Raw genomic sequence first — 144179 nt, forward strand, 5'->3', positions numbered from 1 at the left:
CCGTGCAGCCACTAACATCCATCTAGATCCTTCCCTAGTCCTTCCTGCTTGATCTCTAACTCTCTAATGGAAGGTACCCCAAGGTCACTTATCCATACAGCTTGAGGTCATTTCTGTTCTCCCCGAGGCAGGTCACCTGTCAGCTCCTTTTATCAGCTCTGAGTTGTCTATCATTTGGGGAACTTTTATGCTCCTCTGCCCAGATGCTGAAGGAATTCCTGAACACTTGCTAGCAGAGACAAGTGTATGAAGGCCATACATATTAGCTCTGGGCAAGGAATGACTGGCTCAGGAAATGAATATTTGTTTTCTCTTAGAGGTTACACTGTAATGTTGGTTAAGAGGTGTATTCTACTGCTGATTTTGGGTGAAATTGCTATGGAAATAATCTGACATTTATCAGTCTTCGTACATGTTACTGGTGAGCTCACATGTTAGTCCTAAGCTGGGTACAGCTATATTATGTTGTGCCAGTTAATAATGAAGCTTTCGTGTTCTCTTCTATACTGGTTTGAAGATAACACCTTCAAATGAGTTTTGGGTGCCCTGTTTCTTGAGTATTTCTTTCTTGAGTTCCTGTGGAAGAACAGTCAAAATTAACAAGCAATCAACCATAGTCATCTTTCTCAGGAGCATAACACTGAGCTTCAGGAATGTTCTAGGAAAATTGCTATTTGTTGTCCTCTGATTTGACCATCCTTATCCATTATTTGAAATGTAAAGCCTGCTCTACTAAGCACTAGAGAAGTGACTTGTAGATGGGATTAATGCTGTGGGCTCTAGAACCAAACTACCACATGTCAGATGATAGTTTGGCCCCTTGGTCTCTGAAAAGAGGCTTATGTTTTCCACCCTCAGCTTTCTCTGCCAGATGAAGCTCATCATAATACCCACTACACTGGATGGCTGTGTAGACTAAGTCAATTAATGTACAGTGAGTGCTTATAAATGTGTTAACAACTTAATAAGTACCATAAATGTTATTAATGGAGATTTTAGTATTTGTTTTCTCAAGCACCCATAGTCATCTTGTGGGCCAAAGTTATTAAATGACCAATGTCAGAAATAATCATTCTGTATGTCTTAAAATTCTGTGATGCTCTCAGTCGTGTGATGAAATCTGGCAGCATCCTGCCTGGCTTGAGAATCGTCCTTTTGGCCAGTGTTTCCACAAGGTATATATTACCTGCCTGTTAGTAACCCCTTTGTTTACCAAATTCACTGTTGTATCCCAGTGCTTATATGTAGGGTCGGTAATACCTATGATTCTGAGATTGACTGGGGGTAATGGAAAATATCTCCCATAGATTGGGCATGGAGGAGGACTGCTGTAGTATATATGTATTCACTATCATTATAATTACTATAATTAATGAGAAATAAAGGATCCTATTAATAGCATTGTTTTGCATTTGATTACATGCTGCAGTGATAATCACTAAACTATAGAGAGCCTAATAAATTATTAAAATTAGTTTCATCTGTTTCCATTTATTTGTCTGCACTAGAGTTTTAACTCAGGGTCTCATATTTGCCAACTAAGCACACTACTGCTTAAGCCATTCTCCTAACCCTTGTAGCTTTTATTATTATTTGAATAGTGTATTCTTGCCTAGAGTAAGCTAGATGGCAATCTCTTATTTATGATTCCTGCCTAGCTGGGATACTAAGCACACACCACTACATAAGGATTTTATTGGTTGAGATGAGGTCCCATGAACTTCCCTGCCTGGGCTGGCCTTGAACCACAATCTGCATGATCTCAGCCTCCCAAGCAGCTTGGATTATAGGCTTAAACCACCCTACCCAGCTTCCTTTAGTTTTTATTTTTCATGTGCTTGTTAGAAAATATAAACAAACACATGTGGCTTTTCTTGTACTTATATAAGATGGTACTATCCTGGGGGAATAAACAGTGGTCTTCTGGAATTTTAGTTGAATGACAAAATATCTGAGCTGATAGCCTGTTCCTATGATAACATTTAATACACTATCTGTATTTACATGCAATTTCCATATAAAGAAGAAGTTCGTAAGTCTCAGGTCATCCAAGACAGCCTTAGTTTATGACTATTGTCCTGCTATGAATTATAGGTAATGTATCACTTTCAATATCAAAAGAATGTTGACCAAAATGATCAATGGCCTCGTTGCCATACTTACAAAGTCACAACTGGAGCTCTTGCATTACTCTCTATATCCTTCTCCTAGAACCTGTGGTGCTATGTATTATGCCCTTCTGTTGCTATAATGAAATACTTGAGGCTTGGTACATTATGAGATAAAGAGGTTCATTTGAGACATAATTGTGGCAGTTAGAGGGTTTCAAAAGCACAATGCTGATGTCCTGGGAAATGGCCCCCTTGTTGTGATACAATACGACAGAAAAACCAACAAGGAACATAAGAAGAAGGAGCCAAGCGCATGTAATGGCATTGCTTTATAACAACCAATTGTCATAAAAACAAACTGGTTTCCTGAAACAAGCATTAACAAGCATTAACCCTCCCTTAGGTCTCTATGACCTAATTACTTTGCACTAAGCTTCATACTTGAAATGTCCCACCACCTCAATACTACTGCCCTAAGGCCCAGTGCTTTCAGCAGGTGAAACCTTGGTACCAGATCCAGAACAATGCATATACTCAGGATAGTATGTCCAGGAGATGAATGTTATAATGGGCAGAGAGACCATCACTTCTGCGGTCCTCACTGTCATTTCTCTGGACCATCCACACTCCCTTGTCCAAGAAGATACACTTCCTATTTAGAACACAACTAAAATTAGTCCTCCCTTGCTGACTCCTATAGATACCATGACTGATAAACTCAGAAAGTTGCCCAAGGGGCAGGCGCCAGTGGCTCACGCCTGTAATCCTAGCTACTCAGAAGGCTGAGATCTGAGGATCATGGTTCAAAGCCAGCCTGGGCAGGAAAGTCCGTGAGATTCTTATCTCCAATAAACCACCAGAAAACTGGAAGTGGTGCTGTGGCTCAAGTGGTAGAGCATTTGCCTTGAGCTGAAGAGCTCAAGGACAGTGCTCAGGCACAGAGTTCAAACCCCATAACCAACAACAGCAACAACAAAAAAAAAAAAACAGAAAGTTGTCCAAGGAATTGGTCCTTTTTAGTCATTGGTGTCTCCCAAGTGGTCGTGAAAGTTTTATTTAAATCTGTAGTGGAAAAAGAAATTGCACTTCACGGCATAATGTGCATCCTACCATCACGGCTGTGATAAATGGAAATTTGACAGTTTAGAGTCTTCCAATTGAAGAGCCTTTTATTATCTCAGTTATTAGAGGGTTTGGGAAGCTGTGTGTCCTGTACATTTGGGAAGGAAAGGTTTTTTTGTTATTGTTTTCCATTCCTTCCTTCTTGAGTATACCTTCTGGCATTAGCCACACATGCTGGCTGCATCATTAAATGCTGAAACTTCACATCTTAATTCTGCGTGAGAGGTTTTCTCTGGAGGCAATGGTGCATCTGTGGAGAAAGAACTGGAGTGTTCTATGGAGGTGATATGTTGGAGGATGTTGATGGCATATTTAAGGAAACAGCTGTCCAGAAACTTTTTTTTGCTACTTTTGGTGAGAGGGAATAGAGAAAGAATAGCTTGATTTGGATTGCCCACAGTCTAATGTGAAATGGGTTAGCTTGGCCTGGAGATTTACTAAGGAAAAGCCTTAAAACCTGTAACTCAAGCAGGAAAGAACAAGGATTTAGAATGTGGGATAATTTGCTGAACTTACATTCTCTTTCTATCTTGGTGGTTCATAAGCTGCTGAACAACATCCCCAATTCCTACGTTATTTTGGGTGCACCCTAATATTATTTAATACCCTTTCTACAGAGCAAGGACTAAACAAGGATAAAATTATGGTTTAATTTTTTAATGTAATTCCTTGTGAAACAAAAAGATGTCTGTGTTCAGTAGCTGGATATATGTACTGCAAATAGGAGAAAAGCAAGCTGTGTAACATCAGGAACAGTTTCTATAGCAACAAAAATGTCAGCCATCCTTTTGGCTGATCCTATTAATCTGGAGTAGAAGCAATGATACTGACACATTCGAAATGTATTTAAACCAGAAGGTGAAAATGTAACTCAGCTGTAAATTTTAAACAGAGGTGGAGTCAAGCACCCACTTGGTATAACTCAGAAACAGATATGATGAAGAGAAAGTCAATGATTCTCAAACACAGGCTTTGGGTTTCACTTAATTTTTAGAAGTGATTAATCTTTTCACCCGAAGTTATTGCAAATATTCTTGGACCCAAGTGCAAAAAAGAAGGGCAGAGGGAAGTTTCAGTGCACTCCTGCTATTCAGAGCAAAGCCCTTTTCAATAGTGTTAGCTCAGACTAAACACTTGAAATTAATTGTTCTGAAGATAATGAAATTTGTCACTTGGAGAAGCCGCTGATGGCTATGTACTTTCTCATAAAGAAAACATCAGAGTCTTGAGTGAAGCAATCTAGTCTTTGCATCCCCAGTGTGGGGGGTAATAGTTTCTGCTCTTGGAACCTCAGCCCGGGCTGGTGTGAGGCTTGTGAGCAGTCCAGGTTTTTTTGTTCATTTGCTTTGTTTTTGTTGTTTTTTATTTTTTTGTGGTTTTTCCTCATTTGTTTTTCTGCTGTTTTTGGTGCCAGTCCTGGGGCTTGAACTCAGGGCCTGACTGCTGTCCTTCAGCTTTATCCACTCAAGGCAAGCACTCTACCATTTGAGGAACAGTTCCACTTCCAGTTTTGGGGTGGTTATTTGGAGATAATAGTCACAGACTTTCCTGCCTGGACTGACATAGAACCTCAATCCTTGGATTGCAACCTTCTAAGTATTCAGGCATGTATCCCTGAAACCTTCACTAGGATACAGGCATGAACCGTGTTTTTTTGTTAAGTAATTAATTGTTCAGGTCCCATGTACCTTTTCCAAGACTGCTCTGAAACAAGTCGAATCCGGTATTGTCATATAAGGAATTAATAGTAGTAGTAAGGAAATGTCAAATAAATACTTTTTTTTTTTCCTAGAGTACCAGCTGCAGAGTGTAAGGGGTGAAGTATCAATTCTGAAATCTGGGCCAGCAGGTTTTTAGGTTAATTTTTCCCTCCTCTTAAGAAGAACTTAGGCTATTATTCTCAGCTATTGCCCATTGATGCCTCTTTTAACTAGGATTATTTCAGCAGCTAAATATTTTCCTACTTTTCGAAACAGCATGATAGACCCCAGTATATTTTTGCTGTGGGAGCATAAAATAAACAGGAAAGCAAATCCATGTCGTTATAATCACCTACCATCTCTTCATTTTTATCCTCCCATTCCAGACGCCTCGGGAAAGATGACCACCTCTCGTTAGGGAAAAATAAATTTTCTAGCAAAAGAAAAATGGACATTAAAAAAAAAAAAACAACTTGTTCTCAGCTTTTCCTGTTTCTAAAAACATCCAGGAAAAATTAGTTCTGAGGGCTAATCTCAGCTTATTGCTATTAAAACTGCTTCTGTTTCCCACCCCTCGTCAAATCTCTGAAAAGAATCGTAGAAGCACAGGGGAGAACATGACAGAGCCAGCAAGGAAAATTAAAAGAGCACACACTGTTTGATTAAGTAGGATTTTTTTGTCTGGAAGGAAATGGAATCTGTTTTTAGAAACGAGTGGCAAAAGGTCTGGATATTTCTTTCCCTGTCTGGATGCACTTTCTTACACTTCAGAAATAATTAACACTCTCCAAGCAAAGGAGATGCTTTCAACTGTGCCTCAAAATAAAATGTTGTTTTTGTGCAAACTGTGGCTGGGAGATGTAGCTGTCACCTTGAAGCCCTGCTTCATGACTGATGATCGGGAGGCTCCCCAAATCTCAGACTTTGTCTACATCCATCAGTCAAGCAGTCAGAGCTGTATATAGCATTGTGCTCAGCTCATGTGGATCAGACAGAGGGAGGGAAAGAATAATATAATAAGACTCATTTTTTAATAGTCAGCTTACCAAATTTCAGGCATTGAGTTGCTATATATCAGTTCATTAAATTCAACTAAACTGGCACCATTCAGCCTGTTTGAATCAAAGAGGCCAGTTATTTGTTAGCATTCACAAATTTCCAAAATTCCTGGTTATCATCCCATGTTCAGTTTTTCCAAGAAGGGTCTCTAGTTGCTCTCTGAACCTTTTAAAGGTTTCTTTGCCAAAAGTTATATAATGTAATGCTGAGAAGTCAGATATGGGTTCAGGTTAAAACTCCATTGCTTTCTAGCTAGGTGACTTTGGGCAGCAACTTTTGTCTCCTTTGAAATAAAGATCAACAGAGCTAACACATAGTGCTTCATCAGGATTTAAATTAGAAAGTATATGGAACAAACTAAGCCAATTGCATAATATTTATACATATATATAAAGAATCCAATAAATATTAGAGAGTACTATTAATATCAGCCCTGTGAACGCTATAGAGTATTTTGATCTAGCCTTTTTATTCAGCTTATAAAACAAAGCAACATGTTTTACTACAAAGTGACAGATACAATAAATATTTTCATTTCTCTTTATGCTGATCCCTCCCTAGAGGAGTCTTGGAGGTGGGGATACTGAGGGCCATGAGTCATGGGAAATGGGATAAGACTCAGGGGTGTTGCTGGAACTTAGCAGTAGTGGAAAGTTGTGCATGTGTGCACAAATGTGCATTACATACATATATGCATGTTTTAATTTTATTTATTTATTTATTTTTGCTGGTCATGGGGCCTGAACTCTGGGCCTGGGCTCTGTCCCTCAGCTCTTCAGCTCAAGGCTAGCACTCTACCACTTGACCCACAGCACCACTTCTGGCTTTTTCTGCTTATGTGGTGCTGAGGAATTGAACCCAGGGCCTCATGCATGCAAAGCAAGCACTCTACCACTGAGCTACCTTCCCAGCCCCATATATGCATGTTTTAAAACTGCACATTTATATTTTGCTCCATCCCTTCTCAAGGAAGAAAAATAGACCAGGCAGCTCTTTCTCAGCACCTTAGCCAGGCAAATCCCTTGGTACATACTGGTCATTATTCTCACAGCCTATGTGGTTACTAAGTTCTCTTTCTTTAACAATTGGCCTGAACCTCATAGAGAGTGGTGTTGGCACTTGGTCATTTTTCAGTATTTTTCAATGTATTCAACATTTTTCAAGGTATGCATCTAAATATCAATGTGGCAGGGGAGTTAGGAGGTATTTGTTGGATGAATAAATAGATAAAGTGATGCAATAAAATAATTTATTTAAGTTCCTCATATGACTGTGAAAGTGACCGTTTCTGAATCTCTGCCTTCATTGGCCAGTTGGCAGCTAGATTTTGAGCCCTTTCTGAACTGAGGGCATGGTTCTTAGGTGAAGAGCAACTTTTCTGAGAGGGTGTGAATGGATATTCTTTCAAGTTATACCAGTTCCGTTATGAAGGAAAACATCCCCCTATCCCCTATTATAGCCTCAGCCCTCGTTTCTAATCCACACACTCAAATCAATAATTCTGAGTGGAGCTGCCAGAAAAGCAGCCAGCACATCAAGTGTTGCCCGAGGAGCCCTTCACTGTAGACTGCCAAGAAGTGTGTCCGCCTCCCTCGACTTTGGCAGCCTGAGCTGGGAGCCTCAGGCAGAGACTCCTAGAATGTGATAGCAGAAAATCCCTAGCAGAGTTACAGGGTGAAGGGGCTGGAGAGGGAAGGAGGTTCTCAATGTCTGACCTTTCATAAGCAGCTGCTCAGAGGTTGGGCCAGATATCTGAAGCAATTGAGAGAATTTCACCACTCTTCTCTGTTTTTATTTCAAACTACCTCTTTCTCTTTACACACCTGGTCCAGGAATTTCCACTTGACCAGCCCTCTGGCTCTCTTTCTCTCCATTTGAATGACTCATCCGGATGGATGGATGCCAAGCCCCTCTCCAATCCTTGCTTTCTGCTCTATTTCACCTGCCTGGATGAAATAGATGTGGATTTCAATCCTAAATGATAAATATAACAATCATAATCACTAATATTTATTTAATGTCTGTGAGGTGCCTAGTATGATTTAAGTGCCTTGCCCCTCTCCATTCATTTAGTCTTTCCTATACGATAATGAAAGTGAAGCGAGAGGTAAAATATGTGATCAATACAGAGAAATTAAGGCACAGAAGCATAGAGAATGATGAATAATGATTTAGTCTGTGAGAAGCTGGTCTTTAACGCTTAATAGAATATATGGGAGAGATTAGTCTTGAGGACTAGGAAGGGCATGGATGTGTACGGACACTTCACTGCTCATGGTTAGCACACTGCCCAATGCATTGTATGTACTCATGAAGCCTCAGTGGAAGTGATTCAAAGAATATATTTGAATGAGCCTTCCAAACTTTGCAAAGCAAAGCAGGAAGCCAGCAGTGGGAGAGCCAGCCTAGTTTGGGTTGCTCTTAGACGCCAGTGAGTAATGGAGCTTTCTATGAATGCAAGAGCAAATTTTATGACTTGCGACTCACAGATTTCTCATAATAATGAATTCCCCATTAAATGACCCCCTCAGCCACACTAGCTGATGGATGAAACCCTGAAACAGAAACTTCCCAGCAAGATCTATGGGAGTGGAAACATATCAGAGGCCACAAATGCAGTCTGTCATCAGAAATTGCAAGAGTCAAAGGAAGATAGGCACATTTGCCTGGACTCTGTTTGAAAGCCAGATAACAAATGAAGACCCCAGCTGTGTGGTCCCTTCAGATTAAATACAGTGTCTGTCACTGATGACTGAGCAGACTTTGAAGAAAGCATATAACTTCATGAAGTTGTTAGAATATGCACAAGTCAGCACACCTTACTGGGTGAACAGGACAGGATTTGGTGGCAGAACTCATTGGGACATTAGAGATCACAGATTCCAATGAAATCTTAAGGCACAATCCAAATGAAGATGAAAGGTAAAAGCCTATGAATAAAACAGGCAAAACGGTACTCTAGTGGTTTACCTCATTAGTTGCCAGGCATAGACCTGTCATTGTTTGTGGATCCTCCAAAATAAAAACATGTATGTAAAACATTAGTTTGAATCCAATAACTTTATTTCATCAATAGAAGAGACACAAAACAGGGAAATGACTACTTTACTATTATACATATGGCCTTGAGCAAAGCCAAGCCTGAATCCAGAAATCTAGTCTGTTTGCTCATCTACCAGTAACATTCTCCTGCCAGAGAAAATACTGGCTGAACAGATACTATGTGAAGCACACTGCTAGTCTAGATGATTCATTGAAAGAAGATCAAGTTCCTCTTCTTAAGAGGCTTGAGGACAATTGCAATCCCAATGCTAAGTCAGTAGGAAAAGTTCGCTATTAGAGATATGTACATAGTATATTTTACTCGGCCTCACAAATTCAGAAGTGTCACAAATCTGTCAAGCCACATGAGTGAAAATTGCAAAGAATAAACCATGTTAGCAAGGGGGTACACATACCTGTGGAGTGTATTTAGTGTTTAAAAATTTTAAGTGCATTTAAACTTATCTTTCTTTCTCTCTTTTTTTTAATAATGGAAAACACCATGCAGGCAAAACAAAGTACAATTGAGAGCTGCAGAAAACTAGTCTTTCCTAAAGGATTCACTTTACATTTTGCAAAGCTCTTTTATATACCAGGCCCATAATTAAGGCAAGAAAACCATTCAGCATCAAAGCCTAGCAAATACACATATGCATACAAGCAAATATACATATATATAAAACCAAAATTTTACAAGACTGTACTAACAAAACTGCTTACTATATATAAACTCTTTCCTTTACCCTTCGTTTCAATCCAGCCCAAGTTGTTCTATTCCAGTCTACCATTGTTTGAATAATGGAGTGTTATTCTACATATTTAAATCTACAAGATCATTTACTAATCTATTAAACCCCAGTTTGGAAGACTACTGCAGATGCATCTGTGTCTGACACAATCTTCTGAGGGAATAAGCTTGTTTTTCCTTTCCCACGAAAGTGAAAACTGACTGACTGAGGGAACTACAAGATTTTCCTGTCTTCACAAAGTGACAGGTTCAGCCTGGAGCCACAGCTTTCTGGTGGACACATCATGTGTTTCTTCAGGTAAACCTCACTAATTATCCCAAACCAAGGGGTACTAGTGTGTGTGAGTTTATATTCCCCTAGATTACAGGAAGTTCTTCATTTCCGTGATTTTATTCCATGTTCCCAGGTGTCGATGGGAATTGACTCTTATTGGCCAATCAGCATGGAGAAGCCTAAAGAAGATGTGGACAGGCTGGGCACTTGTGATTCATGCCTGCAATTATAGCTACTCAGGAGGCTGAGATCTGAAGATTGCAGTTTGGAGTTAGCCTGAGCAGGAAAATCTATGAGATGCTTTAACTAATTCACCAGCAAAATCCAGAAGTGGAGCTGTGTCTCAAGGTGGTAGGATCCTAGTCTTGAACCTGAAAGTGCAGGGTCAGTACCCAGGCCCCAGCACTAGCACAAAAAAATGGATACAGATATCAACTCATTCATGCTTAATTGTGCCCTGTGTGAAGCTCAAGAAAAGCCAGCAAGCAATTTTTCCTGATGTTTTCATCATTCACTGCCTTGAAAGTATGCCAAATGAACATATATTTTTCTTTAAAAAATTCAGGCACCTCCCAACATAGTGTCTTGTGAGTCTCATTGTTGCAATGGGTCAACCTGTGTCTTTATTTCATCATTTTGTTATTCCCCTATCCCCTCCCCAAATTAGATAAATGAATATCCAGATTCAGGGTACCAAAATGAAATACAGTGACAACAGGGGATATACCATTGGGGGAAGAACATACAAAAAAAAGAGAAAGAAAATCGCATAGTACATTAAAAAACAACAACAACAAAGAAAAATGTCTTATGTCCATATCTTGGGGTTCATTTTGCTTAGGAAGGGATAGTAGCAGAAAAACAAAGGAAGGAGTAACTGCCCAACAACAAATGTACTCGTTACCTTACTCCTGTAACTGTAACCCTCTGTACAGCATCTTTACAATAAAATAAAATAAAAAATTCAGGCAGTTGCTGTCATGGAACTGGCTAAGGCAAGCTTTTTGTGCCCCATATGTAAATTCTACTACTGTTGTTTTCCTGCAAGTTTAATAAGACCAAACCATAATTGTAAATATTTAAAAGCTTGATGGGTGGCCAGATGGATTCATTAGAGACCATATCTGTGCTTGGATTCATATTTTCCACTTGAGTACTGGAAATGTCACACAGGAAGACATACGGGTTTCAAGATCAGATCTACCCCCAAATACCAAAGGTAAAGCATTCATTTGTATCCTCGCCTCTGATTTTCCTAACAGTTCTTCTTGTTTAGCCTTGCACAGGCTGAGACGGGGACCTGATGGAAAAATAATAGATACAAATTGTGCTTCAGTCATCGGCTGTTTATCTTAAGAAGAGAAACTAGTTTCCAAGATGCCTGCTAATTGGACATCCAAAAAGTTCACTAAGAAAACAGGAGGACAGGACAGCGCAGAGTGAAGAGAGGGCAGAATGTTTATTGTCTTCATGAGATGGGGGCGGGGGGGAGCCTGTCAATTTTTTCATTTCCCTAAGTTGTAAGTTTCATTGTTTATCGAGTGTGACATGTACTACCTAAACAGTCTATGAACTATCTATGAATGCTTAAGACTTCAGCACAGCAAGTGTTCATATTTCACTCTAAAGAGGGTAGAGAGCTCCCATGATTGCCTGGAGTAGGGATCAGGGAGAGCAACTGGAGTTGCCTCTTCAGTCAGTTATTTATCCATTGGTTCCTTCAATAAACTCTGAGCATGTTTATCTCACCGGCTCCTATACAGAATGCTCAAGTGGGTCAATGTCCTGAAGTCTCCAATAAACTCACCCTCAGTGAGACGCCTTCTTTCTGTGTTCCTGTGGCTGGTGTCCTTGTCACACTGTGGGATACTTTCTTGATTTGCACATCTACCTCTCTCTCTGCTGTGAGCTTCTTGAAGTGGGGGACTGTGTCTTAATTGTCCATGTCTTCTATATTGATCTTTATGAATTTATCATCATTTTGTCATCCCCCTTAGAGATAAGGAAGGGCTTCATGTGATTTTATGTTTCATTTGAACATGATACTTTTTTCATGCAACCCATCATTGCTAACTCAAGGTCTTTCCTGTTAGACTTCTGTATTCTAGTACACCTAAGCATGTATCTGTGTAGAATATACAATTATATATGACATTATGCATGTGTGTATACATAAACATAAATATATAGATATTATATATCATGTAGTATGATCCTTTAAAAGGGTAGCTTGAAGAATGATTACATATGAGAGGTAGCTGTACAGATAGATCTCTATCTCTGTCTCTGTCTCTGTCTCTGTCTCTCTCTCTCTCAAAGGGGTGGTTTGAGGCTCACAAAAAACAGTGAATGGGAAAACCCTTTTCTATTGAATCAATGTAAAGGATTAGAAAACACCAAATGAGTCATCTTTATGACAAGATTGGGTTTGACAATGTCATTTAGTGTTGGGGAATGTGAATGAGGAAAAGTGCAATTTCAGAGGTTCCTGGCACAGCCTGTGGCTTTGAATGCATTGCTGGCACTGCTGTTGCTTTTTCCTCTGAGGTCTAGAAAGTATTCCCACTTGCTTGGCAACTGCACAGATTGCTTGTAAATTTCCTGCTGCCTGTTCCCTCACTTCCCTGCCTCTGCCTTTCTTCTTCCTCCTCAGCTGTAGGCATGTACATATCTTTCCTAGACAGAGACTTAAGCTTCTGTATTTTATCATCATTTCTAGTCATCTGTGGTCCCTTCTTTATTTCTTACTGTCTCTGTCCATTCATGCTTTGCTCCTAGAGCCCTGCAAGGAAATCCAGGATGTGTGGATTTCCAGATCTAAAGCTGGAGACATCTTGAAAACTGTTCCTGGGAGAAAGACGGTGAAGTATTCCATCTGGAATACAGCAGTTTTTATGTAAGGACTTCTTATCCTTGCCCTTTCACTGTATCCCATTTCAGTAACAAATACAGATGACGTCAGGACACCTTTGCCATTTAGAAGGAACTCCCATCATTAAACTTAACTAGCCGAGGTACAGACTTCAGAGGTTAAGTGGCTAGAGACAAATATTTTTTTTTCTTTTTATGATAACATAAATCTATTAAAAATATATTTTTCTGCCTGAAGCCCTTCAATGACTGTGCTGAAAATCATGTAAAAGCTGAGCTTTATACTGTGCCCTCTAACCCTAAGGGAACCATCTCTGCTGTGTCCAGCATTGTCCACATCAATAGTCATACTAGCCTAACTTCAGTTACCCAAAGCATCCATTTTTCCCATCCACCCACTGATTTTGTTTATTCTGTTCAACGCATGCCTATTGAACACATACTTTGGGCCCGAGTTGGAAAACTGTGTGGGGACAGAATCACAATGAAGACTGTGCTTGTGATAATGAGAGCTTTGTGGTAGGCTGAATATCAGTTCCCATTGTCCACTGGTGGAGATGGTATTTGATAAGGAAGGAAGGAAGACTCAATATGGCAACTAAGAGACTATTCTCATTATTTATGTCTTTATTAGGAACAATAAGGAGAATGAATTGAAATGACAGGGTCTGAAAATTAATAGAGAATCTTAAAATATTTGTATATTCTCTGTTTAGTAAGCTTTTGAAGGTAGAAGAAAACTAACTTTGAGAAAAGATTTCCATTTGAATAGCTTTTAATAGCTATATTGCAATGTAGTATCTTTAACCTTGTATCAGTTTTCTCATCTGAAACATGGAAATGATGAGGCCTGCATCTTAGGAATGCCTAAGGGTTATGGATAGTAAAGAGGAAAAAGTCTTAAGACAGTGCTCTGGGGCATAGATGGCTCATAGTAAGAGGAGCTCAGTATTAAGGACCTGTTAGGGAATGGATACAAGTCCACAATGGATGCTATGCTGATGGAGTTTCTCAATTCTCTCTTTTCATCCTGTGGGTTTAGTATGAGGCTTATCTGATCTTGGGTGGAGAACCTTTGAGGGATTTATAGGTATAATTACCAGTCTGAAAAATGGACAGAGTTCTATTTATAAGATGCAGCATCATGGGTTTTTATATGTCTTATACCCATTCTGTTTGTATAGTCTTACTCTTTTTAAATAATGTATTGTTATTGCAAAGGTAATGTACAGAGGTGTTACAGTTACCTAAGTCAGGCAGTGAGTGCATTCTTGCTTCCTCCCAGTGTTTCTCTCCCAACAGCCCCTAACGAGTTGTATTGGTTCATTTTCAACATAGTGCCTAGTGTGTTTGTTCACCCTTTGTCCCACCATTTCTGTGCTCCCCGCTTATTTTTAAAGAAGCTTCTGTGTTTCTCTTTAGTCAAAAAGTCTGTGAAGTAGCTTCTGTACTTGAGAGAATGTGACATTGTAGTTCATAACATTCATGGGCAACAGAGAGATACCTCTTCTATGCTTACACAGACATAGCAGCAATCTGGCTAACAAGGAACGAGTTCAACAAGGAAGAAATAGCATAAGAATCTGCTCATGTTACATGATGTAGCATAAGTGATTCTATGATTTCTTTGTCCCTAAATAATTGGAGTAGAGGCAAATGAGATAATGTGTGCAAAAGCATTATAAGAAACGAAAGTTTCTATTGTGATGGATCATTATTATTCTAATTACTGCTAATATGAAGAACTTAATATAGCATGGGCCAATTATCAAGATAAGAATATTTCTGAAGTTGTGAACATTTGGTACTTAGTTTTATACTGTTTTGCTTTGTACTCAAAATGTTTCATGCATTTTAATCTTACCCCTCTACCTCAAGTAAAAAGTAGAAGCTTTTATTCACTCAGTGCAGTTCATCAACTCAAAATGACTGACTATAAGCTAGGCACAGACTTAACTACCATAGCCAAGGAAATGAATAGAATTTCCTACCCTCCAAAGGCTTTTTCTCTAGAAATCTGTCAATTAAGAGATGACTAGAACAAGGATACTAAGTGCTCCAATCAGTTCAGGGATTTTTCAAAACTCAAAGGGCAGAGCAGCTTCAGGGCTTGGAAAATGAGGCCATAAGTAACTAGGAATAAAAACAAGAGGAATTCTCACTGAGAAAACAGCAAGTGTTTTGAAACTGTATTAATTTAGTGTAGTACACAGGGAATGTTGAAGCGGGATTAGGAGTAATTTATCGCTGTACAGTAAAAAGAAAGAGAGAGAAAGGAAGAAAGAAAGAAAGAGAGAAAGGAAGAAAGAGAAAGGAAGAAAGAAAGAAAGAAAGAAAGAAAGAAAGAAAGAAAGAAAGGAAGAAAGAAAGAAAGAAAGAAAGAAAGAAAGAAAGAAAGAAAGAAAGGAAGGAAGGAAGGAAGAAAGAAAGGAAGAAAGAAAGAAAGAAAGGAAGGAAGGAAGGAAGGAAGGAAGGAAGGAAGGAAGGAAGGAAAAAGAAAGGAAGGAAGAGAGAAAGGAAGGAAGAGAGAAAGGAAGGAAGAAAGAAAGAGAAATCTAAGGGAAAAGAAAAACCAGAAAATAAGAACAGTACAGTCTAATAAGTAGAATATTATGGAGCTTAAAAACTTAACTATCAAAGAATTAATAACCCAATTAATAATCCCTAAAACATCTAACCAAGTACTTCTCAGAAAAAGAAGTACAAGTAAATGTTCAGTCAATACATAAAGAATTGATCCTGGCCATAAAGGAATCAAATCAAACACAAATGCTAAGGTTTTATCACATTCCAGTCAGAATGACCATCATCAGGAATACAAACACCAACAACAAATGCTAATGAGGATGTTAAGAAAAAGAAACCCTAATACATTATTGGTGGGAATGTAAGTTAGTGTATCCACTATGGAAATCAGTACAGAGAATCTTAAAACAAACAAACAAATAAACAAACAAACAAACATACAAAACCCCCTAACAACTGAACCACTTTATAATCAAGTGACGCCATTCTGTATATTCACCTGAAAGAAAGCAAATCAGGATATATATACGTATATACATATATATGTGTGTGTGTGTGTGTGTGTGTGTGTGTGTGTGTGTGTGTGTATACGTATATTTATATATATATATATATATATATATATATATATATATATATATATATACGTATATATATGTTGCAGAGGTATTTACAATAGCCAAGTTATGGAAACAGCCCCAATACCCTACAAGTGATAAATGGATTGAGAAATAGAGGAATGATCAAACTGATCGTATGGTATATACAGGATTGAAATTTCACAATGTGACCCCTTTGAACAGTTATCAGAGAGTGTAACCAAATAAATGTCAGGAAGCTAAAACATGACTTGACTGGAAGCTTGGAGGATAAAACACATAAGGGAATGAATGGAAAGAGGAATGGTGGACAATCACAGTCACAGTACTCAATGAACATAAGTAAAAATGGAACTAGTAAACTTTTTGAGATGGGTATTGTTGCGAAGAGTTGTAGAGGGGGATGATAGAAGGTATGAATCTGATCAAAACACATTGTATACTTAAATGGACATGATAAGCAGAAGCCCTTCTGTTTAATTATTTGAAGATAAAAATAAAAAATAATAGAAATAATGGGGAGACAATAGGCCATATTAGAGAGTATGTTTAATTCCTAGTAGACTCTACTAAGAAAGAGGTAAATAAACACATCATATATAATTCATGGGAGAAGAATAGTACAGAGAAACAAAAAATAAGCACAAAAGTCAAAAATTAATTTTTTCAGGCTGCTATAAACCAGGCAATCTAAACCATAGAAATGTATTGCTTAGGTCTTCTGGATGCCGGATTCTTGCATCTAGATGATGTTAGGTTCTGAGGGCTATGACGGAGAAACTATTCCAGAACATTGACTTAGCTCTTATGATTTGCATTCCTAGCCCTTGGAATTGTGATTGTTGGTATTCCTTGGTCTATTAATACATTGTTCTAAATATTTTCACACAGTACACTCTCTGTGTACACGCACTTGTATCCAAACGTCCCATTTTATAAAGTCACTGGTCTTATTCGAATAGATAATCCCCTAATGGCTTCATTGTAACTTGATTATATCTGTACCTATTTTTCAAATAAAGTTACATTCTGAGATATTTGAAGTTAGTACTGCAATAGATCTCTTTTGAGAAGACATAACCTAATCCATAACAGGCCCCAAAGTATGAGAAGAACTGAAAGATGGAGCTGTGACTATACAAAGAAAAGAATCAAGGAGGCAACAGGGTCCAGATTTGGCAAGACTTTTATAGATCAGAAAAATAGCTTTTCCCCTGGGAAATGTGAGGTCACTGAAGGATGGGAGCAGAGAATTTGTATAAACTTGTCTTGCTGTTTCTGATATTGCATTAGCTAGCATGTTAGGAATAGACTAAAAATGCAGGACCATATTTAGAAAGTGATTCAGTGGAGAGATACTGGTGGTTGGATCAGAGTAACAACTGTAGGATTAGTAAGAATGCTCAGAATCTGATTCCAGGGATTTTGAGTTGATGAATTAGACTGGCAATAGAAAGTTGGAGTTGTCATAATCTCCAGGTTTAAAGGAATCCATCCAGAGCAAAGTCACGGACATGTTAAACTTGAGATGCCTGTTGGCTATCCAAATGTAGATGTCAGGTGCACAGCTGGATCTGTAAATCTCTGTTTCCAGAAACAGGCCCAACTGAATATTTAAATTTGGAAATTATTAGTAAATGAATATTTAAGCACATACAACACAGTACTTTAAGCAGAAAATTACCTTCTCTGAAGTTTTCTTTTCTTTTTGTTTTAATGCAAAAGACATAACCCCTCGTCACAGTGAAAATCAACTCAACTCACCTGGAAGGGCATAGACAAAGTATGAATTAGGTTCTGATATGATATATGATATATCAATATGATATATCGTTATAAAGTACTCTCAGTATATGTCCATTTAAATTAGTAAAGCCTTGGTGACAGCCTTCTAAATATTTGTCTCTCGTTGCTCCCTGCTAATGGCTGGGTTTGCTTCAAATGTTTTGAGATAGTTATATCTTTCCAAGAAAGGACTTTGCTTCACCCCAATGGATTCAGTAGCCTCAAAACCCTTGCTTAGTTTCAAGGTGGTTCCAAGAAAGTCCACAGCAGCATGCAGAGGGTTAATTCAACACCAGTGGGATGTGCAAACCAGGAAACATTCTAAATCTCAATACCACATGCTGCCTTAGGGATCATCATGTACTAAAGCCCAAGATAAAAAGGCCTGACAAAGATTATTGACGGTTTACCTTTTAATGAGCAGCTTGGATTGATTCTGTTCCCCTCTGGGATGGTTTCCTCTGTCCTTTCTCTATCCAAAAGGCCGTAGGGAGCAACAACAACAAAAAATACAAATCTCCAATTTGAATAATTGCAAGGATCTGCTTTCTAGCAAATAAAGTTTCCAGGGTGAGAAATGGTTCACAGCTCTAAAAATATATATTTAGAATTGTTATGATTATCATGACTATTAGTAAGCACTACCTGTACACTGGATATTTCAAAGAGGCTACTGCCTCTAATTGGATATTTCTTGCAATTTCCCTCTGGGTAGGTCAGCAGTGTTAACTCTTAATCATCCAAGGCAATTAAATGCATGCAGTTCTAACCTATGTACCAAAGGCTACTGAATTGTTAATATAGTCATAATGCTGGAGCCAGACTTGAATGTGCTATTTAGGAAGAGGCAAAACAGTGTGTGAGCATTTACACAGCTGGTTTGGAGAGGGAAATTAGGTAGTTATCAATACTCCCTGGCAAAAATTCTGAAGATATTGAATATCCCAGTGTCTTTCTGTCTGGACCTAACCTTTTCCTTTGCAAGGGATCAGAGCTCTACCTAGGTCCCTAGGTCATTTGCTAAACTTTGAATAAGCTCTTCATATCCTTTGTGGGGATGAGTTACCTATGAATTACCTAGAATATAAAAACCAGATAAGTTTGAGATCATTTTTTAGAATTTTAAAAAGTCACTACCAAAAACAATTTTTTATACTTGCTTTCATAGACACCCAAGTATGAATTTTTATGTCATCCCTGCCCTTGACCCCTGAATCTCCAATCCTGGTTCATGGTAAAAATGGGATGAAGAGGACTAAGCACACTTCTTGAGAGCTATTTCTGTGACCCAAACTGACTACAGCACTCATTTCAGACTTTTTATTGGTATCCAAATAAATATATCTTATATTTGGAATACATATAACTGACTACATATATTTCAGGTTTCTCTGAATAGTAATTAACTTTTTTGTGGTACATTACCATGAGTCTACTATATTTAATCTCTTGTTTGAAAAGAGTAGGCTGTAACAATTAACTTGCATGTCATATTTGTAATGAGTTGTAATGCATAGTATGGAAGACACTGAGCTAGCAGAAGAAGCAGGAAAGCTTGTTCTCAGTGAGTGCTGAGTATCTGTTGTTTGTCCCTCCATGAGACATTCTATCTTTCCCTTGTTTAATGCTAGGAAGACACCTTTTCACATTTATTGCCTACTGATTGTTGTTTTGGGCTTCCCCACGTAGGCACAGACAACAACAAGGAAGAGAATAGGAGCAAGAGATCCAAAGTTTCATGGCCTTAGCTTCCAACTTCCCATTGTCTGGGCTGAGATCTATGCTCATTTGGTCAAGGTCATACCTCCTACTGGGTATCTCCCTCCTCTGGTGATAGCTTCCATTTAGTCTTCTCTAAATCAGGTAATGACCACCTTCCTTTATCCTTGAGGCTTATGGATAGAGCTTGCTGCAATTTATAAGGAATAAGGTCACATCCTTGTAAAACACAGCTTCTCTAAATCTTCCTGAATCACCCATGGATCACTTTCCTATTGTGTCTTGGGATGGACAGTTTTGGCATTCTTTCAAAGAAGGACTTGCTTCTCAGCCACATGAAGAAGCCAAAAGGGGGCAGACTTCCTCAGAGTCTGCCTCAGCTAAGAATCCACCTTTCTAGGTCATGCTCCTCATCAGCAATCATCCTCTGGGTGGGTAACTGAAGCTGGCAAACCGACTGGAAAGGACAAATGATTTAAGCGAGATGTAGGACACAGGTTCCAGACAATATCTACTCCAGTATTCCCATCAAGGTGGACAGGGTTTGCTGGGTCTGCCTATAGTTCAACTTTCTTGGTCCATGCTGCTTTCCCCATTTCTTTTTCTGTTGATCTCTATTTTAAGTCCTATAGCTCAATTTCTGCTTCTAGGGAGCCAGATCTGTGGCAAGAAATGAACTGACACCTAGGTGGTAAGAAGGCTTGCTGTTGCAGTAGAGTTATCTCCCATTGGACTAGGTTAGCCACAGAGATCAAAAAGACCACAGCAAACTAACATCCTTATCCATCTATCTCTGAAACTCAAGTAGGGAAAGATGATCTTAGAGTTAGTGACCCCATCTCAGAGATGGATAAGACTGGCAGTGAACACTTGATCACTAGCCATTTGACTTTTCCTTCTCCAGGACTTGATTTCAGGTAGAACCCAATAGCTTTACATATTCAAGGACATTTTGAGTAATCGACAATTGCATGATCTAAATCAGGTGTGCAGCTTGGCAGTCTCCCCAGTGACTAGGAAGACATACTCTGGAATGTTCCCCACACCTCACTCTGAGGAGGATGGAATCTTTCCACCACAGGCAATGTAGTCCCTTCACTTTGTTTGGCATAGAAGCTTCAGTATAGGCATAGAGAAGGGCCAGCTTTATCCCATGAATGATTTTAATCATGCCTTCTTCTCTAAAAGTACCTTCCAAAGATAAATCTGTTTCATCCCTTTCATGATGAGAAGTGATATTCTGTAAGATTCCTCTGTTAAAATGTAAGGATGAAAAAGAAGGCTCCCATCCAATCTCCCCACATCTCCTCAGCCCACCTGGGCACCTCCATCCCTGAGTCTACGCAACTGTGGCTACCCCAGTCTTATTGTGCCACATATGAGAAATCTAAAGTTCAGATAAGACAAAATACCTTGATCAATGTCATCAGATGCACTGTATTTATAAATTGTTTTAGTGAATGGCAACTTCTTTGTACACTACTTAAAGATAATAAAAAAATATTTTAAATAAGACAAAGTATCTTGCTTATGGCTTCTCTACAAATTCCTATGAGCCAGAATAAATGGCAGGTCTTCTTACTCTTTCCATTTCTTTATGGTTCACTCTGTGTGTGTGTGTGTGTGTGTGTGTGTGTGTGTGTGTGTGTGTGTGTGTGTGTGTGTGTGTGTGTGTGTGTTCTTGTAGATTTATCCATTGGAAAATGGCAGCATATTTAGGTACAAATATGTAGAAGTTAAGGAGCAATATCCCCTCTTGACTGGGGTGGGGAGGGGTTGAGGGCTGGCATTCGATTATATGTTGTGGGTTTTCCTGATCCTATTTAAAATAGTATGCTAGAATTGCCACTTCAGGTGCAGGAATATGATTTATTCTTTGGATTTCTAATACCAATTTCAAGCATGGTGTAGAATAGATTCTCGGTAAATTCTTGTCTATGGATGGATAAATGAATGAGCAAATGAGTTTTTAGAAATCTTTAATGCCAGCAGCTCAGAGTTAGGATGGCCACATCAATTGTCCCCTTTAAGTATATCTATCTTCTTAGAGGATGCCTGATCCTTAAGGTAGGAGGTCTGGAAAGATGCAAATTATGTTGCTAACTGGTCACTGGATCTGATGAAGGGGGAGGGGTGTTAGGGTGTAGGTGGAAAGTAGATGTAGGTTACCATTAATGCAAGTAAGCATGTGATGTGATGTATTTCTTCCTGAGACTGTAGCTTAAATCCCAATTACCTTCTGGTGACAAATGAACTCACTGAGTAATTCATTCTGACGCTCGGAGCTCCCACCTTCTGTGTTACCATCACAGGAGGAAGGTAGATGACAAATTTCCAGATTTAATTTTAGTGCTTGGGAGCCCAAGTGGCACAATTACCAGATCAAGAGTGATGGCAGGATATTAACATGAACAGTTCAAGTGAAGCTGAGTTTTAACTATGGATCCTCAAACCCATACACGATATAGAGTTCTAACCATTCCCAGGCACTTAGACCTTGGGACTTTTTCTTCTTTGGCTCCATTGTAAGCCTCCCCTCAGAAGACCTCTGAGTGCTGCTGGTTCTGTCCCCAACAATCTTTTTTGAATTCTTCCATTATTTACATTAGTCATTATCTTTCACACTTAACTGTTAAAAGCTATACACACAGTGATTGAGGACCAGATACCATGGTCTATTAGAAGGAGTTCAAATTATACCCATTTTGCTCTTTGCCAAATTCCAGAAATACTATTGTAGGATCCCACATACTGAACACGATTTTGCTAGAAAACAGTCATGGCCAGCAGCAAATTATTAATTATTTGTGGTTTTTATAATAACATTAGCATTTTAATCTGGTTTTGTTTTTTAAATCCAGTGTTCAATGAATTTGGAAGCCAGAGAATTGCAAATACTTTCTGGAAAAGGCCAGGTAGTAAATAGTTTTTGCTTTGTGGGGGGGTGTCATATGATTTCAGGTGTGACTACTAGATTCTGTCATTGTAGCAAAAAAACAAATGTTTCAGTAAGTTTTATTTAGGAGCTCTACAATTTGAAAAAAATCTAGGTTTTCAGTTTGTTTTTTGTTTTTGGGGGGGGGGTCCAGTCGTGGGGCCTGAACTCTGGGCTTGAGCGTTGTCCCTCAGCTCTTCAGCTCAAGGCTAGCGCTCTACCACTTGAGCCACAGCGCCACTTCTGGCTTTTTGCTTTTTGCTTATGTGGTGCTGAGGAATCGAACCCAGGGCCTCAGGCATGCAAGGCAAGCGCTCTACCACTGAGCCAACTTCCCAGCCCGGTTTTCAGTTTTTTTAAATATTCAAGAAATTATTTGTATGTAGCTCATAGATGACACAGAACAAAGTTGGTGAGCCAACTTTGGTCTTTGAGTCATAGTTGATGGATCCAGTTGTGCTTTCTTGTCTATTCTATGGCCTATTTAATCTTCCTCAGAATAGACTCTCAAATCATATTTTTTTCTCTTCTGAAAGCTTTCATTGACTCTATATTACTTACAATTGAAGTTCATCAGTCTGATCTTGAAAGCATTTTGAGGCTGTGTTCCTGGTAACTTCCCTACCACAGCCAATTCCCTACCACAGCCAAGCTCTTTCAATCTGTCATTCCCAAACAGGACTTTTCTGAGGTGTAGGTCACTTTCCCAAAGACTTCCTTTTTTCTTCAAAAGTTAATAGGCTTAATTATCTGCCTGTGATAGAAAGAATTGGAGAGGTGAGAAGCAGGAGAGAAAATGCTGTCTGACGGTAGTCAGGCTTCTCCAGCTGAGAGCCATGAGAAGGAAGTGGTAGGCTGAGGACTTGAACCCTCAGCTCACTGTTCTTTGACTGCCCTCCCATCTGGGCATCTTGTAGCAAAAGCTTCACATCTTGAAGTTCCATTCCAGTTCTCACAAAGGCTTTGTGAGAAAAGCAGACCTCTCCATGTTGTCGTCGAGGATTCTCCTTCACAGAGAGGCAGTGGAACTGGCCCTAGATCACACAGCTATTTTCTAGTAGAGCCCAGAATGTGAAAGGAAACCTCCAGAAGCAGGCAGCTTTCTCTCTTAAGCATTACGTTATACTATTTTCTTGAAAATTTTCCTGCTTGACAGCTGGTGACCTTCTAAGAGGCACTTCTTCAGATGACAAAAGTAAGCTTTCCATTATGTGCATAAATGTGTGTAGGCATAGGTAATACCTGTTCCCACCGTTAAATTTCTCCTTTCTGTCAAATCCAATGATAGCAGGAGGAACACAAGGTACCTTATTTACAATTGCAAATCCATGCTGTTCTCTAATTCCCACAGACAGGCTTGAAAGTAAGCCAAGATATGGGAGAAATGCTGCTTTGAATGTGAGCAAATCCACAGTGAAGGACTTAGCACAACAAACCACTTCCCATCTCCCTGCAGCATAGCCACCAGAGGACACAATTTAGGCCAAAAGGGAGAAGCTGCTAAAATGAATTACTTGCCTCATTTCCCAATAGATAGAAGTGAGACCACATGGATGCTATACACCATGACAAGAAATGACCAGCTTCCTCTTGCAAGAGTATATGGAACTGCATTGGCACCGTGGTGGGTTTTTAGGTGCTTGTCTTCCCTGCTCTCCCCTCTGCCCTACATCTTAAGACTTCCTAATTTTCCACAACAGGAGAGTATAGCTAATAAGATATCCAAATCCATCTGCCTGGAGTTGTCTGGCCCCTGTCAAGCCATCATCTAGAGGCAGTCATAAAAGCATAGAGAAGTGATTTTGAATGAGTCACTTCAGCCCTCTGCTTTTGTGTCTCAGGTATCACCACTCTTAGATTTCCACCATATTACTGGGTGAAGAGTACTATTGCAAAGTGACAAAGAGCTTGACCTCAGAAGGTACGACATTTGGGTTTGCATGGCGAACCTGTCACTTCTTGCTAGGAGACTTAGAGCCAGCTATTTAGCCTCCGTCTTCCTGGTTTTCCTCATCTACACAATGGGAAATACAAAACCGGTACTTTCTTCACATGGTATTGCAAAATGCAATAGTCCAATCCATATAAACATTTAGCACATGCTAAATGATTGCAATTACCATTGTCTTCTGTGAGGTCGAACTAGAGAGAGGTAGCTATCATTTATATTGCTCATTATAATTATATGCATGTATATTACAAGTAGATATGTTTAGTCTGTATGTAACTGCTCAAGATCTATAAAATGTTACGCGATGTTGTCACAATACAACATTCTTTCCTTTATTTTTTTTTCTTTTCTATACGTTTAGTTCATGAGTGATAACCTTTCGACACATAAAGCTGATGCACATTCCTAAAGAATCTGATTTCCAGCATGTTTTAATGTCAGTAGGTCTTCTCAGCTTTGCTTTAAATTGAATTTAAAATGGCTTGAGGTTTCCAACTAGAGGTAAGAGTAGCGTGGTTGTATGTGACCAAAGCATATCTCTATTTGAGCTCAGATTAAATTGAATGTGTTACAGAAGAAGGTGAAACAAAACAAGAGATTTGTCTGTTGACTTACAAAGTGGGGCAAATAGCAGGACAAGCAGCTTATTGGGCACATTGTTGTCTTCACAGAGAAATCACAGTTACCTTTATTCTCACACCTATCCTTGTTGAGGCTGAACCTAAGACATCTCCTCCTCAGCCTATGACAGGAGAACTCACAGGGAGGAAGATCTAACTTAGTAGAAAAGAAGCAAAATTTTATTTACTCATTGTTAATGGTGCTGAACTCATTACTAATGGAATCTGAAGTCTTGCTCATGCTAAGCAAATACTCTACCACTGAACCATACCCCAGCCTAGAAAAGCCTCTTTCTAACCTTAGGACTGTTTGGAAAGAGAAAAGAAACAAGATTGAAAAGTAATGCTCTGAAATTGCTTTCTCTAAGTCAAGGCCAGGACCTGCACTGGGTAAATTTAAGCAGTCCTAATAGCATCCATTCCTTGGGACTCTACAAAAAAGAAACCTTTTGAGCTACCCTGCCCCAAAAGCACAGCATGGCCATGATAATCAGGTGAGGGATGTAGAAGGGCTAGACAGATTCACATCTAGAACCTTCTACAACCACATGGAAGATTCTGTGATCAGTATGGGGTATGGTAGAGGCTTGGGGGTCTAAAGCCAGTGGAAACCAAAGGGAGGAAGCAAAGCTCACATTATCCTGAGGACCACATCAGACTATGACTCAGACTGCAGGGAATGAGGGCAGCAGAACTAAGAAATCCAAGATCATGGCCAAAATAACCAAATGGGTGGAGGATGCTGTGCCAAGAGTCAGCTGCAGCCTGCTTTCCCAGAAGCATCTCTCCAGCCACTCAAATGCATCTGGACCAAGTTTTCCATGAGGAAGAGAAAAGGTGAACCATTGAAGAAATGGAAACATAGTTGTTGTTTTTTAATTGGTTTTAATAAGAGACTCTAAGAGCCACATTTAAAGACTTAAATTCTAGAATTAAAATGAATTTGAGTAAAATAAAACATTTAATTTGGCTTAGAAACTGCCTTCAATCAAATGAGATTATGAGAGGGAGACCAGTTTATACTGAGGAAAAAATTAGGTTACATTTAATCTGTATACATGAATCCTGGAGTGAATTACATTTCCCCAAATCATATATATACATATGTGTATGTATATATGTATATATGCACATATATCTCTATACAAACTATGTCTATATACACACACATATATGTGTACATAAATATCTATTGTATATATATACAGGCATATAGCTATATATGATTCTTTATAATTTTGAAAGCTATTTATATATTAATGACATTGATTTGTATAATACTTTTTGTGATTTTTGGTAGGGCAAGATTTATTCTTCCCATTTTATTGACTAAAACACAGAGATGCAAAAACAGCAAATTCCAGGATTACAATTTTCTGTCAGAAAGGATTGGACTTAAATTTATCTTCTGAATTGAAAACTAGAATTTTCCCCTCAGTCATATTACCAAAATATATGTGTATTTCATATAAATGCAAGCATCCTATTTTATGGGTGGTTATTTTTTGAAGATAAGTGAAAAACTGTCATTCAGTCTCTATGTAAAATAAGCCATTTAAAGATATTTGCTTAAGACTACCCCATTCCTAAAACAAGGATAAGCAGGAGAAATTTATAATCACACTTATTTGATACTTGATCTATTTCCTTCTTCTGCAGCCATTTCTGTTTCTTTGTCTAGAAATTCTCTCTTCTCAAAGATGTTTCCCCTATCATTCTTAGGATTCCTTAATCAGCATTTTCGAAAGCATATTCTCACTTTCGGATGGAAATGGGTATAATAAAAAAGAAGATGATTAGAAACTTAAAACATTGAACACATTAAAAAGAAGTTCTAGCCCACAAACTTTTCAAATTCCTTGATGTGATAAATGAGGTTTATGACTGCTGGAGGGAGACAAAAATGTGTTGTATTTCCCACCTTACTTAACAACAGAAAAAGTTCAGTGTTATCCTGCATTATTTGTTCTTTGAAGCACGTGTTAACACTGCTACCTTAATCAATAGCTCTGATGAATAGGAGAGAGTTCAAACTATGACACGGGTCATTCCATTGGGCATTAAGGTTGACTCAGATGACTGGATGGAAGGATGGTTACATCCTGATGCTCTATGCTCCAGCAAACAGTGAGATCTTCCCATGAGAACCATTATTCGGTCAAGTGACTGTGGTCTTCTAAGATCCCTCTTTGTGCCTGAATCCTGCTTTCCACAATTTATATAGCTATAGCCATGAGTCGTGCTGGGAAGAAATCAAATCAGTGGCATGGAAATTAAATTTATTCATTAAAGCATCAAAGGCTTTTAAATATTTACAATTATCCAGGCATTGTGTTTTGTATGAGGAAATACAGTGATACATAAAGCAGTTATTGTTCTTCATGGGGATTGGGAGGTATTGGAAAATGATACATGTGGAGATTGAAATAATCAGCTGGTGTGGAATTCTGTGAGAAATGCAGGCACAGGACAAGCATGAGCTAACAGGGTCAGGAAAAGGCTTTGGGCAGGAAGTTCCAGGGTTAGGCTCATGGAATGAATAGGACTTTTGCTTAATGAAAAATATAGCATCTCAAGAAGATAGAAGTACTCAAGTACAGACAGGTGAGAGGACATAGTGACATCAGAAAACAAGGAATAAACAACACAGGCGAAAACCAGACACTGAGTCCCTTGCCCTGGAGAGGCAGACAGGCATGAGATTGATGGGCCTTTGTACCACTGCCAAGGAATCTGGACTTCACTCTGAAATGAGGATATTTTCGACTTGGTTTTGACTCCTCTTTCTCCACTCATTTTGACAAAATTTGGATTGTGTTCATTGTAACCGTGCAGCTGAATTCAGGATTCGTGAGATGGGTGTATTTGGATCTATCTGTTCCAAAGACACCTGTCTGTATTTGAATCACAGTCATGGAATTCTTTGAGCCAAGGGTAGGAGTTGTGGATCAAGTAGAATCCATCACAGTGAGGAAATATCAGTGAGGGTCATCAAGACCCTGGCCGATCACCCCAACTTTATACTGTGTTCTCATCCTGCCAGGACATCCAAAACTAACCTAGGCACTAATACAGATGCTAAGTCCCAGTGTAGGCCATGTATCACTTACTGATTGAGAAATCAACAAGTATGCACTATTCCTGAGCTTTTTTTGTTCAAGGCTAATGAGCCACCAGCTCCTGGCTTCAGTGTCTGCTTTTTGTTTTTTGGATTCTTTTTAATCAAAAAATGGGTTTTTTATTTTTTACTATTTTAAATTTTTTTATTGTGAAGGTGATGTACAAAGGGTTACAGTTACATAAGTAAGGTAATAAGTACATTTCTTGTCAAACTTCTTATCACTTCCCTGATTTTTCTCCCACTTTCCCTCCCCCCCATGCACCCTACCCTAAGTTGTACATATTGTCTTGTGAATATTGCTGTTGATCCCCTTCCCTTCCCTAATTCAAATAAACGTACATACAATACCATGGTACCAAAATCAAATATAGTGACATCAGGGGATATACCATAGGGGGAAGAACATACAAAAGAAACAATGTATAACATAGCACATTAAAAACAACAACAAAGAAAAACCTCTTGTGTCCATGTCTTGGAGTTCATTTCACTTAACCTCATCTTATATGGTCATATGTACATAGTGTTCTGCAAATAGTGAAAGGCCCAGCCAGACCATATAAAAGTCAGAAATACAGAAAAAGGTATGTAGAGGGCCTACCTGCAGTGTAGCAATAAATATAGCTGTCCTAAAAATAAATATATCTGACAAGGAGAAACAAACATCAGAGGTAAGAGGAACCTAAATATTCTTCCAGCTATGCAGAAAGTCTGGTGAGATTAAGTGATTTGAAGAGACAAACCTAAATTGATTCTTTAAAAAAAAAAAAGCCAAAATGGGACTAGGGAAGCCACTAGAAGGACAGGGATAAATATCTGTTTTTCAACTTCAGGTTTAGAAAGTCCTCAAAAGGAAGGGTTTACCAAACCTTAGAGATGGATCCAGGGTAATTTACTGTCTGGGAGAAGTAGACATTCTTTTAAAATTAAGTCTTTGCTGCAGTGACTGTTCACAGAAGCAGTTGGGAGATGAATGCTAGAAGGGAGCATAAATTCTCATAGAGAGGAGAGAGAGGAACACTTGGAGGAGTAAAACAGAGACTCCTGACAAGAAGATGCTGATTAAGAAGTGTGCTCTTAGATTGAGAAAGTGGTCCATCCTGGCGTGATTAATTGGAATGTCTCGAAAGGCACATTCCAGTGGGAGGAAGTCTGAGCATCTCTGGATTTTCAGCAGGGAGGGGAAGACAAGGGCAGGAGCCTGGCTTCATACACGTAGTGAAATTGTTGTGGTTTTAGATATCCAGGACTCAGTCTCGGTTGGAAACAAATTACCCACTGGTCACCGTGGTATGGTAGGTAGTTTACATAGCTTGTCGCATTGATTTCTCATCATACCCTGCAAGGTGGGTGTTATCATAAGAAAACTGAGAGTCAGAGAGGTTAAACAACCTGTCCAAGTACATATGGTAAGTGGCAGGCCCAGAGTTTGAACTCCAATCTGTCTGATTATAAAATCTATACCTGTATGCACTTTTCAATTTATCCCAATAAAATAGTCGTATCCTTTTACGTGTCTGTAATAGATGTGTCAAGTGTAGTAAATGGTAGGAGCTCAAATGATGGCAAGTAGTGGAAATAGAAGTAGAAACAAGAGAGGCATGAAGAGGATCTGTATGTAAATGGGTCATAATGCTTATTGCAATGAGCTGTTGTGTAATATTTGTCAAATCTCATCACTAGGCATGGGACTCCTGAAAATTCAAACCCTGCTCATCCTTCCTGGGTACCACATGCCTGTATCATATTTCTCTAAGTTCTCCATGTGTTCCAACTCCTCTTAAAGGTAATAAGCACCTGACAGTAGAAATTTTCCTAACAAATCTGCATTTCTCACAGAACTTTGTACATAAAGGATTCTAGAGACTTTTTTCAACATGAGCAGAAGCAGTCAATGTATGTTAGTACTGAATAGTATAGAATGTTATATTTGTATTTACACCACCACTGTTGTTCATATCATTATTTCATTATTCCTAGTGTTATATAGTGTACTTTAAATAAGCACAAATATATGTATATGTTTGTCTGTGTGTATCTATGTGGTGTGCCAAGTACTTTATATATACCTAAAATTAGTTTATAAAGGCGTTTATACTCAGTGATAAAGCCTTAGTTTTTTCTTTACTCATTGCTAACAAAATCTCCTGTATTTTAATTGCTTAATGATATATTGGACAAAATCCATAACCATCCACTTGTTTCCTGGAGTTAAATATTCATCCAATGTCCAATTCTACCCTTATACCAGGTTTTAGAGGCATTCCTTCTTTGGGCTGGGCCTGACTGTGGCTGACAGGATATGGTCTAGGAAAGGTAGTAGGGGCTCATTTGGGATAACTTCTACCTGTCTTTCCGATCTTCATCTCTTCCAACCTTGAAGACCAGAGGGCAAATGAGCAAGAGGGACAAATGTCATTTGCTTCCCAGTTCCCTCCCACTTGGCTGGCTGTTCCTGCTGTGTAGCTGTGTCTCCTGTAAGGCAGTTATCCACATGCCGACCACTCACAGGGAGTCAATGTGGGGTTGAGAGGCCCCCAGTGTGGTAGGTTTAGTTCTGTTTGGTCTCTGTCCTACATCCTGGCAGGCCATCTGCAGGTGTTTTACTGTGGATGCCTACTGAATTTCTTTGACCTTTGACTTTCAAGGAGCACATTAGGGAAAGTTGTACAGTGAACTGAAAATTTCTGGTCCTGCCCTGACCCCACAGTTACATCTTTAAATTAATCCCTGGTGTGATGATGTTACAGAAGTAGCACCAAAATAAATATATAGGCTATTTCAATTATTCCAAAAGGGATTTCTATCATATTCCTTTGTGGCCAATATTTTTTCCTCCCTCCCTCCCTCCCTCCCTCCCTCCCTCCCTCCCTCCCTCTCTCCCTCCCTCCCTCCCTCCCTCCCTTCCTCCCTCCCTCCCTCCCTCCCTTCCTTCCTTCCTTCCTTCCTTCCTTCCTTCCTTCCTTCCTTCCTTCCTTCCTTCCTTCCTTCCTTCCTTCCTTCTTTCCTTGCTTTCTCTGGCAACCACTGACTTTATTCCTGTGCTTATAGTTTGTCCAGTGTCATGTAAACAAAATTGTATAAGCTTTGTGTCTATCTTCTTAACCATGGCTTATGTTTTTAATTATCTATATTGTTTCATGCATCAGTAATTTACTGCTTTTTTTTATCACTGATTGCTAGCCTTTTGTATGAAAACACCCTATATTTTTTACCCATCTATCAGGTTAGAGACAACTTGTTTCAAGTTTGGAATATTATTGATAAACTATAATTATCCTTATAATTCACATGCAGCATATATATATATATATATATATATATATATATATATATATATATACAATTTTCTCTGGGTAAAGTATCTATGAATGGGATTGCTCTAACATAAGTATAGATTTATCTTTATAAGAAATGGCTAAAGTGTTTTCCAAAATGACAGTAGCATTTGCTTTTCACCCATAATACAGAGAGTTTCCCTTTTGTTACATTCTCTCCATCATTTGATATCAATAGTTGCTTTTATTTAGACACTCTAATAATAGATGTCTAGTATCATCTGATTATGGTTTCATGTTTCCTCTGATCTTTTGTCTATTTGTATGATAATACTATGCTACCATGATTATTATGGTTATAGTAAGTCTTGAAATCAGATACCCTAAATCCCCCAACTTTTATTTTTAAATTTTGTTTAGGTCTTATTAGGTCTTTAAATTTTCATATAAATTTTATGTCTGCTTGTCAATTTTAAATGTATCTACTAGGATTTTAATTATGATTGCATTGAAACTACAGATCAATTGGGTGATAACTGATATGTTAATAACATTGAGTTTTTGGATACACAAATATAGCTTATCTTTCCATTAACTTGTGTGTTGATTACATTTTCTCATCTTTATTTTTGGTAGTAGCATACAAATTTACATTATTTTGTTAGGTTTATCACTCAGGATTTCATGTTTTAAATACTATTATTGAGCACTAACATGTTGATGAAAACCGTAATGGTATTATATCCAGAACAAGGATTCAACCATGTCTTACAATGTAACAGTGGGAGATTTTGCTAACAGACTGAGCTCTCTCAATTCCAGCACTTCCAGGTTGGGGGAACAACTAGATCCTAAAGTCATACAGTCTGAGGTTAAAGCCTCATCCTAGCACTGGGTGGCTTGGTAGCCCTTGGCTGCCCAGGTGCAGTTTTCTCATCTGTTAAATAGGCAATGCCTACCTTATAGGACTGTTCAAGGATCCAGTGAACCACATCAAGCAATGTCAGGCACATAGAAATAATTCAAAACTTACTATATTGTAGTATTTCTTACGAATTCTGTGATATTACAAAAGCTAATTTCAGCAAAGCTCCCTTCTAAGTTTATAAATTAAGGATGATATTAGCATTTATAGGATTATATTGAGAGTTAAATTAAAATAGAGCTTTTAAAACCAAGTACACAGTGCCTAGCATACACTAAGCCCTTATTAATGTCATCTACAATAGTATCTATATTATCACAGTGCTTAACATGCATTGACAGTAAGCAAACAAGTATTACAAAATAAAATATCTGCCGGGCACTGCTGTCTCACAACTGTAATCCTAGCTACTCAGGAGGCTGAGATCTGAGGATTACTGTTCAAAGCCAGCCCAGACAGGAAAGTCTTCGAGACTCTTATCCCCAATAAATCACCAGAAAACAGGAAGTACTGCTGTGGCTCAAGTGCTAGAGCACTCGCCTTGAGCTGAAGAGCTGAGGGACAGCACCCAGGCCCAGTGTTCAAGCCCCACAACCTACAATAAAATAAAATAAAATATCTGCTGAACAATGAGTATAAGAGCTTGTGAAAGAAATGCATAAAAAGTCTTAAGAGTGGTTGCTGCAATAGTTATATGGAGCACAGACAGACTTTTCAAAATCTGGCTATTCTCTACCAATCTTGGTAAATAATCATCATCATCATCATCGTCGTCGTCGTCGTCGTCGTCGTCATCATCATCATCATCTGAATACTATCATTATATCATTATTTCTAAACCTCAGTGCAGACAGTAGCACTCAAGTTTCAAGAGAAAATCAATCTATTTATCATAATAACTTCTAGTAACATACACCCAATTACTACTGTCATTAAGAAGGTGGTAGCCACAGATACTGACTAGTTATGTGACATTAGGTGTTCACTATGTGTAGCTTGAAAGCATCACTTTTTTGTCAGGGAAAATTTAAATGCCCCTAAGAAAATTCCTTTTGTTGTTAACTTTTCTCTTACCTTTTAGGAAACAGAACAAAATATATTCTACTGTTAGGCAGGACAGACACAATAGTTTCTAGAAGATGTAAATACTGATTGGGAATCTGAGGTTATGGCATGATATTGGCATAGATGGAAACATTCTCTCTAGGAAAAATGAGCCAATTGGGTAACCTGGTGTTCTATAACAGGAAAGAGCTGAGGAAGATTTAAGCCCTAATGTTGAAGTCAAGCGATGATGTGTGCTATATTATACACCTTTTAAATGATTAACAGTTTAACAAAATTGCCAGGTGTCGGTGGCTCACGCCAGTAATCCTAGCTACTCAGGAGGCTGAGATCTGAGGAAAGCTGTTCAAAGCCAACCTGGGCAGGAAACTCTGTGAGACTCTTATCTCCAATAAACCACCAGACCCCCGGAAATGATGCTGTGTCTCAAGTGGTAGAGGCTAAAATGAGATTGTGAAGGTACACGGGGAGAGCGGGGAGGGGGGGTGGAGGGGGCGTTCTCGCAGAAAGGAGGTGGATGAATGAAAAATGGAATAAGGAACAAATACAGCAAGAATCAATGAAGGAAGAGGTAACAAGGTTGACAAGAAATGTACTTATTTCCTTACTTATGTAAGTGTAATCCCTCTGTACATCACCTTGACAATAAAAATATAGGGGGGGAAACCATATGTGATCAAGGAAGTGGAAAACGTGAAATGAGTCTGTGGAGAGGGAACTGATAGAATGGGAGAGGTGACCGGTCAAGAAGCATTGGACACCTAGATGGGTATGTTAAATTGCAATGGCCTTATACAAATAAATTAATTAATTTGGAAAAATTAATTTTTAAAAAACCTCTTAAACATTCACACAGCGAGACAAAAGGAAGATATCTTAGGAAGGATCACAAAGGCTCAATAGCTATGTGCATATGATCATATAAAATGATATTTATCTAAATGAACTTCAAGAAATGAAACAAGAGATTTTGTTTTTCTTTCTCTTAATACGCTTTTGTGGTGAAAATACTGTACAGAAGAGTTACAGTTACATGAATAAGGTAATGAGTACATTTCCTGTCAAGCATTGTTGCCTCCTCCTTTATTTTTCTCCTACCATCCCTTTCTTCTCACCTCCCCAACTACTCCTTTATGTTATAGGAGACATAAATTAAATTATTATCATAGACTGTTTCCTCATTTGTAAAATGTGTTAATATTAGTCACTTTGGAATGTGTAAAACTGGTGTATTGACTTTCAAACTTGAGTAATACTGAAAATACACTGAGAGGTAACTACCCCATCCAATATTCTGTACTTTTATATCATGAGGAACATTGTGCCTTGAAAACATTTTCATCATATATACATCACAAATAATGTTGGTTAAGACTCTCGTTAGTTTTATGGTCTAGAAGAGACCACATTATCTATTCTAATTTAAAGTAAACAATTTTCCCAATCTACTCAGCAACAAAGCACCGTTGCATTTGTCTTTCTTTTTCAATTATTTTAAGCAGATACTAATGCCCATTTTGACAGCCATCCAATATTGGCATCTGTTAAGGAGCTTTCAGATAGGGCTGGAGCTGTAGTTTAGTAGAGAACTTGCCTTGCATGAGATTGCTTCTTAGTACTGTTGCAAAGAAACAGAAAAGGACAAACAAAACTTCAGAATAATATGTCTTATTTGTATTTGAATCTCACCTTGAGATTAAATCTCAGCTACTCTACTTATAACATGGGAATAACCCTCTCTGTAGTTTAGATGAAGTTCAAGAAATCTGTCCCTGAGCTCCTCAGCTAGAGGCTAGCACTCTACCACTTGAGCCACAATGCCCCTTCTGATTTTCTGGTGGTTTTATTGAAGATAAGAGTATCACAGACTTTCCTGCCTGGCTGGATTTGAACGTCAATCTTCAGATCTCAGCCTCTTGAGTAGCTACTCCCTCCTGAGTAGCTACCCCCTCCCTCATTTTTTCCATTATCCCCCCACTCACCTCCCCCGCCCCAGCTGTGAAGTTCATTTCCAACATAGTGTCTTGTGAGTGTCATTGTTGCATTGATTCACCCTTTGTCCTTTGTCTTACAATTTCTGTGATTCCCCTTCCCATTTCCAAATCAGATAAACTTATATACAATACCAAGGGTACCAAAATCAAAAACAGTGACAACAGGGGGTAAACAAAAGGTGGGGAAGAAAAAGAAATAACTGCATATAGTACACTAAAAAAGAGAAGAAAAAACTGTCTTGTTCCATATCTTGTAGTTCATTTTGATTAACATTATTTTATAAGGTCATATGTACATATGTATTAAGCTTTTGTTATCCTTTGCTATAGCAGAACTATAGACATATACTAACTATAGATTATACCTTAGAACTATAGACATATAGTAATATATATATATATATATATATATATATATATATTACAGATCTATAGGCATATACTAAATAATACAAAAGAGGGAAACCAGGCAGCCTGTTTCTTTGGATCTGGCAAATTTCACTTAATATAATTTTTTCCAAATCTTTCTATTTCCTTATGAATGGGATGATGTCATTCAAAACTTGTTCAATCACTCTGGAAAGCAGTATGGAGATTCCTCAAAATACTAAATATAGAGCTCCCCTATAACTCAGCAATCCCATTCCTAGGCATTTACCCAAATGACCACAAACAAGGCCACACTAAAGCTACCAGCACAACTATGTTCATTGCAGCATTATTTACCATAGCCAAGATATGGAATCAACGCAGATGCCCCTCAGTGGATGATTGGATAAAGGATAATTTCTCTTTTAAAGCATTGCTCTTCTTTTTCATTGATAAGCAAGTATGGCAAATCAAGCTGTCAGGATAAAAAATATTTAAGAAAGTCTTGTTGTGAATGGCACAACCTACTCCATAGATAAAGAAGAGGGAGTGACTGTGATGGAGGTGCTGGATAATTGAAATCACCCAACTTTATTATCACATTTCACCCCAATAATCATGATAATGAAGCAGACAAAGCAACTTGGCAAATGGTTAACGTCCTGAGAAGATTTTTCAGTGCAGGCAGTTGAAGAGAATCTTGTTTATTGCCACAGCACATAGCATGCAGTACCTACTCAATAAATATTAGTTAAACTCAATGTGCATTTTATATATGGGTGTTAAAATTATAACACAGGAACTCTCACAGAAGTGAGGAAATTATTTTTAAAACTATATTATTAGTCATTTTGCTAAAATCCCGTCAGTGGCTCTTTCCTAATCATTTATCCCATCATTTTTGCTTCTAAGGATCATATATGAATTGGTCCCTCCAACTTCGTGTTGCTCCTCTAAGACTCCCTTTCACACTGCTCCAGTCATACTGGCCTTTCTCTTCAGCAGTTAATGTGCTCAATCTCTCCTCAGGGTTGTTGCAGTTGCTAATTCCCAGGTATGGCATGTTTTCCTGCCTTCAATATTTCTGGTTTCTTCCTATTTAGATTGATACTTCCTCAAGAGGACTTGTCTGATGGCTGTATGTAAATTATAATTGATCAGAGATCAATTATTTTCTGATTACATCACTGTTTTATTTTCTTTATAGTGCTTTTATTATATAAAGCATTACTTTCATTTATTATTTCTACATTTATACTCCTAGAAGGTAAACTCACATCAGGAAGAGACTTGCTTGGTTTTTACTATTGATTCACCATTCCTTGGAGAATATTTGGGGGATAGGTCAGGACAGGGACAGGAAGGGACAGGGAAGGGAGAGGAGGGAAGAGAAGAAGAAGAAGAGAAGGGAGAAGTAGAGGAACAGAAAGAAAGGAGGCATAATATATCTTCTGTATGGTTTTTATATGTACTAGATTATAATAGTCTCATATTTCTGTATATAAATATTCATCTATCTAATATATAATTTGAAAAAACATAATAATAAAGTACAGATTCTAACTCAAAAAAAGAAAGGAGGCAATGTAGCAAATAAGAATTGAAGACATTTTAGATCAGACAATCTTTAATAATACCCTGTATGATAAAACTGATAAGCCCAGTTTTATAGAGGAATAAATTGTGTTAAGGAGAAGTTGATTTTGTATTGACCATAGCTAGCAAAAGAATTAGGATTCAAGGTGGAACCTTCATGAATTAACAGAATAGCTCATTGCTTTTATCTTAAAAGATTGTTTGGCACTTCTACTCTAACTGTTAGATGATGATGATGATGATGATGGTGATGATGATGATGATGATGATGATGATTACAGGCTTAATCCTTGCACTGCAAACACGTAGAAAGCCAAGTCAATGATATGAGACAGCTAACTTTAGACACTGGGTAGTAAGCAGCTCAAGAATGTGACCCCTCAGAAAGGAGAAGCACAGGAAGTACAAAATATACTTGCTCTTGCTTTCTGTCATAGAGGCAGCTTCTGGATTATAGCAGAGGAAGGGCAAAGTCAGACAGAGCATGAAAAACTCAGGAGCACAGGAGCAGATGCTGAGAGGTCAGTGAAACGGAAGTGTCTAAGCTGCAGGATATGATTCCAGAGAAGAGGTTGATGTACAGAAAACAAGCTCCAGAAATATGCATAGAGGTCACTTCAGACAGCTGCTGAATACTAACTCACCTATGAGCACACAGAATGAAATCCTTCGTCACACAGCAAAGGACATATATGTGTGAGTAAGCTCCATAGAGCACCCAAACAAGTTTATATTCTGACCAGAAGAATAGAAAGACTTCAATGAACAATCAGGGATTATTAAATGCTTAAGAAAAGTATGCCTTAGTAATTGGGCAAAATTAACCCTCCAAATAAAGACCTTTGTGGATAAGACATAAGAAAGCTCAAAAACAATACTTAAAATGATCAAGCTATTTCACACGAATTGCCAAAACAAACGTTAACTCTGTTTAAAAGGAGGCAGTAAAATCTAGGAAGTCAATAACTAAACATTTATAAGTGACTAGTGAACAAGGAGGAAAGTATGGAAAAAAAATTTTGGTAAGTAGAATAGTTAAAAGTGGCAAAAATGATGGAATTAGTAAACAAGGACTTTTTTAATTTCTAAATTTTTATTCTGTATTTTCTTATCTTTCTTTAAATTTTTCTTTTTTAAATATTTTTATTGTAAAGAGAGTGTACAGAGGTGTTACAGTTACATGAGTAAGGTAATGAGTACAGTTCTTGTTGAGCATTGTTAACCCCTCCTTTGTTTTTCCCCTATCATCATTTCCTCTGTACCTCTCCAAGTCCTCCCTCCCCCACCACAAGTTGTAAAATTCATTTTCAACATAGTGTCTTGTGCATCTCATTGTCACAATGGGTCATCCTATATCTTTGTTTTAGCATTTTGTTATTTCCCTTTCCCTCCTCAAATTAGAACAAATTATATACAAGATGTAGGGCACCAATCAAATACAGTGAAAACAGGGGTTATACCACGGGGAAAGAACATACACAAGAAACTAAAATTTCACATAGTACATTAAAAACAATAGCAACAAAGATACAATCTCTTCTGTCTCTATCTTAGGGATCATTTCACTTAGCATCATCTTATATGGTCATGCATACATAAATTTTTACCTTTTCTGCTTGTCAGGTAAGATTATTCTAGATATTGCAAATAAGGGAAACCATGGGATTTATGTTTCTTTGGGTCTGGCTTACTTCAATTAATATAATTTTTTCCAAGTTTTTCCATTTCCTAACATTCTTTCTAATGGATGCGTAGAATTCATATATTATATATATATATATATATATATATATATATATATATATATATATATATATCACATTTTCTTGATCCATTCATCTACTGAGAGGCATCTGGGTTGGTTCCATATCTTAGCTATGATGAATAATGCTGTGATAAACATAGTTGTGCTGGTAGCTTTAGCATGGCCTTGTTTGTGATCATTTGGGTAAATGCCCAAAAGTGAGATTGCTGGGTCATAGGGGAGCTCTATGTGGAGTCTTTTGAGGAACCTCCATACTGCTTTCCAAAGTGGTTGAACAAGTTTACATTCCCACCCAACAATGCAGTAGGGATTCTCTTTTGGCCACATCCCCTCTAGCATCTGTTGTTATTAAATTTCTTGATTATAGCTAGTCTAACTGGGGTGAGGTGGAATCTCAATGTTGTTTTGATTTGCATTTCTTTTATGGCTAGAGAAGTTGAGCATTTCTTCATTCGTCTATTGGCCATTCTTGTTGCCTCTTCAGAAAAAAAATCTCTCTTTAAGTCTTTAGCTCACTTATTAATCAGGTGGTTGTTTCTTTGAGGTTGTTTCTTTTGAGGATTTGTTCTTGGGGAATTTAATTTTTTGAGTTTTAAGTATGTTTTAGATATGTTTTAGATATGACTAGTGAAGATCTTCTCCTAATCCATGGGCTTTCTATTGATCTTGTTATCTATGTCCTTTGCCATGCAGAAGCTCTGCAATTTCATGCCATCCCATTTGTCCAACCTTTCTTTGGTTTTGTGTTTCTGGGTCTTTATTAAGAAAATTTGGGCCTGTGCCAAGGAGACCTGAGTTTCTCCTCCTCTTTCCTGTATTGTTTTAAGGTGTCTACTTCTACTTCAAGGTCTTTAATCCATTTGGAGTTGATTCTGGTACAGGATGATATATAAGGATCTAGTTTTAGATTTCTACAGGTAAAACAAGGACTTTTAAATACCTATTGAAAGTATGTTCATAAATTTAAAGTGGAGAAACATTAAGTGGAGGAAAAATAAAGCCAGGTGCCAATGGTTCACGGCTATAATCCTAATGACTCAATTAGAAGTTTCATCTAAAAAGCAAGGCCAGAGGTGTGACTTGAGTGGTAGAGCACCAGCCATGGATAAGAAAAACCTTAATGCCATTTGAAATAATAATAGATTCAATCATAAAGAATGAAACTGAGTCTTCTTGAAGAAGCAAACTGAATGTGAATAAGTGAAGGCCTGAATTTAAACAAAAGAAGAAGGAAAAAGAAGGAAGAGGAGAAGCAGGAAATAGGAGAAGAAAAAAAAGGAGGAAGAAGAAAAAACAGGACAAGAAGAAAAAAACCAAGGAGGAGACGAAGAGGAAGAAGGAGGAAGAAGAGGGGGGAACTCAGAGTTGAATGTTAAAATACATGAAATATTTAATGTTTATATTAAGTAAAGATAAGGGAATTGGAAGACAATGTATTATGAGGTAGATAAATATTCCTTTGGTATCTAATCATAAAACATGACAGGAAAATAGATAAATAGATAAAATAGATAAATTTTGTTTCACTAAAATTAAAAACTTTTGTTCCTGAAAGAAACAAGAACCCTATAAGCCATCAATTCTACTTGTAGGTACTCACGTGAAATAAATGAAGACATTTAGTCTTATACTGACTCACATGAATGCTCATGGCACCTTCATACATGTTCAATGGAATGGTAACAATTAAACAGGAATAATGTATTAACTCATGCAGTGTTTCACATGAATCTCAAAACTGGTATGATGAGTGTAAAAAGTCAGAGCCCAGGTCTGGTTAAGTTGGCTTGTTACACTTGGAGGCTACTTGGGACGCAGTGTTTGAGAGGATCACAGTTTGAGGTTAGCCTGAGGCAGAAATTAATTTAAAAAATAATCTCAACATATAAACTGGTCCTGATGGTTCATATCTGTAATCTCAGATCCATGGGAAATGAGGATAGGAGGTTAGTGGTCCAAGGCCAGACATGGTAAAAATAACAAGACTGTGTCTAAAAAAGTAAAGCCAAAAGGAATGGAGGTATGGCTCAAGTGGTAGCGCATCTGCCTAGCAAATAGGAGGCCCTGAGGTCAAACCCCAAAATTGACAAGAAAGGAAAAGAAGGCAGGCACTGGTAGCACCTCTCTACAATCTCAGCTACACAGGAGGCTGAGATCTGAGAATCATGGTTCAAAGCCAGCCCAGGCAGACAAATCCATGAGACTCATCTTCAACTGAACAGTAAAATGCTAGAAGTATGACAAATAAAATTGGAGGTGTGGTTCAAGTGGTAGAGTGCCAGCAGGGAGAAACAAAAAAGAAAATGAGTTAAAATGAGAAGCCCTTAGTTCAAGGCATAGTACTAGCACAAAGAGAGAGACAGAGACAGAAAGATAGAGACTGATAAAGGAAGAAAGAGAGAGGGGCAGGAAAGGAAGGAAGGAAGGAAGGAAGGAAGGAAGGAAGGAAGGAAAGAAGGAAGGAAGGAATCAGAGTCTTAGGTTTATATGAATTTTTAAAAAACAAAACAAAGGTATAGCAATGACTTTAGATCATGGGTTGTGGGAATTTGGGGGAGTGATGTTCTCTGTCTTGATTGTGGAGGTGGTTACACAGATGTATGCATTTGCAAAATCATGATTTCTATACTTGAAATAAGTTCATTTTGTCTATACGTAAATTATGCATCAATAAATTTGATTTTTAAAATGTAGCCATCTGTTATTGGCAGGAAGCTAGTCTGAGAAAACTACTCTTTTCTTTCTCATACTGAAGCTAAAGCAATTAAAAGAATGGCAAAGAACAACACTCACCAGCAAGCACTGACACTTAAATGCCCCGCCCTGCTCTATACCATTTCCTGTTAGGAAATTTTAGGACCTATGACATCGTGTTAATATTTATATTTATATTTATTCAGTGGTTGCTAATTATTCTATTTCACAGATGTGCACCAATTACACCATTTTCTGAATTGTGCTGGTCTTGTAGCTTTTATAAATTACAAACTCCTAATATAAACTTGATTGCGATAGAGTAGAAAGAGAGCCGGTAGGCTTCAATGCTAATCAGCCTGTGGCTTAAATTCTGGCTCACCCACTTTCCAGCTGTATGATACTCACTTCCTCATTAGAGCAGTATTTGGGGGATAAATGTACTGTGCCATGTATCTCCCCAGGAAATAGAAATGAAGACAAAGTTCTTGGCCCTATGCTTTACTCCTCTTCAGGTTTCGGGGGTTTTAGCCCAGATTACAATCATCTTCAGAGGTTGTGCATGTGAATCCAGTGAGAGGATGAACTACTCTGCTCAGTATTTTTTAGATGACGAAATATAGTGAGCCCACCCACTGAGCCACCTATGGATGTTCAATTCCATTCCTGACCTTCCCTTCTCTCATACCTACTCTTCTGCCAGGCACTTTCCATCTCCTATAGGACAGTACTACGCAAATGCCAAAACCTGTTTCTTTTCTCAGCTAAACATGATATCTGCAGTTGGACACCAGTGGCTCATGCCTATATGCCTAGCTACTCAGGAGGCTAAGATCTGAGAATCACAGCATGAAGCCAACTTGGGCAGGAAAATCTTTTCTCCAATTAACCACCAAAAAACTGGAAGTGGAGCTGTGGCTCTAGAGGTAGAGTATCAGCCTTAAACAAAAATGGCAAGGGACACTACCCAACCCAAAGTTCAAACCCTAGGATTTGCCTGTGTGCACGTGCACAGCAGCGCTCGCGCACGCGCGTGCACAGACACACACACACACACACACACACACACACACTGGCATTTCAGAATAAATTCATTCCATTCTTCTGTCACAACTCTTAAGCTTATGTGAGATGACATTTAAATAACAAATCTGGAAACAATTGGGGTTTATCTTTAATTAAGTATAGAATGATAATTCTCATTGACAGCTATGTTTGAATGTCATTTTACTTCAACAGATCCTTTTGTGTCTTTTTCCTCATTTAAACATCTCAACAATCTTGTTCCAATTCAATGAAGGAATATTTGATCTACAGCACAGATTGGTAAACTGAGGCTTTCCTAGGCTCAGAGGTATTTAAGTCAGAGCTCGAATTCAATCCTGTGTTCTTAGGAAGCTCCTTTTCTGTGAGAAAGCCGGTCGTACAGATATAGAGTAGTAACTTCAGGGCATTGCTGAAGATACAATGACCAGACATGGAGAAGAGTGGGTGATGGAAACTGTCACCAATGAGCAAGAGGCTCAGCCCTAGGATATAACCGAAAGGGAGCTCTGATGCACCACAGAGCAATGTTAAGGCTCGTTATGATTTCTCTATGTGAACAAGGAAGAGAAAGACCTTCCTAAAATACCCAAAAGCCAGAACCCTAGGAGTTAATATTTCTTCTCTATTCTTGCATGTATTGTTATTCTCGACTTTAGCATAAATAAAAGACAAAAAAAAACCCAAATAACAGAGAAAGACAGGCACCAGCCAGCAATCACCAGGAGTGCTATTTCTTGGGCCTTGTCTCTCGGCTCTGGGTTGTGGTATTCATCAGGATGTTTATTGAAAAAAAGCCACCAATAAGGAATCAAATCTCCTTGGAATATTCTTAAGCTTCCCTTATATTTGATTTGTTTTTCCCAGGAGGAAATAAATGAAACAGCTGTCAAGATAGTCCTGGCTGTCTGCATCCTCCAAGGCCAGCCTGGGTAGAATGTTGATCTTCCACAAGGTACAGGGAAGGTCAGAATCAGATCAGATCATGTGTTTGATGCAAAGGCTTCTAGTGGATAGTCTTGATGAGGTACAGGAGAATCTGAGGGTCTTTTCTCGATTGTTCTACAACAACCCTTTGACATAGTTCTGTCTCCATTTCCTACTCCATAAAAGAAGATACATTTCTATATAAGCTTCAATTCATTTATCCAACCTCTTGTTTTTTGAGACATAGTTACACATCTCAATGAACTATCTTGTGATAATATGATATGTATGTTATGTGTTACAATCAGATCAGGGTAATAGGTGTTAATATCTCCTCATCCATTAATCATTTTATATAAATTGGGAAATGTACACTTTTTTTTTTCTTTTTCTTTTTTCTTTTTCTGTCGGTCATGGGGCCTGAACTCTGAGCCTGGGGTCTACAGATCAATCAAGGCTAGCGCTCTACCACTTGAGCCACAGTTCCACTTCCAGCTTTTTTTGCTTATGTGGTGCTGAGGAATCCAACCCAGGGCCTCATGCATGCCAGGCAAGCACTCTACCACCGAACCCCCTTCCCAGCCCCAAATTCACACTCTTTTAATCATTTTAAAATATATCATGGATTATTTTGATCAAGAATTACTTTACCTAAGTAAGTAAGGACCAGAAGTAATTCCTCCCTTTAGCTGCATCTTAGTGACCCTTTGACATTCTGTCCTCCTCCCTTTCCCTTACCAAGCTCTAGTGACCACCAACTAATTTGTTCCGAGAAATAAATAAGAGCATATGGTGTTTGTCTTTCTGTGTCTGGCTGTTTTACTTAACATAATGACCTCCAGTTTTATCCATGTGGCTGAATATTCTATTATGTATTCATCACATTTTACTTATGTATTTATCCTCTGGTGAACATCTAAGTTAATTTCATATTTTAGCTACTGTTAATGGTACTGCAATAAACATGAGAGTACAGTATCTTTTTCCCACTAATAATTTTGTCTCCTTTGGATATATACCTCCTTTGATAGAATTGTTGGATTATATGATAATTCTATTTTTAATAGCTTCACCATAATGTTTTCCAAAATGATTGTATGTTTCTACAACAATATACACATTTCCCTTCTATCACATCATTGCTAGTATGTTTTAGATTTTTGTCTTTTTGATGACAGCCATTCTAATTGTTTAGAGATAACCTCCTATCATGACTCTGATTTGCCTTTCTCTCATAATTGGTGAAAGTGGACACTTTATATATACTTGTTGGTCAATTGTTTTCTTTGTTTGAAGAATATGTTTAGCACTTTGAGCTCATTTTTAATTAGAAAAATAAAAATTTTGTGCCAGTCCTGGGACTTACACTCAGGGCCTGGACTCTGTCACTGAGGTCTTTTTGTTCAAGGCTAGACCTCTATTATTTGAGTCACAGCTCCACTTTTAGCATTATATTTTGGTGGTTAATTGGAAATAAGAAACTCATGGACTTTCTTGTCCAGGCTGGCTTCAAATTTTGATCCTCAAATCTCAGCCTCCTGAGAAGCTAGGATTACAAGGCCTGAGCCTTGGCACCTGGCTCGGAAAGCAATGTAATTAGAAATTTAAGTTAAAATTTGAAACAATCAAAAGAATAAAATTTATTTTTGGTGTCCAGCTTGTTTGTGTTCCTTATATATTTTGAATATGAATCCTTTGTCAGATAAATAATTTGTAAATATTTTCCCATTTTTGTCGTTTGTTGTTTATTTCCTTGGCTGTGCAGAAACTGCTCAGTATGCATTGACTTCCTAGGCTCACAGAGCTGGTACCAAGTAGCTGGTCCTCTGGTAGGTGTCAAGGATACAAGAACCTTAGAATGATAAGGTACAAATAAAATGCGACTTCCTGTGGCGAGCTCCTGCTTAAACAGGAGTAGCTGACATGGGCTATGAGCAAACAGAGGGCAACGTGAGCCCAGATGAAGTGGACAAAGTCCTAAGGAAACATCAGGAAATAAAGAGATCAAGAGATAAAGCTGGCTGGCTGATGGCACAAAGAGCAACTTGAGTGGAGAAGAGAAATATCTAATGAGTAGTTTTTTAAAATTGTTTGGGTGTGATACTTCATATAAGCTTTCTCTGCCAAGACCTTTAGAAAATACTGAGTTAAATCAGATTTCCCAATAATATTTGATGGAGTGGTTCATCTAAGTTCAGCCCTGATTCAGGGTTTGTGTGAGGCACTAAGGGGCTTGACACAGGAAACAAGATAAGCCCATACACATACATATACATGTATATAGATATATAATATATATGACACACATGAATTATATGAATTATATATATATGAACTTCCTTTGTGTACTTGGGTTCTGGACCCTTCAGATATACAAAATCTGTATATACCCAAGCCCATTATATAAAATAGCATAGTATTTGCATATAACATATGCATATGCTCCTGTGTACTTTAAGTACACATCTCTAGGCTACTTATAAAATGCAATATAATATAAATGCTGTTTGAATAGTTCTTATGCTGCATTGGTTTATGGTGGTTCACACCATAATTTCCTGGTTAGGTAAGCTGAGATCTGAGGATCATGGTTCAAAGCCAGTCCAGGCTGGAAAGTCCATGAGACTCTTATCTCCAATTAACTACAAAAAGTCAGAATTGGAGCTATGGCTCAAGTAGTAGATAGCTAGTCTTAAAAGAGAAAAGCTTAGGTACAGTGTCAAGGCCCTGAGCTGAAGCCCTAAGACTGATACACATACACACACACACACACACACACACACACACACTCACACACACACATAAAGTTCTCTATATGTCTAGTACAGTCATAGTTTTTTCTTGAATATTTTCAATCCACAGTTTGTGAATCTATTGAAGCAAAACTGACAGATATGGAGAGCCAACCCTAAATAGCTAGATATTTCCCCATAAAATATCTTCTTAGAGATTAAAATAAAGTGTTAACACATCCTTAGCATAATACTATTAGCTAAAATGTAATTACTCACTGTGTATCAGGTCTTCTTCTAAGTATATTAAAGATAGATAATCTTTATTCATCTTTATAGCAAATTTATGATATATTAACTTTATGACATGCTAACATTATTACCTCTTTGTTGGAAAGGAATCTGAGAAACAGAGAAGTTCTTTGCCTAAGGATATTGAGTAAAAAATGAAAATAAGATTTGAACACAGGAAACTTTTGTTTGGTGCCTTGACTTTTAACCATTATTCCTTACTATATAAAATAGGATATGGTCTCATTTTTAATATTTCTTCAAGAAGTCTGTGGTTCATTATATTTTTGTTACAGTTATATGACCATATATTGCTAATATTTAAGCTATTAAACTATTTAAGATCACCCAAGGATAGAGAATGTTGGTTAAAAGGGAAAGTACTCAAGGTTAGAGACTGGAGAAAGTCCAGTGTTTTGAGGTTGGGAATGATAGAAAGGTCCTGCAAATGAAGCTAAGAAGGAGAAGCCAGACAGAAAGGAAAATCAAGATAGGAATGTTCTAGAGGTAGGGGGTGAAAATGTTCCTCGTGGAAGCATAATAACTCACAGCACTGCAAAATACTGGCAGTGTGGTAGGGACTAGAACTGACCACACAGCATACCATACGAAGATCACTGGTGACCTTGACAGATGCTGCTTTGGTGTGGTAGCTAAATCCTGGTTGGAGTTGGTTTGGGTTACCCCCAGATACGCTTTCACACAGGGCTGTCATCAGAGTGGAAATGGGATCTGCTTTTACACTGCTCTGAGCCCTGAGCCTTGTCTTTACAAAACCAAAGCTCAAAAGACCACTGCCTTAGAAGTAGTAAATAAGATACTAAAGCCTTTGAACTTGGAAAAAGTATTAAAATTGTCATCTGGGGCTTGAAATATTAGAAGCACAGATCTTGCTTCACAAAATAACATGGACCAATTGCTGGGTTTATTCTGGTCCTCTGTCCAAGACCACAGCCAAAGAAGCTCCTTTATACAATTACCCAGGGACTTCTTCCCCACAGGTTCCCTTGATGACAACAAACACTCAGCATGCTTAACAAACAAACAAATAACAAGAACAAAGCAAAACCTCTTGCTGATTAAATGTCCATCTTCATGACTGTCTGCTACAATCCTAGGGACATGGGGTCTAGACATTGGAAAATGCAATTTTGTTCTCTACAATTTTTGTGTGTGTGTGTGCGCACATTTTTCCAGGTTTTTATTTTAATCTTTTGTTAATTTGGGTATCTGTAAATTGTCAATTATAGCACTTCATTTTGATTTAAAAAATATTCAGGACTGAGCAACAGAATGGCAGCCGAGACCTGGATTTTTCTCCTCCCTCAAACCGGAGCTGGAAAGTACCAGAAATGTAAGGGAGAGTGCCCCTTCTGACCTCTTACTGTAATAGATGATGCATCACAGGTACCATGGCTGGCTTTGTGCCCTTGGTATGACAATAAACTTTTCTGCACTTTGACTTCTCAACAAAAAGTAACACTATCACTTGTTAAAAGAGCTCAGGTGAGCCAGGTACCAGTGGCCCAGGCTTCTAATAATCCTAGATACTTAGGAGGCTGAGATCTGAGAATCATGGTTTAAAGCCAGCCTGGACAGACTAATGTATGTGTGACTTTTATGTCCAATGAACCAGCCAAAAGCTGGAAGTGGAGGTGTAGCACAAGTGGTAGAGTACCAGCCTTAAACAAAAAAGGTTAAGAAAGAGCACAAAGTGCTTAGTTTCTAGCCTTAATATTGGCAGAAAAAAAAATTTAAGAAAAAAACTCATGCCATAGTCTTTGGAACTTACCTACCTGAGAATGGCTACTATCATTTATCTGTGTCTACTTACTCAATAGGTAACTTCTATTTGTAGTTATCTGGCAATATTCTCCCTGTTCTGATTTTGCATTGACTGAAGAAGTCAAAAAGGTTCTCTCAGCCCTGTAGGGAAACAACAAAGAAATTGCATGAAAAGAAAGCCCACTGTCAAGAAGGAAACCCTTCATGAAACTGTGATTCTGAATACTGTGTGGCAGATTCTGAAATCAACCCCTAGTTCCCTCTCCCTTTGATCCTGTTATCAGGAGAATCATTTCTGCCTTGTGTACTCGACCTCCCCTATGCCTACCCCTGGCTCTGCAGGCTGCCTCCTCGGTCTCTGCAGCTCCCTCCCTGTCACTCCTGATTCCTTTGGGCTCTTAGTGCTATTCAGTAAACTCCCAACCTTTGCCTAGGCAGGGATTTAAAACGTGCTTTAAGAAATGAGTCATTCTATTGTATTGCTAAATGCACTTGATTTTCTACAGGATTGTCTATAAACTTGCCTGCTATATCCACGCAGGCAGTAGTTCGCTGTCATTCTCCAGGCTCCTTGTCTACTCATACCTGAAAAAGAGAGGCATTTTTAAATTCCTTATGGGGGCGGGGGAGAGGGGCAGATTCAATCTTTCCATCGCTTTTGGTTGCTATCACTTACCTGTCTACTTACCTCATAGTTAAGTTGCACAGGATAAATAGAAATATAGACCTCTTGTGTAACATTTTCCGATTCCTTTGGTCCTTTGATGCATAAATGAAGACTGTCATAGGTAACAATGTTCATTTACACCATTTCTAGGGCTTCTTCCATTAATCTGGGAACCACCTTGGGACCGGATTATGTCTCACACCACATGCATGCTTGTCTGATGCTTGAGTCAAGACCTGACCCAGATGAAAACCACAATCATTAACTATGGAGATGAAGTTTTGCATTTAACTGACCATTCTGGCTAGGTACTGGAAATCAAAACACAGTTGGATCCATGACAAAGGACTCCTCTCAGGGTGGGTCCAGCTTTAGCCACACAGAGAAGGTCAAGAATTGCAGCAGAGTGGAAATTTCTCCTTTGAGAACAAAACTTAGTCCCCAGACCTATGCTGGCCATTAGTTCCACATTGAAGAGATATGCCAGAGGACAATGCATCCATTCTTCTAATAAAGCCAAATTTATGTTTTTAATCTGAGTTTATAGCCTGCCTTCGACTTTTTCATGTCTTGCTACGCTGAAATCACCTTTTTGAAATTATAGTGAAGACAAATGGCAGGTGTTTGTCTTAATGTTCCTATCAGGGGAAAAACACTGCTGCCTTCCATTGCTTCCCAGTTTATTCTAGTTTAATTTAGATTGCTTTTATCTGACTTGTGTAATCTTCCTAAGGATCTATGGGAGAACTGTTATTTATAATGAGACAGGGACCATTTGGTCAATAGGTTTTGTGAAGACTTACAAGTCTCCAAGTTTGGAATTTCTGAACTAAAAGAATTCTTACTTTTACTGTAAGAAAAAAAAATGCATTTCCTTTTTACCAAAAATATGAATATAAATAAGTTCTCCACCATTACTTTTTAGGATGATTAAATGGAAGGCAATCAAAGCTGGAGATCAGGAAGTCAATGGATATTTGGCAAAATCCAGTGGCCCTTTAAAAAGGCAGCTGACTCCCCGCTTTGCATCCAGTATTCTGCAGGCACAGTGGGTACATGGACCACTCTTCCCTTAGGCACGTTCTTGCTGAACATATGCTCCAACCCATCACCACCGACAGAGCTCTGCATCTCCCTGGCTGTCTAGGGGAGTCTTTTTGAAGGCATTTCAGCCATCTGTTAGTGTTTTCTGCTCTCAAGGGTGCTTTGATGCCATGAGGAGATGTGACATGACATTTGGAATCTGGGCCCATGTGTCACAATGCCAAGGGCAGGCACAGCCCTGGGTTGACTGAGTCGGGGCTGATGTGTAGGAATGAACATGTCATTCAAGTACATCTGGCTGAGCAGCCGTATTGGCAGCTGGGCTGCGCACATGGTAAAGAGAAGGGAGGAATGAAAGGTCTTAGAGACCTTCAGAAAAAGGTCTTAGAGACCTTCAGAAGAAAAAGACAATGCCTCTTGGTACTCATCTTACTGGGCAAAACCCCCAGGCTAGGAGTGGTTTTGCAGTGAGTTTGGCAGTCATAGGATCTCAGAACATAAAGATCCTCAAACCCAGAATTCCCCCCAAGCTTTATTTATTCAAGTGCTATAATCATGATTTTCTGCTGAGTGCCTGCCACAGTAATTTACTTTGTATTTTCTTTAAATACTTGCTATAAATATGATATAGTTGAGAATAAAATCAAAGCAATCTTTTGAAATTCTAGCTAGATAGGATGGCTTGCAGATAGCTGCAAATTTGGAGCCTGTTCGATTCTGCTTAACATGAGAGCCAGTAAAAATTGAGGGCTTGTTAAAGCCCTAACTCTGCACTAATTCAGAATCCTTACTGTACCAGGGATATTGAGAGCAAACCAAAAGGTATATTATAGGACTGAATCTCATCAAGGTACATTGCATTCATATATGGTCATGTCGCAAGAAACTTTTTCACAAATACTTGATTCTACATTAAGCTATATTGGTTTACTTTTGCTCAATACTCAAATGTTACTGTTGTTACTATGAAAATCCTTTTGTGTGCTACTGGAAAGATATCTTTTACTGTATAGATAGCATAGGTCTGATCTAAGGTCTTGATTTAAGAGGTAAGAAAGCAGAGAAAATATATGGTTCTTAGTCTTCCCTGTTCCCATCCTATTTGCCAGGTAGTTCTGCATCTTCTCCCACTAGAAGTGCCTGCACTTTGATGTTGGGTTCGGCTTTGTCCCTTGCAATGCCACAGTGATTCTCACAGATGAACTGCAGATGTAATTTGCAATCTTGTTGTCATAGCTAGGCTGGCTTTCCTGTGCTTTTGCTACCACCATGAAGAGGTCATCATATCCATCATAGTGGTCTATAGATGATGAGATACATTGAGCAGACCCAGATCTAATCTACAGAAAAATTCAGTATTGGATCTAAGCTGATAACACCCCATTTTTTGCATTTTAATAGGGGAGGAAGTGGAATGGTGGTAGTAGCGGAGAATAGAAGGGAAGTGGAAGAAAGGGATAAGGAGAAAGTGGAGAGAAGAGTTGAAATATAAGAAAGAAATAAAAATGGAAAGAGAAAGAGATGGCAAGCAGAAAAAGTGGTGAGGAAAGACCATGTCTCATTTATCTTACTACTATATTCCCAAACCTTAGCACAGGGTCTCAGAAATATTAATGGCAAGGTATTAGCTTTTACTTGATAACTTGTTCAATTCTGGAGATATTTACCTAGAGTTGTATTATATATCATATATATAACATATGTATAATAATCTATACCTAGAGTTGTGGTAAAATTACTTTAAAACAGTAGTTATCATTTGGGCCTGTAATATATCTCCATGTATTCTGTCAAGGTAATAATTTGAAGAACAGTCAAAAGCTATATTTTTCCTAGGCATAAGTGACTTACATTGTATCCCTCAAATATGACCGTGGCTTCTTCTGACAAACTTTATTCATTCTGCTCCTTCAGCCTACAATGCAGTCTTTCATCACTTCATGGAGAGTTCAAGTTCTCCATGAAGCTCAGAGCTTTAAAAACAATCGTTCTTGCCTCTTTTGTCTAGAATCATTCACATTCTTTTCTTTCTTTGGCCTCTCTGCTGTTGTTCCATAGTATTGTAAATACCTATATACATTTTCGATAAGTTGTTCTATCCATTTGTCCAGAAATTTAGGTCATTCTTCATAGCCTTCATCTGCACTAAAGACCTGTACACTGTGTCTGTGACTTATTGTTGAACCATGTTGCTCCACTTCCTCCATCACTACCACTGTCATAGCGCCTGTCATGGTTTACTTCCTCTAGGCCCTAACTGGCTTCTTAGCATTACCTTTGCCACGTCTATTCCCCAAAGAATAGCTGGAATAAACTTGTAAAATGTTAATATGGTCACTTAATTCTCCTGACAATAACTACCACATTGGTTTCCCTCTGTAATAAGTAAATACTTATGTGTATATTACCCTGCTTAAATGTTATGTTCTACATGATATGGGCAAAGCATTGGTCCATGTTGTAGAAGAAACCAAGAACATCTCATAATAGGAAACTGGGAACAATGCCAAGGCTATTATTTCTCACTCTTTCTTGCTGGAAAAATCAGTCACCACCAAATTGATCATTTATTTACAGTGCATTCTATGTTAATACAATTAAGCTCTTTACACCTATTCACTTCTTCAATCTTTACAACATTTCTTTGAATCAGGCAGAGTTTTGTAAATGAGGAAAATGAAAACGTCTCAAGGTCACAAAATTTGAAAGTATCAAGACCAAGGTCAGATCCCAGGCAGTTTTGTTCCTTTTACCCCTGACTATAATGGCTCATGAAATCAACTAGAAAAAAGAAGTAACAATCAAACTTCCACTTCCTTCCTTATCACCAACATTTTCCTAACTGGCATCAGGTTGTCTTTCTGTACCGTAAGATACTTCTGTTTCCCCGCCCCTTCAGAGATAGCTGAGCAAAACAACAACTAGGAATCAATTGTTTGATGAAAGTCATGATGTCTCCAAAGGGCTGAGATGATCTTCTTCCAAAGAGGTAATTACAGAAACCCGGTGAAGACAGAAAGCATCTCACAGAAAATGGAATACACCAATCCTATCAGGAATGTCAAAAGGATAATGTATTTTGCAAATGTTTATTGCAAACAGACAAGAGTAGGTTCAATTACTCATCATAAGCCTACATATTTCTTTCTTTGTTGTCTAGGTGTTTTGTTTTTTTAAGGAAAAAATAAACCTGTTTTACCAGTATAGCAGGGAGACTATTTTTTAATCTTAGTTTTGATTGTGAATGTCTACAGCCTATGAAAAATGCCAAAGTAACTTTGAAACCTGTAAAAACAAAACAAAACGAAACAAAACCCACAAAATTTAGAAGATTGGATGAATGCCCTGAACCCATGGATGTCCTGTGATTTGTCCCTCCCTCCTCCAATCCCCTGTGTTTCTGACACACCTCATCTGCAATTCCAGGCATTTGAAACCAGAATCTGTATTCAGCACGTTCTGCTACATGGTTAAATAATAATAATAATCATCTTTCTCTGCTGTAGAAAAGATATTTTTTTAATTCTACCTTGACTATTTCTCTCCCTTGCATCTCTATGGAGTGGAAATAAACATCAGGATCTTTGAAGACAACTAGATTTTAAATCTTCATAACAGTTTGACTTTGGAAAAGTGTTTCATCATCAAGGAATCTCAATCTCTACTGCTACCCAGGAAGAATAATGAGGCACTCCAGAGCATCCTAAACCCGGTATGATCTGTTTAAAGATAGTCACTGTCTCAGGATTCTGGAGTGAGCTGTCTTCAGAATGCTTGTGTCTAGAATCTTACCTGTCATGATTTGAGATCTTCTTGTGGTCCAGGCACTTTATCTTTATTTTTCCATTAAGTTTGGGTAAAGTAGGGATCTTTATTCCCATTTAACTGGTAAAGAAAGTGAAACCCAGAGGAGACAACTAATTTACCTCTTGGGGATTGAATGGTGTTTTCCTCCATAAAAAGTTCCTCAGAATATGACTCACTTTATTTAGAAATAGAGTCTTTTACAAAGTAGTTAAGGTAACATGAGGTCATTAGAGTTGGTCATAATCTAATATGATATTATAAAAAGGAAGAAATTTAGATATAGAGACAGACATATGTTTCAGGAAGATGCACAGGGAAAAGACAATTGTGAGTCTGCAGTGACAAACCTACAAGCCAAGGAATGCCAAGGATTATCAGAAACCCCAGAAACCAGAACAGACAAGAGAAATATCTGCTTTAGAAATTTGCAGAGAGGAAGGCCAGGTTGACAGGCTTCTAGCTACCAGAACTGTGAGAGAATGACCTTTCATGGATTAAAGCTAACTAAGTTTTGGTCATTTGTTACAGCAAGTCTACCTGACTTAAACTCTGGCCTGTTAACACCTACTGTATCTACTCAAAACAAACAGTGCTTCACCCACCATCTTTGGCCACACATGAAAGCTTGTTTAAAATGAATAAATAAAAGCACAATTTCAGGCCCCAATCCATACCCACAGAACTAGAGTCCACAAAACAAGATCCTCAGGAGATTTATAGGCACTTTACAGTATTTGAAGAGCCGGGCGCTGGTGGCTCATGCCTATAATCCTAGCTACTCAGGAGGCTGAGATCTGATGATCGCGGTTCAAAGCCAGCCCGGGCAAGAAAGTCCATGAAACTCTGCTCTCCAATAAACCCCCAGAAAACCGGAAGTGGCACTGTAGCTCAAATGGTAGAGCACTAGCCTAAAGCAGAGTTCAAGCCCCACAACCGACAAAAAAACCAAAAACCAAAAAAAAGCAAGATCAATACTGATTGCTTCCTGTTTAATATAATTCCAACAGGCTTCTATTGGAATTTTCTGTTTCTAGTATATTCGTCCTGTTTGGGCTTAGTAGACAAGTGTAACTTCTACAAATGGTAGGGAAACCAAGGCACAGTAAAATGAGGATAGACTTTGGGTTCTTCTGTGTTTGTTTCAGGGTCCTGCCTTACTTTCTGTGGGAGTATGAGAGAGAAAACCACTTGTCCTTTTTGACCTTCAAACTTTTCACTTAGTCCACATGCTATTATCCTATGAGCAGACATTGTCTTCTGCCGGGACTCCTGATGGTCTCATGAGTGGAATTCCACCTCCACACACAAATCTCAATTCATTAGTCTTAAATTCTTCTCTAAATGTAAGTTGTTGCTTCAAAGAAAATTGGATCCTGTCATTTCCTTGATTAATCTACTCCTCTCCATCCCTAATATACAAGCCTTTAGGATAAATGAATTCCTGAGCCTGGTCCCTTCTTATCCCTCCTCACTTACTTCTTCTCTTGATGCACAAAGCTTCCTCTACGTTTTTAGATTATTTATTTCTATCTTCAAGGTCCTTTATTGCAGTGCACCTGTCTTCCCCAAACTCTTATCACTTCATTGTGACTCTTTGAGACTTTCCTTTATCATGATAGTAACCAGACTGTTTTAATTGTAGTTTGAGTTGCCCACATTCCCCAGTACTACTTGAATCAAGGACAAGGCCATACATAATTCTGACACTTTACATTTTAGGTGCCAGGTGTAGAATAAGTACAGAATATTTTTTTCTGAAATGTCTTTGTTCTTTCCCAGGTGATATCGCTTCCTGGATCCTACCTCCTTGAACAAAGCTAAAGCATTTGTTCCCTAATTAGTTTAAGCAAGGCCTGTGTGATCTAATTATTAATCAGATGCTGTTGTTAAGAAAGAAAGAAAATGACTAATGAATAATATCTAGTGTCACCAATATTAAAGATCACTGGCCACTCTGTTGTAACATTAAGGTGATGGAAGACACAGAATAGGGTTTGGAAAATCCCTTAGCCTTACATGGATTATTACCTCCTCCCCTCCTTGAGATGGTGAAAGACCAAATCCAAAATAAATGGGAAGAGGAATTCTGACGGGGAACCAAGAGTCTAAGTCCTAGGAACCTGTCTGCCCTGAACAATGTGGTACAAGATGCTGAAAGTTAACTTCTGGACAGACAAATGAAACTTATGAAACATTTATGAAATTGACAAGAGAGTAGCAAACTTGGTTGAATTTCAGAAAAAGAGAAATTTTTATTCACATGGGATGGACCAGTTGCTTCCTTGCTTATACCATGTGTGACATAAATTCTTGCGGAAAGAATTTCCTGAGTTAGACATTTACAGAAAAAAATACAGAAAATCATAAAAATAAAACCTTGAAGAAATGGAAAGGAATAATCTATGTTGTAAAGATGCCATCTCTCCCTACATTCATCTATAGATTCAGTGGTTTTCCAATCAAAATCCCAAAAGGGATTTTTATGGAAATTGACAGGCTGAAGTTAAAATGTAAAAGGCCAAGGAGAGCCAAGGAATTCTGAAAGAGGGAGTAATGGCAAAGAACTGACTTTTTCTACTCCATGCAGAGATTTTTCTCTAAAGCTAGATGTAATTTTTAGAGATATTGTTTTGTTTAGGGGCTATATATTGGTTGATTTTTTTTCTTTTCTTTTTTGCATGCTGGTTGCAAATGAAGCTACAATTTGGCAAACTTTTCCAAACTCACTTCACACTGAATGAAGGCAACTTTTCTGAATAAAGAGTATAAGTCAGAATGAGTTTGTTGTCTTGTAGCTCAGCTCTCAGGGCTGTGAGCTGAAGCCCAGGGTATAGGAGAGCATAATCCCTCAAATCAGATACAACTGGCCGAAGCCTCATCTCTGCCCTCAATAGCTGGAGATTTTGAGTCATTGGCTCAACTTCCCAGAGACTCAATTTCTTAATCTGTACAATTCATTTAAGCAAAATTTGATATCTGCTTTTAATATCAGTAAAACTTAATATCTGCTTTTAATATCAGTTTATTCAGTCAAGCATGGTGGCTCAGGAGGGATAATAGAGTGGTAATTCCAGTGAGTCAGGAGTGAAGATTGAGATGATTGAGCTTTGAAACGAATGGGGGCAAAACGTTTCAAGACTTTGATTAAGTTAATAAACCTGGTATGGCGGTTCATGTTTGTAATCCCAGCCACACAGGCGACCAAGCATATGAAGATTACAGTCTGAAACCAGCTTGGGCCGAAATTATAGATCCTGTCCAAAAAATAGCTAAAGCAAATAAGGGATGAGAGTATGTTTCAAGTAGTAGAGTATGAGAGCCAAGGCAAGATTGAGGCCCTCCGTGTAAATCTGAGTCTTGCAAACCAAAAATAAACAAACAAATAAATAAAAGTAGAAGATGTTTCTTCTAAGAGAGATTTTTGGAAACTCACATGTCTACAGGAAATGCTCCATGAGAAGGCTCTCAGCCACCATCACTTTAGTTTGCAATTTTAGTTCAGGGGCAGAAAACCTAACATGGGAGTCCGAACAGGACTAGAGCAGAGCTCTCTAGCTCTGCCTCTAGCACTCTGGTGACCCTGGGGAAATTGTTTATTTCCTGAGTCTTATTTTTCCCATTTTAAAAATGGAATGACTGCACTCTCTGATCAAAACACCTGCCTACGATATTAATTTTTAAGTGCAGTCTTCCTAATAGAATTGGATGTGAAGGAATTTCACTTCCAAACTTGGAAGACTTGGATACAAACCCTATCTCTGTCACTTATTAAGGTGTCACCTGACCATGCACTGTCACCAGACTTCTCTGCACTGAAGTCTCCATCCATAAAGATGTGAGGGCAAATAATGACATCTTTTTTACAGGATTGTGGTGACAAGTATGTCAATTAAGCATTAATATATTTTGAGAGAGGGCAACAATGGAGAGATAAACCTAACACAAAGGGCTATAGATAAATGGACTAGCATATCACAGATACCTACCATTCTCATTTGGTAAAACAATTTATATGAGATGTAAGACATGCTATTCCCATTTTACAGATTTTAAAAAAAATCAGAATTCAGAAAAGGTTTGGTAGCTTTCCCCAGAAGACAAACAACTACTAAGAGCAGGCCCCTGCATTAAAATCTCTTTCTCCTGACGCAAAAGTTCTGGCACTTTCCTTTCTATCTTCTGCTTCTTCAAATAGATCAGCCATGGCCAGTGCTAGGAACCTATAGTTCTCACTGGGTCTTGGGAGTCATGGCTAAAGAGATATGGGAAGTTGAGAACATTGGGCACATTTCCAATCACCCACCAAACAGGACTTCCAAGAGTCCCCGTAAAGCCGTCAGCCATGTTTGTACAGAGAAAAATGAAGAGCTTTCTATATGCCTACTGTGTTAAAGGTCATGTTGGGCTGAGCAACAGGAGCCTTACACTTCCTGGACATGGAGAAGAGAAGGTAAGCCACCTCAAGTGAACCCGCTCCTGACTTACAAACAGCATCTTGGTGGAAAAAGATCACTTGTCATTCTCTTTATGAAACCAATACACTGTTCCAGCCCCAGGGAACACAGGTCAGCAACTTCATGAATTACCCTTTTGCTTGTAATCCAGTTGCAGTGGTGAAATATTAGGCTGCCTAGGGGCAGGGCTATTTCTGGCTCTTAGTTGTTTAAATGACCAAGTTTCCTGTTTAGAAGGAAGGAAGATTTATTGGATACCTACTAAGCGTCAGCTCTGATGCCACTCAGTGGCTTGATGGCTTTATTTAACCCTTCCAAGAATTGAATCTACTAGATACTGTTACTTTGGTTTATCAGTTGTTCAAAGGAAATCTCTAATAGGATAAAGAAATATCCCAGAGGCCATAGTTTAAGAAGTGCTAGAGAGCCAGAATTCTTGACTCTGTGACTTCAAAGTCTAACTTCGCACAACCTGAGTCTGCCCATCAGTATGATATGCATGCCTAAAAAAGAAAAAAAATAAAACCAAGATTTTGATTTACTAATGGACTGTAATAGAAGATTGCTAGTCCAACCAAGAAAAAGCTATTCATTTTGTAAACAGAATAATTCCTTCATTCGCTGATGCTCCATTTCAGCTGCCTTTATTCTGTTTTGTAGCATAAAAGCCAGGGACTCCCCACACCTCTCATCTCTGAACATCCCATTTGAGACCTGCAGCAATGGTGCTTTCTTTGTCTCAACATCAAAAGCCTCTTTATATCTTGACAAGTGTATATGTCTGTTGAAAAACACAAATAAGTACAGAAAATCAAACCCCTCGGCTACCCAATTGTCCCATTTTCCAAGAAAATGAAAGCAAGGATAACTTAAAATGAATAAAAATATACTCTCCATTTGGAAGTCTGAAATTGACAGTGTTTACTAGAAATTACACAAGCAGAGGACTCCAGCTTCTATTTGATTGTGGGTTTGAATCTGTGCCTGGGCTCTGAGATTTTTCCTTTGTGAGCGATTGCTACTGCTGGAGGAATTGGCAGTGTGACCAGGCTGAGGGAAAGGATAAAATGATTAGGTCCAAGACTTCATTGCGCAGCTTCTTCCTCTGAGATTTAGAAACCATCTCTCTTTCAGTCTCTTAATGTTTCCTGAACACCGTGAATTTCTCCAGGGGGCTTTATGGCCAGAACTGATCGCATTCAATTCTCCAGGGAGGAAATAGGCAGGTTTGTCTTATTTATTTATTTATTAAGTAAAGAGCAGAAATGAAGACGAGAGTCCTCTTATCTTTTACTACGGTGGCTGAGGAAAGCTGGAAAACCCAGAGGTGACTAGCTCTTAGCTTGAATATCTTTTTTTTTTTTTTAAATCAGCTCTGATTATCTTTTGTCACTCACTGTCCCTACTTGCCTGTTCAGCTCTTTTTCTGCTAGGCTTCTTCTCCCTTTTCTTTCTTCTCCTGTCTCCTTTTCTCACCTTTCTCTCTGGTATCAGATTTGAACCTTTGATCTGGTAAACCCCTTTTAGGCAAAAGTCTCATTTCAAGTGACATAACCAACATAAACGAAACAAGGAACCATTCATGCTGAGGATGGATGATTGAGTGGCAGCATCTGCCTCTCTACCTACTGCTCAAGATCTCTCTCATACTCCCTTGCAGACCACTGTCTCAGAATCTGACTGATCCCTGGAACCTGCATTGGCCAACACTCCTCAGTGCTGTGAGCCTTCTCTGTGGCTCTGCTTCCTTTCCCTTTTCCCTCTACATTCTTTCACTCTTTGCTGCCTCTAACTATATTGTATTCTTCATAGAACCCCAACGAGGAATCTAAATGCCACAGAGCATCTCTGTGGTGCTGTCTCTTTTGTCATCCCAACCTCTTCCCTCCTCTCAGACTTTGGATCGGCTTCCAAAAGATCAGATTTTCACCACTATCCAATCAGCTGAGGTTGAGTAGTAAGCTTACAAATCCCAGCCACTAACTATCTCTCTACCTACTGCTTAGTTCCTTGGGTGAAACTAGTAGAAAGATCTAAATTTTAAGGGCAGCTTTAGGATACCCAGACTACAAGGACCTGAAGATAGGAGGAGTGTGTGTGTGTTTCTGGGGATGCTCCGTTCATGATTAAGTCAGATATTTTATTGAGACTGGGTTTAGACCAGGCACTGTGGACAGAAAAATACAAATTATGATCTCTACCTTCAAGGCTGTGGCTGAGATAGGGAAGGCAGGTCTATGGTCCCTGCTGCTTGGTCAATATAGCGTATCTAACGAGTTCAGCCACCTTTTGTTTTTCAGGTCAAGAAATGGGAACTCAGGCATGTGAACATGTTTGCCTAGTGTTACATCGGTAGTTACAGGTCAAGATTTCATTTCAACTGTTATTAAATATACAATAGACGATGGGTATTAAGAGAGATCTTTTTACATTTGATATTTCATTGAACTTTTATTACAATGGTGGAAGGTAGGCTTTATTCAGGAAAAAGGATCTGAATTCAGTAAAATTCATTGACTCATTCAAGGTCACCCAGTTAGGTAGGAGAAAAATGGAAGTTTTTCTGCAATGTCATTACCACTAATAAACCTGGCATTAGCTATGTTGAATATAGTATCACAGTATCTATAAGGAAAGCATCCAGAGCTCATCAATGTGGTATTTTCTTATCTTTAGAACAGAAGATACAGAGAAGTTAGAAATGGAATAGGAGGGAGGATATTTCTGAATACCTGGATATGAATAGAATGTGGAAGAAACACAAAAACAGAGTGGAAGTCTAGTATTTTCCACATCATCCATGCTGAAGGTTTGGTTATAAAGGACTTTTGAATATCCTTGGAGAAGCCCATTTGACAGGGGAACAGCATAGTTTAGCAACAAAGGGGAGAAACAATGAGATGAGGCCTGAGCAGAGACCCCTGAGCCTACCCTCCATCTTATCATGGTAGGGCCTGGTCAAAGCACTAATGAGAAATTCTCCTTATTTTCCTTAGCAAGAAAGTCCTCAGTTTAACCACAAGCTATTTGAAATGTCATGCATATTGATTCACTCCTCTAGATGCATTTGGAGAAAATTAAAAGCTTCAACCAAAGCAAGTCCCAAACGATTCATATTTTCATAACAGGAAGGCTTCACTGGTCAAATGAGCAGAATGCACAAGGGGTTGTGGCATATGGAATTCTTTTCTTGGCCTTCCACTTCTTTATCTCCCTCCATCTCCTCATCTCATTCCACTTCTACTTCTACTTCCTTCTTTCCTCCTTCATTTCTTGCCCAATGGCATAGAGAATAGATTAGGGATCATGACTCAAATGGCTAAAATCATGATGCAACACTCAGCACAGAAGAGGGCAGACAATGGGTAACCACAGGTCTAAGCTCTAGCAGGCAATCAGCTTTACTCCAGCTGACCATCACCAGGCTTAACTGTGGATCCTGTGGCTATTTCTTCCAATATTTCAGAAGTACCTGGAAATGAATTTGTTGAATTTCATTTCAAATTCTGGCAGGTTTTCGATGACCCCTGGTCTGTAATAGAAAGCTGAGTTGAAACCTGACTTCAATGTTTCCATGTGGCTCTGGGCAAATATCTTCTCTTCTCTGAGTCTTAGTTTCACTGATTGTCAAGGGGTATATAACATGATATATCAAGGGCCAAGCTTATTGTCTGGCCCAGAATAAATACACAATAAATAATAATTCCTTCCCCTCCCTTCCACTCCATCCATAGGGTGACCATGGTGTTTCAGTCAAGGATATATGTGATTCCAGAGAAACATTTTCATTCTCTCATAAGACCACAGGCTTCTGAAACATCAGACTGAGTTTCTCCTGCAAAGATCAAAGCATAAGAGCTCTGAATGTGTTTTTACCCTGAGTTGTTGAAAGCGATTTCCCCAAAATGCATTTTACGTGGGCAATGAGTCTCTATTCATGCACAATTTCACATGAAAAGATTTGCCCTTTTCATCGTATGCATGGCTTGAATCAGCCCGCCTGTGTGAAAATATTTCCATTCATTAGCATGCCAAATGATGTCATTGGCCTGGAACTTGGATTGAAACAGCCCTAGACTCAGAAATCCTAACACTCAGGATTCTCCAAGATGGCCCTTTGGTCTAGCTTTCCACCCAATGGTTGTTTCGATTCAGTTGAAAACCTCTTCCTAAGGGTTTGGGGATTCACTGATCTGGAGAGCAGAGCTGCCCTGACCACCCAAGCTATCTGAAATATCCTCCTTGTATTGGATTTGAATATGAATCCCAATATCTGTTTTTTCCAGAAGATTAGACCCTCCCCCAGAAAAACTAAGAATAAATTTAATGACAACACTTCTCAATAACCCATTAGATAATAGTAAGAGTAAGAAATTATACCACCCTTCAGGAATGTGCTAGATCTCCAGTACTTATTTAATAAACACAAAAACTCCATAAGGTAGGTCATATCAAAATTCTCCTTTTCATGAAAAAACTTAAGGCACAGATCAATTTTGTGGTACATCGTAGGCATCAGATGCCTGACTGAGAAAGCTAAGAAGTTTTTAAGGTATGACTTGTTTAAGTGTTTATAACGAAATAAAGTGAAATTATCATATTCTGGAAAATATTTTCACAAACAGACATTGATAGTATATCTACAGTGGGCAATTTGCTATATGAGTGTATGCATACCTATATGCATATACTAAGCTTTTACATCGATGACAGGAGGTAGGTAAATAGATCTATGTATTCAGATATAGAGAGATCTTTTATCCAGATAAATAATAGGTAACAGATCTCAAGATATGGTTGTGTATTTAGATATAGATGTATCTGTGTATATAGATACATAGTTGAAAAATAAACATAATATCTATTAGAGATAAACATATAGATATAGCTGTAATTTAAATGTAAATATGAGAGATAATAAAATGCTTCTTTTTGAAAAAAACAATAGCTTCAACAATTTAAATTTAAATACCATCCCAGGAGAAAAATAATGGTTCAATTGAAAGTTGCATCTGGTTGCTGAGTGAGGTTTGAGATGTGAAATACTATTCTCTTATTGTTTTCCTTTCAAAAGGCTAATCCAAGTTAAGCACACAGCAGAAACAGAAGTAATATAACAATTCAAATGACTTCTGATTGTAGGCTTACAAAGGTTTCCTCAACCAACCAGATATATTTTGCTAGAATTATAATATAAAAATATTAAGCAAAAAAAAAAGCTTCACCTTTTACAGTTTCAGCAAACATTAGCAAACAACTACCCCTCTTATAGACCATGCAGGCAGGATGAACAACTTCCTTGGAAAGAGAGCACCACAGGTACATCTTACAGAACACTTTCCTGTACCTCCATTTCCCTCCACCAGGTCCATTTTTGTAAGTATGTCCACAGAATACCCTGAGACGTTGGTATAATTCCAACCTCCCTCCCAATTTATAAAAGAGTCATTTGCCTAGGATTATTGAAAATTAGTGAACTCACTTAGATTCAGATTTCCTGACATGATACTTTACAATGCCAAAGTCAGCCCTGGGGAATTTAAGAAAACTTAAGTTTGGTTCCCTTCTCAGTGTTCTGAGAAAACAAAAACAAGACCTTTTAATATGTGTGGGTTTGTGGGGGATTGTTTGTTTGTTTGTTTGTTTGTTTTGTCCTTGAAACTGAGAAAGAAAATTGTAGGTGGAACTAACGGTCTTTGGATGGTAGGCCTGCTTTCCACTTAGCTCTCACTCCCACTGGGCAGAAACCATGTCATCAGCCTTGGTTTGCTCTGTGCTGATGTGTGGGCACTTAAATGGATGGTTCTTTGGAGCATGCTCTGCACCTGCCAGTGACAAATCGCCATTAGGAACTGTGAACATTGAATTGTCTCTACTCCATTCAAAGGACACCATGCCCAGTGTGGAGACAGATTCCCAGGGAGCAACATATTGAGTTACAAAAGGTACTGGAATTCAGACACCCAATGTCATAGTGTCCTTCGAGAGTCCTTTGTGACTTTAGTCACAATAAGTCTTTGGATTTCTAAATCACAGGTGCGTTCAGTGAAGCCACTTATCTAACCAGTGTGTTGGGTGGACTAAGGGAACAGAATATCGGTAAGCAAAGTGATTATTGAGCATTATCCAGTTGTTTCTTTTGCTCTTCATGGCAGCTGTGTGAGGTATAAAGAAAGTGTTTTGGAATCCTCATGGTACTGAAAGGGAGAGGTTAAAGAAAACTGTAGTGAGGAGAGCTCTGCTCAGAGAGGGGTCATTTCTCTGAAACAGTGCACTTGAGACCTGACACACTGTCCTCCAGTGCCCTTGGTTCTATGGTCTCCCAGCTGCCTGTCAAAGCCACCCAATGACTTCATAGGTTTCTCCGAATCAGATGTGGCTCCTGCAAACATCTGCAGGCCTTGTTCCCCTTTCTTCAAGGGTAATAACTGAGAGTACCCAAGGCAGCCCCCTGGACAACCATAGCCAAGGAACCCTATGTTCAAGAGTATTTTCCATTTTGTTAAACAACAAAGAACAAGGAGGGAACCGATGCCACAGTGATGCTCACAAGAGAATATGTTGGAAATGATCTCTACGATGGGGGAGGGGAGCCAGGTAGGAGGGAAAGTGGGAGAAAAATGAGGGAGGGGGTAACAAGTTCGACAAGAAATGTACTCACTACCTTACTTATGTAACTGTAACCCCTCTGTACATCACCTTGACAATAAAATTAAAAAATAAATTTTAAAAGATGAATTGTTTCCAACAACACTGAACTGCAAGAGGCTCTTCTATCTCAGAACAGCACAGAAGCAAAAGTGCACAATATGAAATAACTAATTCATCCACAAATGCGTGTATACTTCCTTTTGTGTACAATTATACAGGATACAGAGACCCAGAGTTAACATACTTCCCTATCACGACCAACTTTCTATCAGAACTGTCTGGCTAGACATTGGGGATCCCCAGTTTCTATGCCAGTACCCTTGTGGTTCTCACTATCTCTTGTGGCCTTAGCTTCTTCCCTCGTTTATCCTTGTCTAAATTCTATGAGTCCTTCACATGCCAGCCTTTACATCATTCCCCAGGAAAGCCTTCCCCACCTCCACCTAAAGATTTTGTTGTTGTTATATCCCCACACTCTCCATAGGGAGATGGGTCTTCTTTGGGGGCTATGAAATGAATCACAGTGAGTCAATGTCTTTTTTCTGTGTTGTAGGAGAAGCAACAGACCTGGGAGAATGCAAGTAATTCTTATATACACAGGCCCCTCTATTTGTATCATTATCAAGAATCAGGTTCCTGTCCCAAACCACAGTCCTATAGGCCTTTCCTTCCACCAAGAACTTACACATATGCTCTATCATGCCATTATCAAAAGGACAATGGTTTTCGGTTCTACATGAGCCGATGGTGCCTTCCCATTATAGCTTGCTGAAGCCAGCCAGTGGCTTGTCTGCTTTTTCTCCATTTCCTATCCTTTGATCCCACAAATAGAAAATATTTTCCTCCATTCATTATTAACAATGTTTCTAAAATACCAAACTGTGTTTTTTGTGCATCTGTGTGCCAGTAATAGGGCCTGAGTGCCGAGCCTGGAGCTCTCACTTAGTTTTTTTTTGCTCAAGGCAGAGTAGCTAGGCTTACAGATGGGAACCACAGGCACAAGCACCAAACAATCTACTTTTAGATTGTATTGTACTGTCCATCTCAGGCTTGTCCCTGAGCCTTGACTTCCCTATCTGTAAAACAAAAGAATTACAGAAGATAAATCTCTCAAATCTTTCCTGTCCTAATATTCAGAGTCTGAAATAAGGATGGAGGAACTCAGACAGCCCTCTGCTTCAATAGTTGTGATCCAATGGCCATATGAGTCAAATTGAATGAGCACTTGTCCCTATCTACTGAAATTGGCAGCTGCCCTATTTCTTTGTTTCTGCTCCCAATGTGCTCCCAATGGAGAAACTTCCATGGTATGGGCTTCATAGAGGATTGTGCTCCCACGGAGATCCCCTACAGATTACTTGATGAAAGCTGCAACACGGTAAAGTTTATTGTGATTGGGATCCATTTGCCTTCAGCCCTTGTACTGCAGCTTATACCTTCACAGTATGTTTAATTATTGTTTGTTTGATTTTTGGTGCCAATAATGGGGCTTTCTCCTTGGCTTTTTCACTCAACTAGAGCTATACTTCACTTTGGACATTTTGCTGGTTAAAAGTCTTTTGCATTTGTCTTCCAAGGCGAGCTGTGAATCTTGATTCTCAGAGCTCAGACTCCTGAGTAACTAGAATTCAGGCATGAGCCATTAGTGCCTGGCTCATGTTAATGCCAATAAATAGTATGGTACTACATGCTTCCTATGTACTATCTTCTTTTTATATTCCAATTTCTTTTAATCCTATGAGGGGCACTCATTCTTTTTTTTTTTTTTTTTTTTGATGTGGCAAATACAGAAAACTTCACAAGTGTTGGTAACTCATCCAATGTTAATGAGTAGGTTGAGAATATGGCCTGTGTGGCTATGAGTAATGAGACAGTAGGAGACACAGAAAAGATGCTTATTTTATAAATGCGGTCATGAAGCTAGATGAAAAATGACTATACACTTTCCATAGATATGTATTAGGCACTAACCGTGCATGACCCAGGCACTCAGCCTAGAAGAGTCACGGTCAGCACCCTCTCAGTCACTCAGACAGCAAGAGGTAGGTGCTAGGTGTATTTGTGGGATCAAAGAAGGCTTCCTAGAGGAAGTATCTTATCTTCAATGCCTAAGTGCTGTTTCATCTTTATATCTTGCTCCTTAACTATGTTCTCCTCTATTAATTTTTGTATTTAACATAAACTGACATGTCTACAGAGAAAATGGGACGTGGAGAGGGGGAGTTTTACCTTGAGTGGCAGCCTGCCACCTCACTAGCATCCAGCCTGGTGTCTGAGACACAGCACAGGCGATCCTGATTGCCCACTTAATTTCCGTGACTTCCTACTCACTCTATGGTGATGTTGGGACAGCAACTGAGGGACTTGCCCAAGATTAGGCACTAGCCAGGAGTCCCCCAGCAATCCAAACCTTTGCATCTAACCATCCCTGTATAATCCCCCTCTATAAGTGTTAGATGAACTGGGCACAATGCTTCCTACAAGCTGGGCACTTGGTCTATATTATCTTATTTAAACTTCACAAACCCTATTATAATGTATTTATTATTTTTTCTACCCTCATGTTAGAAATGTGTACACCAAGTACTACCATTTTCATGACCTTTCCCAGAAATACATGGCTAGTAAGTGGACAGAGGATAAATCAAGTCTATCCTCTATCTCCACAGCCTAAAATCTCATCTCCAACTATCACAATCTTTCCAAAGCAAAAGTATCATGTGGCCATTGCCAGGCATATATGAGATTATTTTATGTGACTCATAGTGTGTTCTAATTTGTAGTTATATATATACATATATATTATTCTTTTTTTTTTTTTTTTGGTGGGTCATGGGGCTTGAACTCTGGGCCTGGACCCTGTCTCTCAGCTCTTCAGCTCAAGGTGAATGCTCTACCACTTAAACCACAGCGCCACTTCTGGTTTTCTGTGGTTAATTGGAGATAGAGTCTCACGGACATTCCTGCCCAGGCTGGCTTTGAACTGCAATCTTCAGATCTCAGCCTCCTGAGTAGCTAGGATTATAAGCCTGAGCCACCAGCATCAGCATATGATTCTTTATCTGTTTATTCTATTTTATTGTAAAGGTGATATACAGAGGGATTACAGTTATATAAGTGAGGTAATGAGTACATTTGTTTCTTTTTATTGTCAAGGTGATGTACAGAGGGGTTACCGTTACATAAGTAAGGTAATAAGTGCATTTCTTGTCAAACTTGTTACCCTTTTTATAATTTTTCTCTTACTTTCCCTACCCCTATCCCCCACTCCCAAATTGTACAGATCATTTCCAACATACCGTCTTGTGAACATCTGATTCTTTTTTTTTGCCAGTCATGGTGCCTGAACTCTGGGCCTGGGCAATGTCCCTCAGCTCTTCAGCTCAAGGCTGGTGCTCTACTACTTGAGCCACAGCACCACTTCCAGCTTTTTCTGCTTATGTGGTGCTGAGGAATCGAACCCAGGGCCTCATGCATGCAAGGCAAGCACTCTACCACTGAGCCACCTTCCCAGCCCCGAACATCTGATTCTTAAACTCCGGACTTTGCTGATCTCAATGCTGAGAATGAGTCTGGGAGAGATGTCAGGATTAAAGTTCATCCTTTAAAAAGCTGTGCCATGAGTAACAGAAGCATGTGGTAGTAGATGTGAGAAGCTGGCATGCAGAAGACCAAGGCTGGGAAACTTTTTATTACTTTCTCAGCTTCCCCATTTGGGAAGCCGTGTATGAGCCTCCCCAGCCTCTCCATTATATAATGAAGACCGTAGCAGAAAGGTATGTGCAGGCATTCAGACTGTGCTGCGGCCCATGCTCAGATCTGATGTCAGGTTTGCATAGGGATTGTCTGAACTTGTCTGCCTAGAACTTTGAACTTCATTTGGATAATACAGAGCCCTTAGGGATTTAGGACCACAAGTGGACATGACATCATGTACTGGTGTTTATCCCTCAAACTCATTTTTGTGCTGTTGTCCCGTCTGGATTTATATGAATATGATGATATCAATAGGGGAACAATATCAGAACTACACATTAATATATTTCCAAACACAGTGCTCAGGGGACTGTGTTTTAAAACCTGGCCAGTGAAGATGCAGCTACCACGTGCCTGGAAAATAGAACCTCTGGCTCTGCATTTACCTGTGCACTTTACAAATTAAGTCATTATCCTCTTTTGAGAAAGTTGTTTCTAACTGCCAAGAGTGATAATTTTGTATCTTTTTCTATTTGAAATCGTAAAGCTAATTGAACAATTCATTGAACCTAATGGCTTTAGAAAAATCAATAATTGCTTCCAGTTATTGATATAATGAAAGTGCACGGAAGAAATTACCCAATACAGAAATAAGCCAGTTAAAATAAATAATTCAACAAGCTGTCTAGCAATCTATTCAAATTTTGAACTTGAAAGATTATGTGGAGTCTCTTAAGTATAAATAATGAAAGAAATGCACTCAGCACTGCCAAGGAGTGGGCTAAAGGTACCAGGTCTTGGCACAGAGCCCACTACCTCTGGCTGACAGAGCCATGTAGTCACTAAGCAGGTTGTTAGTAGAGAGAGAGAAAGACAGAGACAGAGACAAGGGAAAGAGAAAGAACAAACGCAGGCTTCTGATTAGTGTTATCATATTTGGGATCACATGATGTTAATAATCTGTTTCTCAGATTAATCTAGTAACTTGCAAGCAAATCTCGTATCAAGTTATGAACGAGCTGGAAATTTTGTTCAGAAGGAAACTAGAGGCCAGAAATACAAATTTAACTTCCTGTAGTCACATTGCTAGTAGATATATGAAAAGCATAACAGCCTTTTAAGCTTTGTGATTGTTGTTGCTGAATTTACTCCTATTACTAGTTTTACCATTCTTCCTACATCAGAAAGAATCTGTACTTTAGTCTCAGATCCTGTATTTTATCTAAGGAGCCTGCAGGTAAAGAACTTGCCATTTGGTCAGTGTGTAGTTCAGGCAGGGTAGAGACAGGATTGGAAGACAGTTCTAATTCTTCATCCAGGGCTCCTTTCCTATACTCCTTAGCTGTTAATTAGCATGCATTTTCCCAAAGCAAAGAAGTAGTAAAGCAGGAAAATCACTATTCACAGCTGAGAACATGTGTCATTCCAAAGCTAGTTCCTCAGAGTGACTTAAGCTCTGCATTTTGGTTCCAACTCATCAGAAGTCAAGGAGGATGGGCAAAGATGCTTGCAATGGGTAGAAACCTTCATAGTCCTCAAACTACAAAGCAAGAGTTACCACAGGACTGTGTGAAGAGAAGTAACAAAATAACCACATGACTCCTCCCTGCGTCTCTTCACCCATCATCCTCACGTTTCATGATGGTCATGGCCAAGTTATGACAGAGAAAGTAGAAAGCATGGAGGAGATGGTCCAGCAGGACTGTTGTTAAAAATGCTACATAGATCCTTCTTCATACTCACTCTTCTAGCTCACTATTATTTCCCACATAGATAAATGAGCTAATATGTAATCCTGCACACGGTGTATGCCAGACATTGTTTTAATGGGTTTAGGAATATTACTTTATTTAATTCTCACAATTGCCCATTGATGGATGCTTTCATTATAACCATTTAACAGAAGAGGAAATTGTACCATAGAAGGGGTAAGTGGGTCATCCAAGGTGGCTCTAGAACCCATGATCCAAATGGTTATACTGTACGTTTGTTGGAAAGTGTGCTTGTCTGTTCTGATCTACCTGTCACCCTTATCCATAGCATTCTGTACTACCAAGCTCGTAGATTTAGTATCAATAAGCCTTCTGTCTTTCTGATTTTGGTTGAGTTTGGACAATGGAAGGCATTAGCAGAAAGACAGAGCAGTATGGGGAGAGGAAGTACTGTTCTCTGCCTGAGGCCATTGCTCCTGCACCAAAGCTCTCCCTCTCTCTCATATACTATAGTCACCATTCTTCTCTGGTTCTAGAAAATGCCCCTTTCTTTTGCCTCTCAGGCTTAAAGGGAATAGTGACTCTCAACTGTCAGTAGTCCTGGGGTATTTCACATGCTTAGCAGGTTGCCCTTAACTGTGTCCATACCCTTGTAAATGGGCTTTTCCTTCAATTACCCTTAACTTAAATTGAGACTGAGATATCCTAGACTCATCCCCCAAATTCTTGTTCTATATTCAATCCATTTTTCTCTCATAGGCTGTAATTTCTGAATATCTGATGTACCTTTCTTGACAATAATCCAGATATTCAGCAAGTCAAGACACTATTGGAGAGGCATCTTGTTTTGTTTGTTTGTTTGTTTGTTTGTTTTTAAACTGTGGTTCTGTTCATAATGGGAGTTTGACTTAGCATCCTTGGTATTGTCACTGAGGCCTGTTGTTTTTTTTTATTTTTATTTTTCCCCTTGTTCTCTGTCTCTGCCAAACGCCAGTCTTTATGTTTGGAGAAAAGAAAAATGACTCCAGTGCTGAAAATATAATGGTTCTGTACAGTTCTTTTCATCTCCGTCTTCCAAGGTAGCCCAGGAACCATTTTTATAAGGCAGCATAGAGCAATCGATGTAGGAGGGCACTAATGCACTTTTCTGATGGCCCACTTTGAAAAATGTAGGTCTTTTTTAAAAACTTAGATATTGATATTTGTACAGATGGGTGGCATTTGAATGTATCACCACAAAATCCCTTGAGGACTTGGAAGGTCCCTTTGAGAAATGTTTATTTGAGAATCAAAAAGGCCATCATTTCTCCACATCCCGTTGATTTCATTCTCCTAGAAGTGCATTAATCCTGGGCCCAGACAGTGCCTTTAAGGTAGACTGGAAATACCATTTAGGAAGCCACATTTTTTTCTGATGGGAGGAAAAATTATATTATATGTCTGATTATTTTATATTCAAAGCAACTGACCAGCATCTTGGTATAAATGAAGTCAAGACACAAGACAAAATGGATATTTGTGGACTAAATCAAGCAGTTGTTTTATTTTCTAGAGAGACTATAAAATTAAAATTTTTTTCTAACCCAAGATAGACAGGGATAGGGGAGTGAAAGCATGCACACCCCCAATCAGAGAGCTCTTGCCTTTGTTTACTTCACTCCCAGTGAATATCAGACAGAGGGGAATTTTATCTTACTAGCTACTAGTCCGCTCCTTTGAATTAAGTCTTCACTCACTGAAGAATCGCTGAGTGACTTACTATTTGCATAAGTAAAATGCATTATTAAATCTAGTTTCACTTTTTTTTTTTTTTTGGTCTGACATGGGGCTTGAACTCTGGGCCTGGGTGCTGTCCCTGAGCTCTTCAGCTCCTCAAGACTAGAACTCTACCAATTGAGCCATAGCGCCAATTCCAGTTTTCTGATGGTGAATTAGAGACATCTCATAGCCTTTCCTGCCTGGGCTGGCTTTGAACACGATCCTCAGATCTCAGCCTCCTGAGTAGCTAGGATTACAGGAGTGAGCCACTGACGCCCAGCACAGTTTCACTTTTCCATTCAAATTTCGAAAATTCCATTAAACAGGCAAAGGGGGAGCTATTGTTATCCCCAATTAGTAGATGTTCAGACTGAAAGCCACGTAGATAATGGGTCATCCTCAAGGTCACAAAGTAAATTAGTGGTAGAGGTACAAGTAAGAACTCTTGAATTCTGAAGTCAGGGATCTTTCTAGAACCTAGGCTCACTTCTTGTCCTTTGACTTTTTTCCTTAGTCTCCTAAATTATTCTCTCAAGTAGAAATAGCACTTGAGAAATGAAGAGCTGCAAACAAAACTCTCCCTAAGTCAGAACTATGAAACCTCCCACTGTAATGGGAAGAAGTACTGAGTTCCCTGATACAGAGATCAATGTAGTAGAAGAAAAGTGAATGACAGATATGAAATTAATGGCATTTAAATTTATGCAGTTACAATAGAAAACAATTCTTCTGGAATGTCTTCCTGAGGCTTTGATATGTAGCAGTAATTAAAAGAGCTCTTTTAAATCATTTATTATAATTATGTTTTAAATGATCCAGTCCTGAATGTAGCTGGCTTTTTGTTGTTTACTGTAGCTGGTGACATTTGGAATTGACTAGGCATTTGCAATAATTTGACTACTTTTCAGATGCAGACAACCAACTGCCTCTTGCAACAGAACTGGGCAAGTATTCTAGGACCCCTTAAAACCACAATTAGTTTTTCTATTTATAACCTTCCAGGGTAATAAGCACCACCCAGACAGGTAAGTAAATTAAGACTTGGATCAAGTATCTACCTCCAAAGTAAAACGTGGAACATTCTGTGGTTGTGAAATTCTACCCTCAGTGATTTAGGCAGATTGTGTAAGTGATGTTTGCAGAATTGGCTAAAATCTTCTATCAGTAGGAGCACAGGGCTTATAATTTAATTGCTAGCCTTTTCTTTCACTGTGTTATCTTTTACATTGTTAATACTTTATGAGTTATTAAAGTAACTCAGGTGCAGAGAGGTTAAGATTGTAGTCTAACAACCACACAGCTCATACCGCAAGGACTGCTTAGTGTAGTGTTAGACAAGCAACATCATAGTATGATTCTTGTGTCCCTACTTGCATGGCAGGGCTCATGGCAATGCAGTGGTCACCGTACCCAAGGACACACCATGAACAGCAAGGGCAAAGCTTTAGCAGACAGAAGATACTACTAGTGAAAAGAATGGAAATAGAGGATCTTGAGCAGAATGAGAGAAGTGAGTTATAATCTTGAATCCAGTGGCTTTGAGAGTAGTCTTGTATACATAGTATTATTTGGTAATTTGTTCTCTATTTCCTTCTCTCTCCTACCATATCCAATTTCTTCCTGTGCAATACCTGTCTTGCTGACAATCTTATAACATGTTGGAGAACACAGACATTGAGTAATATTGTACCATATACAGAATTGGCTGCAAAATTTGTAGGCCCACTGCCAAAGGAAAACCAGGAGCCTGTGTTGAAAACTCCTTATGAATTTCAAGACAACAATAGCAGAGCTTCCAAAACAAGTAAGCGACCTTTTTCACAGATCTTCTTCATGGAGTGTTTAGCTGTGGCCTGCAAAGATCTGTCATCATGGAAATCACATTGAATCATTTACTTCTCCTCTCTCCTGGTTCACACACTATGAACACCCTCATATCTTACTTTTAACCTGCACTCTGTCCTGGGCAAGGAGTCAATCAATTCTCACTAGACTTCTGAGGGCCAATGGCCAGCCTTCTCTACTGCCTTTACGCCAGCTATCCCAATATACAAGGACCAATAGACTTTTCAATCCAGCAGCTGTCTTGAGGCCATTCTTCATAGTGAGTTTATTTTCTCCTAATTTATAAGAGAACGTAAGTAGGAGTGGTATTCCTGCTATGTGTGATAGGTACAGCATTAGACTGTACTATTTACACCAGTGAAGTTGCCTTACAAAAGCACAGTACTGCACAGTTTATACATTCTCTGTATTATACTTCCCTGCACCCTTATGGCAGCTATAGAGCAGAGGCCCCATCTGTATCTTAATAATGAGGCCACTGAAGGTTGAGAACTGACAGGACCTGTACAATGCCCCCCTCATAATTTCCCTGAGATTTTCAATCAATGCATCTGACTCCCACATCACTGTTCACCCTGAAACTGGATTGTTATATGTGCATATATTCTGCATACCCCACCTACATCTTTGGAAAAAAGGATTGACTGCTGGGTTCTTATGGCAGAGTGTACTTTCTCCTAGAATCATGTAAGTCCTTGGGGACTAGAAATATTGGAATTCATTTCTTGCTCCAAGCCATATTTATTATGAAGCACAGATAATTCTCAAGCTCATACATACATCAGTCTGAGTAGACAGGAAACAGAAAAAGAAAGAAACTTTAAGACACATATTGGCAATATTCATCCATTAGTCATCGGTTATATATTTTTTCATTTTTTATTGTGGTAGGATCTACACAATGTAAAACTTATCTTTTGATCATATACAATTGTATTACTCTGTGGCATTGAGTACATGGTATGATCTGTAACTATCATGCCTATCAAAATCATCAACTGAAACTCTGTCCATTAAACCATGATGCCTCTCTCTCTCCCTCCCCAGACCCTGGCAAATAACACTCTACTTCTGTCTTTATGAATTGGAGGACCTTAGGTACCTCTTATTAATGAAATCATGTAATATATGTCCTTGTGTGACTGGCTCTTTCAGTTAGCATAGTGAGCCAGGTTCATCCATCTTATAGCTTGTAACCGAATTTCTTTGCTTTTTTTTTTTTTAATCAGTCATGGGGCTGGAATTCTGGGCCTAGGCACTGTCCCTGAGCTTTTCAGCTCAAGGCAAGCGGAGTGTTTTACCTCTTGAGCCACAGTGCCATTTCTGGTTTTCCGGTGGTTAATTGGAGATAAAAAACATGGTCCCATGGTTTCTCTTATTTGCAATAAACTAGTATATGTCTGAGACAAGCAGAAAAGATCAGATAAGTTGATGTTAGGTGAAATGAACCCCAAGATAAGTATTCAAATGTTTTTTCTTTCATGAAATTGTTTCTAACATATTTATAAGATGATTTCTTTGTTGCTTTGTATGTCCCTTCCCCACGGTATAACCCCTGCTTTCACTGTATTTGATGTTGGTAAAATTTGTGGAGGGGAAGGGAAAAAACAAATTGTTTAAATAGGGATACAGGTGGACCCATTGCAACAATGAGATGTACAAATCGTTATGTCGAAAAACAAACTTTACAACTTTGGCCAGGGGGTGGGGGGGGGGGTAAGGTGGCGGGGGGGGGGGGGGGGGGCGCGGAGGGCGGAGATGGGAAAGATGGGAAGGGGAAACAAAGGAGGAAGCAACAATGCTTGATAAGAAATGTACTCATTATCTTGCCCATGTAATTGTAACGCCTCTGTATGGTATTTTCACAATTAAAAAAAATTGAAAAAAAAAAAGCCTCATGGCCTTTCCTGCCTGGGCTGGCTTTGAACTTCAATCCTCAGATCTCAGCCTCCTGAGTAGCTAGGATTACAGGCATGAGCCACCAGAGCCTGGCCTAATTTCTTTGCTTTTTAAGGCTGAATAATATTCCAGTGTATGTTGATGTCACAATTTGTCTATGCACCCGAAGATACACTATGCTAGGTACTAGGACACATGGGTTGTTTTCAGCTTGTATTTATTATGAGTAATGCTGCCACAAATTGGGGTATACAAATATCCATTACAACTCCTGCTTTTAAGTCTTTTGTATAGGTTCTAGAATTGGAAGATCATAAGTTAGTTCATGCTGTCTGCCACAGCACCATTTTCCATGTCCACCACCAATACACAAAGATTCCAATTTTACCACCTTTTTTAAATTTTATTTTATTGTCAAGGTGATGTGCAGAGGGGTTACAGTTGCGTAAGTAAGATAGTGAGTACATTTCTTGTCTTCCCTCATTATTCTCCTATCTCCCTCTTCCTCATCCCCTCCACCATGTTGTGCAGTCTATTTCCAACATATTATCTCATGAGTATCGCTGTTGCATTTGTTCACTCTTTGTCCTTTGACTCACCATTTTTTTATTCCCCTACATACAATACCCAGGGCACCAAATTCAAATACAGTGACAACAAGGGACAAAACATAGGGGGAAAGAAGCACAAAAGAAAAAATCATATAGTACATTAAAAACAACAACAAGATTAACCTCATGTTTTCATATTTGGGGTCATTTCACTTAGCATCATCTTATATGGTCATATGTTCACAGCTATTGGGCTTTTCTGCTTATCTGCTAGGACTATCCTAGACTTATACTAATTATTACAAATGAGGAAAAACATATGGTTTTGGGGGTCTGGCTTACTTCACATAATACAATTTTTTGAGTATTTCCATTTCCTTATAAATAGGGTAATGCCATTCTTTCTGATGGAAGCATAGAATTCCATTGTGTATATATACCACATTTTCTTGATCCATTCATCTACTGAGGGGCATCTGGGTTGGTTCCATATCTTAGTTTGCTAAATAGTACTGCAATAGTCATGGTTATACTGGTAGCTTTAGTTTGGCCTTGCTTGTGGTCATTTGGATAAATGCCCAGAAGTGGGATTTCTGGGTCATAGGGGAGCTCTATATTTAGTCTTTTGAGGAACTTCCACGCTGCTTTCCAGAGTGGTTAAACAAGTTTACACTCCCACCAAGAGTGTCATAAAGTTCCCTTTTGGCCACATCCCCTCTAGCATCTGTTGTTATTGATTTTTGATAATGGCCATTCTAAGTGGAACTGGTCTGAGGATCAATGGAATAGAAGTGAATACAGAAAACTGAACCTGCAGACCTATGGCCACCTAATCTTCGATAAGGGGACCAAAAAACAGAATGGAAGAAAGACAGCCTCTTCAACAAATGATGTTGGCAAAAATGGTTAAACACCTGTAGAAAACTAAAGTTGGATCCTTATGTATCCCCCTCCACCAAATTCAACTCCCAATGGATCAAAGACCTTGAGGTAAAAGCAGATACACTGAAAACGGTACAGAAAGGAATAGGAGAAACACCAGGGCCCTTTGGCACAGGTAGAAATTTTCTTAATAAAGACCCAGAACCACAACAAACCAAAGAAAGGTTGGACAAATGGTATTGCTTGAAACTGCAGGGCTTCTGCATAGCAAAGGACATAGCTAGCAAGAAAAATAGCCCACAAATTGGGAGATCTTCACTAGTCATACAACAGACAAGGGCCTCATATTTAAAATATACTTAAAACACAAAAATTAAATCCTCCCAAAACAAATCTTCAAAGAAACAACCATCCCATTATTAAGTAGGTTAAAGACTTAAAGAGAGATTTCTCTGAAGTGGAAATAAGAATAGCCAATAGAAACATGAAGAAATGCTCAATATCTCTGGCCATAAAAGAAATGCAATTCACCACATTTTTGCCAGCACATATTATTCTCTAGTTTTGGTAACCATAGTTCTAATGAATGTAAAATGATTATTTATTGATTATTGTATTCATATATCCTCCAGATCATGTTGAGATATCACTTTTACTCTGTAGATCAGAAAAAAAAAAGAGTTCAATTCTTATTCCCATGAACCCAATGCCTTTTGTGAAAGTTAAGCACATCAAATCTCAAAAGACCCCATTCCCCATCTCTGCACCTGCCACTCTATAGACTTTCTACTGAACTTGGTTTACAATGACTTCACACTTCTTTCTAAAATTCTCCATTCCCTCCATACTTGACTTGAATTGAGAAGGAAGCCTTCCATTGCCATCTTGGCCCTGACACAGAATTCACATAGAATCGGACCTTTCCTAATTGTCTAATAGGCATGACCCCTTGTTGGTTGATGTGGACACAGTGTTCAGGACCTCATAGTCCTGGTTCCAACAGCTGTGGTTCTAGGTTTCAAGTTGATTATGACATAGACCTGGCAGTTATCTAAGAAGAGAAGAGTTTGAGCCCCTCCAAATGACATGTGTGAAAAGCTGAATGAATTAACATAGGCCACTGCTTAATGTGACATCTGCCCTGTCTGCTTTAGCCCTGGGACAGGTGCTCATTCTGAACCTCAGGGTGATAACTTGTCACCAATAAGTACTGTTTGAGATGGAGTCAGAATCTGATGATGATACCTCAGTTATGAAACAGTTCTGTCAGACCTCAGCTCACATCCTGGCTTCCCCAGCTCCTACTAAGGTTCACTTAACCTGATATGCTTCCATTTTGAAAGGCAGGAGTAACTGCAATGTCTTTTTCCTAAGATTCTTATGAAGGACACTTAGGAAATAACAGATATTGTTGCTCTTGCTCTCCTTGCTTTAGTCTTGATGTTTGGAGAAGGCAAAAACAATAAAAAGCAGTAAGTAAATCAGATGTCCCTTGCTGGACAGCATGCTATTTTCTGTCTTTCTGTGACTCACTGACCTAGGGCTTCCCAAGACCAGATGTATAGCCTAAATCACTGTCTACGTTGCTCGGCTGTTCATTCAGCCTCCAAATTTCCCACACTTGCCTGAAAACCTGTGGCCAAGGCCCTGATTGTCCATTCTCAGTGCAGACAAAATAGGGGAGGGCAGCAAGGCCAGATTGCTTGAAGTGCATCACCTTCAACAGGACCCAGGTATGCTATCCCACAGATGAGGAATGTGGGGACGCTGGATGCCCACAGAAACAGCTATACAGATGGTAGAGGACTATACACAGCCTCCATGCTAGCGGCTGGATCTGATCTAGAATCTTCTGTATCCATGCAGCATTTAATACAGGAACCAATAGGACACAAACTAGACTTTCTTAAGGCCACATTTAAATGGCAACCCACCTTCTTGGAGGTACTGAAGCTTAACCATCCTTTAAATTCAGACCTCTATCTGAAACGAAATTGTGTCATATTAGCTATATCATTATTTCCTCTTGAAAATAACTCTCTGGCATAAGAGCAGTATTACTCTCCCTCAACATTGCTCTAAGTATAAATAGTCACAACAAAAGACAAAGAACACTCTAATAATCATATTGGCTGAGCACATAACTTGGTTAGCGTAATGTTTTATATGTGTCATCTCGTGTTAGAACTCTCTCCACAGTTAGAGGGTGACATCATGAGCCCATTTTGCAGACATGGAAGATGAAGAATGAAGACAGGAGGGATGTTTTGGCTTTCTCCTTCAGGTAGAAAATAAAACTTCTTGTTTGTTTTTGGACATCTTGAGATTTTCTCCATCAGGAAGTAACATAGACTTTAGAGCATCATATTGAGTAGCATAGCAAAGTACTTATCCCTTCTCCCACCTCTACCTCTGATCATAATGTTTCAGAAATGTTCTTGGGAAAATAATTCCATAAAAGAAATTAAATTAAGATGGAAGGTTTTGGTTTAAATACAGAAAAAACAAGTATATACAAGTATATGTATTTCGATTTTAATACAGTCTATACCTCATAGCAGCTTCCAGCCTAGAACACATCTTATAGATTAGTACATAAACAATAATACATGAAGCTTACCCTCACTGCTACATTGCCTTCTACACTCACCCACCATCTCCAACCTCAACTTCAAGATGAGACTCAATTGGCCCCCATTTATCTGTATCTCTGGGATTTTCCGAGCCTAGGTGCTGAGTAGAGTTTAATGTAGAGATTAAATGGGATTTTTTTTTTTTTACCAACAACTCTCTATTTTAGAGGAGAGAAAAGTGGGGAGAGAAGGATGGAGAAGGGGGAGAAAATGAGAGAAGGAGGAGGAGGAGGAAAAGGAAGAGGAGGAAGAAGAAAAGAAGAAAGAGGACGAGAAGGTAAAGGAAAAAGAAGGGAGAGAGAAGTAGAGATAGGGAGGAAAGAGAGTCTCTGAAAATGCACAACAAGATTTATCTCTCTATCAATTATGAAAGTAGGCCTAGAATCCAGCAGCCATTTATGGAACATTCCCAGTGATGCAGACAGAATCCCATTCATCACCATCACAGTGCCATCCCCGCCTGGCCTACCTGTGATTGCAACAGATTACAGATGTGCCATCTAATAGCCAGGTAATAAGATGTGAAGGAGCAGGTGACGCACAGGCTGTCTTAGCCTAATGCACGCCATTACTTAGCAGCTCTCGCCCCCAACTGCTATTCCTGTGGGTGTCCATGTAGTTGTGCAAACAGCTGCTGAGGTTTAAGCCATCAATTATGGTTAGGAAACTTCTCCATGGAGCAGTTAGGCTTGCCTGACATTTTTGAAAATAACAGTGCGCACGTGTTGGCTTGAACTTCCTGTCCAGAGCTTAATTGGGAGCTGAGATGTGAGCATTTGGGAATGAGAGCCTGAACACCTCTCCTGCTGGGATCTGATGTGGAACCATAGCATAGTTCCCTCTGGGCTGAGGCTATTTCCCTGGTCTCCAACTTACTGGTCTTCCTGGCTTCATGTTGTTTCTTACCATCATTTTAAACCTATGGCTGCCTTGGAGGTCTCAGAAATTTACACTCAATTGACCCATGTCATTCTTTAAAACTTGTGAAGCGCTCCATTGGACAAGATCCATTACCAATTATTTCTTTATGCATCCAGCTTTATAGCCCCTGTGTTCCTGATCCCTTGAGGGAGCACAATGAGACAGAAATCCAATCATATTAGAGGAAGTTTCCAGTAGAGACTGGACTGCCTGGGTTCAAATTCCAGCTGTCACTTACTTAGTTATCTGTAAGTAGTTATACAAGGGCGTTTCATTTCAACCCATCCATTTATGATGACAATGCGTCTTGCTCAATGTCACCTTCCATCATCCTCTTTAAAGCTGAGTCATCTTCAGCAATTGCTTAACTTCTCCGAGGCCCAGCCAAATAAGGATGATAATAAAAATTAAATGGGGGTCAATGTGAAGATTGAATGAAATTCATATATAAATTCCTGAGTCTGTTATGTGTTTTAAGATAGTGACAGGATTATGGCACACTCCCAGTAGTCACTGTGATTCATTCCTTAAAATAAGGCCCAGAATCTCTTCCCCTTTTGTGGAATACCTTCCTCGGCATGCACCTGGCTCTGTCTGCAGCTACACAATCATTTGCATCATACACATAGGTATAAGGTGCTGTCTGCCTCCAGCTGACTTTTTCTGCAAACTTTTCTTTGTTCCTTCCTTCTTCTTTCCCTCCTGGCCCCTCCTTCTTTGCTTCTTCCTGAATGATGTATCATCTTGATTGGCAACACTCTTGCTTAGAGTATGGCAACGGGAATGGAAACAAGATGTATAGAAGTGATGTTCTACATTTTAAATCAAGAATAAACTGCCAGCTAGGCACTGGTGCCTCATGTCTGCAATCTTTGCTACTCAGGAGACTAGGATCCAAAGACCACAATTTGAAGACAGCTTGGGCAGGAAAATTGTGAGATTTTAATCTCCAGTCAACCACCAAAAAGCTAGTAGTGGAGTTGTGGTTCAAGTGGTAGAGTGCCAACCTTGAGGGAAAGCGCTCAAGGATAGCACCCAGGCCCTGAGTCAAGCCTAAGTTCTAGCACATGCACAGATACGCAGACACACAGAGAGAGGGAGAGAACCACAGAGAGAAAAACAGAGAGAGAGAGAGAGAGAGAATGAATCATCATAGTAGGTTCTCCAGCTTATTCATCCATCAATAGCAAACTTGCTTACCCTATCTCGAATGCATAACTATAAATATTCTCCTGGGCTTCCTGTCCTAGTTCATCTTTAGCTTACATTTTACAAGTTTGGAGCCAAAAAATAGACAGAGAAGGAGACATATTTAAATTTGGCATTAAAAGGTATTCCATTTTTTTTCCTCAAAGATGAAATGCTATTGGCTGAAGTTAAGTGGAACCTACAATGCTTTTTGTTGTTGTTGTTTGTTTTACCTCACTCACCTGCCATTTTAACTAATACTTAAAACCTGGAAAAATCTGTAAGGGCAATCAACAGTCTACTTAGCTGAACTCTGAGGGCAGGAGGATTGGAAAAGCCAGCTGGGTCTCTCCCTCCCCCCAATATTGCAGCCACAGCTAGCTAATTGAGGGCCCCACACATGTGCATGTAGGAACAAAGGCTAAGGTAAGAAAAGCCAGAGCCAAGGATTTGGGGCACAAGCAGCTGCTTTTCTGAGAAGACCTGCTTCCTTCCTTCCCTTTCTTCTGCAGATGCAGAGTCCCCTGAGTGTATGAGAAAAGCTTTGTTGTAATGGCCCAGCCTGGCAGAGGGCTCTCCTGACAAATCCACAGCCTCGGATAGCCACAGATGCAGACAAGCCCAGATATAAATAGTATATGACTGAGAAACATATGTAGTTACAAACATAGGAAAGACCTGTCAGAAAAAAACATGCATATTATTGCAATTGAAAATGCATGTAACAATTGATTTACTTGTGCTTTCCCAAAGCCAGGTGATGTTTAAAGTGAAGATAATAATAATGATGATGATAATAGTAATGATAATAATAATAACAACAGCAACAGAGGCGTTAAGGATGTTGTATATCACCCTCTCTCATTGGCGAGCTGCAGTGTCCGGATTAGCTAAGGAATGTGAATATGTTATTTTAAATTTGGGGGACCAAAGAACTGAGAATGGACTAAGATTGTTATATCTATCATTAAGGTTATGGATATAGGTTTATCCAGGAGGTCCTAGGAGGCTAGTGAAGGCTTTGGAAGTGAGAGAAACATGGTCACAAGATGGCAGTTTATATAGCTCTAATGCCATTGTCTCTGAGACTTTGAACAGGGATCCTCTCGATTGGGAAACTATACATGTTGAGGATAAGAAAGGTGTCTGCATCCCACAAGCCCAAAGTTACTGCTGCTTAAAGGGGCTTCTAGCCCATTATTTGGCTTTATACATCCTTGTTACGCCCATTCCCCTTCTCTTCCTCTGTTGCTGTCTCTATCTCTGCTTTTCTGTCTGTCTGTCTGTCTGTCTGTCTGTCTGTCTCGCCCCCGCCTTTCTCTCTCTCTCCTCACTGTCGTTTTCCCTCCAAGTCTCTCCTTTTCTCTGTCTCTCTTCACCTTTCCTCTCTTTTGGGGAGATGTCAATACTGAGTATTGAACTCTGAGTCTTATGCATGCTAGGGCAAACACTCTACCACTTGATCCATACCCAAGAACATTGGTTTTGTTTATTTTCCATGATCCTGATCCGACCGTGATCTTAGCCTCCTGGGCAGCTGGGCTTACAGATGTGAACCACCATGCCAGGTCTTAGAGGTCTCTTTCTTGCTCAGAAGTTATATATGAGTACAGATGGGGAAAGTAGATATTGAGCGGCAGTGTCAAATTACATAAGCATGCTATTCATTGTAGCACATGGGTTGTAAAATATGTACTCGCACTGGGACCACTTCTCAGGTTGTTCAACAACGGGGAAAGTAGATGCCCCACTTGCATTCCCTCTGACTAATGGGTAGTTGCTGTTGAAAATATGATGTTCAGAAATTTGAAAGGCCCAAAGCTTGTATCATGAGGACAGCACTTGGTTGGTTGCTTAAGGACTTGAGAGGGAGGTGGAATCCGTATTGTATTAAATATACGAACCATATACAAATCATACACAAGGATTTGCTACTCTTGGGTCACTGGAGTAAGCCCAATTTCCCTCTGCCTCTTTGGAGTTGATCTTCTTTCCCTAGACTGAAATTTGGCAGACTATATTGAAGCCGGAACATGTAAACTAATATACCAGAATTTAGTGCTCATGTGCTGTTAGAGCTCTAACACTTGAGCCATGGTCCACTTCCAGGTTTTTTCTGGCTAATTGGAGATAAGAGTTTCTTGTGTTTGTTTGCCTAGGCTAGCTCCAAACCATAATTCTCAGGTCTCAGCTTTCTGAGTAGCTAGAACTATAACATGAGCCACCAGTGCCTAACTAGGTAGTGGATTCTTAGCTATTTGACTCACCTTTTGTTCTGAATCCCAGTGTGGTTGGTAGTCTCTTCTCTATCCTGGAAAGAAAACAATGAATGTCCAAAGATGTAGAATGTGCTTTTTGTCATTTTCCTGCCTTCAGTAAAAATAGCCTGTGCTTACAGCACCACAGGCCACAGTTGACATGGTGGCATTTTTTTCAGAGAAACTGAATAGGAAGAGAGACTTGCTGCAGATCAGAAGTTCAGAGCTGCAGGAGGGCTAGGTGGGTGAAAAGTTGACTAGAAAATTATAATGTCAATATGAACAGACAGGCTAATGAAGCCCTGCAATTTGCTGATGCCCGTCTATCTCTCATTTCCCCTGCCTTCAAGGGAGGTGGTATGTGCTAATCAAAAATCTCCTCTGCCTGGCCTAGGACCAGGGCAAGCTGTATATGAATGCTTCTTTAGGTATGGCAGGGAATGTTTCCAACTTTGACCAAACCAATGAACTTGCAATGGTCAAAAGAAATTGGGAAAGTCTGAAAGAAATGAGAATACAGGAAAATTGGAAGGTGAGAAGAAAGAAAATACCTCATGTTCGTGTACCATGTGATAGGCATCATGTCAACATTTCCTCTTATCTTGCCCCATTAGGTGATATTGACATCCTTATTTTACATGCAAAGAATGAGGCCTAGGGATTCTATTGTTCATAGTATTATACAATTAATTCTTAGGTCCATGTGACTTAAAGCCTCCTGGTGCTTCTCTTGTGTCACATTGCTTTCATGTTGGGAAGAAGACACACCTTAGAAACAGCTCCCTATTCCTGTGTCAGGCAGTGTGGGACACCAACTCATTCAGTTCCCATCTTGACTGCTCCCTTTCCCCATTGCCCCTTGCCTCTGTGATCTTGGCCATCCCAAGCTCTCAGAGCAACAATGCTGTATGATGGCACCTGCAGTACAGCCCTGCTTAGAGCAGGCACTGAATAAGCACTGAGGCTCAAGAGTGTGTCTGGGTTGGTTCCACATCTTAGCTATGGTAAATAATGCTGCAATGAACATGGTTGTGCTGGTAGCTTTAGTATGGTCTTGTTTGTGATCATTTGGGTAAATTCCCCAAAGTGGGATTGTTGGGTCATAGGGAAGCTCTATGTGGAGTCTTTTGAGGAACCTCCATACTGCTTTCCAAAGTGGTTGAACAAGTTTACACTCCCACCAACAATGCAGTAGGGTTCCCTTCTGTCCACATCCCATCCAGCATCTGTTGTTATCAGAGTTCTTGATTATAGCCATTCTAACTGGGGTGAGGTGGATACAGATTGACCCATTGCAACAATGAGATGTACAAGATGCTACGTTGAAAAACGAACTTTGTAATTTTGGGGAGGGTGAAATGGTGGGGGGGTGGGGGGATGTAATTGAGGAGGTGGGAGGGATGGGATGGTAGGGGAAAAACAAAGGAGGAGGCAACAATGCTAGATAAGAAATGTACTCATTACCTTGCTCATGTAACTGAAACCCCTCTGTACAGTATTTTCACAATTAAAAATAAAAACTTATTTAAAAAAAAGAAAAAGAATATCTCTGACAAGGAAGAGATGGAGGGAGTTGTGACAGTGTATCAGCGTGCTCAGTAAACAGTCATTCCTCTGGCTCTTAGTTTTAGTGCTTTCCTTCTCACTGTGGTCATTCAGCTGAGGTCCACCTGTCTCCTCAATGGTGAGTTCCTCAAGGATTGTGACTTAAATTTGAGAATCGTCAGGGTTTTTGAGCAGAAGCGAACCTCAGAAAAGCCAGACAATTCCAACCCTATAAGCCTGTTAGAGATGGGAAGGATGACTAAAGTCACTTGAAGAATTGTCCAAGTTCACATGGGATGATAACACCTCTGATCCCATAATTCTTTTATGCTGCTAGCATATAGAAAAGAGTCTTCAAGAAAGGAAAGGAGAAGAATACAGTCATCTTTTTCAATGCATACCTTATGAAATTATAAAAATTGAGAGGATGGGTGGGTTTGGGAGGGATGATGATGGCAGAATGAGGCAAAGGGTGATATAATCAAGATGCGCTGTACTCATAAACTCATAAACTGACATGTTGAATGGTCATCCTTTAGTACAGCTGCTTAAAGACAATAAAAGTACAATTTGGAAAAGAAGGAACATATTCTTTAAGAAATAGTTATTTAACCAATTGTGCTTCAATGTTTGAGACAGGGTCTATGTAGCTTAGGCTGGCTTGCGTAAATTGGAAATCCTCCTGCCTTGGCCTCCTGAAAGCTAGATTCTGTGAATTCTAGGTGTGTGGCACTACCCCTGGCCCTAATTGTGCTTTCTCAGTCTGCTTGAACCTCAGAGGAGCGCAGGTAGTATTTGTTACCCATTATCCTGTTCAGATTGTTAAGAGGTTTCATCTGAACTTGGGGAAAGGTTTGTAGTGGCCTTGGACACCTACCTACCTCTAGTTTCTCACTTCTCTTTCAACCCACAGGCACACAGACCCTGCTCCAATTTGCCCCAGAGGAGCCAGGAAATTATCAGCCATTGCTGGGCTGTGTGAACAACAGACGTGTTTTTATGGAAAACAGGGAAGAGTTTTCCATGTTGTGGTTATTTGTGGCATTTCATCAGCCAACAATGTAAATTAAATTAATTAGAAAGCATTGTACATTTCTAATCCCCACACTGGATCCACTCAGTGGCCATGGAAATTTTGAATAATGGGTAATAGTTGTCTCTAATTTCTCAACATATGTTTTTTTTCACTTACACAGCTGTGAAAAAAATTATATTTATATTTTTGTTGATGCATAATTTCCAGCCCCAAAACAGAATTTGTATTAGCATTAAACTGCCAACAGGTGTCTTTTTTCTTCCTTTTTCTGGTGAGCTGGAATAATCTCCTCTTTGGCAGGAAGTCAGTATTTTTCTCACAGTCACTTTTACATCCTTAAGGGCGCCTGTAAAATTATTTTCTACTTGATGAGACACATCCTTTCCAGGCTTCCTTCATTTTTACCCTGGTGTTATCTGATTGAACATTTCAATCGCCGAACATGTGAGAGACATTGGGATCATTCCCTACCCAAGACTGCATGTACCTATGACTAAAGGAGGAAGATATTGTTAACAGTTTGAAGGCTATTTTGCTAAGAAATATCCACGACTTTAAATGGGCGACTGTACTTAAAGCCTGATTCCTTTTAACTATTAATTAGAACATTCTTTTAGGTGCAGAGTAATCAAGCCAAATACAACTTGTTCCTGTTTTCTACTTCAGAAGGCCTAAAGAGAAGAAAACAGTCCCCCCCCCCCACTCCCAGACCTTGTCCATGCCTTCAAAACTGCTTCTATTTCTAGTCTATGAAACAATTGTCCTGGATTCCAACACAGTTTAAAGACTTGAAGTAAAGTGAAATGAAAATTTAATAGTTGGCCTGAAATTGAATCTATCTTGCCCTTGTTTCTTTCCCAATTAGAATTATATCATCTATCTTTGTCCATTCTCTTTCTCCCAGCCCAGCCACAGCATCCTCGACCATTCCTGAGTTCCTCTAATGGTTCTCATTTCTTCCTGTCTTGCTTGTCCCTCTTTGTCCCAATCACAGCTCCACACTGGGACTGAACATTTCTAGGGCATTTCTAGCACTTGTAGATAAAGGCAGGTATAGTGTGTTCCTTCAACATCTCTCTCATTCATGAATAACCTTGGAATTTCTGAGGAGTGCGTACAAAACAAGGTCTCTCATGATCTGGTTTCTTTGGCAGTAATTCCTTCTCCTTTATCTTTGCGCTTTATAACCTCCCTCTTAAATCTGTGCTAAGCCATGTGGGGGTTTCCTGAAGCTCCAAGAGCCAATCAACCCTTCCATTCAGCTTTCAAAGATTTGGCCTGTGCTTCTTGCTCTTCCCAATTGTCCCTATGCTAATTCCTTGAAATCTTCTTCAAGACTTAGCAATGGGGGTCTTTTTTTTTCCCCTTACTTTATCATCGACACAATTAACACCCATCCTCCCTCTCGCTCATACTATAGGCAGAATGATTGACCCCTCTGAAGTTCCACATCTTTCTAACTAAAGCATATCAAAGTTAGAGAAGAGCTTGGTTCTGAGAGCTAGATTCCCTTGGTTTACATTTCAGCTCTGTCATTTACCAGTTCTGTAACAGTCAGTTAATTAACATCTCTGTGCCTTGATTTTCCCACTGTGAATGGAAGAAATAATTGTGCTTCCTAGATAACATGTTCAGAGAATTCCATGAGACAATATATGGTAATTACTTCAGAGCAGCTGGCAGGTAAGTAGTAAGCACATGACTAATGTTTGACATGTTTCTTCTGTCAGTATGACTTCATTGTCAGAATTTAGCTTCACCTTTCCTCACTAGACTGAGAGTCTGTTTAGGGCTGGAATATGGTCCTATCATCTTGTATTTCAGGTGCCTAGTATGGTGTCTGACATGGAGCAGGTGCTCAGGAACAGATGTGGGTAGAATGAATGCGTAAATGAAATGAGGAAGACAGCCAGGAAGCTCAGCAAGCACAGGCATTTCCTCCCTCACTCATGTTGTGTAGTTTATGCTTCTCTGATATTTCTTCTTAACCCTTTTTGAACTAAAACAAAGTTCCTTTCCTTCCACAATCATTAGCTAAAACACGGGCTGAATGTGTGCTGCACATTCGTGGGAGAGATTGAATCCACCATCCACACTCAGGTGGCCTGATGCGTTCTAAAAATGATGTTCCATTGCCATTGCCAAAATTCATATCCATTGATCGTTTTTCTAGTATTCATCACATGCAGCCACCAGATGGATCTGAATAGTTTCTGTAACAACCAATTTGTGTTTGGACTCTGCTTCCAAAGTGCCTTCCCATTATAGCTTCTATTGGCCTTCCATGCACTCCATCATCTTTCAGGCTGTTTCTGAAGTCCATGCCTTTAATTTTGGAAATTATGGGTCGACGTGGTATGACTGAGGTTTGTGCAGTTAGAGCAAAGACTGTATTTTATTAACAAGTCACAAGTTGCTCATTTATGTTGACTTGCACCACCGTGTCAGAAAATTTGTCATTATCTTCTTCTACAGAGCATCCCCAAGGTATTGTTTCAAGCCTGATTTTTGCCTGTACCACTCCTAAGGCTTCATTTTTGGGTTATGTTGCCTGATGGGCATGGCTCTGGAGCCAAGATCTTCTTGTTAAGGTTGTTATGCTTATTTGGGGCTCATGTTAGATTTCATGAACTTAAATGAAGAGTAAGTAATAAATTCGTAGAGGAAATTGGGTTAGCATGTGATTACCATCATGGCTGATGCAGATGGGTGTTCCAATGATGGGAACATGTGCTTGTATCATGATGAAATGCAGATTAGAGGCCCTGGAGCCAACCCAAGGAAATCTGCCCAAAACTGTTTCATCTCTGTCAGCTTTAATCTGATCGAAAGAGAGCGAGCACACTCCAATGCAGTGAGAAAAATGCGAGTGCCTGATCAAGCCAAGTGGCACACCTCACTTTCACTGAGATGCTACTAGAAGCCTCGCTTTTTGTGGTGGTATAATAGAAGGTATACTGAACTCTAAATGACAGGACCTGAGTTCAGATCTCTCAGTCACTAACTCATGCTATACAGTCCCTTAGAATCTCAGATTTTTATCTGTGCAATAAAGGAGCTGTGTTAGATTTTGCAACTGTACAATAAAGAAACTAAATTACACTGATGGTTTTAATAGGTTTTCCCCTTCCACAGTACAAATGAAAAATGAAATTCACACTCTCCCATGAGAAGCTCCGGGATTGTATGAAATTCCTCTATACTGGTTATATATCAGTTCCTTCCTTCTGTTCAAAGAATATTGGAATGCATATGTGTAAGATGGGCTGCTTAAGATACCCTTCAGTCCCATTCTATCTAACATATTTGAAAAGCATATAATAATTGGAGATAAAAGTTCATGGGCTATTCTGCCCACACTGACTTTGAAGTGATCCTCAGATCTCAGCCTCCTGCGTAGTTAGGGTTCTGGGCATAAGCCACTATTGCACTGCTATTTGTAGTAATTTTTTAAAAAACATAATCGGGTACATAATTTCCAAAAGGTGTGTCATAAAACCCAAGTTGATAATCTCTAGACTAATGAACTGTTCATTTCATTCTAATGCTTTAATTTTATGTCTCTATAAGTAAAGCAAGGCACCACTAGAAAAAAGTCCAAGGCTAATCTAGTTGAAGATTTAATTTGAAATGCAAGAACTAGGAATATGTCTTTCAAAGTAGAATTTACTTTGGTAGGTATTCTCATTTCCCTTTGAAAAATTGCATGCAGCAAAAATGGAAAAAAAACTGATTTTTTTCTTTTTTTAAATGTATTTTATTGTTGTTGTAAAAGTGATATGCAGAGGGGTTACAGTTACATAAGTCAGGTGATGAGCACATTTCCTCTTGTACTATGTCACCCCTTCCCTCATTCTCTCTCATTTTTTCCCTCCCATTCCTACTCATAAGTATATAATTCATTTTTCACCTCGTGTCTAGTGAGTACTACTGCTGCATTTGTTCACACTTTGTTCCACTTTTTCTGTGCCGCCTCTTACCTTCTCAAAGACAAATATACTAACAAACAAGACAAAAGTAAAAGACAACAAAAACAGCAACAGCAAGAACAAAAATCATGCCACAAACTGATTCTTATGCTGACATGCTAAGCAGCGCTGTGTTTCTAAAAAGAAATAATAACATTATCACTTGAAAATAAGTTTGACTATTTCAAAAGTGGATATACATATACATATATATATATATGTGTGTGTGTGTGTGTGTGTGTGTGTGTGTGTGTTTAGTATTTGACTAAAAGCAATAGTAAATCATGTTTTGAAATGTCTTATTGTAGAATATTTGTATGCAGGAAAATAGAAGAAATGCAGGTAATATTATGGCTATTAAAATTCTAGGTAACATAAGAAAGACATTAAAAGCTACCAACAGACTCTTGAAGTTTACAGTGAAATTTAAATATAAAAGTAAATTGTGTAGTTTTTATTTTCTTACAGAATGATAGTCTAAATAACCTGCAATGCTATATGTTGTCAAACACCTGGGTTAAAGTAGAGTTGTAAATGAAAAGCTGAGTTCACAGAAATAGGAGACTATAAGAGTTCTAAAACAAAGAATGAGCCGAAAAAATGAAACCTAACAAGTTGGAATAATGACAAGTCTTCAGACTGAAAAAAATTACACTTCTAAGAACTTAGGGAAATTAGTTTTAAGTTTACTTTGGACAAAGAGACTAGTCCTTAGGCTTTCTCATGTTGAAATTGAAAAAACTATGATGAAGCTTAATGTTATCCCAAGGAATCTATTAAGTTAAAACTGACCTGACATCATAGAGAGGCAACGTTGAAGTTTGTATATCTCATTCAAGTTATGGATGGTGAAATTTTCTCTTTATGAATTAAGAATTTTGAAATTGGATTGGAAAATCAACTATATTGTTAAACTATGAAGCTATTGACTAAAGCCAGCATTACAACAGGGTTACGTGGCAGATGTGTGTAGAAATCTCAGGAGGTACATTCCTATAAGCCAGGATGGAGAGAATTCCACTGATGTGGGAAATGTAAATAGGATCATGGTCCACGTTGGGCAGAGTGAAAAGTAAAACCTTATTCAAAAAAGGCTGGGAGCATTGCTCAAGTGGTATAATACTACCTAGCAAGCATGAAGCCCTTAGTTCAAACTCCAGTACCACAAAAAAAAAGAAAAACAGAGAGAAAGAAAGGAAGGAAGAAGGGAAGGAAAGGAGGAAGGGAGGAAGAGAGGGAGAAAGGAAGGAAGGAAGGAAGGAAGGAAGGGAGGGAGGGAGGGAGGGAGGGAAGGAGGGAGGGAAAGGGAAAATAAAAATGGTAACAAGAAAAAATAAAGAAAACAATTCATAGAATGGACAAATAGTGGATATATGCATATATAAAGCAGAACAAGTAAATATAAACTGTTAAAAACAAAGCCATACTTACTTGGCATATATACATATAGAGAGAGCAGTTAAAATGTATTAAATTTAACTTTTTAAATCTATGTCTACAGAAAGAAATATATCTATATCATAATGACACTGAAAGAGTGACAGCATTTTTTCTAACAGCTAAATATTTATAAGCCATATACTATGTAAAACAAACTTTCTGTGCCTATAAGAATCTGAAACAGGACCAGAAAACAAAAAACTTAACTACTTGGAATGAAAGTCTAGTTTATCTAGCTCTTTGAGCATTCATTTATTCAGTAGATTCATTGATTACAAAGTGAGGAAAATGTTAGAGAAAGGGCAGTGGGTGACATAGAGGTCACAGGGACCATCATGCTCTTCTAGCTTAGTAAGTTTCTACAATGCCATGTCAAAAGCATGGCTTTTCCTTCTGCAAATCATTTATATCTTTGGTCATAGAGCATAAGGTCACTCTATTGTATTAAACATATATTACTCTTAAAAAGGAGTAATGCTTAGAGAAATGAGAAGGGAAGTGGTCTAACAATTGGACCAGTCAATTCTGTTGTAGAATTCATTAGGAAGGACAATGTTACAGTCAAATTACGTTCATCACTGCATCCTATCCTCAATGTTCAAATTATGGCTTTGAACAAATCAGAAGTAGTTCAAGCCCGTTATCATCTCTAGAAATTCTAGATAATGTTGATGTTATTTAAAAAAAAGAAAGAAAATGATGAAAATGAAATTTCCCAGAAAATCAAGGCATTTTCAGTCACACAAATTGGCAAAATAGTAAGTTCAACACAATAATAGATCTATTGGAGTAATTTGCATAATATAATCAGAGACTTTTAGAGTCATCATACTTTTCAAATTCATCTTCCATTGTCAGATGCATGTAAAACTATATCTTGATTAACAGAGAAATAGAGTTTGCATTAGTTTTTTTTTTTAATTGTGAAAATACCGTACAGAGGGGTTACAATTACATGGACAAGGTAATGAGTACATTTCTTATCAAGCATTGTTGCCTCCTCCTTTGTTTCCCCTTCCTATCCCTTCCAATCTCCCCTTCCCCTGCACCCCCCCAGCTAGTTTATTGAGTTAGTTCTTTCACCACAACAAGTCCTCAGAGACCAGTATTTTTATCTGAATTTTCATAACACCAAATAAAAAAGAATGTGTTGACTTATGGGTTAGAAAGTCAAAACTGGAATTGACCATGTCTCTCTGCTAGTTAGGATGGCTTTTTATTTGAGAATGATAATCATAATCACATACCTCAAGGATACATCATTACTAAAATTGTGTTATATTCTGGTTTCTACCTGGTTCTGTATCACAAATACATACATACATACATACATACATATATATATATATATATATATATATGGAAAGACTTTTAGAGGTCAACAAGTGGAACTATCTGGGGAGATAAGTGGAGATCCGGGAAGCTGGACAGTGACTGATCCTGTGATCTAGCACAGGAATTCGGGTCCAGCCTTCATAGATCCTGTGATTTCTTGAGAGAAGCCAGAACACTGGATTGTTGGATTTATTAGAGTTGTCAAAGCTAATTAAAACGTTTTGTTAACTATCTTCCGTATATAAGAACTGTTCTGTGTTCTAATACAGATCTGAATAAAACATGGTCCAAGTCCACAGGGAACTCAGACTGTTCCAAAATAACACAATGAAGAAAGTAAAGTCATTCTCAAGTTGCTAATATAGAGACAGATGAATCAGAGGCAAATAAAGAATTTGAATGAATTTTCCTAGTTAGGCGAAGGGTAGAAATGGCATCTAAGAAGAGTAGTATCCTTAGAAGTAGTCCACAAAAGATAAGAGGATGCAAACCTTCGTATGAGTAAAGGATGAAGATTTTCATAATCCTAGCATATGAAGCAAAATTGAAGGGAGAGACAGACTGGGAATGAAACCAAAGTAAGATAGCAGAGATCATGCTGGAGATTAATGAGGGAGTCTCTTCAACCCTAAAAGGATGAGACTCAAGCAATGATTGTACAAAGAAACTGAATTTACTTTTTGTATTACAATTAATTTTTATAAGAGTATTAAGGAAGTTTGGTAATGGTAATTAAGAGCACAGATTCAAGAGATTAAATTGGAGCCAGAGGGCTGGGAATATAGCTTAATGGTATGATACTTGCCTAGTTGATGCAAAGCCTTGGGTTCCATCATTAGCCCTGACAAAACAAACAGATAAAACAAAACAAATAAGCCCTTGAAGGCAGAAAACCAAGAGATGAGAAAGACCTGAATTCCAGTCATGGTTCTGGAGAAGTGAAGGAGCTAGATTTAAATGATCAATGATACATGAAGAGTAACACAAAGGGAAAAGTCAAATGAAGCCGAACAGTTAGGTAAGAAAGAATGGGCGGTGAATAGGCAAATGGTAAAACACAATGTGATTTTTCCCCCCTTGAATGCTTATTTAAGATCACCTCTTCCATGAAATAATATTTCCCTATTTTGTTTTATCTCAACACTCTACCCTGAGACTCACAACTGTGGGCAGCAGAGTTACAGTTATCCAGGTCATTTGCAAAAATGAGTACTCACCACTCTGTTATGTCTATATTGTTTAAAGCACTATAAATACATGGCTAGAGACAAAGTCAGCTTCTTGTTTTGTTTGTTTTTTGGTCATGGAGCTTGAACTCTGGGCCTGGGTGCTATCCTTCAGCGCTTCAGCTCAAGGCTAGCACTCTACCACTGGAGACACAGCCAGCACCATTTCTGGTTTTCTTAGTGGTTTATTGGAGATGAGAGTCTCACAGCCTCTCTGCACAGGCTGGCTTTAAAAGGTGATCATCAGATCTGAGCCTCCTGAGTAACTAGTATTTACAGGTGTGAGCCACCACACCCAGCTTAAAGTCAGCTTCTAGTTAAGTGACTTAGGACAAATCTCTAAGCCTCTGAACTACTTAATTGTGAAGTAAGGATAAGAATGTTATGAATTCTCTAGAAATGTTGTGAAATGTTAATGAAGTACTTGTGAAGAACTTACTATCACAAACATACTCCAGTCCATTTACACTTAAATTACATATACTGCTTATATTTGTTTGATCACTTGTATCTCCTTCCACCCACTGACTTGCCCAATCAACAAGATTACTATGTGATAAGCATGTTAAGAAACCGTAGAAGACATAAGCTGGTTGGAAACAAGTATGAGTAAACAAACAGTGTAACATAGTAAATGGTGTATGAAGTATCATTCAAAACAAAAGAAAAATCTAGAAAGAGGTGTGCTTATTGTGGATAAAGGAGTCATTCTTTACTGAATCTTAAAAAATGGATAAGTGAGTGTGGCAAAAAGAACAGGAAGGTAATGTATTTAAAGCAGAGACCTGTTTGATCTCTGCAGTTCCAGGCACCAGGATGTGAGAATCTCGACCAATGGCCTACCAGTATGTAAACTAACTGAGAAAGAAGTTGGAGGAGCTTGTACCAGATGGAAGTAGAAATCCAAAGACCCCTGGATCTACTACTAAGGAGATGTAGTCTTTCCTGTGATCTGTGAAAGAACCCTGGCCATATTTATATGACATCCTGAAATTTGCATTTTTAGAAGAATCAGCCTGGTTGCTCTGTGGATAATACAGTGGTGAGAAAGGATACAGGCTAGTGTAATCTCTCTGTAGCTCCCAAAGAAAACTGAAAAGTGATCATTCACAGGGGGTATTTGTTCTGCCATATGCAAAAATTAAGGCACTTCTTAAGACCCTACCCTATTTTTCTTCCAAATCTTTAAATTCAGTAAGTCTGTATTATCTTAGGTCTTGAGATGTTAATGACTTTGACTAATTGTCAACACTGGCAATTACAATGACTGATACCTTATCATGGTTTACAATGAGCAATGCTAATTAAAATTGATTGTGCTAGAGCTTTAGCAGTATAGTACCCCTCCCTCCTTTTTTTTTGTTTAAAACATGAGCTTATTGTGCTGATTTGGTAAACTACATGAGGCAGGCTTATTATCCTAGTGTTTATTTCCCAGTTCTGCTTGTGAACCACATTAGCAACAATTAGGAAATGTCAGGAAAACAGTAAGAGTAACTAAATTTGTGGGGGAAAAAGAAAGATTCCAATATTTGATTGTTTGATTAGCTCCTTCATTCATTCAACTGATAGACCTCTATTAGACATCTGTTGTGTGCTGGCTACTATGCTAGGCATATGAAATGTGCTAGACACATGACTTAAATAAAAGAACCAGCTAGGACAGGATGGATTTGTAACCTACTGATGACAGACTTATCCCAAGCTAATTGCATATAGCATATGAGAACTACAGAGAGCAGGAAAATGAAGTTGGAGTATACAAAAAAGGTTACTTTGGGGGGCTGGGAAGGTGGCTCAGTGGTAGAGTGCTTGCCTTGCATGCATGAGGCCCTGGGTTGGATTCCTCAACAACCACATAAATAGAAAAAGCCGGAAGTTGTGTTATGGCTTAAGAGGTAGAGCATTCACCTTGAGCTGAAGAGCTGAGGGACAGTGCCCAGGCTCAGAGTTCAAGCCCCATAACCGACAAAAAACAAACAAACAAAAAGATTACTTTGGGATATGGCCTTCAAACTACTACAAAGTGCTTTAAAGAAGAGCATACCTTGGTCTCATAATAATAAATTAGGCTGAATTAGGGAATCAAGACCGAGAAATAGACTCTGAAAATTCTAGGCAGAAAAGCAAGGAAATGCATACTGGGCAGATGGTAAAATGGAGGTAAATGCCTAGGGAGTTACAAAGGAATCCACCACAGGTTCCAGGAAGGATGAGAATGTGATGCTCCAGTGTGGTATGCTTTAGGGGCCAGTGGCAGGCAATAAACAGCTCGGGCTGTGCAGTGCAGTTAGGCAGACACTAATTGAGCCTTGTCACATTGCTCTGCCCAAGGCCTTCCTATAGGGCTGAGGTCTGTGTATTCCCCAGGGCACTGGGAGTGTTGGACAGCTGACAGCTCATAACCAAGTCTCTTTTCAGGCACTGTCATCGGTACAAGGGATTTGTTTTGCCCAAGGTGAAGCCTCTGCCTGAAGAGGCAGGTGGTACTCAATACTAACCATAATCCCTTGCCTCGATTTAAGACAATTATGGAGGGTCATCTCAGCTTCCTAGTTTCCCATGGGATAAACTCCATCATGGTTTAGTTTCTCCTTATGCCAGGTCTTGTCTTTCACAAAGGAATCTTCCACAAACATCATGCATTAAAGTCTTACTACCAGGACATTTTTTTTCCCCAGGGAACTGGGCCTAAGACAAGTATTCACCATGTGCTAGATTTGAAAGATACAATCATATAACAGATAAGGTCAATAATTTCATGAAATGTATAGTTTCTTGGGAAGTTGGGACTAATAGCAATATGTGACTTTGAGCCTATAAAGCACAGGAACAGAAAGAGGAGGAGAAAAGCAAGAGTACATATTCTAAAACTGCTGATAGAGCAAGAAGTTCTTTGTTATGGGGTGTCTATGAGTTCATATTGTCTGTATAAATAAACTGTAAGGACAACTAGCAACTGGAGAAAAAGGATGGACTTCAGTGGATCATGTATGTAATTTTAGCTACTCCAAGAGGCTGAGATAGGAGGATCGCAGTTTGAAGCCAGCCCAGCCAGAAAAACCCATCAAACTCCTATCTCCAATAAACCACCAAAAAGCTGGAAGTGGAGATGTACTTCAAGTGGTAGAGAAGCAGCCTTGAGCAAAAAAGCTAAAGGACAGCATCCAGGTCCTGAGTTCAAGCCCCAATACTGGCATTAAAAATGAAGAAGAAAGAAAGAAAAGAAAGATGAAGAATTAGATAGATATTAGAGATGCTACAGGTAAGGCAGTGCACCTCATGCTTAGCATGCAACACCAGTAATAGTATTGGAGGTGCTAATGTCATCACTACATTATTACTGCATTTTCTCTTCAAAATTCCCATCCAGACTCCCTCAGGTCTGTTTTCCCAGTCTTTCCCCTAAGGCTATATCTCCAGGGGGTATTCCTCTACTAGGCTGAGTTATAATCCTTAAGATGTTAAATGGATAGCTGGTCCCTTTAGATCAGCTACTGAATCAAGCAAAGAATGCACTTTGCTAGAGCATCCTTTAATAAAAGCCTAACCTGTTCCCCTACCTGCCAGAGATGATGGGAGCTTATTAAGATAATGCCTTCCTGGTACTTAGCAACCCCTTGAAAGACATTGACTAAATAAACAGTGGTATTTGATGTTTGTGCTGTTTGTTTTAGATCATAATGCATACTCTCTGGGTTGTATTAATAGATCCTCTCACAAGATGGGCACTTGTGCCAAATGGAACATCGGAATAGATTCTGTTTCTAGGAGCCTCTGCTTTGTTACCCCCCGCCCTTTCCTTCTCCCAATTAACATTAACTCAAATGTTAGGATATCCCTGTCCCTTCTAGGTTCCTAGTCCACCGACTTCCAGCCTTTGCTGTGCATCAGAATCATCTGAAGGAGCTTTTAGAAAGTCTGTATGACTGGACTAAGTCTGGGCAAATGAGATGGGTATCAGGGTTTCCTACAGTTTTCAAGATGGTCCTAACATGTAGCCAAGGCTAAGAACCACTAAACTCCCTTGACCCCGACACATCCCACCACATCAAATACATGTGTAAACAGACAAATTAATACTTAGTATTCTATTTCTTCTCAACCATGAGGTCCTCAAGGGCCAGGAATAGCTCTTACTATCCTGGACTGCCAAAGAATAACAGTGCTTGGGAAGGAATAAACATCCAGTCTGTTTCCTTGGTTAAAAACATTCTCTCCCAGACCAAAGGATTCCCCCATGCATCTGGTTTCTATAATATTGTTGTGAATTCTGTCCATGTCTGTGTGTCTGTATGTGTGTGTATGTTCACACATTCTTGTGTGTGTATGCGTGCATACATACATATGCTGTTACTAGGGCTTGAACTCAAGGCCTAGGTGCTGTTCATTAGCTTTTGTGCTCAAGGCTAGTGTTTGACCACTTGGTAATTAAATACAGATAAGAATCTGATAGACTTTCCTTCCTTGGCTAGTTTCAAATCGCCATCCTCAGATCTCAGCGACCTGAATAACTAGGATTGCAGGGATGGGCCACCAGCATCTGGTTGTGACTTCTTATTAATGTGTAAGTTGACTGTTGAGAGTCCCTATTTGTGTCACTGAAGGGTGATTCCATTGCAGTCCAGCAGGGAGAGAAGGTCGCTACAGTGAGTGGTGAGTGCTGCCATTACTTTGAGGTGCAGGCACTGCTGTGACCTGGTCCTGACTGTCTAGGGGAAGACCTAGGATTCAGGGGCAGCATGGAAGAGCCCAGGCCTCAAGCCACAAAGGATTCAAGTCTCAAGCACTATTTGCCCTTCTCTGCAGCCATATCTCCTTTCTGTGATAGAGGAAGTCACACATGTCACTCACACATATTCAGGACCCAGTGTAAGAACACAGGCACATTGGGACTGGAAGGTGGCTCAGTGGTAGAGCGCTTGCCTTGCATGCACGAGGCCCTGGGTTCGATTCCTCAGCACCACATAAGCAAAAAGAAAAAAAAGCTGGAAGTGGCATTGTGGCTCAAGTGGTAGAGCGCTAGCCTTGAGCTGAAGAGCTGAGGGACAGCACCCAGGCCAAGAGTTCAGGCCCCACAACCGGACCCCCCTCCCTCCAAAAAAGGAACATAGGCACAGTGATATATTATTCATCTCAAGATGCCACCACAAAATGGTATCCAACAAGTGGCGTGAACAACATGTATTTATTTCTTTTACAGTGCTGGAAGCTAGAAGTCCAAAGTCAAGGTGCCATCTGGGGCTCTATTTGTGTGATGCCTTTCCTGACTACAAGTGGTCACTTCTTCCTGTTCACGTGTGGCAGAGAAAGGAAATGGAGCTCTTTGGTGTGTCTTCTGATAAAGACACTATTCCATATTCCTCAGGACCTCATTTTACCTCAGTTAACTTCTTGCTCATCCCTGTGGTCAAAAGGTGTCACACTGGGGCCTACAGCTTTAATATATAAATGGAAGGAAGGGGAGACAGAACATAATTCATGGTAGTGTACAGCACATAATGACCTCAGTAATATTAACAGGTCTCTCATTTTTCTGTGTGTATTAGTTTCCCTTGAGAGAGTCTTAAAGGCTTCATGGAAGATAAATCAGAATTAGGCTTTGTTGTTGAATGAGAATATTTTATCTATCCAGAAGTAGATGATCCCTTAGTTTTGTCGTGGCTATTGTAAAAAGCAATAAAGTCAACACAGTAGTGAAGTTATTATCTTCAACACATTCATTTTGTGTGCATATGCTCAGCAGTGGGATTATTAGATCATGTGGTAGCTCTATTTTTACCTTTTTTTTTTGAGAGGTCTCTATACTTTTTCCAATCATGGCTATACTAATTTACATGAATGGATAAAGACAGTAGAAGACACACACCCAATGGTATATTATTTAGCCATACAAATAATGAACTCTTGTCACTCCTGTCAACATAAACAGAATTGGAGATCATTAAGTGCAGTGAAATCAGCCAGGAACCAAAAAAGTAGCATATGATCTGATTCATATGTGGCATCTAAAAATGTTGAGTTCATAGAAGTTTAGAGTAGAATGGTGATTACCAGTGGTTGGAGAGAGTAGAGACACAGTGAGACAGGAAGAGATTGATTAGTGGGAATAAAGTTATAATTAGAAAAAACTTAGCAGTTCTGGTGTGTGTTATTGTACGGAAGCAGGAATGTGTCCCTGAGACAACAAGAATACACTATTACAGGAAGGAAAAACTGGGAGAGAGTGAGGGAAGAGGAGACATAATTGTAACTGTAACCCTCTTAGATATCACCTATACAATAACAAAAAAATAATAAATAATTTTTTTAAAAAAGAACACACTATTTCCAAAAGTCAGAAGGAAGGACTTATCAATCAAAAAAAAAGTCTGCCAGTTACTGGTAGCTCACACCTGTAATCCTAGCTACTCAGGAGGCTGAGATCTGAGGATTGCAGTTAGAAGCCAGCTGGAGCAGGAAAGTATATGAAACTCCCATCTCCAAGTAACCAACAGAAAATCAGAAATGGAGCTGTAGCTCAAAGTGGTAGAGTGCTAGCCTTGAGCACAAAAGAGGTCAGGGGCAACACTCAGGCCCTGAGTTCAAGCCCCATGACTCACAAAAAATAAAGAGATAAAGAGACAACTCTTTGAGATGGTTTAAACCTGACTTAAACATAATAGAATTTATATATATATATATATATACATATATATATATATATATATGAAAATACCATATGGTACCCTATTAATATGCATTGTTTTTATGTATTCCTTTTTTGGGATGAAATAAATGAATAAGTTTTAAACATAATTTAAAAGGATTCCTTAGGTAAACAAAGATCAAAACACTCCAAGAGGCAAGACACACTTGTCACCAAGTTTTCACTAGAGCCTAGAATTGGGTTCTGGTAGAATAGAGAAAAGGTATAGGCTATAGACACGCAATTAACAGTGAAGGGCACCAAACTGAAAATGGAGGACTTGTCCTTTGGAGTCGTAGTCATCCCCTCACAAGTAGGTAGTCAGGAATACAGGCAAATATTTATTTTGTAATCCATCCCTGACTCTAGGTCACTGCTTGAAAACTTATAGCAAGAATTCCTGTATACCTTGGCATATCCAACGCTCCCCTATCGTCTTCATTTATGCAATTTGAACCAGGCCATCTGCAGCCTCGTCTATCAGATTGGTGTGAGAGCCAAAGTTGCTCTCTTTAGACTCCACCACTTCTTCCTGTCTGCTTCTGGATTGCCCAGGCACCAGGAACTTAAAATGTCCCACACAGAAGGTCTTCTGCACTGGTAGAAAGGACTTGCTATCTGCTTGTTATAGCAGGCTTTATTGCAGCCATCCAGCTTTGGAACTTGTCCATCACCTGCATTGTCTACTTCACATTGTAGCAAATCCTCCCTCTGCACTGTGGCTTGCTGGTTTGCCTCCCTAGGCATCAAGTTCCTCTTCATTGCTTTTTAAAAAAAAATTTATTTCTTGTCAGTCCTGGGGCTTGAACTCAGAGCCTGGGCACTACCCCTGAGCTCTTCTGCTCAAGGCTAGCACTTTATCACTTTGAGCCATAGCTCCTCTTCTGGTTTTATGGTGGTTAATTCAAGAAAAAGAAGTCTCATGGACTTTCCTGCCCCAGCTGGCTTCCAACTGCAATCCTCAGATCTCAGCTTCCTGAGTAGCTAGGATTACAGGCATAAGCTACCAGCACCCAGCCTCTTTATTTTTTTAGATGCCCTGTCCAATTTAGAATGCCCTCAGTGGTAACATTGACCCCAAGTACTAGCTCTTGGTCCTTATAGGCACACTGAATGATTTCCTAAGACCCTATTATCTATCTTGCTGCTCTTCAGATACAGTTTATTCCCCCAGGAGTACCTCCCATATTGGAAGGCAGTAACAGCTCTGAGAAACAAAGTCCAATGAGGAGGTCACAATGGCCCTCATGAAAGGATCCATGATGGTCTCCAGGGTATTCATTCCTGAAGGAATGGATTGTGATGAATGAGCCTGGTCGCCTCACCTTGCGATGTCAAGTTCCATGTGGCCAGAAGGCCCTCCGAAGAAGCTGACTGATACAGCTGCTTTTCAATCTCCAAAACTGTGCGCTATTTGAATAAACCTCTTTTCTTTATTTGTTCCCAGTTTCCGGTATTTTATTATAGCAACACCAAACAAACAAACTGATACCATTTCCCTACTGGATTGACTGTCTCCTCCAGTCCCAGTGCTCTCTGTTTCCCTTGTTTTGTTACTAATCTTGAAAACACCAAGCACTCACTCTCTTTTTCTCTCTCTCTCTGTACTAATTGCCTTGAAGGGCCTGACCTCTGAAACACAAATGCCTATTTAAAATAAAAGGCTGATTATTATATAATGAACTATATTCAGTTTACTAAATAGTTAAACATAAATATATGTATATGTTTATGGTGAATAGATGTATAATTTATGCTAATGATAATTACAAATAATACAAAGACATAATAACTCCACTGCAGTGCTGGTATTCATTACCAATGCTGCTTTTCACTGTGTTTCCAGTCATATGGTGATGACTTGATATGTTTCAGGAGCTGGGCTGAGCACAGAGATGGCTATGATCTTGCCCTGTGCTCACACAGACTAGAATTTAGTTGGGGAGGAAGATGGGTTTATAGCAGAATCTCATGTCCTAAGAAGCCCTTATTAGGAAATGGTGGAGTTCACACTGTGGTTTGATGACTGTGTGTTTCCTATTTGCTGTTCTGTATCTATGAGAGCTTTGTGCTCACCTCAGCCACAACTAGAGCCTACATTGGCCTTTATATTCTGTAATTACTTCTTTGTGAGTTATCTTAAGTATATCAGTTGGACTTGCCTATAGTCTGCTCTTTTTATATTGTAAAGGTGAAATACAGGGGGTTACAGTTACATAAATAAGGTAATGAGTACATTTCTTTTCAAACAGTATTACCCACTTGCTGTTTTCTCCCGCTTTCCTACCCCTGCATTGCCCTCCCCATGGTTGTAAAGTTCATTTCCAACATAGTGTCTACAGAACATCACTGTTGCATTTGTCCACCCTTTGTCCTTTGTCTCACCATTTCTGTAATTCCCCTTCCCATCCCCAAATCAGATAAACTTATATGTAAAGGAAAGGGTACCAAATCAAAAACAGTGACAACAGAGGGTAAGCCAAAGGGAAGAAATGAAAGAAAAGAAAAATAACTGCATGCAGTACACTAAGAAAAGAAAACTGGGGCTGGGAAGGTAGCTCAGTGGTAGAGCGCTTGCCTTGCATGCATGAGGCCCTGGGTTCGATTCCTCAGCACCACATAAGCAAAAAGAAAAAAGCTGGAAGTAGTGCTGTGGCTCAAGTGGTAGAGTGCTAACCTTGAGCTGAAGAGCTGAGAGACAGCGCCCAGGCCCAGAGTTCAGGCCCCACGACTGGACCCCCCCCAAAAAAAAAAAATAAACAAAGAAAACAAAGCACAAAGGACCTCTTAAAAAAGTAACCTGACAGCTGAGCGCCAGTGCCTCACGCCTGTAATCCCAGCTACTCCAGAGGCTGAGATCTGGGGATCACGGTTCAAAGCCAGCCAGGGCAGAAAAAGTCCGTGAAACTCTTATCTCCAATAAACTACTCAGAAAACCAAAGTGGCACTGTGGCTCAAGTGGTAGAGTGCTCGCCTTGAGCTGAAGAGCTGAGGGACAGCGCCCAGGCCGAGTTCAAGCCCCATGACCAACAGAAGAAAAAAAAAGTAGCCTGAAAGTTTCAGAATAGGAGTGTTGGAGTGGTGACATATCAAACATTTGTTTTATTGCTCACATGAAGCTTTATAAGATGAACCTGAGGCTGCTCTGTGTGCTCACCCAGGGATGTAGATTCTTTGATTCCTACTCATTGTAAGGAGGTGGGGACACCATCATCCTAGCATACAGCAAAGAGTCAGGTGATCAGCACCTAACAGCTGCTACCCAGAAATGATACAGAGCATTTTTTTTTTTTTTTGTCCGTTGTGAGGTTTGGCCTCTGGGCTGGGAGCTGTCCCTGAGCCCTTCAGCTCAAGGCTAGCGCTCTATCACTTGAGCACAGCACCACTTCCAGTTTTCTGACTGGTTTATTGGAGATAAGAATCTCATGGACTTTCACGCCAGAGCTGGCTTTGAACCGCGATCCTCAGATCTCAGCCTCCTGAGTAGCTAGGATTACAGGCGTGAGCCACTGACACCCGTTACAGAGCATTTTTTTTTTACTCATAGATCATTTATCAGAACTAACAAGAAGTCTCCAAACTAACTATAAGCTATAAGAAATGCCAGAAAACATAGAGAGGCCCAAAGATGAGCAATTACTATTGTTCTTAGAATAAAGATTTTAGATCATGAGATTTGAAGATTTGGAATCTTAATTCATGTGACATCTTTTTTTTCTATTGCATTTTGAAAATAAATATGAATGGAAAGAAAAAAAACAGAGGTCAAAATATTATCTATAGTAATGACAGAGGACAAGTTGAGGAAATGTGGGACTTCGTTTTATTAGCCAAAAGGACCCATTGTTGAAATTCAGAAGTCAACTGACATGCGGACCAGGTAAGATGGGAGACACAGGTATTTGTGTCTTCTACACAGTGACTGACCCCTGCAAGAGGAGAAGAAAAGTAGATGCAGAGTTACTCTACCCTTCCTGCCAATGAGATAAGGGATACCATCTACCCCCTAGGAAGAGTATAAAGAAGGAAGTTGGAGGAAACACTGTTAGAGCTCACAAAGGAAACTCATTGTGGGAGAGAGTTTTTCATTACTTTTTGCTAGTGGTTCCATTTGCTAGTGGTTCCATTTGCTAGTGGTTCCATTTGGGTCCGTTACTAAGCCTCTCTCAGTGTCAATTTGCTCATTTATAAAATGACAATCATAATATCTCACCATATCTCCTCAGAAGTCTTTTATGACCTCTGGAAATTAGAGATGTGCTGGACTTATAATGAAGGAGAGCTTTCCAAATGCTTCTATAAAATGCTCATGAATACTTGAGACAGAACTACTTACTGCTTTATGGAAACCAGATGGTTTTAAACACATTCTCCACCCTCAACACACATAATTTTCAAAGCCTTCTGAACTTGTTCTCTCTGCCCCTGTTGCTCTGCAAACATCTCCTCAACAGCCCTCTTGGGTGGTTCTTGTTCCTAATAGAAATTTCTAAGCTCACCCTTTCTTAGCAAAAGCTAAGCTTTCCACTTAATGCATCTCCAGGAAGGTTTCTATTTTAACTGTTTCACGACTGTATCTATGACAGTAGAAAATGGGAATAAATAGAGATTTTTCATAAAAGTGAGCCTTCCATTTTCCTGTTGTAAGATTAGTCTGAAGAGAGGAAGGAGAAAGAATGTAGTCATAATATTCAATGCATATCTTATGAAACTAGCATAATTGAGGGGATGGGTAGTGGTGGGAGGGATGATGGAAAAGGATGAAAGAGATGGTACTGATCAAGATATATTATTCTCAGCTGGGCACCAGTGGCTCACACCTGTAATCCTCAATGGCAGGAGGCTGAGATCTGAGGATCACAGTTTGAATCTAGCCTGGGCAGAAAAGTCTATGCAACTATCATCTCCAATTAATCACCAAAACAGCTGGAAGTGGTGCTGCTGTGGCTCAAGTGATAGAGTAACTAACCTTGAGCACAATGAGGCTCAGGGATAGTCCCCAGGTCGTGAGTTCAAGCCCCAGGACCAACAAAAGTTATTCCATGAAAAAATAATAAATAAAAGATGTCATTTTTATATACTGACATGCTGAATGGTGATCCCAATGTACAATTCTGTAAAGATAATGAAAATAAAATTTTTAAAAGATGATAAAATACAATCTTAAGATGCTAATTAGTCTGTGGTCTTCAGAGCCTAAGACTAAGTCTCCTGAGAATTTTTTTTCAAAAATAAAAGAAATTTAAAAGTAGAAATATTTTAAACGAAAGTATTAAATTACACAATTACATGTGTAGACTCTGCCATTGAGGGAGCTATTTTCATGCCGTAAGCTGAATCTAGCATAAAAATATTTACTGCTCTGAAATGTCAATATGAAATAATCAGAATCTAAAATTAAATATTTACTGTATAATCAGCCTGCATTCATCCATGGACAATATTCTCTGAGAAACACTGATTGCTCTGAATTTGACCACCTGGATTCTTCTAATATTTCTAAGCTTATGAAGAAAACCATCAAAGTATTGCTCAAAGGCATTTTCTGACATCACACTGAGAGACTGACTTTGTGGAGCAAGGATCTGTGCTATGTAGCACACATACACTTCAGTAGAATGAAGGTATTTTGGCACATAATACCTAATTGGGTGGGATATGGAGGTGGAGATCTGGAGCCTTTGGGAGTTAAAAATCTTCATGAATGGGTTTAATGCCCATCAGAAGAGAACATACAAAAGCCCCTTCTGGCCTGTGAGGGCAATGAGAAGGGAACCCAAACACCTAACTTGCCAGTGCCTCAATTGCTGATTCTCTGCCTCCCAAACTGTGAGGAACACACTTCTATTCTTCAAAGCCTATGACATTCTGTTATAGAAGAGAGAATGGACACACACACACACACACACACACAAGTGTAGCCAAGCATTAATGGCTAAGGCTTGTAATCCTAGTTTGCAGGAGGCTACGGTTCAAAGCCAACCTAGGAAGGAAAGTCATGAGACTCTTATCTCCAGTTAACTATCACAAATCCAGAAGTGGAGATGTTCAAATGGTGGTGTGCTAGCCTTGAACAAAAAGATCAGGCACAGTGCCCAGGCCCTGAGTTCAAGCCCCAGGAATGACACCAAAGGAAGAAACGTGAACTATTCTGATGTTTCTCTCTCTCTCTCTCTCTCTCTCTCTCTCTCTCTCTCTCATTAACTGAAAGCATTATACAAAGTGGTTTCAATTCAACATGCTAGCTTGTAAGTACAATGCATCTTGATCAGTGTCACTCCTTCCATCACTCCCCCATCTTTCCAGCCCCACTCATCTTCTCAACTTACCTATTTCTCCACATCTCTATCTTCAATTCAATAAGTCAATTAGCCTTTATATTTTTCTTGCAAATTCTTCAACTTAAGAAGAAAGCAATAGAGCTGGGAAGGTGACTCAGTGGTAAAGCGCTTGCCTTGCATGCCTGAGGCCCTGGGTTCGATTCCTTAGCACCACATAAGCAAAAAGAAAAAAAAGCCGGAAGTGGTGCTGTGGCTCAAGTGGTAGAGCGCTAGCCTTGAGCTGAAGAGCTGAGGGACAGCGCCCAGGCCCAGAGTTCAGGCCCCACAACCGGACCCAAAAAAAAAAAAAGAAGAAGAAGAAAACAATAAATTGGAGATGTGTGATCCATGTTCTTGGTAAGCTCAGTTTAGTGAGCAATAACCAATAAATAAACAATAAAAGACAATATTTGATGAATAAAGCCTTGTTGAGAGTCAGCCTAGCAGCAGTTTAGAAAAGCCTAAGATGATCAAACCCACTTCCATGTATTATTCCAAAATCAAACTGTGATTTTATCTAATTGGAAGACCAAAAACAATTCTAACTTATTGTGGAAACCTCATTTTCACATTTACTCAAAACTGAACAGTGAGTCTTCCATTCAGTGGTGTGGAATTAGACTGACTATAGGTGACAGTGCTTTCTGTGAACCTTCAGGATCTAGTAAGAGGTGACCCCAGGACATCTAAAACACTAAAAAAACCACAAGGCTTAAACTTTGAGATCCTGAGTTTAAAAATCAAGTGCCAATGTGCTGGACTCCTAGATCTCTAAGATTTGTTCTACCTCTCAAGACTGATGAAATTTACCACAAGCCATTCCCATCTTTCTAATTAAAAAAAAAAAAAAACCTTAGCAATATCTCACCAGGGAATAAGTTTGTCCAAGTTCAATTTTACATATTCTTTGCTTATTCAACAATTAATTAAACAACCCAACTGGTTAAGAGTGTATAATTCTGGATCTCTCAGAACTAGGTTTGGGTTTGAGCATTGCCACTTTATTGGCTATAAAGCCATGAGCAAATTATTGAACTTTTCTAGGTCTTTCATCTGTAGCATGAGGCTAAATCTTGTCTTCGGTTGGAGAATTAAGCAAGAATTATGTAAGATCTTACTTAGCATAATGCTAGGCATAATAAAAACTACCACTAAACAGAATTACCGGAGTATTTGCATGTCATGCACTGTCCAAGGTCCTGAAAAGGAATCTTTTCTTTTTTTCTTTTTCTTGCTTTTTTAGTTATAATCTTAAAGAGACAAATGCATATAAATTATATCTAGTATGTACAGAGCTACATAATACCAGAATACAGGAGGACAGATACTGACCTACAGTAAAAGTTTGTGAAGAGTCTAGGGAAGGCTGTGAAGTTGAAAACAGCTGGAACTAATACACAATCCTGGGTAGGCAAGGCAGGAAGGGAAAGGAGGGACAAATAACAAGGGAGCATTGGCCTAAGTGTCTGGATTAGAAAAGAGCAAGTCATTGTGTATATATATACCACATTTTCTTGATCCATTCATATATTGAGGGGCATCTGGGTTGGTTCCATATCTTAGCTATGGCAAATAATACTGCAGTGAACATAGTTGTAGTGTTAGCTTTAGTGTGGCCTACCTTGTGATCATTTGGATAAATGCCCAGGAGTGGGATTGCTGGATCAAAAAGGAGTTCTATGTTTAGTCCTTTGAGGAACCTCCATACTGCCTTCCAGATTGGTTGAGCCAGCATACATTCCCACCAACAATGTAGCAGTAGTTCTTTTGGCCACATCCTCTCCAGCATCTGTTATTCTTTGTTTTCTTGATAATGGCCATTCTAACTGGGTGAGGTAGAATCTCAATATGGTTTTGATTTGCATTTCTCTTATGGCCAGCGATGTTTCTTCATGTGTCTATTGGCCATTTTTATTTCCTCTGCAGAGAAGTCTCTTTTGAATTATTTGGCCTACTTATTATGCTTCTATCAGAAAGAATAACATCGCCACTTTTGTAAGGAAATGGAAAGACTTGGAAATAATCATATGAAGTGAAATAAGCCAGAGCCAAAGAAACATAGGCTCTTTGGTTTCCCTTATTTGTAATAATTAGAATATGCCTGGGATAGTCCTGGCAGAATACCATAATAGCTCAATAGCTATGTACAAATTAGTATACAAAATGATGCTAATTGAAATGAACTCCAAGACAGGGAAACAACAGTTCTTCTTTTTTTTTTTTTTTTGCTTGTTTATCTTGTTGTTGCCAATGTGCTATATCTAGTTCTTTCTTCTTATTTTATTTTATTTTTATTTTTCCATTGGTTTATCCCTGGCAATCACTGTCTTTGATTCTTGTACCCGCCATCTTTATATACATTTATCTGATTTGGGGAACGGAAGGGGAATAAAAAAATGCTGAAAGAAGGGGAAAAGATGATCCATTGCAACAATGTTACAAGACACTATGTTGGAAATGAACTTTAGGAGGAGTGGGGGAGGGAAGGGGCAGTGAGAGAACAAAGGAGTGGGTAATAATGTTTGACAATTAAAGTACTCATTACCTTACTCATGTAACTGTAACTCCTCTGTATGGCATCTTTACAATAAAATTTAAAAAAATAAAAAACTGTAAGTCATCTCATGAGTCCATTTGCAAGAGCCACAGATAGCATGAGGTTCCCTTGGGAAAGATCACATAAAGGAGTATGGGCTTCCAAAACATGGGAATCCATGAAATTGATTTGATATGAATTATTTAAACATTTTTAGGCTTCAAATTTCTTGTTGGCACTTGTAGGTACTCAGTTGCTTCAGTGGTATAAATCAACAATGGACAAATAGCTTGCAGACCATCTCTGGCCTGAAGTTCAAGCTCGTAACGGTTTACATATCTTACGTTGTCATATTTTTAGTATTTATATGAGTTTGTATACTTAATTTTATCATTTTGCCACCAGATATAATGTATTTGTTATTTGACACTTTAAGTCCAGTTTTTATTCTGACTGCTGGCTTAAATGGCTAATGATATTTAGATCAAAAGGCTGATAATGCTGGCTATGTTTTACCAGTATTTAATCTGTGTATATCATATGTTTCGATTTGTCTTCCCCTTGTAAACATTCCTAGAGTCCAGCCTATCCTTTTACATTTTGCACCAGACTCAGAATTCTGTGGCAAGACCTGTTCTTCCCTGTGTTCTGTTGCCTCTTCTGGATACTGTATAACCTCTAAGATCTTAGAACTAAACAGTGGGATTTGTCAGTGGTCCAGCTTTTTTTTTTCTCCAACACGAGTCAGCAATAACACTCATATCACTTTTCTTTACCTGAAACAAAATTTGCCTCAATTCAATTCACCTAGAATATGATTTTATATAGATTTATATTAGTTGGACTACAGATACTCGACCCATATCTAAAAAATAAGGCATCAAATAAAGGCATTCTATATCATATAGTAGTCCTGGGGTAGTTGGCTGGGGCTGGAATGGTAAATTTGCTCCACAAGGATTTGTAAGGATCCAGCACCCTTTGTCCCATTGCCTTTTGATCTTTACAAGTTACCCTTTCCCAGTGGTGCTAGATAACTCACCACCACATTGTATTCTGAGCCCTTAAATTAGAGATGGTCTCTTACATCATCATTGCAAAATTGCAGATGTGTAATGAACCTAGTGTATAGTGCTGCAGCTACTTCTTATTCAATAGATAATTTCAAAAGGTCTACTGAAATGCCAGTTATTTGCTCTGTGCTAAATAAAAATAATTTCAGTGGATCTGAATTGTGAAATAAAAATAATGATTTTTTTCTTTTGCATGGTTCTAGGATTACGATGACTATTATCATAATGAGTCCTCCAGTAGAGTTATACTTAAGAGAAATTTTTGTTTTGTTTTGTCTTGTGATAAGGGAAAGACTGTCTTGAGGACATCCATTCTAGTAAATTTTGAATTCCATGCATAACTCAACAGCAGACTTGTCGGCTCCCTGTACTGTTTTGCAGACTTTTTGCCTGTAGCCAAATCCTATTAGATATATTTCCATGTCATGTTGAGCTTAAATAATGTGACAGGACAGAGCCTTGACTTCGAAAGTGACACCCTTCCTCCGAGGACACTTCTATCAAAATCATCTCATACAGAAATCATACCTTGTGTTTTGCCTCTGTGGAAATGGGCAATGTTGTTAAAAATTTATTTCTGCTGCAAGAAAATCTGATTCTTGGTTTCTTGTGTCAAACAGCAACTAGTATATGGTGCTGGGCAGCTGTCCAGCTGTGAGATCTGGACAAATTAATTTAACCTCTCAGTACATTGTGAGGCCAATTAGAATGGTTCCTCCAGGTGTGGAGGAGTGTGAGTAAGTTAGGGACACTCTCTATGATTGAGGGAAGGGAGAAAGATAGGCCCAGAAAATTTGATGAAACCCAGAGTCTTGAAAGAAATATTACTAAATGATACATTATTATGTAAAATATGTTTATGACTGCTTGAATGCATTCATACTAGAATAGCACTGAAAGAAATGTATAATAATTACTAGATGTTTATTAGTTTATAAGATGTCATGAGCATTTTTGAGAAGAACAAAAGTATTTGAATATAATTCTATTAGATCAACAAATACCTCTTTTCCCCTCTACTTATCTTCATCTCTTCATCATTTCTGCCAAGAAAAGGGTAAATTAGGTAAATCTGGTGCATTAACTATTTTGAATGGAAAAAATGTAAAATAAAATCCTTCATCATGTCGAAAATGAACTTTACATCATGTCGAAAACGAACTTTACAACTTTGGTGCGGGGTGGGGGGGGGATTGGAGGGGGGGGGGAGGGAGGCTGGGAAGGGATGTGAAGGGTAAACAAAGGAGGAGGCTGCAATGCTTGATAAGAAATGTACTCATTATCTTGCCCATGTAATTGTAACCCCTCTGTGCAGTATGTTCACAAAAAATAAAAATTAAAATTAAAAAAAAATCCTTCAGACCTTTGTTTCTCCTATAGACCTCAGGACTAGGTTTGAGGAGCACTGAATTAAACATTCAGCACTTCGATTACTGGGTAATTACTTGAAATAGCACCATCATAAACACAATCATAAATGCTGGAATGGGAAAGTCATAGCTTTGTTCATTTAGTATATGTCCATCATATGACTTAGAATATGCATATGTCAATACTCAGGTCTATAAAAAATAATCATGGTGATTTCTCATACACTAGATAATAATTCCAAAGAATTCTCTTGGGATCTTCAATAATGGAGTTAAAGAAGCACTAGATCTTGACTTGAGGTTAAATAGACTTTTGGGGGGATCAGGAGCTATTCTTCATATTTCATTTCAGTTGATGAGATTTGTTGCAAGGAAATGTCATATCATATTTTACAGCATAGGCTTAGGAGAAAAAAAAGGCCTATATTTGAGTTACCAGTCTATTCTTTGCTTTGATCATTTTATCATCTACTAAAATCATCACTCTTAAAATTTACTTCACATACTAATAATATATCTTTAAAACTTGGCTAAAATACATTTCAAAACCAGATATTGGTGGCTCACATTTGTAATAATAGCCACTCAGAAGATGCAGTCTGAAGATAGTAGTTTGAAGCCAACCCAGCAAACAATTCCATAGGACTCTTATCTCCAGTTAATAAAGAAAAACCAGGAGTGAGGTGGGACCCCGGTTGAAGAATATCAGTCTTGATTGGAAAAGCCAAGTAAGAATGAAAGACCCTGAGTTCAACCATACTACCAGCACAGAAATAAAATGTATTTCAAAATTCTACATTTCCTTAATCCATAAATAAGGCTCAGTCCTTGTCATAGGTACCATTCAATAATAGTAGGAATAGGAGAGGAAGAGGAAGGACAAGAAAGTTACAATAGCATTACAGAACATTTAATATGTGCCAGATACCATAGCAGGCACTTTGCCACATTTAAACTTTCAAATACTCATGCAAGAGAATTATCATTATGGCTCTTTAATAATAGATAAAGAAATTTGGGGCTGAAGATATAACTCAGTAGTAGAACACGTGTTTTTCATATACAAGGGCATAAGTTTATCTCCCAAAACTATGAAATAAAGCAAATACCAATAGATGGAGGTACTAGAGCAATGCTGCTCAAGAGACATACAAGGCTAGCCCTGCCATTTTGCATTTTCTAGTGAACACATTAAGAAAGAATGAAGCATTTAATTCAAATACTATGTTATGCAATAAGTGGTTAAAGTGAAATATAGCCCTATAGAAGCAATAAATGTATTTAGTAGGTAAGTAGTTTAGACTGCTTCCTCTTTCAAATTTATGTTAATTAAAATAAAAACATTCATTTCCTTCATCTCAATAGCTATTTCTCTAATGGCCAATAGTCTTGCTTGTAGCTTTGGCTACCATATTGAGTAGCACAAACCTGCTGTGGTGATTCATATATTCGTATGTAAAGACTAGTCTCTTTTATAATAGTAGAAGATATACTAGGAGACAAAAAATAAAATCACTATTCTGGTGAAGATTTTATTTATTTATTTATTTATATTGTAAAAATAGTGTACAGAAGGGTTACAGTTACATGAGTAAGGTAATGAATACATTTCCGATAGAGAAAATAATTAGCTAAAAATATTAGGTGTTATTAAGTACTATGAAACTTAAGAGAGCAGAAGACATGGCAATGGGTACAATAGAGACTGTACAGCAATTCTGTCTGTACGCCAGTCAAGGGATGGAGTTCACAATGACCTGATGAACTTTCCTGACCCCTCCCTGACTGTTCCTCCCTCCTACCTCTGATCTTGCCCACTCCTCTCTCAACTTATATGAGGACACAACTATCCTCAGTTGTACTTATGAATGGGATTATTTTATATTTCGCTACATTCCTGGCTTATTTCATTATTAATCCAATAATACTCATTTCTATCCATGCTGCCACACCTGACAGGATTTCATTTTTCTTTGGCTAAATAGTGTTCCATTATGGATGTGAGCCACAATTTCTTCACTCCTCCATCAGTTGATGGATGCATATATTGTTTCCATTTCTTGGATGCTCACTTTTTTTTTTTCAATTTAACATGTCCATTTGTGTGCACAATGCATCTTGAACAGTGTCACCTCTTCCATCATTACCACCACCTAGTCCATCACCACCCATTTCCTCAAGTTTCCTGTTTCCACTTTCACATTTATACATTGAACACTATGACTATGTTCAAGCCCTCTTTCTTTCTCCATATGCCTGTCCTCATCCCCCAACTCCCACAACTCTCAGTCAAGATTTATTTCAGTTTCCTATTTCATTAAATGATCTGTTAACTTTTCAGAGGAGTTATAGAAACCCACCCTGTGTATACTATAGTCTGTTTGAGCACATATATTTTCTTGTATGTGCATATTTTAAGTCTAACTTCCGTATTTAAGAAAAAACATATGCTTTTATCTCTCTTGGCCTGACTTACTCCACTCAGGATGATTTTTTTTCCAGGTCAGTCTATTTCCTTGTATATGACACATAGTTACTGAAGAATGAATAAGATTCCTCTATGTGTATAGGAGGATAGGTGTGATATTTTTCTATCCATTTGTCAGTAACAGGGTATCTGGGATATTTCCTTAACTTGGCTATGGTGATTAGTGCAGCGGTGAACATAGCTGTGTAGGTGCATTTATTGTATCCAGACTTGCGATCCTTCAGATTAACACACAGAAACAAATACTTGAGGGAATGCTCAGCATCCCTGGCTATAAAGAAAATACAAATCTCATTTTTTAAGTAGTAGTAGTTCGTTTAGAGGACAGTGGGGGTAGATGAGAAGTTACATAAAACCGCTAAGCACACTATTGTGATAGTAATGGCGAATTGACAGTCAATCTGAAAGGATTGTCACAGGAGACATGGTGAGAAATTATTGGAGCATATTATCAATCTAGCCAATAAGGATATGCTAATTAAATTGAAATGAGAGAGAGAATTTGGTGATGACTCCAAATTTCAGTCCTTGGAGAATGAAGTTACTATTTTATTGTGGGTGAGCTCAAATCAAGATTTACTTTTTGATCATCTAAATATTGATTGATTATGAAGTAACTTAGCAGGTTTTTGAATATGAAGTTCTTACATGACAAGACAAAGAAACCCAGAAATTGTCAGTGTATAGAAAGATCTTTATAGTCACGAAACTGGTATAAATGACCTAATTATGGCAGTTAGAACTAAGAAGCAGTCCAAGGATGGAGCCTAGAGGACAGAAACACTGACAGAAAAGACCACAGTGAAAGACCAACCATTAAAAAGCATGAGGAGAGAGAAATGAGTAAGAAAGAAAAATACAGCTCAAAGGCCAAAAGGTGGAAGTATTAAAGACTGAGTTTAAGTGGCATAACTGGGATTTCTTTAACTCAGGGAGTCTTTGTCTGGTGCCCACAAGCAGTGCTACACTGCTCTGTATGAGGATTTCCTTGTTAGAATCTAAGACAGGGCAAATGCCTTGTTCTCTGTATTCCCTGTTATATTGCCAGACACAGTGCTGGACACCCAATATATATTTAAAGAGTAAATCAATACTTATTTTATTGGCCAAATAACTGAGGCCCAAAAATATTGCCAATAAATAACTGGCTAATGGGATTAAAAGTCAGATATACGGGTTGTACAAACTGTGTAAGCAGCAACCACATCTGTGTATCTTTCAACTTCCATTGCCCAGGAAACAAGCATTCAAGCCAAGGACTCCCTCTTAGGAAGCTCGCTCAGTGGACACTTCCAACTTCCTATACATATGGTCCCAATTTGCTTTACAAATCTAAATTAGTTAGTGAAAGAACAGCGATGAATTACAGCATGCATTCCTGCTTTGGCATTCCTATGCTAATGTCTTTTCTGCTCATTATGGTCACTCCATCCTTTGTCTCCCTAACCACATATTTAAGAGATAGGGAAATATCATTTATTTTCCTATTTCCTGGAATGGCTTTCTATGGTTGAGTATGCTTCTCATAAAATTGATTTAAGATATTTCCCAGACGTTGAAATGATTGCCAACTACCTTGAACTTCTCTTGATGTGTTTCCTCTAGGAACTTTCTTAAGTTACTTGAATAGGCAAATATTCCTTTAGTTATCCTCTGTTGAGGCTAGATCCTAGACAGTGCTAAAGGCACAGATCAAAATTTTCTCTTATTTTACTTTATTGTTGTTTTAGAGGTGATATGCAGCAAGGTTACCTTTACATACATCAGGTAATAAGTACACAAAAACTTTTCTCTTTTTACTTTAGAAAAAGGGGTTTCCACATTTTAAAACAACCATTGCATTTCACAGAAAGAAAAAAAAAAGTCCATTCTACAGCTAAAGATAAAATGTTTGTATTTCTTAGCATATCTTCTTGCCATCTAATTCTGTGTGTGTGTGTTTGTGTGTGTGTGTGTGTGTGTGTGTGTGTGTGTCTGTGTGTCTGTGTGTCTGTGTATCTGTGTGTTTGTGTGTTTATGAATGTGGGTATGTGTTATGTGTTGTAAGACTTCTTGGTCATTTTTTTAAAGTACACATTTTATTACCATATAGCATTCTTAAATACTGCTTCAGTAGCTGTATATTATTCTGTAATAAAAATGTTTCTGTCTTCCCCACAAATAGGCATTTAAGTTGTTTCCAATTATCCTGTCATAAATAATGTTACATTGCACATTTTTGTTCATAATATATATTCTGGGTTTAGAGAAAAAGTCCCTAAAGTGAAATTATTCAGTCAAAAGTTACAAATATTTAGCTCTACTGATACACATTTCTCATGCATTTTATAAAAATATTTTACCATTTTTAACTTCTATCCATAATGTATGCCAAATCCCATTTCTCTCCCACTAGTATTAACTGTTAAGTAGTTGTGCCTTTTATTTAAACTTTGCTAGTTTAATAAATTAGAGGAGCCAAAATTTTATTGATCATCATGTGCTTGATTGCTTTGAACATGACTATTTTCACATGTGTATTTATTTGTCATATTAACTGTTTTATTCTTGTTATTTCCTCATTTTCCCTGGGCCATCAAAGTATTCTTTTCAATCTGTTTTGATTTTTATACAGTAACCTTTTTCCAGTTGTGAAATATCTCTGTACAAATGGGATTTTCCAGAATTATCAAGTTTATTTCATACAGTGTATAGCATAGAATTTAATATAAATTTAAGAGTGTTACTATACTCTAAAATAATTAAAATAGTATGACCAGGTAGGGTGGCTCATGCCTATAATTCTAGCTATTTGGGAGGCTTGAGGTTCAAAGCCAACCAGGATAGAAAACTCCATAACACTCTTACCTCCAATTAACCACCAAAAAACTGGAAGTAGAGGTATGTCTCCAGTGGTCAAGCACTAGCATTGGGCAAGGAAGCTTAGAAACAATGACCAAGGCCCTGAGTTCAAGCCCCAGGACCAGCGTACCTACACAAAAAAATTTATGGTGATAATTTTAGGAAATACAAATAAGTTTTTGTCTTGATTGTTCATTTATCTGTCTTTGGGAGTAGAGGGGAAGGACAGAGATATGTTGGGACAAAGGGTAAACAAGTACAGCAGTGATACTCACCAGACACTGTTGAAAATGAACTATATAACTTGTGGGTGGGGACAGGCGTAAAAACTGGGAGGGAAAAAGGGAAGGGCTAACAGTGTTAAAAAAGAAATGTACTTTTTTCTGACTTATGTTACTTTAACCCCTATGTATATCACCTTTACAATAACAATTTAAAAATGCATTTAAAAAAAAGAAAGAACAAAAAATGACGGATTAAAAAAGAGCCCATATGGTTCATTCTATTTTTCCCACTTAACATCTTAAGTATGTATTTTGATTGCAATCAGTATTCTTCACCATAATTTTAATGATTTAGCAATATGGATAGATCAATATTTATCAGGACCATCATTTTTAATAGCTTCATTTCTAATATTTACTGTTATGATTTCTAATAGTTATACAGTACAGACATCATTATAGATGAATTTTGATCTTATCTAGCATTGCTTACTTAGGCTGAATTTTCCTAAAAGCAGGTCATGGGTTTAAACAAATGCTGAGGTTTTTGTTACAAACAAAAAAGTTCTCTTTTAAACAGGTTCTTAAGTTTATGGCATGGCTTTGCCTTTGACATAAAGCTGTAAATTTTTACACAGAATTTGTGGTAATTTAAAAAGAATGATTCGTCTTAGTGTTGGAAAAGAAAGAGAAATAAATAAATATGCAATCTGTCAAGTATCCAATTCTCCAAAGCAGATAGCTCAAAATTTACAAGTCTAAGAGTTACAAAATGCATGGCTTCATTTCTAAATGTGTTCATTAGAAGTTGAGTTTCAGGCAGTGAGTTATTTGCTTTGTCTACATGGTTATTCTCATAAACAATGCTTTCCAGATTAACTGTAGATGTGGAAACAGAGTCTCATAGGACTTAAATATACCTATCAAGTATTTATATGCACCAAATCCTTGCCAAAGAGATCCTTTCCTTGAACGCTCAAACAGCTTCAATTGAAAGGAGAGGAAACCACCACATTTCAGAATAGTTGAAGGGCTTGTTAGAATTTAGAAGATGAAGGTGTAAACTAAAGTCTGATGCACTCCAAAAGTTTACAGCTTAACTAGTCCAGATTGCCTTGTGAACTCTAAGATTTAGCATGAGTTTTGTTTCTGTTGGCCAAAAATATCAGAAGTACTTGGGAAGTTAATAGTCAAAAATAAGTATCAATGATTCCCATCCCCACCCATTGCACTTCCCATAGATGGATCTATGCTATGTCCTCTGAATGCCAAGGGCCAGTTACCTGATCCTGTCTCTCCATCTCAGCTGCACTGTTTCTTTGTACATCACCATGGATCTAGTTTCTTCCTCATCTAAGAACCTAGATGAACCCCAGTTGCAGTATCACTTCCTTGGGAAGCCATCAAAGACTCTCTGCCCCGAGTTTGTACCTGATGTTCAAATTCCTTCCACAGTGCGTGTAACACTTCCTGTGTGAATCTAGAGAAGGGCTGTCCCCATTGCCCTACATTTTTATAGCCACTCTCAAGCTTTATCATTTTTTAATCCTGCAGCTAAAACTCACTAGGACTTTTCTTTCAATTATTATGGTCAGGCAGAAGCTATTAGCACACTTTTATCAACTGAGTTTAGAGGAAAACCAAGAACTACGCAAAAGAGATTCAGAGACTACTTGGGTGAGATCAATGACCTATAGTGTTGCAGTATTTTAGCCTTAGGTGTCACTGGGGAGGAAGAGTCACTACATATGTTGTGAAGGTAAATGGTAGATGGTCATAATAGTCCCATAAGAGAGGAATCATCTCTGTTACAGGTAAAGAAGCCAACGCTAGTAAGTTCAACGCCAAGGTTAAGGTTACACGGGAAGAGAGGAGCGTGTGATTGCAATTCCACCTCGCAGGAGCATTTGTCTTTTTTGTGACCCTGCAGTGCTTCCCACCTGTCATTGAAGTGACCCCTCCCTCCCTTCCTAACTGATCTGTAACTACACATTGACACAACCATCGAGCATCTCAGTCACTAGGAAGGTCTGATGCTGGGGTGGCACTGGGGGATTGCACCAAACTGAAGCCAGGAGGCCAGGCTTTCAGAACCCCAAACAACTGCTGTCAGACACTGGATACTAAAAGAGGAGGTACCTATCAGCCAACAGCAGTCACTAGGTACAGGTACTGTGCTGAGTTGTCAGAGGTCAATCTGCCCATTCTCTGAGGAATGAGTGTTCCAGTGCTCAAGAAAGAATCTTCTACACAGCTGTCCTTTGACCTCTGGGATCAGCCACCTAAGATGGTTTCTTCCCATCAGCACCTGTGAATGCTATGCAGAGCATGGCACAGTACTTACCTCCCAGAGTGCCTCTCCAGAGTCCCAAAGTTAGCCCAGATGATCAAAACACAGTTTGATAGAGGAGCCTTTGACTAGAAGGGGGAAAAATCTAATTTTGCTAATCTCTCTGCAGATTTACACATTTTTCATCTGTTCTTATTCTGTGGCACACTTCTTTATAATGGATGCCTTAGTAAAGACAAACTCTTTCCCTTTCTCTTTTAATTTATAGGGTGAGTTTGGGTTAGATGTTAACCAAGATCTCTTTGAATTCTTATACCTATACTAGAATAGTGTAATAGATTCTCAGACTTCACTCTTTATTGACTGTGTTCATGGTCAATCTTGGTTTCCATTTAATCATGACATTTTATAGCTGACACAAACCTCAGAAAGAGTCCAACTATTTATGCTACTCAGGAGAAAACAACACATTGCTAAGGGTAGGAGAGGAAGTTGACTTGTTCAAGACCACACCAAATTCAATGACAAGGTAGGGAATACTATCAGTGTATCCTCATCTACCCCAAAGCTCATCAACCTCCTCCCCCTCCCCATCTCTGGATGCTGCTGGTACATTCCAGTTTATAAGGCAGCATGATTTGCCCTTCTTGTGTTAACATTATTCTAGCATGTAATATCTGTGTTTAAGGCAATGACCTGAGAAATACTTTTATTTCCAGAGCTGCACTTATTTTGCAGGGTTTATTAATTTTATTTATGTATTTGATCTCTCAAACGAAATAATAAACTAATTAGTGGGACAATTTACTGGTGTGCTCTTCCAAGGGTGTTTTACAACCTCTGTGCAAGCTTGTCTAACTGTGGTGTCAGCAGATCAAGTTTCTACCCTGCTGCCCTTAATTTCTGCCATCAGACACACATAGCTGGTTGTACTGCAGTAAGGATTTGTGCCTCCAGGGGGCGACGGAAATGTCAGATCATAGAGCAAAAGAATTTTTACCCAGGACCCTCCCTTGAGCTCATTGAACAACCAGGCTGCTAAGGTTGGAAGTGTGGGTCCCTAGAGAGCAAAATCAGGGCATTTAAAATGAGAAATTCTGGGAAATGTGAGGGGATTTGTGTATATATAAAAGTTTTTTAAATCACAAACAAACGGTTTCACAGACCAAAGTTAAAGGAAGGAGTAGTAGTTGAAGACAAATACATTTTTTTAAAAAACAAACAAAGATACTGGGCCATTGCAAGATATGGGATCAAAAGTAAGAAGAAAACTAACGGCTGGAAGAACAGAGTCATTTGAAGAAATAGAGCAGTAGTGCCAAGGCTGTGCTGATTTGCTTTATGTAATTTGGCTTTGAACTTCCCTCCAGCTAGCCCTGAGATCTCATGACAACTGTCCTTGTCCTTGTTCTCTCTGTCTCCATTTGTCTAAAAAATTAGCATACTTTGAGGGTCTAGAACTCTGTCTTGAATATTAGAAGGGTTTAGTAAGTATTTATTGTTGAATGATAGAATGGATAGGTAAATAAGTGACTTGGCATGTGAAAGCCACAGGGGTTCTGAGACCCACAGACTCTATTATATTTATTAACTATTTTTGATATAATAAGCAAAACCCAATGAGAGATAAACTTTCCAGTTATTTACATCTACTATAGGCTTAGTCAACAGAGAAAAGAGTGTGCAACGTAAAAGTATTTACATTCTTATTAACACGTATGTTCATGAACATATCCATTTGGAGTGGAGGTAAAAGTTGATGTCTCTGCTTGTGCAGACACAAAGGCTCTCACTGGCTGTCCTAGCTGCTGCTAAATTGTCCATGTGAATCACATATACTCTGAGGGTTCTTGTCAGTCAAACTCCAAGTCAAAAGCCAGGCACTAGCTGGATCACTACAGCACAGCAGAAGGTCAGTTCTTACTGCAGTCATAGCTACAAAAATTCATTGCAATGAAGAAATCTCATTGATTGGTTCTTTTTAAAGGTTTGACTACTTATATCTTCACTGTGATTGTATATATTAGCAGTTCTAGGGAATGTGCAGATGGACTAACCCTGGTTTGTTCATTGTGATCATGTGTGGTGGCTCTCAATGGGACACAGTCATCCCCCTTGTGTGTTTGATAATGATAAATTGCTAGGTTCCAAACTGGAATTTGTGGTCTTTATTCTCATATTGACCTTATATATGACCCAGGCACTCAAAGGTCTCCAAGATACTGAGCTTCTAGGCCCAGACAGATCCCAAGGCAAGGTTATGTTTTAGTAATTTTTCACAAATATCTAGAATTACTAGTACACAAGCCAAACTTTATGACCTGCCATTTATTCTATGTCTACACACCAGACCTTTCAATATACTAATTAACAACACAAGCTTTCAATTAGACATCTTCTCATTTTTAGCATAAGGCAAACAAAGGTGAAAAGATGCTATATAGTGTCCAGCCCATTGTGATAATAAAAATATTCTTATGCAAAATACCACCAAGAAAGCTGTTAAAATAAGGATAAAATAAACTCGAAAAAGGCAATTGTTGCTAGGTGGCTCATGCCTGTAATCTTACCTACTTAGGAGGCTGAGATCGGAGAATGACAGTTCAAAGCCAGCCTGAGCAGAATAATCCTGATGAGACACTTATCTCCAATTGACCACTCAAAAACCTGAAGTGGCACTGTGGCTCAGGTGGCAGAGCGCTAACCTTGAGCACAAAGAGTCTCAGGGACAGCACCCAAGCCCTGAGTTCAAGCCCCAAAACTGACACAAAGAAAAAAAAGGCAATTATCCATTGACCCTTTGGCTCTATCAATTTGGTAGATAGCAAAGATGGGACTTTCATAATTTTTACTGGGACACCTACAGAAAGCATGTAAATCATCTGTGTTTTGGGAACTGTGCAAAGAACCTTGTATTGATTCTCAGTTCGCTGGAACAGAAACTTTTCTAGGTTTCCTGCTGCTCTCAGCTAACAAGCTGGGTCTCTTTCAGGTCTAAGACTTACAGTCACAGGTCAGGTCATAATAGGAGGCCACATAAAATGCATATGAGCTCAGACATGTACTAGGTAACTGAGATAGTATCTTAGGTGGTTTGTACCACTAGACACTTTTCTGATATTTTTGAAGGTTGGCGTCTGAGACCAAAGTGGCAGCAACTTCAGTTTCTGGTGAGAGTATTCAGCAGAGCTAAAGGCAAATGCTTCTCCTTGTATCCTTACATGCAAGAATAGAATGACATAGCCCTTTGGAGTCTCTTTTATAAAGTCACACATTCCATTCATGAAGGCTCACCCTTATGATCTGATTATCTCCCAAGTGCCTCAGCTTGTAATATTGTGGGTTAGGATCTCAACAATGAGTTTGGAGGCTGTACCAACATTAGGTCCTAGGCAAGACAGGCTACATGTTTACCCCAATTGGGGTCAATGCTCCTCACTCCAAATGTAAACTATGGCTAGATTCCAAACAGGAGTATTTTCATTGTTTCCCTGATTTCAGATTTCTAGTGTGTATTTCAAACAAGCAAGATTTAAAAATCACATTTGATTTCTAGTTTATGTACTCTATCATTCAATAATGGATGCTACGTTTCTTCATCATACTTACTAACATCTGAGGTGCTCGGCCTTCAGTTACTTGTTTGTTTGTGTAGTATTTGTCTTCGTCCTCTTATTACTAAGTCTCCAATAATCAAACCAGTATGTGGCATAAATGGACTCCCAATGAATATTTATGAATGGAAAATTATGATTGAGTGAATGAAAGGACAAGTAGATGGATAAATGAGAAGAAACCAGAAGAAAAATGTAGTAATTAAGGTATTATAGTATTTACACAGGGATAAGGGAAGACCAGTGGAATAGTATTTACAGCCATAGAGTTTGGAACTTTGCACATAACATACACAGATTTGAAATTTTGTACATGAGGAATCTATCAATACAAATCAATATAGACATAATTGACCAAGAAATATGTGATACTGTAATAGTACATACCTTTTCAGAAAAATGATTGAATTCTGACTTTGAATCATGCAAAGTTCATTAGTTCCAAGTGGATAGCATTAGCAAAGTATAGCTTTAAAAGCCTTTGAAGGAACTATAGTTCAATATCTAGATTTTTATGATCCAGGTTTAGGCAAGGATTTATTAAATAAAATAGAAAAAAAGCACCTGTCTTACAGATACTCTGAATATTAGTATATTTAGTATTAAACTTTGAAAGTTTAATATGTCACCACAAAGTGAAAAGACAAGTTTTGGACTGGGAAAACACTTGTAACCTATAGAACTTCAAAAAGTAAGGGCATCTAAGGCATACAAATAAATATAGAATAATTATAACAAACTCCTATGTGCCCCTACGTATCTTTATCCAATATTACCAATTAGCTGTTTTCCTTATATAGAGGGATTTTCCTAAGACTTTTGCCCACATTGGTGCTCAGACTATTAATGCACCTTTCTAGTCCTCCCTAAGTACCATCTTTAAAATCTCAGTCCTGCTCAGTCCTTCATTCCTCTTCTCTGCTTCTGGCTTTTAAATAGCACGATCTCCTACACCACCAAATATTTCACTCTCTTACTTGTTTAGTGTTGGTTACCTCCACTAACAACTCCTTAGAGTATTAGTCAAAAAAAAAAAAAAGCTAATTTGAAAGGGGTCGGGTGGGGTCAAGGAAAAAAGGTTGGACAAGTAAAGAGAAGAAAGGGGGACAATGACATCAAGAATCCAATGTATATCCTGCAAAATTAAGAAGAGTGGGGCTGGGAAGGTGGCTCAGTGGTAGAGCGCTTGCCTTGCATGCATGAGGCCCTGGGTTCGATTCCTCAGTACCACATAAGCAAAAAAGAAAAAAGCCGGAAGTGGCACTGTGGCTCAAGTGATAGAGTGCTAGCCTTCAGCTGAAGAGCTGAAGGACAGTACCCAAGCCGAGAGTTCAGGCCCCACGACCGGACCCCCCCCAAAAAAAAAACATTAAGAAGAGTGAGGGAAGGGGTTGGTAGAAGAGTGCTGGATGAGAATGTTTAAAAGGGTGACATTGGTCGAGATATATCGTATTTATAAGCTGGTTTGTTAAATGGCGAACTCCTTTTACAACTAAAGATAAAAAATTAAAAATTAAAGCAAAAAGGGTTGTGTGTGTATGTCTCAAACGTAGAGCATCTTCACAGCAAGTTCAAGATTCTGAGTTCAAGCCCCAATAGCATAAGAAAGCTTTTCCCATAACAATTTATTTATATGCCATGAAAAGAGATTAGAACTAAGCCAAAATCTTAAAGAAGGCTATTCCTATGTGGTGAGGCTATGGAGGAACAAAGGGTGAACAAATGCAGCAATGATACTCACTGGACACTATGTTGAAAATGAACTGGACAAGTGATGGGTGGTGATGAGGGGGAAAAGCTGAGAGAGAGCAAAGGAGAGGTGACATTGTTCAAAAAGTGCAAGGCTAAGAATCACACACACACACACACACACACACATGCACACATTACTCAACTCTCAAAATCAGGTCTTCCTCCAGAGAAATGTAACTATAAATTAATATCTTGGCTATATTTCACTAGGTTTATGAGTAGACCAAATTGAATTTCTATAAAGCACTACCATAATCCATCCTGTAGCTTTTTTTTTCCTTCAGCAGGGAGTCAACCAGCCATTGCTGATTAAAACTAATAACAAACATCTACTTCGTTTATGTACATATAACTGTGAACATGTAAAATAACTGAGTTGTTGTAATGGGATGTAACTAGATAAATACTCCTGTCTGAAACAGATTCTTGGTCTTGGAATACATTGGAAGATCATTAGGCTGTGATATTCCATTATGTTGAGGGTTTTTTTTTTAAGTAGCCTTTTTTTCTGTTTTACTGTTTTCTCTGAAAAAAATGCTACTTCTCTGCTTTTCATTTTCCATCTCCTTTGAATCCAAATGAAACTTAAGTTTTTATTATCCCTCATTATTTTGAGTGAATAATATTCTTTATGTAATTTTAGTCATGCCATTGCATTGATTACTTATTCATTGCTTGCTATTCCTTTCTTTATGCAGCAAAAATTGATTGACAACAACTATGGATAACTCTCGAGGTTAGGTTTATAGAAAGCAAAGGTCAATAGGGATGACAGATTCATAAAGGCACTCAGAACTAGAGGAGGCTGAGATGGAAATGGACAATTCAGTGCAGTGGTACCTTCAGAAAGATGGATTAATGGAGAATTACAGAATATAAATTACCAAGTAAATAGGGATGCGGGGGGGGGGGGGGGGAGAAGTAGCTGGAAACTGGGATGCTGGGTTGAAATTCTGTTTACTTCTAGTTAGAATAAAATACATGATATTTACCAGATGCTGATTTCTTATACCTGTAATCCTAGCTGCTCAGGAGGCTGAGATTTGAAAATATTGATTTGAAGTCAGCCCAGGTTAAAAAAAAAACAATCCTGAGATTCTTATCTTCAATTAACTAGCAAAGAAGAACCAAAGAGGAGATGTGGCTCAAGTGGTAGAGCACTGGGATTAAGAAAAAAAATACTTAACCTTTGAAAATCTTAAAACTATTTTTATGTGCGCCTAGTATTACTTTATTCAGAGATCCTACCCTTCACTTTACAATTCTCCTAGTGATTGTTTCTCCTTTACAAATAGCTCTATGGTGTATAAATATTTCTCTGCCTTCATGATTGTTTCCTTAAGAAGAAATTCAGAAGGTGAATTGTAAAGGCTATGATCATTTTTAAGACTCTTGACATTTTTATCCAGTCTCTGCTACTTTACTTATCTCAAGGCAGCCCTCAAGCTTTTAAGAGAGCCAGGCAAATTACGAATGGGGAGCGTTCTACAAACATTCTCACACTCTTCTGAATATGTGTGGATGCATGCATGTTTGTATGTATGTGTACATTTGTTTCAGAAAGGCACACACACAGCCTGACTCCTTCCTAAGAAGCATTCGGTGGCTGCTTCCTACATTCTACCTCAATGGTAGGTTACATATTTGAGATATTTTGGTTCATGGGAATAGTGATGATGTTTTTTTTGTTGGACCCATCACTGTATTCCCAGGGATTGGTATATGGTAGGAAGCAAGTATATGTTTCTTGGATAAAACAATGAGAAAAAAAAGATGCCTGCAAACTAATTAATAATCCACCTTTTTAAGATTATGTTTTGTTTGTTTTCAGCATTCATCAAGACATGGTGGTGAACCCTGGCTGTGTGTCTTCATGATTGAAGAGCTCTTTTGTACAACACAAAGGTAAATATTTAAGTCTGGCTAGACACAAAAAACTTTCTCTTTGGAAAAATTGTTCACAAATGTTTCTAGATTCTTGTGAAATGATTGTTTTGGTGCTTCTAAATTTCTTAAACTATGTTAGAGGTTTGGTGAATAGTTGGTTATCGGTGCTTAGGATAGCTTTTCTCTGGTCTAGTTTGTGTTTGTGATTGGAGAAAGACTATTTTTATTTATTCTCTTCCTTCTTTTTTCTAAATCCTTACATTTTTCTTGCCTGGATTTTTGTCTTTTTTACTACATCCTCTTAGGAGGATTTGATTTTTTAAATTTACTTTTATTTTAAAGATGATGTACAGAGGGGTTAGAGTTACATAGGCCTGGTAGTAAGTACATTTCTTTTTGAACATTGTCGCCTCTTCCCTCATTTTCTCACAGTATTTTCCCTCCTGACCCACTCCCTCACAAGTTATATAGTTTATTTTCAACATAGTGTCTAGTATCACCTCTGCATTAGTTCACTCTTTGTTCCACCATTTCTTCACTCTCCGTTACCTCCCCAAAACAGATAAACATATATACAAGACAAATAGTACAGAAACCAAAAACGGTGACAAAGGGGGAAAAAATAAAACAACTATACAAAAATCTTAAAAACCCTAAAAACATCCATGTAAGCTAGCTTTCTTTCCTCAAACATCTACTGTTTTGATGTGTTTACCAACCAAAGAAACCATTCTGTTGTGCAAAATAAAGGGAACTCACATTGTATCTTATTTTATAAGATAAATGCTCCAACATAACAAAGAGACTTGGAGATTTACGAGCTTACGGGACAAATACCGTTATTTTGAGGCCCTAAACTTTTTAATGATGGCAATACTAAATTAGGTACTTCAGACGGAAGCCAGGAAGGCACAATTGAAAATGCCTATTCTTTTGACAAATTAGAAGCATTCATTCCAATATCTATTTCTTGTTTACTGGGGATAATGCTGAATGAATCACAGACTCGCGGATGGATGTCTCTTCCAACACTTTTAATTAGCAGCACTGCCTATTAGAATGAAAAGAGTGTTGCTTTTCTGTCATAGATTACCCTTCACCGCACCCCCACTCCAAATGGAATAGAAATCTTATTCTCCACAAGGTAATATTCATCTCTTCTCCAGCCAGACAAGCATAGAAAATTAAACAATGGTCCGTTAAAAAGCCAAGATAATATATTTATCATTTCCAGTTTATGTGAGTTTGCAAGGCAAATAGGAGTGGGAGCTATTTGTTATGGGACTTGGGGGACTAAAGGACTGGAGAGAGAGAGCTGGGAGGTTGGAGGATCTGCGACTTGTAAAAATTCATTAAAAATATGAGGCACTATTGGAGACAGAGGAAATTAATTACTCCACGGAACTCAAATGTCACTATTCATTGAAGTGACCTGGAGAAGAGTCTGAGAACCTTTTCTCTGTGAGTTTCTGTAGTAGAGGGGAAGAAGCTGGGATTCCTCAGCTGTCAATTTTTGCATTTCCTTCATGACTTATTGACATGTTCAGCTGACTTGTGCCCCAGCCTCCTCTAATGAGTAGAGTTAAATGAGAAATTGGGTTGACATGGGAGCACCCTTCCCCCTGCCCATGAGTCTGTCCAGCTAATTCAGATGAGCTTACCCAGCCATGTAAGAAATGGATGAACTGAAGGAAAGCCTGTAATTTACCCCAATAGAGGGAACAGGCGGATCGTTTGGAGCTGGACTGAGTTAGGTCTGTTATTATTGCTTTTCCATCCACACAGGTATTCTCTGAGGTGAAGTGAATTTGGAAAGACAAATTAAGGTTTTCTAGCTGAGGAGAACTGGGGAGCAGTAGCTCCCCCAAACAGTCATCTTTTCTAGATTGCCTGTCTAATAAATCTCTCAAATGTATTCGGCCTATAGACAGAGGTTGAAAATAAATAGATATATGATGGCTTGCAAGTTTAAAATCAGTGAAGTACTGAGAGTAATGAAGTATAACCTTTCTCAGATAGGTACCTTACCTGGCCTCAAGAACTCAGGGTTTCATTTTGGACTCTGCCATAAGGAGCCACGAGGCCTTTAAATGAAAAAAAGGCAGATATTCTAATCGAATGGCAACAACTAAGGGAGAACCTGTAGAAAATCTTCTTACGCTATTCCTTGTCTTAGAAAATGGACATCCTTCAGGGTAAAGGCATTAAATCTGAGTGTGTGGGGAGCACTTCTTTGCTGGAGAGAAACCTATATGCTGAACAATCAGAAGAACCACAACTTTCTGAACTCTCTCAGGGTAGAGAGGATCTATATCAGCCCTCTCTTGGGCATGCTATCACTTCCAGAGGGGATGAGGATGTTCTACTATGCCAGGTTGGTTAGATTGGATTATGTTACCTAGAACTTTATTTGTGGTATGTTGACTATTAGTTTAGCCACAGGGGGACCTGGGAAGTTTGGGAAGTTGAAAGGAAATAGCAACCTTTTGCTGCTCATCTACAAATTCATCCAGTTGGCCTCACTCAACATCTCCCTCCCTTTCCCTGGATCCTCCTCAGCTTTTCTATGTCCTTGGATGGATGTGAATGTGTTTTGTAATAGTGTGTTACTCGGCTTTCTGTCACTGTAACAAAATGCCTGAGAAGCTGGGTGCCCGTGGCTCACACCTGTCATCCTAGCTACTCAGGAGGTTAAGATTTGAGGATCACAGTTCAAAGCCAGCCCTGGCAAGAAGGTCCATGAGACTCTTATCTCCAATAAACCATTAGAAAACTGGAAGTGGCGCTGTGGCTCAAGTGGTAGAGCACTCACCTTGAGCTGAAAAGCACAAGGACAGTGCCCAAGCCCAGAGTTCAAGCCCCACGACCAACAAAAAAATAAAAAAGCCTGAGAAAAACATTATGTTGAGAGCAAGGTTTGCTTTGGCCCGTAGTTTTGGAGGTTCCAGTCCATGATTTCCTGGCCTTGTTGCTTTGAGCAAGTGAAGAAATGTTGGGAATACATAGCAGAGCAAAACTGCTAACCTAATAGCAAAGAAACAGCTGGCCCCCGATACACCCAAAACTTCCCATCTGGCGACCTTTTAAATTGCCACTACCTCCTAATAATGCCATCCTAGGGATCAAGACATGGCCTGTGGATAACACTCAAGATCCAACTATACCATTGTGCTTAATGCCTTTGACCTTGGCTTTCATAGGTCACCCACATCAGCAAGTTAAGAAGCAGTGAAAATCCAGGGTCCAGTTTGATCTCATGAAATTTCAGCTTGTGCTTGAGGGTTCTGAGCTAATTTCCAGTCTCTCCATTTTTACCCATTTTCCTTCATAATGATCTTTTTGGCAGACTTCAAGGTCCAGCACACAGATGTGAAGCAGCAGACAACTTGCTGCTTAACTAGCTCGCACAAATGCATGAAGCCATACAAATCAATAATACATGTATGTTTATTTGATGTGCATGGATACATTAGACATTATTTATTCCTTTTTTAGAGGGGCAGAAGCAATTGCTAGAAGACTTTATGTGTACCTAAGTATTCATTTGTGTATAGGAATGTAGATGTGAATGTACAAACATACATGTAGACAGGTACACATGATCTATTAGTGCTTGCTTCTGCTCTTCTGGCTGATTTGCAGTCATGACATTTGTGACGAGGAATTCTCTACTTCATAAAGAAGTTTATTCCTTTTATGTAATAGATCACAAAAGACAAAAATCAAGCTTGTGATCTAAAAGTGTTTTTCAGCGAAGGGTGCCTCCCACCTTCCTCTCAGAGCTTTCCACCTCTGTCCTCAGTTCTCATTGCCCTGTAACACACACATGTATGCTCTTTCTGTTTTTCACCGTTTTGAGCTGTAGAATTAAGCACTTAATAAAATGAACCCCACTAATAATGACTCTACCAGGGAAATTCTTCTACCTTTTTCACTTCCCAAGACTGTCTCTGACTCAACTTTACTCTGACATTTGAAGACAAACGTTGGCTCTGGACAATTACAAGATAATACAGTGCTAAAAAGAAGAAAGGTCACAGGTTAGATTGACTGATTCTTGTTCCCCAATACTCTACCGTGTTAACTGTATCTGTTTATTTAACTTCTAGGGATTTCAGGGTCCTTGACTGCAAAATGGGTAAATGCTAGCTGATCTTTTTTTCAGACCTACTATGAGTTCAGTGGTATTCCAAGTATTCAAAGCCCATCTGACTCATGTCTGTCTTCCCCGTTTCGCGTTAGTGCATACTTGAGTCAGTGTGTGATCAAATGTTAAACTTTAGCTAGACTCTGGTAGTTTATGCTTATTACTCCAGCTACTCAGGAGGCTGAGATCGGAGGATCACACTTTAAAGCCAGTCTGGACAAAATAGTCTACATACAAGTATTTTCTCCCATTCTGTAGGTTGTCTTATTCTTCACTATTAGTTTGATATGTTCCAAATTTACTGTGATTTTGGAACTTACTAAAAAATCCTTGCCCAGAAGAATGTTATGAAGTGTTTCTCCTAGGTTTTCTTCTAGCATTTTTAATTTTTTGGTATTAAATTTTTCACTAATCTCCATGTGCATATCCTATTTATGGAAAAGACCACACTTTACTCAATGTTTTCTGGTGCCTTTATGGAAAATCAATTGAGCAGTATGTTTTCCACTCTGTTCCATTGGTGCTCACACCTATGCTAGGCTGTTTTGTTACTATATATTCTGGTGTATTTTGAAATCACTTAGGATGGAAAATATACTTATTTTAGCAAAAGTTAATATAGTAGTAATAAGCAAACTAAAAATGCTATCACAATACCTTTTTGTCTAAATTATGTCTTGAGAAATTAGTATTGACTATATAGTAGTCCATTTTTAAATACCAAAGCTATTTACATCTCGAAAATAACATACAACTCTCCAAAAGTGCAAACTTTTGGATGATCTGAGGATAATCAAAAATTCTCTTATATGACCCACTTTAATTCTAATGAAAAAACAGAATCAGAGTAGATATGACAAAACAATCATTTCTAAAGCTGACTTAAAGTAAGGGACAACGGCCCTAATAAGAGACTTTAAAAGAGACATCGTATTCAGACATACATTAAGTATATACCAGCTAAACCATTCTGAGTGAGTGGTGAAGAGAAAGAGCTTGTGTCCTCCCAGGCAGAGAAAGTCAATTTGTAAGTCATAGAGGTTACTCTGAGAACATCTTAAAGCATGAGGCACACAACCAATTGTGAGCACACACACCTGGTTAGAAAAATCCCTGTCGTTGGCACATGTATGGCTCACAAACAAAAAGAAACAAGGTCATGGCTGAAATTGTATTTATGATCATGTGCATACATTTGTGAATGAACGCAGCTAAGTTGTAGAAACAGCTGGCTTGCCTCCCTTCTGTCCCCATCTCACGAGCAACATATAACATAACTATAGACAATGTCTAATACATGATAGGGCCTCAGGAAACACCTACAGGAAGGATGTATGTATTCAAGAATTGCAAGGAACTCAAGGGGGAAATCTAGAGACATCAGTAGACATTGTGACAGTGTCCAGAACGAAATGAAGTGAAAAAGAATGCCCAGGAGAATGACTCTTTGCTAACGATTTAACATGCTGATGTTCGCAACACCTCACCTGCCAAAGGTATCCTATTCAAAATGAATGAAGCAACAGAACAGGATTAAATTGGCACAGCTGGATGAAGTCTGTCTGTGTGTGAAGAGTCGAATATTATCTCCAGGCAACGGATGAAGTTGTAACAGGAGGATTTTTATTTTTAGTGTTGGGGAGAAAATGAATTTGATCCAAGAGACACCTAGGGTTGATAAGAGAAGACCACGGCTGTAGGGAGGGAATGCACATATAATAGGCTCATACCAAGAAGATTGGGCAAAGGAGTAGAATAGGAGAGAGACCAGTGGTAAAGGAGCTATAATTTCATAGTACTTCTAGAAAAGTATAACGAAGTACTCCAGGGCATCTGGTCAACCTGGCCTCCTGCTGCTCTGGACAAGCAATTGCAGAGTAGGCACCTACACCTCTCAGATTCAGCTTCTGGTAAGTATAAAAATAAGCAATTCTCGTGTGTTGAAATGTCAGCATCCATTTAGAGAGCAGGAAGATTCTTTATTAAATCAATTATGGGTACAGTTGACTGTATCTGTGGATACCAAATCTATATATTCAACCAACAGTAGCTTGAAATATTTGAAAAGAATTGCATCTGTACTGAACATGTACAGACATTTTCCCATAATTATGTTAACAATATGGCATTTATATTTATATTTTTTAAAACTACTTAGATAGCATTTACATGGTATTCAATATTATGTTATCAAGAAATAAAATATATGTAAGTTGTATGGGCTATATGCACATGCTAAATCATTTTTAAAAGGAACTTAAGCGTCACAGATTTTAGTATAGGAATACATCTTGAAACCTCCCCTACCCACGTACCAAGGAGCCACATTGCATCATATTTTCCTGTTTGCATTTTTCTCTCCTCGCATTCTTCTGTGATGCTGAGACCAAGGATTAGGGACTTTTACTTATTCTTCATCTTCCTATTATCTCTGAGATAATAGGGACCTGAACTCTGGGCCTGGGTGCTCTCCCTCAGCTCTTCAGCTCAAGGCTAGCACTCTACTTCTTGAGCCACAGCGCCACTTCCAGTCTTTTCTGCTTATGTGGTACTGAGGAATTGAACCCGGGGCCTTAAGCATGCAAGACAAGCCCTCTACCACTGAGCCACCTTCCCAGCCCCTGATATTTATTTTTAAATCACTGAGCCCACACCCTATGCTAATGATGACAAATATTAATAGATAAGAAGGTAAGATAACTCACATTTGTAAGCAGAGGATCAGAAAGATAAAGCTGTTTTCTCAGTCACACAAATGGTGAATTGCTGAACTAGGCCTTGGATGCAGACCCATCTGGATGAAATTTTTTATAGGTCCAGTATTTATTTCATCCCCGGAGCCTATAGTTGAGTAGGTGCTCTCTCTTGCTTTCTTACACAGTACTGGAGGAGTAGAGAGAGGCTAGATAATGAAAGCCCCAAGCAGAAGATTTGAATACAAGTAGCCAGAGTTGCAGAGAACAGATTCTCCACAGATCATAAACAAGTAAGTCAGACACATGAATTGGTCACAGATTATGCTGGATGAGCTAACACACAAAATGAGGGTCCTGGAAAAGACCTACAATAAGGATCTCTGGAATTTATCCATCTTAAATACAGACACTTGGCAGAAATCAAGTATAAGAACTGAGTAGAGAAAAATAATGAGAAAGAAATGTGATTGAAAGTGCTGCCCAGCTCTCTGCAATAAGCAAACCTTTTCCATGGACCTCCACCATAGGCCTCAGTTTGCTCACTTATCCTTCTAGCAGCCTTAGCTGAAATGATTAGTACGTTTTAAGGATGACAATTAGATTCAAATAAAGTTTTTCAATCTTCACTGATATCAAGAGTGAGTGTGAGTACAAGTCACTAGGATTAAAGTGTTCAGGCACCAAGCATGACCAGTGGGTCCAGATTGCTGCAACACCATTCTTCCTAAGGAAATTTCTATTAAAAAATTGTCTAAGCGGATTTTATTGAAGCCAAGCATCTTTCTTCCTATAAGTGCTTTCAGAGGAAATAAAAACCCATCCAGAGTATGCATGCTCCTAGATTCTTCACATCCCTGTGTTTAGCAAGTGGCCCTAATGTTGCTCTAATGCTGGTGTCTTTATTTATCAGTGTCTCTTAGGTAGGGTCACAAGTGCCAGGTGTCCTACTGAAGGTAATGCGCCCCGAAGGTTCACAAATTAGGTTCAATAAAATGTAGTCATTCTTCTCTTTTAGGGAGTCCTTACCGCTATGCATTTAACTTACCTAATTTGGGTTGTTACATTCTAAACGTGGATTGATTAGAACAGGAGAGCAAGCTCTCTTAGAGGACAAGGAGCTTTTTATAATAGGGATGCTTGCTTTGGAGCTAAACCCCTGACTTATGATTCACTTGGCTGTTTGCTGGCTGGATGGGCTTGTTTTCTCTCGTTTCCAATGTTTTGTAAACATTGGAATTGTGTAGTTTTGTATATGCTTTTAGATATAGTTTTATATATGCGAAAGTTTTTGGTAAAGTATAAGTGGTTATGAAGTATGAGTTAGTATAATGCACTTGGATTTTTTTTAACGCATTAATGGGACTGCTTCGTATCATTGGAAGCATTCCTTCCATTACAATTTAAGGAAAACAGCTGGGTGCCAGTGGCTCATGCTGTAATCCTCGCTACTCAGGAAGCTGAGATCTAAGGATCGCAGTTCAAAGCCAGCCCAGGCAAGAAAAGTCCATGAGATTCTTATCTCCAATAAACTACTCAGAAAACCGGAAGTGGCACTGGGGCTCAAGTGGTAGAGTGCTAGAAATGAGCTGAAGAGCTTAGGGACAGCGTCCAGGTCCAGAGTTCAAACCCCGTAACTGGAAAAACAATTTTTTTAAAGAAAGATAAAAGAATTTAAGAAAAACAAAAGAAATCAGGCCAATTTGCAACCCCGAGGAATCTCAGACATGATCTACTTTAACTTCCTTTTCAGGAACTTGAGTTTCCAAGTCGTTGGTATCACAGCACAACACATGGCACGGAGAGGAGCTTGAAACTCACACAAGTTATGCCTCCACTTCCTCCCTGCTATGCTTCTACAGGACATCTGTGTACTGTAGCCCTTGATGGAAATACAAAGACCAGGGCTTCAAAGTGTACGTCCAGGGTACATCCGTCATTGCCCCTGGGCCTGATTTTTCCAGTGCATGTATGAGGATTTCCTCGTAATTGCAGTTACAAGAAAGAATTCTGTGAATTCTGGGGGAAATGGTCTCCGCATTGGGATTCTGTAGGCTTTGCATTTTGGCCTTTCAGGGCTGAAGGGAGTGAATAACATATCTGGAAGTGGACTCACACATGCCCTTCTTTCCCCCATTCATTTTAATGCAAGCTTCCAGAGAGAAGTCCCTTATCTGCAATCTTCTGCATAATCATACACAAACACACACACACACACACACACACACAAACACACATACACAACTGGATTTACTTTTTAGCCACAGTGGATCAGTTGCATCTGTTTCTTGAACACACTGGCTCTTTCCCCACTTCTTCTTCCTACCACTTTCAATTGGTTGATCTCTCCTCCGAACATCTTCCTTATCTGTATTGGTGTACCTCCAACTCCAATCAGTGGACAGACTCCTCAAGAGCATGACCGTGATGTCCTTGATCCTGTGAATTAGCAAGTAGGGCCTCCAGATCATTTTGTTCCTCCCTGAGCCATGCAGATTGTTGAGCTGAGGTTAAAACTAAGCTTAGTGGTGATGATCTGAGTATTGGCAATAGATCCAAACCAGCACACCAGGAGCAGAAAAGTTTGTGCAGCAGGTATAGATAAGCACCATGGGTTGTATCTAATTTTAGGGGACATACTTCATGGTTCACAGCCATGTGATCTGACACTCTTCACTTAGCATTACTGAAAATGTGTACTTTCCAGAAAGAAATAACTGTAAACACTGATTTTTATCTCCCCATTTAGCACTAATAAAGTTATCACACATGATTTATTGTCTTTATTAATAAAAAGTTACAAAATGTCATGCTTTTGTAAGCACCTGTTTGGTTATTTATGTATGCATGAATTTCAATTTCAAAACTAATTTAACCATATTATACACAGCTTAGAAACCAGAGAAAAGACAAAAATAACCCTATGATCCTCTATTTAGGTCTATTTTTTCCAGCCTTTAGAAATGTATTTATATTGTGTTTTATTATACATTACTGTTGTAAGATTGTATGAATGTGTGCAAAGTCTGCCTTGCTTTTACACATATCTCATTTTTTTCTTTCATATTTAGTACCTCAGTAACAAGCATTTGAAATGTTGGAATAATATTCCATTAGATTTGTGGACATCCTTCCTCTGGTGAATTCCTCATTCTGAGGACTGGATTCCTTGCAAGATTTTACTTTTGTCAGTTGTATACAAAGACACTTTCATATACAAAGACCTTTCAACTTCTGAGGCTATTCTATTAAGATGGCTCTGACATTATTATCAATTTTAAATACTCCCCTTGATAAACAAAAATCTTTAAAAATTCACTTGTCTATTGGCCGTTTTTATGCCTTCTTCCAAGAAGAGTCTCTTTAGCTCATTAGAGCATATATTAGTTGGATTTTTTGGGTTTTGGTGGTTTTGATTTTGTATGTCCGCAGTATATTCTGGCTAGTAGGGCATTGTCTAATGCGAAGCTGGCAAAAATCTACCATTCTGTTTTTGTTTATTTGTTTTGTGTCAGTCGTGGGACTTGAACTCTGGGCCTAGGTGCTGTCCCTCAGCTCTTCAGCTCAAGGTGAGCGCTCTACCACTAGAGCCACAGCGCCACTTCCAAAAATCTACCATTCTGTAGACTGTTGGTTATGTCCTTTGCTGTGCAGAAACTGTTTAGTTTGATACAGTCCCCTTTATCAATCTTTTTGGATTTGCTTATCTTCACTCAAACAGTTCCTAACTGTGCCTAGGAATCCCAGTGTTTCCTCTATTCATTCCAGCAATGGTTTCATGGTTTCAGATCTTACATTGAGGTCTTTAAACCATTTTGAATTGACATTGGTGCCAGATGATGTGTTAGAATCTAGTTTCAGTTTTCTGCATGTATAGACCCAGTTATGCCAGCACCATTTACTGAAGAGGCTATCTTTCTTCCAGCCTGTTTTTTTCTCCCTTATTGGATATTAAATGGCTGTAGGTCAGTGGAATTTTTTTCTAGGTCTTCTATTTCATTGGCCTTTGTGACTCTTTTTGTGCCAATACCAACCTGGAGATCTCAAATATTATAATTCCTTAGAAAGGCAAAATCAAAGCTCAGCAAAATAAAGCTTCAGGATGCAGGTACACAAAAGGCGTGAGGTGGGATCAAGGGGAAAGGGGAAATGAATGAGGAGAGGGGAAATGAAGGCAAGAATTCAATGTATATGCTACAAAATTAGGAAGAGTAAAGGAAGGGCTAGGTCTGGGAGGGATGTGTGAAAATGTTAAGAGGGGTGCATTGATCAAGATATATTGTATTCATAAACTATTTGTTATGGAGGGAAAGTAGGAGAAAAATAAGGGAAAGACTAATAAGCCTGACAAGAAATGTAATTATTACTTACTTATGTAACTGTAACCCCTCTGTACATCACCTTGACAATAAAAAAAGAAGAAAAAACTGCTTTGCTATATGACAACTCCTTTGAACAACTACTTAAAGATAGTATTGATAAATCATCCAATGTTCCTTCCTACTCTACTTCCTTGCCAGGTAGAAATTAATCCTAGCTCTTCAAGGAGGAATTTGAGGACCCACATATACCCTAATTATATAAGGGTATATTGTATAAGGCTTATTATCTAAGTCCCAGGAGCTTGCCTTCCTTCATCCCTTGCATGCAATGTTGGCCACCAACCTACCTGTTGTGGCCACAACACCCATACCAGCCTATTCTTTTTGTCTGTGCTTGTCCTCAACCATCCCCAAGACCTCAACTACCTCTACCTGTACCTTGACCCATACACCTTTTGAATCATGACATCTGCCCTGAGAGGTCTTGGCTAGTTCCAGCAGGGGAGGCTGGGCACCCAGGGATTCTGGGATTTCCCTTGACTATCTCTTCATTACATTTACTGTGCTGATAGCACATGGCTCTGAAGCTGGAGAATGTAGTTCTTCATTGTTTCCCGGGTTGTTAACACGGTACCCAACACATAGTTAAGTGTGGAATATCTGATAAGCAAGACTATCAATAGACTTGGCAACGGGGATCTATCTGTAATATGTTGCAGAAAGAGTAACGTATATGCAAGTATTGACAGATGGTGTCTCCGCTTATCCTGTTTTAAAATGCAAAATGTATTATTAGTAAAGCAGAAGGGGGAGAAAAACATAAGTGGAATTTCTGTAGTGAAGCTGAATATTGAAAGATAGAAAGACTGATTTCTGTGCATCTTTTCAAGCATTTTATATTTCAATATGTCACATTTTATCTTTCAATATAAATAGCATTTTATTTATAAATTTAATTATCCTGCGTCATTAAAATGGTAAGGTTATATAGTGATTTTCACATTTTTATATCCAACCCTACCACTCTCTTTAACCTTTTGACTCCATCAGTACCCTTCTATAATGGTCTAGCTGCCTGTTTTAGTGAGGGTCAACTAAAGTATTCTGTGTGCTCAACAAAAAACCTTGGAGTCATCTTTAAGCCCTCTCCTTTTTTGTACCTTCATTCTCATCTGCAAGCATGTTGTGTGGGCTCTGTTCTGCACTCAGAATTCAGCCTCTTCTGGCTGGGTCTGTCATTGCTTGCCTGGATTATAGCAATTACTTTCTAATTGATTTCTTAACTTTGAACTTTACCCTATATTTTACACACAAAAGTGTCCTTTCAATTGTCCATCCTGACCCTTTTACTGATGGCTCATCTCAAAGTATACTGGTCTATCCAGGCTGCCATCAGAATAAAAGCAGACTAAATGTATAAACAAGACATTCATTTTCTCACAATTCTTTTTTTTTAATTGTTAAAATACTGTACAAAGGAGTTACAATTACATGAGTAAGGTAATGAGTCTATTTCTTATCAGGCATTGTTGCTCCTCCTTTGCTTCCCCTTCCCATCTCTCCTCCCCCTCCCTCCCCTCTTCTCTCCTCTCCCTGTGCCCCCCCTCCCCCACGCCAAAGTTGTAAATTCTTGAAGAAAGACATTCAAGGTTAAGGTATGAACAAATTCAGATTCTGGTGAGGTATTTTTAAGCTGTTATAGAGGTGTGTGTGTGTGTGTGTGTGTTTGTGTTTGTGTGTGTGTGTGTGTGTGTGTGTGTGTGTGTTACTTTGTGCATAATTTGAAAGAGAGAAATTGCCCTGTGGTAACTATTCCTTTTTTTATAGAGGACACTAGTCCCATGGAATTAGAATGCTACCCTTATGACCTCATTTAACATTATTACCTCTGTCAAGGACCTGTCTTCAAACAGCATCACATCAATGATTGGGGCTTCTTTATACACATTCCGGAAAATACAATTCAGTTCATAGCCATATAACTTAGAAATTCTGTATGATCCACTCTCTTTTCATTCCCTCAGCTGCTCCTGCCAAAGTGGGCTTCTTATCACTCCTTATATACACCCACCTACCCCCCATCTCGGTAAACGACACCAACTGCCTCTCAACCTAGATTGTCTCCCAAACAGCTGTGTAACTTATCCCCCACATCATTCAGGTCTCCAGTGACATGTATTCACAGTCTGCCTTGACCCCAACCCCACCATCATCTATCAGTATATATTTTTTCTCTTTGTTTCTCTCTTCTACTCCAGTGGGACAGGCAAGAATAAACTCTAGGGAATTTTACACTTTTTTGTTTACAAGTGTCTTGCTGGCACACAAAAGATACATAATACATAATATTGAATGAATAAATCAAAATATTTTTATTTCATTACCGTCTTTCAGTCATTGTCATCTTGAATTATCTTTAAGTAGTTGTAGAGGGCTTTCAATGAAACGTCAGTTTATAAGTAATACAGTGCCTCTTGACACTTTCAGTCTTAAGCCAAGCCTGTAAGAACTTAAGGTAGATACTTGTTCTGTTCCTTTTTGTTTTTATTTTTTCATGGTACTGGGATTTGAACTTAAGGGCTTATGCTTGCTAGGCTGGTACTCAACTACTGAGCTATGCTTTTACCCTTAGATATTGTTCTGTTTTTACAGATAAGGAAAACTAATACTTTTAAGGGTTAACATTCATACATTCATACATGTACATATATATGTATGTGTATATGTGTATATATATGTATACGATATGTGTATAGAGAGATAATTTTGTTTGGTGCTTAATATTGTCAAGGGATATGCATACTATTCTATTTGCTTCAACTTAATCTTTTGGAGTAATCCTAAAAGATTATATATTATTATCCCTATTTTCACACAATTGCATATGCCATAAAATGGTTCAATAAGTCAATAATGCCCAGGAGAGAGCCATGACTAAGTGATAGCCCAGATTGAAACCCTAATCTGACTTCAAAGAACTCATTTCTATCCACTGTGACATCGCACGTCCATTCATCCCACTGCCATGAGCCAGGCAATGACACTATGAGATATGTTCCACTATTATTTTCATTTCAAAGATGAAATCACCAAGCTTCTGATGTCAGCTGTTTTCAGTTATAGCCTAGAAAGTCTAGCTAGGTCTTGAGCCTATGACATTATGCTTGTTCTTGGTTTGCCTTTACCCATTAATGGCCTAATTAATACCAAGGCCTGGAGTGCCCTAACCATGGTCCAGCTTTAGCTTTCTATTTACAATTCTGATCTCAGTAGATATTCATGCCACAAAGCTTGGGCTGATAAGGCAAGTTAACAACGTGTCTAATAAAAATATTGGGAAATGTTATGTGATTTAATCTTTTTCAAAGGATTGTTCAGTTTCTTCCAGTTTAGGTCAGCTTCTTTGTACCCAGTGTATTTCTTCTTAGATACCTTGAAAAATGTATGTTTTGCTCAGGCTCTCTCTTTACCTCTAATATTATAGCTTGGGTTCAATAGTGGAACCGGATAATTGAATCTATTTTTCAGAGTTTCATCAGTGGGCTCTATTCTGGGCACATATTACTGGAATTGTGAGAATCACATATTTCTTTAAAGTTGAGATTGTTGGGCTGAGCCAGGGAGATTATTAAAAGACATTGCAATGCCAGCCTTAGAAAATACATAGAACACCACGATTCCTTATGCATTCTTCTCTCTCCTTCAATACAGAACTCATTCTCTCTCTCTCTCTCTCTACTTCTCCCTCTCCCCCTCCCCCTCTCCCCCTCTCCCTCTTCTTCTCCTTCTCCCCCTCTCCCTCTCCTTCTCCCTCTCCCCCTCCCCCTCTGCCTCTCCCCCCCCCCTCTCTCACACACACATACACATGCACACTCCTTCCAAGGAGAAGAATTCTTCCTTCAGCAGTACTCTGCCTGCCTGCTTTAGCTATACACTGCCCAGCACACCACACACATCACACACATTGTTTCTCAAAGTGACTCTGAATAACCAACATCATCATGACATGGAAACTTGTTAGACATACAGAATTTCATGATCCACTGACTCAGAAGCTCTGGGGTGAGGTCTAAGTCATGTTATCACAAGGTCTCCAAGCGATTCTTAAACATGCTCAAGTTTGACAGTCCTGAATTTGGAGAAGGATGTTGCCTTTCACCCTCTTCCCATCACAATCCTGCCATTCTTGGACTGCTCTAGTTATTTCTTTCTGTAGCTACAAGCAAAGCAGAGAGTATTACTCAGGCACCCATTATGAACTTCCGTCATAGTTTTGAACATATAGATAAGGCACATTTATTGGTAATTGGTGTCTGTTTTAAAATAAATATCATTACTAACCTTTCCCATTTTGATTTTATCTTTGCTCCTAATAGAGTATAATATAATAAGAACTGCTATTTAATTGATGCATTCTGTTTGTTTTAATTTTTTCCAATGTATCCATTTACTGCATTTGAAACAAATAGCATTACAACTCTTAATGAAGAACAGCAATTCCCACCTTTCAAAATACTTCCCACTCTGAGACTTCTATTCTTTGAACCTTTTTCCTTTTACAGTATAAATCCAGATTTCTAAATAACGTCCTTAACAATACTGTTGAATCATTTGTTATTTTCAAGCATTATCTCTTGACTTCTTATTGTGAAAATGTAGTTTTACTTTCTCCTGACCATGAAACCCATCAGTTTCAGCTATATGTTATTTCTTTCTGCCCAAGTGCTGGAGTCCCTGTATAAACTGAAGAGTTTATTGTTGACATCCAAC

The sequence above is a fragment of the Dipodomys spectabilis genome, unplaced genomic scaffold, assembly GCF_019054845.1.
Source record: "Dipodomys spectabilis isolate Male_0828 unplaced genomic scaffold, ASM1905484v1 ptg000007l, whole genome shotgun sequence".
In the NCBI taxonomy this organism is placed as follows: Eukaryota; Metazoa; Chordata; class Mammalia; order Rodentia; family Heteromyidae; genus Dipodomys; species Dipodomys spectabilis.